At 49.0% G+C, this 114,824-nt stretch overlaps 8 protein-coding genes across 17 annotated transcripts; 4 read left to right on the top strand and 4 right to left on the bottom strand.

Moving 5' to 3' along the window:
* Positions 1 to 2,290: 2,290 nt before the first annotated feature.
* On the bottom strand, positions 2,291 to 14,166 carry HAUS5 (HAUS augmin like complex subunit 5). 3 transcript variants are annotated; one of them, XM_081030844.1, is made up of 19 exons: positions 14,008 to 14,166; positions 13,242 to 13,304; positions 13,120 to 13,152; positions 12,976 to 13,000; positions 12,275 to 12,380; positions 12,036 to 12,195; positions 10,851 to 10,920; positions 10,687 to 10,769; positions 10,108 to 10,165; positions 9,830 to 9,954; positions 9,578 to 9,641; positions 9,337 to 9,467; positions 8,976 to 9,138; positions 8,692 to 8,772; positions 8,446 to 8,591; positions 8,078 to 8,189; positions 7,863 to 7,995; positions 5,747 to 5,879; positions 2,291 to 5,573 (listed from the first exon to the last, which is right to left on the bottom strand). In XM_081030844.1, exons 1-19 carry the CDS (start codon positions 14,103 to 14,105, stop codon positions 5,456 to 5,458), a joined length of 1,902 nt encoding a protein of 633 aa, XP_080886970.1. In that variant the 5' UTR covers positions 14,106 to 14,166; the 3' UTR covers positions 2,291 to 5,455. The 3 variants fall into 3 exon arrangements, with proteins under 3 accessions (XP_080886970.1, XP_080886972.1, XP_080886971.1); XM_081030846.1 differs by lacking the exon at positions 12,275 to 12,380 and having other exon boundaries at positions 2,637 to 5,573; positions 14,008 to 14,144; XM_081030845.1 differs by lacking the exon at positions 12,275 to 12,380 and having other exon boundaries at positions 2,637 to 5,573; positions 12,976 to 13,152; positions 14,008 to 14,138.
* Positions 14,167 to 22,181: 8,015 nt separating this feature from the next.
* On the bottom strand, positions 22,182 to 40,342 carry PMIS2 (PMIS2 transmembrane protein; the record flags this gene model as incomplete). Its single annotated transcript, XM_081031492.1, has 3 exons — positions 22,182 to 22,310; positions 22,477 to 22,611; positions 40,283 to 40,342. 3 exons carry the CDS (start codon positions 40,340 to 40,342, stop codon positions 22,182 to 22,184), a joined length of 324 nt encoding a protein of 107 aa, XP_080887618.1.
* Positions 40,343 to 41,126: 784 nt separating this feature from the next.
* Positions 41,127 to 54,126, top strand: ATP4A (ATPase H+/K+ transporting subunit alpha; the record flags this gene model as incomplete). Of its 2 annotated transcripts, none has more annotated exons than XM_081031589.1 (22): positions 41,127 to 41,138; positions 41,224 to 41,364; positions 41,451 to 41,510; positions 41,939 to 42,142; positions 43,278 to 43,391; positions 43,611 to 43,863; positions 44,156 to 44,424; positions 45,038 to 45,236; positions 45,677 to 45,786; positions 45,866 to 46,000; positions 46,447 to 46,639; positions 47,371 to 47,546; positions 48,672 to 48,808; positions 48,896 to 49,019; positions 49,138 to 49,306; positions 49,397 to 49,551; positions 50,742 to 50,865; positions 51,384 to 51,529; positions 52,760 to 52,893; positions 53,302 to 53,403; positions 53,489 to 53,580; positions 53,758 to 54,126. In XM_081031589.1, the coding sequence occupies 22 exons, from the start codon at positions 41,127 to 41,129 to the stop codon at positions 53,784 to 53,786; spliced, it is 3,078 nt and encodes a 1,025-aa protein (XP_080887715.1). In that variant the 3' UTR covers positions 53,787 to 54,126. The 2 variants fall into 2 exon arrangements, with proteins under 2 accessions (XP_080887715.1, XP_080887714.1); XM_081031588.1 differs by having other exon boundaries at positions 48,896 to 49,046.
* Positions 54,127 to 56,915: 2,789 nt separating this feature from the next.
* TMEM147 (transmembrane protein 147) lies at positions 56,916 to 58,769 on the bottom strand. Of its 4 annotated transcripts, none has more exons than XM_081032381.1 (7): positions 58,585 to 58,769; positions 58,447 to 58,516; positions 57,850 to 57,909; positions 57,627 to 57,763; positions 57,406 to 57,490; positions 57,194 to 57,315; positions 56,916 to 57,110 (listed from the first exon to the last, which is right to left on the bottom strand). In XM_081032381.1, exons 1-7 carry the CDS (start codon positions 58,659 to 58,661, stop codon positions 56,987 to 56,989), a joined length of 675 nt encoding a protein of 224 aa, XP_080888507.1. In that variant the 5' UTR covers positions 58,662 to 58,769; the 3' UTR covers positions 56,916 to 56,986. The 4 variants fall into 4 exon arrangements, with proteins under 4 accessions (XP_080888507.1, XP_080888509.1, XP_080888508.1 ...); XM_081032383.1 differs by having other exon boundaries at positions 58,286 to 58,516; positions 58,585 to 58,752; XM_081032382.1 differs by having other exon boundaries at positions 58,235 to 58,516; positions 58,585 to 58,746.
* Positions 58,770 to 58,968: 199 nt separating this feature from the next.
* On the bottom strand, positions 58,969 to 67,625 carry GAPDHS (glyceraldehyde-3-phosphate dehydrogenase, spermatogenic; the record flags this gene model as incomplete). Its single annotated transcript, XM_081032385.1, has 11 exons — positions 58,969 to 59,185; positions 59,271 to 59,368; positions 60,410 to 60,572; positions 60,716 to 60,867; positions 61,179 to 61,260; positions 61,641 to 61,759; positions 61,861 to 61,951; positions 63,478 to 63,584; positions 63,750 to 63,846; positions 64,607 to 64,802; positions 67,559 to 67,625. 11 exons carry the CDS (start codon positions 67,623 to 67,625, stop codon positions 59,113 to 59,115), a joined length of 1,245 nt encoding a protein of 414 aa, XP_080888511.1. The 3' UTR covers positions 58,969 to 59,112.
* Positions 67,626 to 72,023: 4,398 nt separating this feature from the next.
* On the top strand, positions 72,024 to 77,130 carry SBSN (suprabasin; the record flags this gene model as incomplete). 3 transcript variants are annotated; one of them, XM_081031262.1, is made up of 5 exons in its annotated part: positions 72,024 to 72,398; positions 74,292 to 74,537; positions 75,922 to 75,987; positions 76,094 to 76,138; positions 77,040 to 77,130. In XM_081031262.1, the coding sequence occupies 5 exons, from the start codon at positions 72,024 to 72,026 to the stop codon at positions 77,061 to 77,063; spliced, it is 756 nt and encodes a 251-aa protein (XP_080887388.1). In that variant the 3' UTR covers positions 77,064 to 77,130. The 3 variants fall into 3 exon arrangements, with proteins under 3 accessions (XP_080887388.1, XP_080887387.1, XP_080887389.1); XM_081031261.1 differs by having other exon boundaries at positions 72,024 to 72,506; positions 73,317 to 74,537; XM_081031263.1 differs by lacking the exon at positions 74,292 to 74,537.
* A 6,761-nt stretch (positions 77,131 to 83,891) lies between these two features.
* DMKN (dermokine) lies at positions 83,892 to 97,699 on the top strand (the record flags this gene model as incomplete). Its single annotated transcript, XM_081031491.1, has 21 exons — positions 83,892 to 84,275; positions 84,542 to 84,757; positions 84,863 to 84,922; positions 85,192 to 85,242; positions 85,411 to 85,620; positions 86,801 to 86,863; positions 87,089 to 87,139; positions 88,522 to 88,569; positions 89,264 to 89,317; positions 90,166 to 90,216; positions 90,337 to 90,384; positions 90,575 to 90,622; positions 92,880 to 92,936; positions 93,273 to 93,349; positions 93,609 to 93,678; positions 94,958 to 95,005; positions 95,122 to 95,163; positions 95,513 to 95,584; positions 96,654 to 96,677; positions 96,786 to 96,833; positions 97,388 to 97,699. The coding sequence occupies 20 exons, from the start codon at positions 83,892 to 83,894 to the stop codon at positions 96,831 to 96,833; spliced, it is 1,722 nt and encodes a 573-aa protein (XP_080887617.1). The 3' UTR covers positions 97,388 to 97,699.
* Positions 97,700 to 103,451: 5,752 nt separating this feature from the next.
* KRTDAP (keratinocyte differentiation associated protein) lies at positions 103,452 to 106,322 on the top strand (the record flags this gene model as incomplete). Of its 2 annotated transcripts, XM_081031464.1 has the most annotated exons (6): positions 103,452 to 103,538; positions 104,908 to 104,946; positions 105,041 to 105,082; positions 105,255 to 105,299; positions 105,965 to 106,012; positions 106,284 to 106,322. In XM_081031464.1, the coding sequence occupies 6 exons, from the start codon at positions 103,452 to 103,454 to the stop codon at positions 106,320 to 106,322; spliced, it is 300 nt and encodes a 99-aa protein (XP_080887590.1). The 2 variants fall into 2 exon arrangements, with proteins under 2 accessions (XP_080887590.1, XP_080887591.1); XM_081031465.1 differs by lacking the exon at positions 105,041 to 105,082.
* Between the last annotated feature and the right edge of the window lie 8,502 nt (positions 106,323 to 114,824).

Below are 114,824 nucleotides of genomic sequence, written 5' to 3'. Positions count from 1 at the left end.
AGATGCAACAGTAGAGATGAAATAGTAATACAACGAACCTCCACGTACTTCTCAACAATGACTAGTATTCTACCCTCCTTGTTTCATCTATTCTACTTTTTTTTTAGTTAAGTATATTCCAGCCATCCATCAAATCATGCTTCATGATGTCTCTATATAACAAAGGACTATTTAAAAGAAAACATTTTCAAACCCAAGAAAATCAATTTCTTAGTATCATCTAACACCCAGACTGTTCAATTTCCCCTGCTTCAATATGTTTCTATACAATAGTGTTGTAAAACCAGGATCCAAATAGGATCCACACATTGCATTTGGTTGGTTGGTCTTTTTTTTTTTCTTTCTGTCAAGACAATTTTATTGGCTGCCTTGGTTTCTTGAAGTCCCAGTCTGAATCAGCACAAATGAATGCTTTGTTCAAATACTGGCTTTTGTTTGCTTCTGTGCTGGAGATGTGATAAGAAGAGAATAGGAAGCCTTTTTAAAAACATTGTTATTAACTAGAGTTAGTATTCAAATTTCCTTAGTGTTTACCTAATCTCTTCTATTAGAACATTCCAACCAGGATACCACATTCTAGTTAGGTACGTTTCCTTAGGCTTCTCTGCTTGTGACAATTTCTCACACTTCCCTTGTTTTTCATGACTTTGGCAGTTTTGAGGAGTACTGGTCAGGTATTTTGTAGAATGTTTCTCATTTGGGATCTTTCTGATGTTTTTCTCAGGGTTACCTATGAAGTATTATTTCACCAAATTAAACCGAAATCCTGACTGGGGTTATGAATTTTTTTGGGAAAAGACCACAGAAATAAAGTGCAATTCCCATCTTACGAAGGATACACACTATCAACATTACTGACCACAGTTGATGTCAACTTGATCTCCTGGCTAAGGTAGCATTTGTCAGGTTTCCCCACTATAAAGTTACTTTAAGAAAACAACTTGCTTTTTATGTTCTTCAGAAGGAAGTTATTATGCAACTTCCTATTCATGTTTTTTAGAAGGAAGTCATTATGCGCCGCCCACACTTAAGGGGTGGGGAGTGAAGTTCCACCTCCTTGAGAGTGAGATATCTAATACACTATTTGGAATTCTGCACAGGGGATTTGTCTATTCTTCCCCCTTTATTAATAATTTATGTCAGTATGACACATGGATGTTATACTCTAGGTTATAATTCAAGACTACTATATTTTGTTGCTCAAATTGTTACAGCTTTTAAAATCTTAAGTGTTTTAAAATCTGCACATTTCCTGTCCCCCTTTTTCTCCCTCCCTCCATTTCTTCCTCTCTCCTCCCCACTTTTGGGCCTTGTGTTTGTTGAAGAAACTGGATCAGTTGATCTATAGAATGTCTCACATTTTGGATTTAACTAATTACAGTACATTGTTCCTCACTGCCCCCTCCCCTTTCCTTATCTATTGTAGTGATAGCTTGATTGGTTTCAGGTTTAATTTGGCGAAGAATACTTCACAGGTAATCCTGTTGCAATATCCACTGTATCCTATTGTATCCCATCAGCACATGCCTGGTTGTCCTCCTTTGGTGATGCCAAGATTGATCAGCAGTGTCATCCTGTTCTATTTTAAGAAGCCCAATCAACCTTCTCACTGATAGTTTTAGCAGCCCTTAACCATCATTACCTGTATCTATTACTTCATTAAAATACGGAAAATAGTGGTTTTTGAATTTTATCATTCTCTGCAATTATTAGTGATTCTTTCAAATAATTTCTTCCTTGTCATGACTTTAGTTACTTGTTCACATGCAGGAAAGACAGAGAATGTTTCCCTATTTTATGAAAAAAATTCAAAATGAGTTGGTTCATAGTACCCTTCAAAGATGACCAATGAGGTATACGTGTATATGTATCAATATAAACTTACATTTCAAACATGTTTGATGTGCATCAAATCATTGCAGTCATTCTTATTGCTGCTCTAAATCTTTGGCTAAGTGGCAGCCCCTTCAGATTGACTCATGAGTCCTTTTGACTCAATCCCAGCAGTCTTTGAGGACTCCTTTGCTTTCTTGCACAAGATGCCCCATACTCATTTTGTACACTTCCTGCCCTAGGCCTGGAAGCAGCTATTTTCCCAAGGATCCCTGGTTCCTTCTAGTCAGAAATGGCAATTAGAGACAATCTGGGCACTAGGGTTGCTCACTATTACCAGGTTATCATTACATCTAGACCTTTTCTGTGGACTTAGTGAGGCAAATACATATTTTTAGAAAGACCCAGGAGTTCATTCTGATATTTCCAATTCAAATGAAAGATTGCAAGGTGTTTACTTCTTTGATTTTATTAAAAATCTTGGTTTCCAGTAACATTAGCAAAGCTACTTATTTGCTTAGTCTAATATATAATGTCAAAATGTATATTGTAGTCTCAAAATTGTGAAATATTTTTTCAAAATAAAAATACCAGTATTATTATGAACAATAAGACTACTGAATGCAGTTTAAGATTTCATTGCATTTCTTTTTCTCTTAAAATCTACGTACCACTGGAGGCATCAAATGAAACCAGTGTTTTAACAATTCTTATCTAAAACAGTTGTGCCACCAACTTCATATAGAATTAGGTTCATTTATTCGTTTGAGTTTTTTAAGGATTTCTTTTTTCTTTTTCTCATTGTTTAAAATTATCAGATATTTCAGTCAAAAGTATGAAATAATGTACATTCAGAGATGTCAGGCTTCCATTTCTCTCCTTTCTACCTTATTGTCTCCTGGCCTGAACTATTTGAAAGTTGCAGATATCACCCTTAATATTTGGACACATCCTCTAAGAACATTTTCCCACATAATCACAATACCATTCTCTCACCAAAGAAATGTAACAAAAATACAATCTTCTCTAATATACAAAATTCCCATATTCAAATTTCCCCCGTTGTCCCAAAAATGTACTGTAAAACACATTTTAAAAAATCTGTGATTCAACCAATATTCTGCATTGTATTTGGTTGTCACGTCTCTTTTAAGGTAAAACAGTCCCCATCCTACCCCCATTGACCTTCTGAAGAATACGGTCTAGTTGTTTCAGTCTAGTTGTTTCGTACAAGGTCCCATAACTTCTATTTCACCTAGTATATCTTTGGGATAGATTCCTAACAGTAAGATTGTTTGGGAGAAGAGTAAACGCCTTTGTAGTTGTGCTGAAGATTTTCCCATAGGTGTTGTTACACATTGCATGTCCACTGATATAGTGGAGTGCTATTTTCCCATAGTCTTGTCAACAGAGTGAGCTGCCAAAATTTTGGGTTTCCTTTTTCCCTAGTCTGATAGATAGGAAATGTATCAAAGTGTGGTCTCAATCTGCTTTTCTTTTATGATTGAGTTTGAGCAGATATTCTGAAAATTGTCCATTCATATATTTTGCTCATTTTCCTATGGACTTGGGAGTTTTTCTTTACCACTTTGATATTACACATGTGTGCGCATACACATACAATCCTTTAGGGTATAAGTTACAAAAATTTATTCCCAATTTGTCATTTTTTTACTTCGCTCATTTTTTTTTGCCAAAATGCAAAAAGTTTGTTCTTGTCAATACTTCCCCTTATTGCATCTGAGTTTTGAATCATATTTCAGAAAGTTTGCTCAACTTCTAATTTATAGAGGAATTCACCTTCATGGATCTCACGTTCTGTTTGAGGGGAACAATAAAAGATAAAGTAAAACACAATATATTAGAAGATGAGATGTGCTATGGAGAAAAATTGAGCAGGGAGTGGGGAAAGGACCCTCATATTCAATAGGGAGGTGGGGGGTGGGAGCTGAGATGAAGGGGAGAGGGGGGGACACTCAGGCGGCACACAGGAAAGCATATGTATAAAGATTGGGTAAGAGTAGCCAGGGATCGGAGAAGAACTGGGAGAGTGAGAGTGCCTGGAGGCCAAGTGAAGAGTTGTGAGGAGGTGGAAAGCTAGGTTTCAAGATCATAAAAATATCAAATCTGCCTAATTTATTAACTTACTGCGACCCCAAGAAAACTCCAATATGTGTTTGTATTTATTCTGGAACCAAGCAAGTTGGGTATAAAGTTCATTTCATTTGGGAGAAAAAAAATAGCAAGAAGAGACATCAAAACCTTGAAAAATAAGATGATAACCAGCCATTTCAGATACTAAAATGTATTACAAAGCCTGTATAATTAAAACACTGTAGGGATGACACACGCAGTTCAGACAGCTTGGAGAAAACCCAGATACAGCCCATTTACTCATGGAATGAGTGATTAGTGTATGAAAAGGTGGCATCTCAAATCATCTAAAAGTTTCCTTTTATAAAGTTTAGGTGGGTAGTTTTACTTTATAAATTGAATAATTCACACAGTGAAATGCACAGACCTAAAAAGTACAGCTAGATGAGTTCTGACAAACGTATACACCTGTGTAACCCCACCACTCTCAACACATACAGTTGGTCCTTGAACAATACAGGTTTGAACTGTGTAGGTCGCCTTACATGCAGATTGTTTTTCAATAAATAATACAGTACTGTAAATGTATTTTATTTTCCTTATGATTTTAACATTATTTTCTCTAGCTTACTTTAGTTAAGTTTTGGGGGAGTCAAAAGTTATATGTGGATTTTCAATTGGGTGGGCGTCGGCACCCCTAACCCCCCATCTTGTTCAAGGGTCAACTGTAATATATTTACAACTGTAGAAAGTTTCCTTGTCTCCTCCTTGGTTGATCCCTGTCACCCACCACTCCTTCAGAGGCAACAACCACTGCTCTGAGTGTTTTAATAAGTGCTATTGGGATTTATGTAAACTAAGACAAAATTGGATCCATTTGCATAAATTCCAAACGGCTCAGAGAGTTAAGTGTAAAAAAAGAAGCTATAAAAACTAGAAGGCAGCTCTTAACCCCTCTCCACCCGGCGCCCGCAGCTGCACTGTCTCCTTAGCCCTCACACCAGTGCATTTGCACTCAGGGCCTTTGCACGCCTCGCATGGCATTTACTGGTGACCTTTGCTGTGCAGCCCTCTAGTTAACATTGCTCCTCCTACAGCCCACTTTATTTTTCTCCATGGCAGTTATTTTCCAACATACCAGATATTTTGCTTACTTATCTTGTCAGTGGTCTGCTTCCCTGTCCTAGAACGACAACTCCCTGAAGGCAGGGACTTTTGTCTATTTTGTTCAGTGCTGGATCCTCAGTGTTTAGAGCAGGTACTCAATTCTTTTTTGCTGAGGGTGAAAGTGATGAGAGGTGTTTCAAGGGGACCTGGGGTGGGGTCCAGAGTACCCCATTCTCTTGGCTTCGGTGGGATGAAGGTGGGTAAGGCAGTTGAGAGGAATAGCAGAACAGCCTGTGAGGGGGCTGGCAGGTGTGGGTAGAGACAATGGGCTGACACACCCAGGTAAAGCTTTCTTCCATATTGAGGGAAGTGTCGAGTGACCAAATGTGAAGAGCTCTTGACTCATGTTTGAGCCCCCTCTTCATCTGCACAGCTGCTGCAGGGTGCCTTGGGCCTGGACCCAGCGCAGCCGCCACTGGGCCAGGGACAGGCCCTGGCAGAGCTCCTCTGAGAGGGCGACTTGGCCTGGCTGCTCCCACCTGGGGACGGGAATGGTGTCAGAAGGAAGGCATGGGCCTCCAGGCCCTCACTGGCCTCCCCACACCACCATGGCCGGCTATCACCAGTCTCCCTTGCCCCACTCCTCCCCAGTGCTGAGTTCTGCCTGTGCCACCCAGCTCAGCCCCACCCCACATCCTGTCCCCGCTCTCACCAGTCTCCCACAACCCCCTGCAGCTTGGGGATTTTCTCCAGCGCTTGTTTCAGCAGGTTCTCCAGCTGCTTCAGAGCCTGTCCCAGATTCTCTTTCTGTTCCTTTTCCTGGGATGCCCAGCTCTGCAGCAGCCCTGCAGATTAAGAAGCCCAGGAGGCAGCATTGAGTCCTTTGGTTCCTTGGTGCCTTGCAGCCAATGGGTCACCACGTAAGTCTCCAGTCACCTAGTCTTAACCTCAGCATGTCTCCCAAACCTCTCCCTCCTCCCAGGTCCTCATCTCAAGGGCAAGCCCACTGCCACCCTCCAACCCAGGCCTCATCCTGGACACCTCCCTCCTGGACAGACCATCAATCTCTGTGGCCCATCCCTCATCTTCCTCCCACTTCCCTACTCACCCCCCAGCGTCCCTCCTAGGCTCCAGGCCTCAGCCTCCCACTCTACTCCATTCTGTACGGGGTAGCTGAAGTGATCTTCCTGAAGCCTAAACCTAAACCGGAGCCTTTCCCTCTCCTGCGTGGACCTCTCCAAGGCTCCCCGTGCACCCAAGACAGTTTAATCTCCGCAGCCTAGTGCTCGAGGGTTTGCATTATATGGTTGCTGCTCACTGCTCCTGAGCAAAACCTCACCTACCTCCCAGGGACCATCTTTCCTCCAGGAAGCCCTTCCCAGCATTCTTAACCGTAAGGCTTTCTCCTCATACTGCTACAGCCCTGCATTCCAGCGCTGTTTCCCCCTGGAGACTGTGACTAGGTGTAGTCTCCCTCCACAGGCCCCCAAACAGACTAGCTCGGAGCAAGTGCAGACCTGCAGTGTGCTCGACCCCTTGGGCCTGAATCCTGACTCCAACCCCTCCTTGCCTCGTGATCTTGGGCATGACACTTGCCCTTTCTACAGCTGCTTCTGTGGTCAGGTCATTACCTGAGCCACAGGACACTGAGGCAGAGGGAAGATTGGAGCACTCTGGAAATGAGACCCACAGGGCTTGCTGACAGGTTGGTGGGGGGTGGCTAGGGGCCTGGGAGGAATTAAGGATGACTCCTGCGTTTCTGGCTTTGGCACCTGGATGAGAAGGGTGAAGTCATTTATGGAGGGAAGGAAACCAGGTCGAAGAAAAACAAAACTGCTTTGGAACAGAAGGAACCCAGTCCTGTTGGGACATGTAAAGTCCACGATGCCCCTGAGGTTGGACGCAGCTGTGGTGGGTTTTGGGCTGTTCCTGCACACCACTCCCTGCCCATGGCAGAGGGGGAAGGCAGGGAGCCCGAAACTCAAAGGCCAGAAAGTGATCTCTTCCTACTTTGCTGATGGTACTCCGATTCATTTGTCATCAGTTCACCTCTTCTATCTAGTTAATCCTTTGATTCCTTGCTCTACCATCGGAACACCCCTGGGGCTGGACCATTCTCACCTCTCTCCCCACTGAGCTTTTGGGGCCAGCATCTGGTAGGTACCCAGCAAGTGCTTGCTGAGAAAATCTAGGAATGAATGACTTTTCTGCGTTTCAGTTTCCTCATCTGTAAACTGAATCTTAATAACCCCTAACTTCCCTCATGATAAGGACTGGAAGAGACTGAGCATGTGTAGACAAAATGATCGCAATCTCCCCAGAGTCACAGAGCGCTTACTGCACGCCCTCCATTGTTCAGTGCCCTATCTGGGTAACCTGACGACATTTTCCTAGCAACTCTATAAGGTGCTATTGCTATGCTTACTCCACTGAGGAAACTGAGGCACAGGGAGATGACATAAGAGAAAGTGCTGAGAAGACAATCCAGGTAGTTTAACTCCATAGCCCCGTTTTTAACTACTCAAGTATACTATTGGATGGTGACAAAGGAGTACTTGGCAATTAGATGGGCAGTGTCACCTAGAGCACACACCCCTCAGGAGCCAGACTGCCTGGATTCAAATCCTAGCTCTGCTATCTGGGCAGCTACCAAGGCGTCTGCGTCCAGGTCCTACGTCTGTAAGACGGGGAGAATGGCAGCACTAACCCCCGGAGCTGCTGTACAGATGCAACTAGTAGACATGCTTAAAGCACACAAGGCTCTGCGCCAGCAGTGGGTGTTGTGATTGGTTCTGGAGGCTGACGGTCCTGGGAATGGACAGGCCTACCCTGGGTAGATGGTCCTGGAGGTAGGCTGGTCTTCATGTGGAGAAGATCCCAGCACCGGAGACTCCGCTGGTCCTGGAGGAACAGAAGGTCCTGGCGAAGAGAGGTGGCCTTCGGAAGGAGCAGCTCTGGAGCCTGGAGGGAGGCGTGAAGGACAGTCACCTTGGGAGGGGTAGGAGTGGGAAGACAGGTACTCACCTAGGGGACAGGCACTCACCTTCCCTGGAGGTAACCCCAGCATGTGGCTGAGCACTATGAGGCTGGAGCCCCTTGAGGATACAGGGTGCAGCTGGTGGATGGACGGCAGGACTGTGGGCAGGGGTTGCAACCTGGGGGGAGAGTCCAGGTTGGGTGGGACACCGAGAGGGAAGCTTGGTTCCAGAGGCTCTGGGGGCTGAGAGGTGGGCTCGGGAGGCCCCGGAACTTGGAGGTGGGTCTGGGGACTAGGTTTCAGAGTGGGGCTGAGGACCTGAGGGTGAGGTCTGGCAGCCTGGGAAAACTGGGGGTCTGGGATTATTGTTTTCGAGTGGCCCAGGGACTGACAGTCATCCTAGGGAGGGGATGGAGCGGTGGTCCTAGTCTCACCCTCTGGGGCTGTGCCGAAGCAGGGTGCCCAGCAGAAGGTGGGGCAGATGCCGGGCCTCCTCCTCTAGACAGCGAAGCAGCTCCTGGCTCTGTGGTGCCACTGCCTCAGAAGTGGGGGCCACTTTTCGCTGAACCAGAGCCAGCACCTGTGGGGTAGGAAAGGGATGAGAGGGACAGCCTGAGGTCACCAGCCCCTTCCTTAGGAGACTGGGTCCTATCCAGACCTCGCTCCAAATCCCAGCTCACCTCCCCGGGGCTCCGGCACAGGTGTGTCTTGCTGGCTGAGTTGCCCTTGATGAGCAAGCGGACCTGTTCCTGTGTCTCCTCCTGGAACCGAAACAAACTGCTTTTCCTTCCAACCTCCCAGCCTCTGGCTCTGCCCTGCCCTTTGCACAGGTCCTGCTTCCTCTTGAGACACTCACCCTGGGCCTCACCCCAGACCAGGAGGCCCAGCTCTGGACCTCAAGGCTCCCAGCCTCACTGGGCCCGCCACCAGGCCTTGCCCTCTCTCCCAGAGTCCCACTTCTCACCACCAGCTGGCGCCAGTGCAGGATCCGCTGTTGTTTGGCCTGTAGCTCCTGCAGCAGAAGCTGCCGCTGCACAGCCGCCTCCTCCAGCTCGTGGCTCTGGGTACACAGGGCCTTGAGCTCTGCCCATAGGCCACAGCTCCGGAGCTCCAGCAGCAAGGCCTGCCTGGGGGACAAGCAGGAGAGAGCAAAGGACAGGAAGGTGACTAAGACTCACAGTGGAGGCGGCGAGATAAGATCTGTAGGAGCCACAAACACACAGAGCCGGGAGGCAGACGGAACCACAGGGGCAGAAAAAGCCTAGTATCCTGAGACCCTAAGGAGAGAGATGGCCCAGAGGCCTCTGCCCAGGGAGCCCCCTCACCTCTCGCTGGACCCGGGGGTACATCTTGCCACCTCCTCCATCAAGCTCTGGAGGCGCCGGGTCAGAATTTGATGCTCTTTCAGGAGTGGGCCCCGCTGGGTGACCAGTGTACCCACAGTCTGCCAGCCCTCCTGTGGCAGGGGTACAAAGTCAGGGTGGGTATCGTCCCTGGGGGTGAGGGGATCACGTGGGTCTTGGGATGGGAAGGGGATGGAGTCTAGGAAGGGTGCCTGTGGGTCACCTGGATGAGATGCACCATGGACGGCAGGGCCTGGCTGGAATCTGACTGGTCTGGTTCCTCGGACCTAGGGATGGGGTGACACTGCTGAGAGAGGAGCCTGTCTCCTTGCTTGGACCTTCGAGGGTAGCCAATGTCAGCCCACCTGGGTTCGGTCCCTCGCTTTCAGTTCCACCCTCATGAGCAGGTCCTGACCCTGTCCCTGCTCACCCAATCACCCGTGCTGCCTGACTACAGAAGCATTCTACTTCACACCTGGCTATCTCTGTATCTCGGAGCCCGTCCGGACTGCACAGGGACCGGATCTCTGCCTCCCGCTCTGCAGCCAGGTGCTCCAAGGCGGCCAGGACATGGCCTGGAGGGTGGCTTGTCAGCAGTGTCTAGTAGAGGGAGGGTGAAGTCAGGGCAGGATGGGGGCAGGGCTGTGAGCTTGGACCCTGTGGGGACCAGGCTGCGATAAAGAAGCAGGTCCCGGCATCCTGAGGTTTGATCATGGGGCAGTGGGCGTGGCCTTTTCTGTGAGCCCTCCTCACCTCCACAGAGCTAAGCCACTGCTGGTAGGAAGTTCCAAAGTGGTCATCTCGAGGGGTTCTGTGGGGTTGGGGGAAGGGACAGAGAATGTTACAACACACATCTGTGATTACCACCACTCTACAAAGTGGGAGCTGTCACTGCCCCCAATTTACAGACGAGAAAACCAAGTTCATCTATGCTGGCTAGACTCGAGTTCCCCACTTAGACCAACTTGCTGGCCTTGGAACCTTACACGTGTGCTGTTTGCTTGGAAAACCCACTCAACCTTTTATCCTTGCTAAGTCTCTTCAATAGAGAACCCATCCTTCTTGTGTCCTTAACTGGATAGGGTGTCTCCTTTGGGAACCCAGAGCCCCTCAGGCTCCTTTCCCCATTCCCCAATAGCCCTAACCACCTGGGGTGTCACTGTCTATGATGGGTCTGTCTCCACCTCTTCCTCGCCTGGGAGCCCTGTCAGGGAAGGCCCTGGGGCTGACACAGCCCAGAGGCCCAGTGTCCAAGGAATTAACAGCCAAGTACGTAACTCCTGCCAAAGCCCAAGTTCTCTCCAGGGTTTCTGGGAGCTGGGGGACACTCACAGGATGCTGCCTCCTTTGGTCTGAGGAATCAGGAGGTTCTGTAGGAACTGGGTTCGGAGGGTGCAGGCTGTTCGGACATCACCCTGGGAAGAGAATGGAGCATGAGGAGGACCCAGGGGTCCACCTGGGTCCCCACCCCTTCCCCCATGACCCAGGACTCTTACCAGGACCTCAGGCTCTAGGCCCAGGGCTGCTGATGTCAAGGGTCCAAAGGTTATATCCACTTTGGCCTTCCTGGAGAGAGGAGTGCAGTTGGGGCTGGGGTCCCTGGAAGGAGGGAGCTGGGAGAACTGATGTCTGTGCCCCCTCCTGCTGCCAGCAAAGCTAGTCACAGGGATCACTGACCCTGAATCTCAGGGGCCACCTCCAAAGTTAGGCCACTCTCATCTGGCTGGATGACTACATTAGCCTCCTCACTGGTCTGCCTGATCTCGCCCCCTTCAGTCTGTTCTCCACCCAGTAGCTAATGATCCTGTTAAAACCTCAGACAGATCAAGTCACTGTTCTGCTCAAAAACCTCAAAGACAATATGATATGTCCTCATCACCCTCAGAATAACAGCAATGGGTAACAAACTCTTCTAAGCACTTTGCATGACTTAACTCACTTAATTATCATGCCTACCTTATAAAGCAGATAATATTATTCCCATTCTATAGATGTAAGAAACTGAGGCACAAATTTTGCCCAAGGTCACACAGGTGTAACTGGCTAAGCCAGGGCATCAACTCAGCCTCAGAGTAGAATTCCCACGCCTCCATGGTGCTTTGTCCACCTCTCCAATCTCACCTCCTCATGCTGTTCCTCTTGCCTATGAAACTTAAGCTGAACTGCCCTCCTGACTATTCTTCCCACATCCCAGTTCAGGGCCTCTGATCTGGCTGTCCCCTCTTCATGGAAATTCCTTCCCCAACTCAAATGTTACCTCTTCAGAGAGGCCTTCTCTGACCATCCTACCTAGAATAGCACCTCCCTTTTACCTTCTATCATATTACCTTTCCCTCACAGCACTTATCTCTACCTGTAATTCTACGGTGTGTTTGCTTCCTAGTTTACCATCTGTCTCCTCTGCCTCAGAGTGTAAGCTCCATGAGGGCAGGGTTGTCCCTTGTTTACTCTTCTTTTCCAACACTGGTGTTCCAGATATACAGTTGGCACCATTCTAGGCACTGGAAATGCAGGTGGTTGAGATGGCAAAACTTCCTGGCCTCACGGACTTTAAAACCTAAGGAGTGGAGCTCAGACATGTGGAACTCAAGAAGGGGTCAGGACAGAGTCCTGGGGTGTCTAAGGAAAAGGTCTGTCTACCCAGCCTGGTGATGGCTGGTCCCTGGGCACCTGAGGCTCACCTCTCTATGTCCTGCAGGCGCCTGAGCTGATTCTGTAGCCACTGCATGGGATGTTGGAGCCGACGCTGCTGTCTTCGCATGGCCCCAGCTTGTGCCCGGAAGAGGAGAGCACGCCGCTGGCTGTCTTGCATGCCCTGCAGTGCCTGCTCCAGGGCTATGTCTGTGGGAGGAACAGGGGTGGCCATCAGTACTTCTCCAACCTCCATTCTGCTGCCCATCTGTCCAGCCCCATGCGTCACCCTGCGCCTCGCTCTCTCGATCCATCAGCTCCAGGCTCTGGTCTAACTCTTGGATCTCTGCCTTCAGGCGGGCAACAGCAGCTTCCAGCTCCAACTTCCGACATGCCTGGTGGGATCAGGTGCAGGACGAGATGCATAGCCTGGCTGGGGCTCGGCCTGGCCTGACTGTGCTCCCCACCTGCCCGGGGGTGTGGTAGAGGGTTTTTCCTAAGCTGTTAATGTGTCTGAACCTCCAGCCCCAGAAGAGCACTAGGGAACTCTCCTGGCCCCCCTCCTTCCTCCTAGAATGATATCAGCCTCCCAACCCACTTCCCGTCTCCGTACTGATGATACCACATCTCTGTCCCAGTGAGCCCCACAGCTAGGAGTCCTGAGGTCTCCTGGAAGCCTCCCCCTAGATGTCACCTGGGCTCCTTGCACATACTGACTGGGTCCCACACTGGTCTCAGTATCTCTCCCAAACTAGTACATTCTCTCATCTTCCCTCACCACCTTTGATGCCTCATGTCCATGCCCCCCAAACCCCAGCTCCTGACTGTCTCCCTCTGGACTGTAAACCCTGAGTGCATGGATTGGGGCTGTCTTGTGAGTCAGTGTCCCCAGCGTCACCCAACACAAGCCTGGGCCTAGAGCAGAAGATCTACAAGTCCTCTTTCTGGATGAAAAAAAAAAATCTTGTAGCACAAGCACATGCTTCTCACCTCTGGACTGCACTGGTGGCCATACCTGAGGAAATGAGGCCAGAATTAGGGGATGACAGGGGCTTCCAGGGTGAGGTTGAAGGCGGGGACAGGGCTGGATGGGACTGGGGAAGATAGGAAGGGAGAGCGTTGAGGACCGATTACCAGAGTAGGTTTCCCCGGATCTTCTTGACATTTCTGCAGTGGAAAGGTAGGAAGAAGAGTTACTGTGGGACATGGCTGTGTCCCCTCCCCTGCCACAGCCTCCTTCATGCAGCCAGGCTCACCTCTGGCTGTGCACGCGCCGCAAGACGTAGGCCCAGATGTCAGCCCCCTGGCCCAGACACAGCCTGTGGAGACATCACCCAGGTAGGAGGATCCTCAATCTCCGGGGGTTGGGGAAGGTCTTTACTAAGGAATCTCATTTCTGGGGGAAGGGAGGGTTTATACTTTTGGGGGTAAGATATTCCCTCCTGGGTGGGTCACTGAGAGTGGGGGCCTCTCACTGGGCGTGGGGGTATTTCAGTCTCTGGATGGGGTGCTCCCTGTCTTCTGGGAAAGGATTATTTCCAGTTACTTCCAGAGGTGGGGGTGGGGGGATACTGCGAGGAAGTGCTTTCATTACTGGATGCGGGCCGTCACTCCTGTAGATTCAATCTCGAATGGGTTTGCTGACTCCAGAGTGTCCTCACTGGCTGGGGCGGGTGGTGAGGCACTGCAGGGACAGCCTTACCCAGGAGATCCTATTTAAGACACAACTCGGGAAGGGGGCTTCATTAACGCATCATGGACGATCCTCACTGGTGCCAGGGACCTCACTCGGGGCGGCCTCAAGGGAGGGGATGGAGTGTGGGGTTACCGCCAGGACGTCCTCACTCACATTCAGTATTCGCTTCCTAGCTATATATTACACGGGGGGTGGGGGGGGTGCGCCCTTAGGGGTTATTGTTACTGGGGCGGAGGAGGAGGAAGGCGCATCTTCAGTCAAGATGGGGTTGTCCCAGACACATTATCTCCAGCATGGGAAGTCCTCACTCCCAGAGCGGCCCTCACCTGCGCAGCGTCGACTCGGGGGCTCGGGCTGCCTCGGGTGCCTCCATCTCTTCCGCCGCCCAGCATACCAGTTCCCGCACTTCCTGCCCTAACTCCATGACAGCGCCTCGGCCGCCGCCGCTTCCCGCACCGTCTTCGAGCTTGGCGCCCGGCTCTGACGTCCTCAGCGCGCCGACAGTGACATCATCGGTTGCCGGGTAGACCAGGGCCTCCAAGCTTTGCAAGGAGCTGTCCTGCATCTCTCACTCATCCAGAATGGGTCCGGTTGAAAGACGATGGCGGGGGCGTGCAAAAACGGTGGGGCTCACATGCTTTTTGCATCCTTCCTCTCACTACCAGTTGTTCCCGACGAGGCAAAACGTCCCTAATGCCTCTCTTGATTTTCTTGACAAAATGGGATTTTCATCTTAGGAGGATGAGAACCAGGAGAGGAGATGCCAAACTTACTGCTCTTGTCGCGGGTCTGAGTAAGGGATACCATGACCTAGTATCTCCCTGTCATGCTTTCTTCCAGATTCATTTGCCCTTACCATTCCATAACATTCATGACCCCTAGGCTGGGGTCACCTCAGTGGCTGAGACAGCCCCAGTCTCCATGCTAGGGAGCTCACAGTTCAGTGGGGGACATAGACGAGTCACCAGGTAGGGATGGTAGAAAGCAAGCAGCAGGGTTTTGTCAATTTGGGACACAGGGAGTGTAAGAGGTCTGTGGGGTGCCCCAGAAAGCACTGGATAGTAGGGCTAGAGTTCCGGAGAGCACAGTCAGCCTCAGATGGAGCCCTGAAAAGTGGCAACATTCAGGGACCTTTTATTCAGCATGCTTGCCTAGGTCAACAGTCTGTCCTCAGTGTTCAGTGCAGAGCCTGACTCTCTAAATAGTTGTTGAATAAACAAATGGGGGGTGAGGCAGGTGGTGGAGTGATACTAAAGCTGGGAACCCAGGGAGGAGAGTGGGGCAGGATGAAAAGTGGGGGCCGAGGACAGTGCTGGACCACAGTAGGGCTATGGAGCAGATAGGAGGGGCCTGAGTGTATGGGGTTGATTGGCTGTAGAGGGGGCTCATTAAGCATGAGGCCCTGGGCTCTGAATTGGGCATTAGGTGGAGCAGACCTTGAAATAGGGACTGTAACCATCTGGTGATATATTTACCTTCGTTCTGGTTTATAAGTTATGAGGGGGAACTTAACTGGTGACTACTATGTCCCTAGAGTCAGACAGCATGTCAAGGCCCTTGGTCAACATAAATAGATTTCTGGCATGAATGCACAAATATTGGCAGGAGTGGAGGCTGCCCTACCCTGTCTCTTATGGCCCGCATCTCTTGGCAGGGTCCCAAGGTTGGTCTTGAGCTCTGGTCCAATGGGCTGCCTGAACTACCACTTCCTTCCCCCATCAACCACCTCAAATTGTTCACTCAAGTTGACAACACTTGACACTCCAGACAGTGAGGAGCAGCAGTCCCATTTGGCCCAACTGAATACTTAGAGCCAAGGTAAGTAACACAGTTGTATGTATTTGTTGGTTTGTTCATGAACTGTAGAGGATGTTACCGAGAAAATAAGTCCATCATGTAGAAAATCAAGAGGATGAGTATGATGAGGCTTCCCATAACAATCCCCAAGACTGCAATGTAGAAGACTTGGTGGGAGGTCTCAGCTGCCAAGGCTCGTTCATTCCACTTGTTGCTGTGCCTTGTCTGATTTGAGGGGCGAGGTAGAACAGGAATAGATGGGCTTAAACAGGTATTGTATGGGAGTAAACCATATATAACTGTATGGATATAGGGTGAGGACCTGAACCCAAAGCCGGGAAACAAGGAAGAATTTGAGTCAGGATTATGGCCAGGATGGAGAAGGAGAGGAGGGCAAGGATTGGCATGATGCAGATTCCCACCTGGATAGAGAAGATCAAGGCTACAATGCCTATGGGAAAACACAGGAAGAAGGCCAAAATCGATAGGCACATGTAATCTTGGGGGGGCTTGTCAGGCAAAATTTCAAACGCCTGGGGAAAGAGAGTGGATTATGACTTAGTATGGCTTCTGGATTCCATCATCCCCTCTGACTTCCCTTTTCACACTAACACATCTTTCCTTGTCTCCCATAAATTCTTCATTGACCCCCCCCTTTAAAACTTATTGACTATCTAACTCCAGCCATGTCCTTTCTAACCTCTCCCTACCCGTTAATACCTCCCTGTCCCCTAGAATTCCCAGCCCCCACCTCCCCCTATGCCCTATAATTACTCTCTGTAACCCTTTCCCTGTCTCCTATAACCTCCTCTATAACTGCCTTGCAGACCTCTACAGCATGTCTCTCTTGGCTCCTTCTACTGTCCACTGTCCCCACCCCACCCCAAAGTCTTTTACTGACTCTTATGATTCTCATTTGTGCTCCCTGAAACCTTAACTGATCCACTATCACACTTTGTTCCTATAACACCCTCACTGTCACCCAATCAACCTTCTCTTTGCACCTATAAAACACCCTACTAAGAAGACCCTCACTCAATACTTTAACACTCACTTTTCATCTGTAAAACCTCCATTGTCCCTTATAAAACTCTCATCCTCTGAAACTTCTATTGTCGTCTGTAGTTCTCTGCTTGCCCCATTTATAATACCCCTCTCTTTGTCCCTATGAATCTGTCTGATCCTGCTGTGACCCATAAACTCTTCCCTCCTCAACCCTGCTCCATAAGCACTCACTAGGCTCCTCTAAGACCTTCTTTAAGCACCTATGTGATAGCGGATCAGTTGAGGTTTCAGGGACCCAGAGAAAACATTTGCAAATCATGTATCTGACAAAAGACTGTATCCAAAATATATAAATGACCCTCAAAACTAAACTGTAATAAAAACAACTTGAGCACCTATGAATTCTAAGTCCTTCTCGTGTCACTCGTAGCTTTTCTGTTTCTTTATAAAGAAAGGCCTGCCATTCCTCCCTCTAAGATGTTCTCTCTAACCAGCTTCTTGACCCTTTGAGCTCCTTTTGCATCCACTTATTACAGCCTCCCAGTTCTCTTAAAGCTGTGCTCCCTCTAAATACTTCTCAATTTATAACACCCTCTTTGCCTGCTTAGGAAGACCTCCTTGTCCCCATTCCCCTTTAACTCCTTCCCTCCCACCTGTACCCCCTCCCCCATAAATTCCCTCCCTGTCCCCAGAAACACCCCCATTAGGGCATCTGGATCTGGCTACACGGAGCCTCTCCTCACTCCATCCCGCTGGGGATTACCATGGAGACCAGGCAGGCCCCTCCTCCTATCCTGGCCGTTTACTTTTATTGGCTGGTTGGAGATTGTCTGTGATATGGCGGGGAAGCCAATACTCGCCTGACTGCTGATTGGTCTGATGGCCTGCCAGTCCTTCTTATACTCGGGTGATTGCTCAATCTAGGGACTTGTTTTTTTTACAGTTTAGTTTTGAGGGTCTTTTATATATTTTGGATACAGTCATTTGTCAAATATGTGATAGGTCCCTGAAACCTCAACAGATCCACTATCACACTTTGTTCCTATAACACCCTCATTGTCACCCAAGCAACCTTCTCTTTACCCCTGTAAAACACCCTACTAAGAAGACCCTCACTCAATACTTTTAACACTCAGTTTTCATCTGTAAAACTTTGTGTCTTATAAAAGTCTCACCCTATAAAACTTATAATGTCATCAGTAGCTCTCTGCTTGTCACATTTATAATATCCTTCACTTGGTCCCTGTGAATCTGTCTGGTCCTGCTATGACCCTTTATTGTTCATCCACAAACTCTCCCACATAACTTCTTACCTGGTTCCTCTAAGACCTTCTTTGAGCACCTATAAACTTGAAGTCCTTTTCGTGTCACTCATAGCCTTTCTCTGTCCCCTTATAAAGTCCTGCTCTTTCTCTAAAACCTTCTCTCTACCTCTGCAACCACCTCCCTGACCTTTGAACTCCTGTGTCCACCTACTACAGCCTCCGATTTCTCTTAAACTTGTGTTCCCTGTAAATACTTCTCTACTTATAACACCTCTCTGCCTCATTATGAACCCATCCTTGACCCTCATCCCCCTTCTATCCCCACTATTCTCTTCCTTCCACCCTCACCCTCCAAAACTCCACCCCCCTCCCTTCAGGCACCCACATTAGGGCATTTGGATTTGGCACTACATAGAGTCTCTCCTTCACCTCAATCTGGCAGGGAATACCATGGAGACCATTTAGGCCCCGCCTCCTAGTCTATCTTTCCACTTCTATTGGCTGATTGGAGGCTGCATGATAGGGCGTTGAAGCCAATACTCACATGGTTGCTGATTGGTCTGAAGGAATTCAGGCTCTTTCTACTCTCTCAAGTGATTGATCATTCTGGGAGTGTTTGGGGAGACACCACTAGGACAAGAGTGATGTGGGCCTAGGAGTCTTGGATTGCTTTAGGTACCTTGAGAGGGGTCATTTAACAAGTTGTAGTCAGGTTGTCTAGGTTGTGAAGGGTGATATTTGTAAGAATTAACATCTGTTCGTGTGCCTATTTGCCATTGTATATCCTTTTCGGTGAAGTGTTAGTTCAAGTCTTTTGCCCATTAAAAAATTGGTTTATTTTACAACTCATAGATACAGTCAAGAGAATTTTGGTTATCAGAAGGGAGGGGGTGGGGGGAGAACAAAGGGGGCAAAGGAAGTCAGATATGTATATGGTAACAGAAGGAAACTGGACTTCGTGTGGTGAGCACGCATTAGAGTATACCAATGTCATAATATAATGTACACCTGAAATTTATAGAGTGTCGTTAACCAATGTTATCCCAATAAATGTAATTAAAAATTGTTTTTTATTACAGGAAGTTTCAGTGTCATTTATATATTTTAGATACAAGTCCTTTGTCAGATTTGTGATTTGCAAATATTTCGTCTGGATCTGTAGCTTATCTTTTCATTTTCTAACAGTGTTATTTACAGAGCAAAGTTTTCTAATATTGATGAAATCTACATTTCTTTCTTTGAGGGACATGCTTTTGGTATCATATCTAAAAACTCTGCTTAACCAAGGGTCAGGAAGATTTTCTCCTATGTTTTCATCTTAAAGTTTGATAGCTTTATATTTTACATTTAGACCCATGATCCACATTGAGCTAGTAGTTGTACAAGATGTGAGGTTTTAGTCAAAATCAATTATGTTTTGCATATGGTGGTTCAGTTATTCTAACACCATTAAAAATACTATTCTTTCTTTGATAAATTGCCTTTGGACTTCTTTTTAACATAAATTGGCCATATATGTAGATTTCTTTCTGTAGTCCTTATTCCATGCTTTTGATCTATGCGTCTGTCCAGTTGTCAATACCGCACTGTCTTATCAATGCAGATCTACAGTGATTCTTAAAAATTGGGTAGTGGGTAATGTGGGTACTCCAGCTTTATTCTTTTTCAGAATTATTTTGGCTATGCCTTTCTAGATCTACAAATCTTTTTTGGTCTCTTAATTGGAATTGCATTAGAATTTAATATCAATTTTGGAGAAATGCTGAGCCTTCCAATTCATGACCATGAGAAGGCTCTCCATTTATTTACTTAGGTTTTATTTCTTTCATCAGCAGCTATAGTTTAAACACAGAACTCACACACATGATACTTTATTTTTATGTATTTATTTAATTATTATTATTTTTTAAGGTTTTATTGGGGAAGGGGAACAGGACTTCATTGGTGAACACTGTGTACTTCCAGGACTTTTTTCCAAGTCAAGTTGTTGTCCTTACAATCTTAGTTGTGGAGGGTGCCGTTCAGCTTCAAGTTGTCCTTTCAGTCTTAGTTATTATGGAGGGCGCAGCTCAGCTCCAGGTCCAGTTGCTGTTGCTAGTTGCAGGGGGCGCTGCCCACCATCCCCTGCGGGCCTCCAGGAGTTGAACCGGCAACCTTGTGGTTGAGAACCCACTGGCCCATGTGGGAATCGAACTGGCAACCTTCGGAGTTAGGAGCACGGAGCTCTAATCGCCTGAGCCACTGGGCCGGCCCCTACACATGATACTTTAAATTTACACCTAACTATTTGCTTTTTGGGGGCTATTGAAAATGGTATTTTTTAAAAACATATTTTCTGATTGTTCCTTGATAGCACATGGAAATACAACAGATTTTTGCATGTCGATATTGCAACCTGTGATATTGCTAAACTCATTTGATGTATTCTAGGAGGCTTTTTTTTTTTTTTTGATTCCTTTGGGATTTTCTACATAGACAATCATGTCATCTGCAAATAACTAGTTTTATTTCTTTCTTTATAATCAGTATGTCCTTTATTTCTTTTTTGGACTCCTTGTGCTGATTAAGACTTCTATCTGATGTGGATAGAAGTGGTGAGAGTGGACATCCTTGTCTTATTGCACATTTCAGGAAGAAAGCCTTCTCTCTTTCACCATTACATCTGATGGTAGCTATAGGTTTTCTGTAGATATCTTTTATCAGGATGAGGAAGTTCCCTGTTAGTTCTGGTTTGCTGAGTTTTTATTGTGAATGGATGTTGAATTACCTTTTGTGCCTCAATTAATCATGTGGTTGTCCTTCTTTGGACAGTTAATATAGTGAATTACATTGATTGATTTTCTAATATTGAACCAACTTTGATTTCTTAGGAGAACCTATGTTGCTATTTATATACTTCTGTTTTTGGTTTTCTAATATTTCATTGAGAATTTTTCTGTCTATATTCATGAGAGATATTGGTCTGTAGTGTTCTGTACACAGTCTTTATCTGGTTTTAGTATTAAGATAATGCTAGCCTCATAAAATGAGTTGGGAAATATACCCTTCTCTTCTATTTTCTGAAGAGATGGTGTGAAAATGATGGTATTTCTTTGGTACAATTTACAAGGGAAAGCATCTGGGTCTGGAGATTTCTTTTTTCAGAAGGTTTTCAGTTACTAAACCAATTTCTTTAACAGATATAAAATTACCCAGATAATCTCTTTGTCCTCGATCAGTTTTTGGATTTTGTTTTTGAAAAATGGGTCAATTTTCATCTAAGTTCTAAAATTTACACATGAAGCATTGTTCGTAATGGTCCCTTATTTTTACTTTAATGTTTCAGGGAGTCTGTAGTGATATTCTCTCCTTCATTTTTGATATTGGTCATTTGTGTTTTCTCTTTTATTTTGTCAGTCTTATAAGTTGATCAGTTTTATTGGTCTTTTCAAAGAACCAGCTTTGATTTCATTGTTCTTCCCTATTGTTGTTTCCCTTTTCAATTTCATTAATTTCCTCTCCTATCTCTTCTTTCTTCTGTTTGCTTTGGGTTTGTTTTGCTCTTATTTTTCTACTTTCTTAAATTGGAACTTTATATTGTTAATTTGAGACAGTTCTTTTTTTTTTTTACTATTTTTTTTTATTTATTAGTTTCAGGTGTACAAGACAAGGTAATACTTAGACGTTCATCATTTATATCCCTCACACTGTGAACCCCCCTCCCGAGACAGTTCTTACTTTCTAATATAAGCATTTGAGATTGTACATTTACTTCTAAAGACTGCCTTCATTACATCCCACATATTTTGATGTACTGTATACAAGCACTTAGTTTTGATCAGTTAAAAACATTTTCTGATTTCCCCTCACCCATGAATTATTTTGACTTGCGTAGTTTATTTCCCAAGTGTTTGGAGATTTTCCTGTTATCTTTCTGTTATTGATTACTAGTTTTCTTTTATAATGGTCAGCACATTAGTTTCCTATTGCTATGTAAGAAATCACCATACACTTAGTGGGTTAAAACTACAGCCATTTATTAACTCACAGTTCTGTAGGTGAGAAGTCCAGAAACATTATGTCTGAGTTCTCTGCTCAGGTTCTCACAAAGCTGAAATCAATGTCTCACATGCACACACATGAAAAGCTGAAACATCCCCTTCAATTTTATTGGTTTAAATAAATGTTTTTCTGAAATAGCAACCCATTATCAGGGAGCTGAAAGTGTGGACCCCCAAGGTGGACGAAGACAGCTCTGGAAGCCAAGAGGATAAAGTAGTATGATGTTCCTGGGCTAGTGGTTTGTTTGGATGTTGAGTTCCTTGGCTGGTGGGTTTCCTGGCTTAGGGGATGTCTCAGCTGTTGGTTTCTTGCATGGTGGCTAATTTGGCTGGTTAATGGCTTGGTGGTGGGTCTTGTTAGGGAGTGGACCTGTGGGCTGCTGGGCCTGGCCTTCATGCAAACAGAACATAGTAATAAATGATGCCTAAACCGATGAGTATGGCAAATACATCCAGCCAACATGTTCGCCCTGAGTTGATATAAGCTTCTTCCCAATCGCTTTTCTTGTTGGCCTGTAAAGTCTGTAGGGATGGGAACTTTAGATACCGGTTTCTGAGTCCAGCTTTGTGACACCCTTGGGGGATGGTCAGAGACCTGCTGCCACTGAGGGAAAACCCCTACCCACATCCCAGGACAGAAGCAGATGCAAGGGGCAGGTAGGGGGTCAGAGCTTAGGCATTATTTTACCTTGTAACTGAAGTAGGCAGCTGGTATCCCTAGGGGAGGGAAGGTAATTATGGCCAGGATGGTCAGACATATGTGACTTGGGGCATAAAATGCCAGTTCTTCAGGTGTCTGTATAAGCTCTTGCGATTGTTTAGCCTCCACAGGTGCGATAGGTGGGACAGGTGGGACAGGTGGGGCAGGTGGGACAGGAGGGGCAGGTGGGGCAGGTGGGGCAGGTGGGGCAGGTGGGGCAGGTGGGGCATGTGGGGCAGGTGGGGCAGGTGGGGCAGGTGGGGCAGGTGGGATATGTAGGGTATGTGGGATGGCTGTGTCGGCTGTGTCGGTTGTCTCCGCTGGAGAAGCTGGGGCATGTTTCCCGCGCATGATCTTTCCACCCAAAGACAGACCCTGAGTGTCTTGAAAACAGAAATCCAAACCCACTATGCCTCCCCTTGTTCTAACCAGAATCCCAAGACCAAAACCGTCAAAAGTCTGTTCTTCACAATGGAGACACCAGCACCTAAGTCCTGATTGGCTGCCCCCATTAGGGGGCGTGGTCCTGTGGTTCTCAGCTCCTCCCAGTCTCAGAGCATGGAGCCAGACTCCACTGTCTATCAGGACATTGACTCTGCCCACCCTGATAAGGATTGGTTGGAAGCCTCTGTACTCTGAAAACCCTATCTGTAGATAGGGCAGGCGGGCAGTACCAGGGACGCCTCCCAGAGTAGAGGAAGAAAGGAAGTAGACAAGCCCAGTAAGAAAACTGGGAGATTTACAACCACAAGGGAAGGAAAATGAATAATGTCAGTTATAGATTATAAAATGTTGAATTATAAAATAATTATTTAGTCCATCCTGACAGAAAAAAGAGAGAAAGAAGGTGAAAATAAAGGGAAGGTCTTTCTTAAAGTAGAATACCATCTAATAAATGTGGATGGAATGATGGAGGCGTGTACCACATTGTGGTAGGCAGCATTCTAAGATAGCCCCAAGATGCCTGCTGTCTGGGACATGCACTTTCTCCCAGTTGTTCATTTAAGTACTAATCTATATGCTGCTATGAAGGGATTTTGTAGATGTAGGTAAGGTTCCCACTCAGTTAACTTCAAGAAAGGGAGAGTATCCTCAGTGGGCCTAACTTAATCAGGTGAGTTCTTAAAAGGGACTGGGTCTCACTGGCAAGATTTAAAAAAAACACTTAAAGCATGAGATGGATTGTAGGCAAGTTAGATTCTCCATTGCTGGCTTGAAGGTGAAGCGGGCCATGTGGCAAGGAATGCAGGCAGCCTCTAGCTGAGAGTGGCTTCCAGCTGACACCAAGGAAATGGGGACTTTAGTTCTATAATAGTAAGGATCTGAATCCTGCCATAACCATATTCGTTTGGAAGAGGATCCTAAGATGAGAAGGCAGGCTGTCCAACACCTTGATTTTAGCCTTGTGAGATCCTGAGCAGAGAACCCAACCCTTCTGACCTGCAGAACTGTGAGTTAATAACTAAGTTTGTGGGTATCTGTTATTCATCATTAGAAAACTAGCAATCATTTCCAACACCATAGCAATTACTGATTCAGGTAAGAATCATCAACGGATACTAATACCACTGGGTTTTAGCTGATAAGTGTCCCTACACTGGTGGTTTTAGGGGAATGGAGTGTGTGAGGGGCAAATCGGCAGGTAATTATAAGTGAGCCGGCGATGACACAGTGAAGTCCAGAAATATAGACTCCAACATGGTTTGTCAATGAAACAACGATATTTAAGCACAAAGATCTAGAAGCAGCCACAAGGACAGCAGCAATACACACAATCCAGAACTCAGGAAACTCTTCATGGCATGTGTTAAGAAAAGCAATCTCACGTATAGTCTTTCAACCTCCACTTGCCACAAAAGAATGGCCCTGAAACACTTCCTTACCAAGAGACAAAGAGCCCGCACAGCCTGTGCAGGGCTTATTGCCTTGTGTGGGAATATATTTCCCTGTTTCAGGCTCAATGTGTACTAATTTGTTCTGCTTAAGTGTGTGTGTCAATAGCCCTCAGGCCCACCCCTAGATTTTAGTATTTCAGACTCCAGGTGGGAGGGATCAGGTTCCTTCTGCTGTTGCACAAGAGAAGTGCATGTAGGCTAATTGCACCTACTGGCCGTGCGGGACAGATGTCCAGTATTGGAACTGAACTTGCTCTGTCTCTTTTCTATGTGAATCCAATGCTTGACTGTGTTGTGTTTTCCTTGGTGACCCTGACACCAAGATGCAGCGGGCAGAAGTCTTTGGATTTCTATTTCTGATGGTTGGCATTATGAAGGGCTTTGCTATCCTCCATGTAGTTGGAGTCCTCTCCTGGCATTGGTAACCAGTGCATGGTGTTTGTTCAACAGAATTAATTGGCTCAGAGCATTTCAAGGGGAAAAATGGATATTCTGGAGCAAAAAAAATGAAGTGAGCGGGGACAGAACTCAAAGTTGAGTGGGATGAAGAATGCACTTTGGTTTCTGGCTGGTCCCTTGGATGGTGGGCTCCTTAGATAGGATGGGGATCCTCTTGATTAGTGAATCTCTTGTCTCAGGTGGCGTTGGGCTGGTAACTTATCTGGGCTTTGTGTTCCCAGGCTCATGTGTCACATGAATCCATTGACTGGAATCAGCCTTAGCTGGTGTGTCCCTTGACTTGAGGGCCACCTAACCAAGAGACTGTAGAAACTATATTCACATGCCATGTAATGGCAGGCAAACTCAGGGAAAGCATTTGACTTGAATATTTCCTTTTTGTGTAACAGTTTGCTTCCCAGTTGGCTTTCTTGATCTATTTGGGGGTGGCGGTGGAAGGCATTGTGTTGCTTTAGAAAATGCATTGAGGGAACTATTGAAGATCTGCATAAAGGTGACAAAGCCAGGACACCTTCTACCTCTTCTGTTTGGTTCTGGGCAGAAGTAGATGCAGTAGTAGGGAAGAGTTGTGTACTCTGGATGTTAGGTCTTGGGTAGTGGAGACAGCGCCCAATCTTCACAGTATAAACAATAGCTGGGATTCCCAAGGGCATACTTATGATGACTAAAGGCAGTGGAAGGATTTGATGAATCTTCCCTCTCTACTGTGTATCTCTTGCTACTTGTTCTTTTTCTTCTTTCAATCTCTCTTTTACTTTTTTTTTTGGTCCTCCTTTCCCTGCATAGTAGCTTTCTTGGCTTAGGCAGTTGGGTTTCAATTTCCAGAAAGCAAAGGATTTGGCTAGAGTCCTTAGTTAGGAAGGGACAAAGCTATCTCCTTCTGACTGCTAGTCAGCTACAAGTCTGAAGATATTGTCTGCTTTTCTAATATTGAGATAGTTAAGCACCGCCCCATTCTTTACTTTCAACTCCTGACTTGTTCATCAAACAGACGTACTGACCACTCACCGAGGTATGCCTAGAGGACCTCCCTTCTGACTGGCTTTGTCTTCCGGGGCAAGTCTGTAAAGGTGTTGATGCCCAGGACACTTCCTTCAGCACCCTTGGTGCCAGCTTCCCAGAGTGCTCTGTGGCTCTGGGGAGTGGGGGAGGCAGGAAGACACCCAGGCCAGATTTGGGAAAGAGCCAGGAAAGCTCTCAGAAAGGAGGGCATGTGCAAGAGTGTCAAGACCTGAGATGCGTCATTTGGATTTAAGGGTATGGAGGCGTTAATACCTTTGGTGAGGTCAATTTCAGAGGATCAGAGGGGCAGGTGCCATACTGCAGGGACTCAATTAGTTTGCAAGAAGTGGGGAGTGTGGACAGAAGGTAGATATCGCTTTCCAAAACTTTGGAGGTGAAAGAGAAAGGAGAGGCAGTGTAACAGCTGAGAGAGTGTGGGTTCCAGAGTCTGGAGCACTATAGGGCCAACGACTGATTTCAGAGAGCCATGTTAGGTTTGGAAGTGGACACAATACCGATATTCACTTTAAGAAGTTTGTCTATGTATAGCCAAGAAAGGCAGGACTGGGGTAGGAGCAGGGGAGTGAGAGTGACTTTTTTTTTTTTTTTAAGATGAGAAAGATGAGCATATTCAACTGGGATGGACATTCTGAAAAGATGCTCCCATGTTCTGGCTCTCCTTTCATCTCAGGAATTAAAAATGACCAAATGAATGAATAAACAAACCTAGATTTATAGTTTAAGGGGCTGAGAGGTCAAGGGGAGTGGGATATTGTTTTGTTGATGTTTTTGATGGGAAAGATGAGACAGACAATGTATCAATGAGAGAGAGAGGATGGTGATACGGGAGAAATGGTTTAATGAGGGCAAGGACATTTGTTTGTACTTCTTGTAGCCCTAACATCTAGAACAGGGCCTGACACAAAGTAGGTGCCCAGTAAATGTGAACTGAATCAACACACCTGGACCTTGGAATTAGACTGCCTAGGTTTAAATCCCTGCCACGCCACTAACTGGCTGTGTCACCTTATGAAAGTCACTTAATATCTCTGTGCATCGCTTTTCTCGTCATTAAAATAGGGGTATGACTGGGATATTAGCAGCATGGTGGCATGAGAGGAACTTCCGGTCTCTCTCCTTGAAGTTACAAGTTGGACAGCTATAATTCAACCAAAGATTCCCTGCTCAACACACAAACATGTCTGAAACATTGCACACCCACCCTGAGACATCTGAGGGTGGGTGTATCTTAGCAAACAGCAGAGATGAAAGCAGGGGTGAGGGGAAAGACAGAGCCAGAAGCCGTGGGCAGTCCCGTGTTTATAGCAGCCCAGTGGACACCATAACAGTGAAGGGTTGGGGTGTAATTCCCATTGGGCAAACCACAGGGGCAGAGACAGCAATCAGGCCTGGGTAGCTGCACCCATTGAGGCTGGACTCAGGGTCAGATGCAGAGAAACTGGGCAAAAAAACTTGCAGTGCTCCACAGCCTGCCAGTACCTACTAACAAAGGATTCCACAGATTCAGGAATCTGCCCACCCCAGCCCCCTGTATCCCGCTGGCAGTAAAATCCACACTCAGCAGATGGTGAAAGGGCTGAGAAACAAACAAACAAACAAACAAACAAACAAACAAACAAACAATAAAGCAAGCAAACAAGCAAACAAACAAACAGACAAAAAAATTTTTCCAGTTTAAGTGGTCTGTACTAATTGTGGCTAAACCCACAAGGAAGAGCAGAACACTGGACATGTGAACCAGCTTTTGGTCACCCACCCCTCCCCCAGGTTGGTGCAGCCTGTTAGAGTCAGCTGTGTCAACTCAGAGCGGTTGTGCCCCTGGATTCTGGCTAGAGGAAGGCAGCACCAGGAACACATGGGACACGCATAACCCACCACTTCCAATCCACAGGCGTGGTACCCCCAGAATGAGATGAATGGGTTGTAAAGGGGGCGGCTACCTCCTTGAGGAATACTGGACATTTTCCATGGCTGAGGCCCAGGCGATTCCACCCCACAGAGATCTGGGGAAGACCAAACAGAGGTAGAGAAAATAGAAACTTGCACTTCAGCTCCACCTACTGGAAAGCAAAAGGAAGACCTGTACTTATCAACCTGTTAAACAGTGGAGTGTTAAACACTTCAAAAAGCAGATTTCATTATCACAAATACCCAGGCAGAGAAAAAAATCCATCGAGCACACTGAATAACCATAGTAACAAGGGAATTCAGGAAGAAAATGAAAAATCTTCAGAAAATAAACTTAAAGACATGGAAGACTGTGATTTAAATGACAGAATTCAAGATTGCAGTTCTGAGAAAACTCAATGAGATACAAGAACTCATTAAAGCAATTCAACAAAATCAAAAATAAAGTCACCAAACAAAAGAAGTACTTCAAAATTGACATGTCCTAAAATAAACTCTTGATAAAGGAGGGACATCCCTTTTGTCTACTATAAGAATAGTGTATTGTTTAGATTTAAAGCCAAATTTTCTTCTTTAAGTTGAAAGCATCATTATAACATGTAATTGATAAATATCCTAAATAAAATATAAATTCAAAACTATTCCCATGTGTTGAAAAAAAAAGGAGTACTTCTCCAAAGAGATTGAAACTATAAAAAAAGAACCAACCAGAAATTCTGGAGCTGAATAACTCAATAAATGAAGAATGAATTAGAGGGCTTAAAAAATAGAGCAGATGAAATGAAGGAAAGAATTAGTGAAATAAAAGATAGAAATCTAGAAATGAGTCTAGAAAGAAAAGAGAGAATTGAGAATAAAAAAATGAAAAAACTGTATAAGAACAATCTGACTCTATTAGAAAGAGCAATATAAGAATAATGGGAATACCAGAAGGAGAAGAGCAGGAGAAGGAAACAGAGAGCTTATTTAAGAAATAATTGACAAGAACTTCCCAAAACTATGGAATTCAATAATTAAAAGGCACAGAGTAACAGGATGGATCAAAAAAGAAAACCCAAAGATATGCTTCCTTCAGTAGACACATGTCAGTTGCAACTATAAACACACATGCAAAGTGAAGGAGTGGAAAATGATACTCCAATCAAATGACAGCCAGAGAAAATCAGGTGTAGCTATACTTATATCTGACAAAATAGATTTCAAGATTAAAAATGTACCAAGAGACAAAGATGGACATTTTATGATGATAAAGGGGACAACATATCAAGAAGACATAATTTAAGCTAAGCAAAATAAGTCAGACAGAAAAAGCAGAGAACCATATGATTTCACTGATATGTGGTGCATAAACCAAAAACAACAAAAGAACAAGACAAGCAAATGAGAAACAAAAACTCATAGACACGGACAATAATTTAGTGGTTACCAGAGAGTAAGGGGGGTGGGGAGTGGTAGATGAGGGTAAGGGGTATCAAACATATGATGATGGAAGGAGAACTGACTCTGGGTGGTGAACACACAATGTAATTTATAGAGGATGTAATACAGAATTGTATACCTGAAATTTATGTAACTTTACAAACAATCGTCACCCCAATGAACTTTAAAAAAAAAATCCTCAAACATCAATTAATACCTTTTATGTGCAAAATATTGTTGTAATTGTTGTAGAGACTACAAAGATGGAAACAATATAGTTGTTTCTTTTTCAAATATTCTATGTAAATTTTCATAGAAAGCATGATTTACGAGTGTCTGTAGTGTGTATTTGATAATTCCAATTTATAACATAAAGTCATTATGAAACAAAAAAAGAAGACATAACTTATTAATATATATATGAACCAAATCTGGGAGTGCCAAATATGTAAAGCCACTACTAACAGCACTAAAGGGAGACACTGACAAAAATACAATTATACTGGGGGGCCTAATTACCCCATGAGCAATGAGTAGCTCATCCAAACAGAAAAATCAGTAAGGAACTATTGGGTTTAAATGATTCATTAGACCAAATAGACATAATCGATATTTACAGAGCTTTTTATCCCAGAATACCAGAATATACATTCTTCTGTAGTGCACATGGAACATTCTCTAGGATAGCCCATATGTCGATACACAAAACTACCCTGCCTCAACAGTGACATCAGAAATATAGTGGCATGAGGGGTCCTCCTTGATCTCTCCCCCTGAAGTTACAACATTTTGATCAGCTATAATTCAACAAAGGATTCCCTACACAACACACAAACACGTCTGAGAGATTCACACATCGAAACATCTGAAGGGGGGTGAGCCGGGGCAAACAGGGGAGGAGGGAAAGGAGAAGTACAGAGATGGGGGCCGCCGACACAGCCTGGAGCTCCCTGCAGTCCTAGGAGAGGGGAGGATTGAGACGTCAGGTGTACTCTCTGTAGCCCCAAATAATCCTGCTGAGTAATCAGCATAAAATACAGCTGAACCCAGAAACTGGAGTAGAGACCTGGGGGCAAAGACTGAATACCGAAGTGCTATAACTGTGGCCCATCAGCCCTCACTGCCAGGCAGAAAACAAAGCCACAGAGCCTGGCCACCTCCCCCCCACCCCCAGTGTTAGCAGTGGGCCCCAGAAAAATCTGTAGCAGTGTCACATTAAAGAGCAGAATATCTACAGCTTTGAGAGACAGTTCCTGTATGGAAGACACATACTGCGACTAATCTCAGTGACAAGAGAGGAGATCTAGGGGGAAGGCAGCTGTGGTCTGGCAGTTGTCATTACTTGGAGGAGGTCAAAGACATAAACACACCAGCCGCCTGTCCCAGCCCACCCTACCCTCTCCTTTTGTGTCTGATCCCAGTAGGGGCACCCAGGGCTACTGAGGCACACAGCTCTGCATCTGGCTGCAGGGGCAGCACTGGGATTTCAGTGGCTCAGAACCCCATCACCCACAACATGCTCCCACAGAGGTGGTGCCCTGAGACTGAGGAGACCTGGTCACAGAGGAGACACCCACTTTCTCGGGAAATCTTCCACCTCAAGAAGCCAGAACAGGACAAGAGAATATAAAATGCTCCACCACTACCTACTGGAAAACAAAAGAAAGATCTCTTCATATCAACATGCTGCAGAATTCATACCTGTAAATGCCCAGGAAGAGAAATAATTCATCAATTACTATGAATAACCAAGGTAACAAGGCAGTTCAGAAAGAAAATGAAAAATCTAGAGAAGATAACTTAAAGACATGGAAATAGGTGACTTAAATGACAGAGAATTCAAGATTGCAGTTCTGAAAAAACTCAATGAGATGCAGGACAACTCGGATAGGCAGTTTAATAAACTCAAATTAAACCAATGAACAAAATGAATACTAAAGAAATTGAAATAAAAAAAACAAAAACAAATAGAAACCCTGGAGCTGAAGAACTCAATAAAAGAGATGAAGAATGAAATAGTGAGCTTAGGAAATAGAGCTGACCAGATGGAAGAAAGAATTAGTGATACAGAAGATAGAAATGTGGAAATGACATAGATGGGAGAAGAGAGAGACTTGAAAGTTAAAAGAAATGAAAGAACTCTATAAGGACTGACTCCATCAGAAAGAGCAATATAAGAATAATGGGTATACAAGAAGGAAAAGAGAGGGAGAAGGGCACAGAGAGCCTATTCAAACAGTCGATGAGAACTTCCCAAACCTGTGGAAAGAACTGGATCCTCGAACCCAAGAAGCAAACAGAACATCTAACTACCTCAATCCAAAAAGGCCTTCTCCAAGGCACACTATATTGAAGCTGTCAAAAATTAATGACAAAGAAAGAATTCTCAAGGCAGCCAGGGAAAAGAAGACAGTAACCTACAAAGGAAAGCCCATTAGATTATTATCACATTTTCCAGCAGAAACTCTATAAGCCAGGAGGGAGTGGAATCAAATATTCAAATTGTTGAAAGAGAAATTACTAGCCAATAATAACATATCCTGCAAAGTTATCCTTTAAATATGAAGGAGGAATAAAGACCTTTCCAGACATGCAGAAGCTGAGGGAATTTTTCACCACAAGGCCTGTATTACAGGAAATACTGAAGGAGGTTATTCTACCAGAAACAAAAAGACAAAACGATGCAAACCTATGAGTAAGATTACTAACTGACAGGCAGAAGCAGAAAATGACAACCCCTACACAGAATAGGGCACTATACACTTAAACATAACAAAAAGTGTAAAGGAGATAAAAACATAAAAAAGAAAAAAAGAAGAAGACGATTTGCTACTGCAACTCGGAAATGAACTCACAGTATAGAGATAATTTGTGACAACAAAAACATGAAAGGGGTGGGGGTAAAGGTCTGAAATTGCAAAGGGGAATGGAGATAAGATGCATGCTGAAGAAAAAGGATGATTGTATATATGAAACTTTCTTTTCCATAAAGTTAATAGTAACAACAACAAGCAACAACAACAACAAAACAAACTACCACTGAGACATATAATAGATGAACAGAGGAAACAGAGGGAGAAAATCATAGAATGTCACCAAACTAAAATAACAGATAGAAACACAGGTGCAAAGAAACAATGGAGACACTGAGCTACCAGAAAAGAAAAGATAAAATGGCTATAGGAAATCCTTCAGATATAAATAATCACCCTAAATGTAAATGGACTGACTTCACCAATAAAAAGGCACAGAGTAGCAGATTGGGTAAAAGAAACCCCAATATCCAACCATATACTGCTTCCAAGAGACACATTCAGCTGTAAGGACAAATACAGACTCAAAGTGAAAGGGTGGAAAACAATACTTCAAGCAAATGGCATCCAGAGAAAAGCGGGTGTATTCATACTTATATCTGACGAAACAGACTTCAGGATAAAAAGGGTAACAAGAGACCAAGATGGATATTTCATAATGATAAAGGGGACAATACAACAAGAAGACATAACATGAATATACTCATATATGCTTCCAATCAGGGAGCACCAAAATATATAAAGCAACCACTAACAGAATTAAAGGGAGAAACTGACAATAACACAATTATAGTAGTGGGCTTAAATATGCTATTGACAGCTATGGATAGATCATCCAAACAGAAAAATGATAACAAATATCAGCCTTGAATGACACATTGGACGAGATGGACATAATTGACATTTACAGAGCCTTTCATCCTAGAATACCAGACTATCAGACTACACTTTCTTTCCTAGTGTACATGGAACATTCTCAAGGATAGACCATATGTTGGGACACAAAACTAGCCTAAGAAAATTTAAGAAGATTGAAATCATACTAAACATAATCTCCAACTACAATGCTTTGAAACTGGAGATAAACTGAAAAAAAAAAAAGGCAGGAAAACCACAAATACATGGAGATTAAACAACGTGCTACTAAAGAATGACTGGGTCAAAGAAATAAAAGGAGAGATCAAAAGATACATAGAAAGAAATGAGAATGAAAATACATCATTTCAAAATTATTGGGATACTGCGAAAACAATACTAAGAGGGAAATTTATATCATCACAGGCCTATCTCAAGACACAATTAAAATCCCAAATAAACAACCTAACATTACATCTTAAAGAAGTAGAAAAAGAAGAACAAATGAAACCCAATGGCTTTTTAAAAAAAATAGAACAACATATCATCAGATTTGTATGGAATCACAAAAGACCCTGAATAGCCAAAGGAGTCCTAATTAAAAAAGGACAAGACTAGAGGCATCACACTCCCTGACTTTAATTAATACTACAAAGTGATAATAATCAAAACAGAATGGTATTGGCAGAAAAACAAACACTCAGACCAATGGAATATAATAAAATTGAGGACCCAGAAATAAACCCACATACATATGGGCAGATAATTTTTGACAAAAGAGCTGAAAACATACAATGGAGAAAGGTATGTCTCTTCAATAAATGGTGCTGGGAAAATTGGATAGTCACATGCAAAAGAATGAAACTAGACTGCTATTTGATACCACACACAAAATTAACTCAAAATGGAGGAAAGATCTAAATAAAAGACCCAAAACAATAAAATACATAAAAGAAAATACAGGTACTAAATTTATGAATTTGACCCCAAAGACAAGGGAAGTAAAAGCAAAAAATAAGTGAATGGGACTACATCAAAGTAAAAGTCTTGTGCACAGCAAAATAAATTATCAAGAAAACAAAGAGGTAACCAACTGAGTGGGAGAGGATATTTGCCAACAACACCTCCGATAAAGGGCTAATCTCCAATATATATAAAGAACTCATACAACTCAACAATAAAAAAACAAACAATCCAATTAAGAAATGGGCAGAGGACATGAACAGAAGCTTTTCCCAAGAAGACATACAAATGGCCAACAGTTATATGAAAAGATGCTCAACTTCACTAGCTATAAAGGGAAATGCAAGTCAAAATAGATGAATAGATGAAGCAGAGGATTGAATCAGCAATTTGAAAAATAAGGAAGCAGAAAACACCCAGTCCGAACAACAACAAAAAAAGAAATTAGAATCCAAAAAAATGAGGATAGTTTAAGAGGCTGCTGGGACAACATCAAGGGTAACAACATTCACATCATAGGGGTACCAGAAGGAGAAGAGAGAGAGCAAGGGATTAAGAACCTATTTGATGAAAAAATAATGGGAAACTTCCATAACCTGGCAAAGGAAATAGATATAAAAGCCCAGGAAGTGCAGAGAGTCCCAAACAAGATGAATCCTAAGAGGTCCACACCAAGACACATCATAATTAAAATGCCAAAGGTTAAAGGCAAAGAGAGAATCTTAAAAATAGCAAGAGAAAAGCAGTTCATTACCTATAAGGGAGCTCCCATAAGACTGTCAGTTGATTTCTCCACAGAAACTTTGCAGGCCAGAAGGGAATGGCAGGAGATATTCAAAGTGCTGGAAAATGAGGACTTACAATCAAGATTACTCTTCCCAGAAAAGTTATCATTTAGAATCAAAGGCTAGATAAAAAGCTCCCCAGACAAGAAAAAACTAAAGGAGTTCATTGCCACCAAATCAGTATTATAAGGAATGTTAGAGGGACTTCTTCAAGATGAAAATAAAAAAAAAATATGAATGATAAAATGGCAATAACTACATATCTATCAACCCTTACCCTGGCCTACAAGGCCCCACATGAACCCCTGTCCTCAACTTCTGCCACCCTCCCCTCACTAACCTCTCTCCAGCCTCTCGACCTCCCTTCTTGCTAACCCTTACACAATAGGAACACTGTTCCTACCTCAATGCTGTTTGTTTCTTCTTCATCTAGATCATTCCTGCTGTTTCCTCACCTTTAAAACCCCAGCTCAAATATTTCTTCCTCAGAGATCCTTCTGTGATACCCCCGTCTAATTCAGGTTACTCCCCTCTGCCTCTCTCCTCAAGTACCCTGTTATTTTCCTTCATTTTCTCACAATTTGCAGTTAAATATTCATTTTTCTGATTACTTAGTAATGCCTGCCTCTCCCTCAGAGTGCCAGGGCTGTGGGCAGGACTATGACTATTTTGTTCACTAAAAATCTCAGTGCTCAACAAAAAGGTTGGAACATAACAGATGCTCACTAAACATTCAGTAAATAATTAAATGGAGGATAGTTTTAATGGCCTGTTTGTCAAATGGTGTCTGGTGTGATTCAGTGTATCCACAGGTCTGTGAAGATTCTCCAGCCAGGCTACCTGGGTTCCTGGCTCTGTCACTTATTAGCTGTGTGACCTTGGGCAAGTCATTTAACTTCTCTGTGCCTCAGCTTCTTCATAGTAAAATAGGATTAAAAACAGTACCTTCCTTGTAAGGTAATTGTGAGGGTGAAATGAGCTCACACATATAAAGTATGGAAGACAGGGCTGAGCACAGTGCGTTTCAATGAGTGTCAGCTGTTATCATGGGGTTTCCTGTCATTGTGTCTGGGTGTGTCTGTCCCTTTGTTTATGTTGGAGTTATGTGTCTTTGGTGGACAAAGAACATCATCCCAAGGCAGGACCATGTGTCCATGACAGTATTTGTGACTATGACAGCTGCTGCATGCTGTCGAGTATCCCAGGGGCCCTGAGATTTATTCATTTAACAAAATATTGAGTGCCTACTATTTGCCATTCTAGGCATAGGGATACGTCACTTCAAAAAACAAAAACAAAACCCCCCAAAACAAACACAAAATAAGTCACTCAAAAATCCCTGCCCTGATGGGCTTCTATTCTATTGGGGACTCATAAAATACACAAGAAACTCAATAAGAAAAATATGTAGTACGTTAGAGGGTGATAAGTGCAATAGGGAGAAAAGTGGAGAAGGTAATGGAGATGGAGGAAGACTGTGGTTTACAATTTTAATTAGGCTAGCCAAGGAGTCTCATTGGGAAGACAGCGTTTATGTAAAGACCTGATGGAGGGAGAGAGGGAGCCACGCAGATATCTGGGGGAAGAGCATTCCAGGGTGAGGAAACAGCAGATACAAAGGCCAGGAGGCAGGAGGCATAGCAAGGAGCCAGTGTGGCTAGAATGCAATGCGTCAGGTGGAGAGTGGGAGGTGAGGGGTCCGGGAGGCAACAGGACAGATTACCAGGGGCTTCGGCACCAACGTGAGAACTTTGCTTTTACCAGGAGTGAGTGTAGCCTGGGAGGCTCTGAGCCCAGAGGGCCCTGACCTGATTCGGGTTCATAAGCTCCCTCTGGCTGTGTGGGGAGTGGGATGGGAGCAGGAGACCGGGGAGGAGGCGTCTGTGAGGTCCAGGAGGGAGAGGATGGAGGTGGCACCAGAGTGGGAACAGAGGAGAAGGGAGAGATGGTTGGATTCTGGATATAATCTTAAGATCCCAGGTAAGGACAACCTGGCAATTCCCTGAGGACGGTTGACCTTTCCACATCTGGACAAAGGTGGGAGAGAAGCAGAACACAGGAGACCTGGCTGCCAGCGTAGCCAGGCTCGGGCCAGACCTTGACCCCCACTTGTTGACCCACTGCTTGCTCCTATGCCAGCTTGAAGAGGAGGGAGAAGGTCCCTGCCTGCTTAGCCCCTCGTCTTCAGTCTTCCCAGGTGTGGGGGTGGGAGGTGACTTACCCAGGAGGTGAAGGGCATGGCTGACTCCACTATCTTATCAGAGACGAAAGACAAACTGAAAGTCACGTCACAATGAGTTCTTTCCCTCAGCAAACACTCCCTGAGGCCGGCCTGGGCCAGCCCTGGTCTGGGTAATGCAGGCACCGTGGGTACTGAGACATCCTGGACAGGTCCTCATGAGTCCAGGAGAGAGATGAAATGTCACCAAATAGTGACAGCCAGAGTGGTCAGGCTTGTGATGGAGGAATTATGGGTCAGAGCAGTCAGGGCTGGGAGGGGGAAGCCTTGGGTCTGTGGGGGCACACGGAGAGTACCCGATCCAGGTTGGTGGGTGGTCCAAGAAGGTTTCCTGGAGGAAACTGGAACAGGTAAGAGAAACAGTAGAACCTGGGGAGGATGCGGGTGAGCATTTTAGGCCGAGGAAACTACATGTGCCAAGGTCTTAAAATGCTACTTTGGCAAATAGAAGGACTGGAGGTGGGAGAAGGAGGAGGCACTGAGTCCTAAAGCATGGAAGGGGAACATGGCACACAAAAAGGAGGAACGACAGCCAGGGGTCTGATCCCGTTAGGCCTTGCAGGGTGCTGAGTCCCTAAAAGTGTGTGTGGTAATGATTCCAGGAGACTTGTTCCAATTCCCATGAAAACCCACTCCGTGTCCACCAACCATCCATTTGATAGCCTGTCCTCTGCCTTTCCTCAGAAAAAGTTAAAAGTAAATTCTGATCATTCACGCTTCTCAAAAAACTCTCCAACGATCCTTGTGCCCAGGCTCAGAGAAATCTTGCAGTACTATGCTAAATGGACCATGTTAGCTTGCAACATTCTTGTGAGAAGCCTGTCGCCCCAGGTTGTGTCAGGAGTGGTCCATCAGCCTGAAATGGCATCGCACAGCCCACCTGGGCTCCACTCCAGGGTAACAAAGGCGTTGGGGCACCCCCGCTTTATCCAGATCCTGCCTGTGGGCAACAGCTTGTTCCTGCCCACCAGAAACAGCTTAGGATTGCTGGGACATGTGATGAAAGAAGAAATGCACAAGACTCCCCTGACAAAGACATAGAACTTGAGTAGCACCTGAAGGCTGTGTGATCGGGGGGCTGGTAAAAATATTTAACTGTCAACATGGCTGGGCACTGACCAGTCAGAATGGACAAGGCCGTCGGGCTTTGGAGCAGGGTCTGGCTGGCAGCCCTTTGGGGTGATCCATTGTAGGAGGTCTGGGGCTCAGGTAGTGGCTGTTTCCATTACTTTAATCATCAGTATAGCTGAGTACCAGCACGGTTGTCACAGTGTTTTGAACAGAAAATAAAGAGATCATAGAATAGCCTTCTGGGCGTTCCCTAAACCTCTTGATATCCTCAAATGTCTACCTTATTCCAGAGTCAGAAACGAGGTCTGTCCTGACAAGGTGCTCTGCAAAGGGCACAGTGTGTTCTGGCCAAAAGTGCACAACCTGAATCTCATCACAAGCAACCATCGGATCCTACCTGAGGGGAATTCTACATAATAACTGAGACTCTGCTAAAATGGCAAGGTCATGAAAGACAAAGACAGACTGAGGAAATGTCACAGATTGGAGGAGACTCAGGAGACATGACAATGAAATACAAAGTGTGATTCTGGACCAAGAAAAGGACATGAGTGGGAAAACTGGGGAAGTTCAAATAATGCCCTAGAGTAGTTAATGTCATATCAATGTTAATTTCCTGAATTTGGTCATTGGACTGTGGTTATGTAAGAGAGTGTCCTTATTCATACGAGGCACACGCCCGAGTACTCATGGATAAGCATCCTGTCTCCAATTTACTCTCAAATGATTCAGCCAAAACTTAAAAAAAAAAATCTGTCTTTCTATCTAGAAAGTACAAATGTGGTAAAATCATTAAATTTAGGTGAAGGGTAGTCAGGTGGTCATTTTACTATCCCTGTCACTTGTAGGTTTGAAATATTTAAAATAAAAAGTTGACAATGAACATCAAATAATAAAATTAAGGAACAAAAAATAAAACAAATGAGACCAGAGACCCGAAAAACAGAGACCAGAGGCCCGAGTTTTGCCAAAGTTCTGCACAATATCATGGGTCAGCCATCGGCTGCCAGTCATGGCGCCTGGTCTCTCCATCTGGGACTTGGATCGTGGGGTTCCCTAGCCTGTGCAGGCATGACCCCATCTCCGCCCCAGGCCCTGGACACTAGGGGACCGGGGTGGGAGCGCTGGAGCCAGTGAGGGGCACCCGAGGATTCCCAATGACAGACTTCTTGAGTGCAGCAGGTGAACATTCCCAACCACTGTGTGACATGGATCCTGTTCAACATTCAGGAATGTTTATGGAGCATCTACTACGTGTCTGGGGCACCGTTCTGGGTGCAGTGCAGACATCAGCAGACATGGCCTAGTCTTCCTTCTAGTGCACCAAGACTGACGCCAAACAAATGAAAATAAAAGATAATGTCACATTGGGATAGGGGGTGTAAGTAAAGCAGGGTGAGCGGATGGAGCCTGATGGGCGTGCAATATTGCAAGTGAGGACTCTCTGCAGAGGTGACATTTGAGCTGAGACCTGGAGGTGAGAAAGGTTCCATGCAGATATCTGAGAGTACCAGGCAGAAGGAGCCGCAAGTGCAAAGGCCCTGTGGCAGGAATGACCTTGGCTTGTACAAAGCACAGCAAAGAGGCCTTGCCAATGGAACCGTAGTAGAGACTGAGCGAGGAGAGGTGAGCTGGGGCCATATCTTGTAGGAACGATTGTGACCTTTATCTGAGAGAAAAGGGAAGCCCCTAGAAGGTTATAAGCAGGGGAGCGACACAAGCTGTTTTACATGTGTGGCCCACAGCGAGGAAAGTCCCAGTGAGTAAGTGGCCACATTGTAAGGGCAGTCAGTGTGACTGCAGCCCCATCTGCGTCTCTCTTGGGGTTTCCTGTAGCAGGTGGGGATGACCAGCTGTGTGGGTGTGGGGAGGAGCTGGGACTGCTCCACAGCTTTGACTTTCCCAAGTGACCTACCCCAGAGAAGGGCATCACCAAGGCAATTAGCTTATCAGATATAGGCACACCTGCCTCTGGAGGCACATTCACCCCCCCACCAGGCCCAAGCATGCCATATCAAGGCCCCACCATTCCACCCGCCCAGCCCCTCACTGCTGCCCACAGAGGTCTCTGCCTGGGTGATTGGGAGGGTGGCCCAGACTTCAAACCGGGCCCTAAGTACCAAGATTGAGCCAGGACCTTTGGACACAGCTTTCCCCCACTTTGCACCTTGGTTTCCCCATCTGAGCAGGTTGGGGCGGAGATGGGAATGATTGAGAGCTGTGATAGCTCTAGCTGGATGTATGGAGTACCTCTGGGAATCCTCCCTGAGCCCTCCTCTGCACAATGGGAATGAGAGTGCCGCCTTCACAGGGGTTTCTTACAAGGACCTATGAGGTCACATACATGTAGTACCTGGCACATACCTGGTTGTGTTTGCTGATGTAGTACTTGGCACCGCAGCTGTGAAGTTTGGGTGTTCTCATTGGTGACCCCTTATGAGAGCCAGGCTCCTGGGTCCAACCTGGGTGGCAATCCTGTCCCTAATACTTAGTCGTTGCAACCTTAGGTGAAGTCTTTAACCTCTCTGTGCCTTGGTTTCTTCATCTGTACAATGGGGCTAATAAGAGAACATAACATTATAGGGCTGTTGTGAGGAGCTAATGAAACATCTGCTCAGAGCATGTGGGGCAGACCCAGTGCACAGTGAGTGATCCCTGAATGAGAGCCATTATGGTGACTATTGTGAGCCCCCCCACCTCCAGGTGTGGCACGTGCAATATGGCCTAAAAATGGACACTCTGCAGCCAAACTACCTAATTCTGAGTCCTCTCTCAGGACTCTTTCTAGCTTAGGGACCTTGCGCAAGTGACTTTACCCTCTTGTGCCTCAGTTTCCCCACCTGTAAGTCAGAATAAGAACAGTACTCACCTTAAAGGCTTGTTGTGAGGTTAAATAAGGTAAAACATGCAAGCCCTCAGCACAGTGCCTGGAACATAATGAGCTCCATATATTTGCTATTCTTCTTGTTACTGTGGATATTCCCACTAGTTCCCTGATCTCAGTGGCAGGTTGTGATGGGGTCTGGGCAGGTTGGGCAGCCCAGAAAGGAAGGCCTGAGCTGCCCAGGCCTGGAGGTCACCCAAAGGAGCCCTGTAATCAGCTGTAATCAGGCCAGTCCTGCCCCACCCCCTCCGTTCCTGGGTATATCAGGGCTGGTCCAGACCCTAGGCTCTGTCTTGGCAAAGGAGGGCAGCTGCACTGGGCACCATGGGGAAGGCAGTGAGTGGGGGCTGGGGTCAGGGGTCCGGGGCTTGGAGGCAGGGCTTCCAGTGGGATCTGATGCCTCTCCTTCCCCTGTCCCCAGGAGAATTACGAGCTATACTCAGTAGAGCTGGGCCCTGGCCCTGGTGGGGACATGGCAGCCAAACTGAGCAAGAAGAAGGCAGGCAGTGGTGGGGGCAAGAAGAAGGAGAAGCTGGAGAACATGAAGAAGGAGATGGAGATCGTGAGCATGGGGCTACAGGGCTGGGTGGGGGCTGGGGTGGGAGCCGGTGAGAGCTGGACAGCAAATGACCTGCCCCCATCACACAGAATGACCACCAGCTGTCAGTGACAGAGCTGGAACAGAAATACCAGACCAGCGCGACAAAGGTGAGCTGGGGGCAGAGGGAGGAGTGGGTACAGAGAAGGGGGAGGGGTGGAGAGGGAGAGAGGGGGAGGAAAAAGGGAAAATGCATTAGAGAGAGGGGGGGGGAGAGAGAGAGAGAGAGAGAGAGAGAGAGAGAGAGAGAGAGACAGAGAGAGGCAGAGAAATTGGCAAGAGAAATAGGGGCAGAGACAACAGGGTGACAGAAACAGAAAGATGGGAGAGGAGAGAGACACAAAGGAGGGATGGGGAAGGGACAGGAACAGAGACAAACAAGGAGAAAGAAATGAAGAGGCAAAAGACAGCTGAGGTGAAGGAGATGGATAGAGGAAAAGAGGGGAAGGAGAGACAGAAGAGCCACCCCACTGAGGAAGTATATGGGGAGAGGAAAGCCTTAGCAGCCACCACTGCCCCCATCCTACCCTGTCTCCAGGGCCTGTCTGCCAGCCTGGCAGCAGAGCTGCTACTGCGTGATGGGCCCAACGCACTGCGGCCACCGAAGGGTACCCCGGAGTATGTCAAGTTCGCACGGCAGCTGGCAGGCGGTCTGCAGTGCCTCATGTGGGTAGCTGCTGCCATCTGCCTCATTGCCTTTGGTATCCAGGCCAGCGAGGGCGACCTTACGACTGATGATAATGTGAGTGGCGGGTGCTGGGGGGACAGACACGGGACACAGGGACATAGGGTGGCGATACAGCGATATGGAAATGAAGTTCCAAGACATGGCCGTGGGGGATGAAGGACTTTTGGATATGGAACAGACCCAAGGTCACAGGGGACACAGGGGAGAATGTGTCTCAGCTATGGAGGACATAGGTGGGGATACAAAGACAAAGAAATACAATACTTAAGATATGGGACTTGGGAAACAGAAGATTGGGCAGATCAAGAACAGAGGGCACAAGGGACATTGGGACACGGACATGGTACGCAAGGGCATAGAGACATAAGGGACCCAGAACTCAGTACACAGTACACGGACAGACACAAGACATTAGACATGGAAGCACAGAGACACAGAATATCAAGATGCAGGATGAGAGGACACTGGATATAGACAGAGGTCAGAACAAGGGACCTGGGGACTTAGGGACATGTGACATTGAAGGTGACATAGGATGAGAACCCAGAGGTAGTTAGACATGGGAGACACTGGATAGAGACTTCGAATTTGGAACATGAGACGCTGGTCATGGAGTTCACAGAATATGAAGCATGATAAGATCGACAGCACACAGATACATGGAAATGGGGCCATGAGGACACAGGAACCAATGGGCATAAGGGACACAGAGGATGGCACACAGGTTATGAAAACACAGAATATGCAACTTGAAGCACAGGGAGTACAGCACCCAGGAACATGAGGAGACACACGGTAGTGGGCCTCTGGGCTGCACAACTTGGAGGGCACAGGTAAAGGGAACATGTGGAACCAAGGTGCACAAATCATAGGGTATTGGGGACATGGGCACAAGTCCTGGGATATGGGGACACGGGGACCTAGGATTCAGGGGCCAGAGGATATGGGATACAGGGACCGAGGGACACAAGACCCTGAAAATATATGGCACTCCAACGTAGGATATGAAGAATATGGGGACAGGAGACAAAGGCCCCAGGGAATAGTGCACAAGGCTTCTTAGTAGAGTGGGGAAAACCATAGCAGCAGTGACCCCAAGAACACCAGGGGACCAGGGAGCAGGCAGGTGGCATCAAGCAGGGAGCTTCCAGCCCTGACTCATAGCCAGCCCCCGGTCCTCCTTCCCCAGCTGTACCTGGCTGTGGCCCTCATCGCTGTGGTTGTGGTCACCGGTTGCTTCGGCTACTACCAAGAGTTTAAGAGCACCAACATCATCGCCAGCTTTAAGAACCTTGTGCCCCAGGTGGGTTCCCCAGCCCTGGCCATTTCAAGTTCCAGAGACTCCGCACCAGCTCAGGCAGGCTCCTGGCATCTCTGTGTGGCCCCTCCCATCAAGCCCCACCTGCCTTCATCCTTGTTCTCCATCTCTCCCCGTTTATCTCCCCACATCCCCACTGTCCTGAGCAACTTCCGCCCCCACCCACTGCCCGCCTTAGCTCTGGTGCTCCTGTCCCACCCACAGCAAGCAACTGTGATCCGCGATGGGGACAAGATCCAGATCAATGCAGATCAGCTTGTGGTGGGTGATCTGGTGGAGATGAAAGGTGGGGATCGAGTGCCAGCCGACATCCGCATACTCCAGGCCCAGGGCTGCAAGGTGGACAACTCCTCGCTGACGGGAGAGTCTGAGCCACAGACCCGCTCGCCCGAGTGTACACACGAGAGCCCCCTGGAGACCCGCAACATTGCCTTCTTCTCTACCATGTGCCTTGAGGGTGTGTGAGGCCCCGGCCTGTCCACCCAGCTGACCACACTGCCTCCACACTCCCCACGGCTAACACTGCCCCTCTTCTGCTACATTCTGAGACACACTGTCTCCCCACTTCAAATGAGTGCTACCTCTTTGGGTCACACTACCTCTCTAGCTCCCACTGTTGCTACCCTCTCCCAAGGTCACACTGCCTGCATTACTGCCTTCCATTACTGCCCCTCCTTCAGTTCCCATGGCTGTGCATGCCCCCACTGCTGCCAGTCCGGCCCTGAGTCACCCTCTTGACCCTGTTGCAGGCACAGCACAGGGCCTGGTGGTCAACACGGGGGACCGCACCATCATCGGGCGCATTGCATCATTGGCATCTGGAGTAGAAAATGAGAAAACACCCATTGCTATCGAGATCGAACATTTTGTGGACATCATCGCAGGCCTGGCCATCCTCTTTGGTGCCACATTTTTTGTGGTGGCCATGTGCATCGGCTACACCTTCCTGCGGGCCATGGTCTTCTTCATGGCCATCGTGGTCGCTTATGTGCCTGAGGGGCTGCTGGCCACTGTCACAGTGAGTTGTGGAGGCAAGAGAGGGGTACAGAGAACTGTCCATCTGTCCATTCATGCAGGCTTCTCTCCACCATCTCTCTGTCTGTCCATCTGTCCATTCACTTCCCATCCTCCCACCCACCTTCTCATCATCCAACTTTCCACCTTCCCACCCCCCATCTCTCCACCTATCCATTCACTCAGCAAACAGTCACAGAGGCGACACTGGGTCACGTCCTCCTGTGCCACACACAGAGGACTCAGAGATGAACACACAGAGCCCTTGACTGGAGGAGACCAAGGTCCGGTGTAGGCATCCTTCAATAGTCAGCTCAGAGGAGGCTGAGGGAATGTTCCTTTTCTCATTTTGATTGTGTTGATAAGACAACTTACAGAACCTCAGCTAGAGCAGCTTACAGAGGGGCCTGGCGACATTTATCTGGGCAGCTTGGGGAGGAACCCCAAGTAGAAAGCATGGGATGGACAAAAGCGTGGAGTCAAGAAAAAGCCTGGTGCTGTGGAGGAATGCTGCATGCGCAGCACTAGGGCTGGGTTAAAGGCTTTCTAGTGCTGTGAGAGGAGGGAAGTAGGACTGGAAGACGCCTCCATGCCGGTGTTTCTCACCCTGCCCCCAGGTCTGCCTGTCCCTGACAGCCAAGCGGCTGGCCAGCAAGAACTGTGTAGTCAAGAACCTGGAAGCAGTGGAGACACTGGGCTCCACCTCAGTGATCTGCTCTGACAAGACGGGGACCCTCACTCAGAATCGCATGACTGTGTCCCATCTGTGGTTCGACAACCACATCCACTCAGCTGACACGACGGAAGACCAGTCAGGTGTGGGGGCGGGAGGAGACAGGGGTGGGGGTGGGGTGGTGGGGGTGGGGGGTGGGGGTAGGGGACGGAGGGGACTGGGGCAGGATGTGGCAGGCCTAGATGGGCGCTCTCAGGTTACTGGAGGGAGCCGGGGGAGGGCTTTGCATTAATGGACAGGGACTCCATTCTGATCAGGAAGAGGGCTGGGTCCAGGGACCAGGCAGGGGGCCAAGCTCCGAAGGGGCCTGGGATGGAGTCTCATATGACTTTCATAGAAGGCTCAATACTGGGTCTGGAGAGAAGGCTCCCTCCCGGGGTATGAGGTGGGGTGTGGGTCCCTCCCAAGTCTGGGCAGGGGGTCCTGCCCTGAATCGACGGGGAGGTGTGGGAGAACAGGCGCTTTGGGTCTGGTGCCTGCGCGGAGTCCCCTCGCGACCCCAGCCTGGACGCCCGGCCTCCAGGGCAGACATTTGACCAGTCCTCGGAGACCTGGAGGGCGCTGTGCCGCGTGCTCACCTTGTGCAACCGCGCTACCTTCAAGTCGGGCCAGGACGCGGTGCCCGTGCCCAAGGTGAGAGCCGGGGAGACTCGGGGGACACCGGGAGCCTGGAGCAACCCGGCTCGCCCCTGACACCGGCCCTCGCTCCCAGCGCATCGTGATCGGGGACGCGTCCGAGACGGCGCTGCTCAAGTTCTCCGAGCTGACGCTGGGCAACGCCATGGGCTACCGCGAGCGTTTCCCCAAAGTCTGCGAGATCCCCTTCAACTCCACCAACAAGTTCCAGGTGTGCGCCCGCCACGGCCGCCCCGCCCGCGCTCAGTCCCACCCACGGCAAGCCCTGTCCACTGCAGGGCGGGCCTGTGAGGGGCTTCGCTCTCAGTCTCCTCCCTCTCCATAGCCAACCCCCACCCACATCTCCCGTCTCGTTCACAGCCAGAGCCCACCTACGGCCTGGCCACGCCCGCAGCCAATCACACCAGGGCTTTTAGGCCTTCGGTGGGGGGTAGCTCGCAACCCAATTCCCCCCCAGTCCGACTCCCGACGCTAATTCGGTCGGTTCCCCGCGCCTAAGCCCCTACCTACACCCCGAGCCCTACCCCAAACCTCGGCCTCTAGCTAGGACCAGCCCAGCCCCTACCTTACCCTCCCAAGGCACTTCTGCCGACGTCAGCCCAGCCCCCTACCCTCTTGACCTCGCCCACCACACATTCCCACCCCCTCCGCCCACAGCTGTCCATCCACACACTGGAGGACTCGCGGGACCCGCGGCACGTGCTGGTGATGAAGGGCGCCCCCGAGCGTGTGCTGGAGCGCTGTAGCTCCATCCTCATCAAGGGCCAGGAGCTGCCGCTGGATGAGCAATGGCGTGAGGCCTTCCAGACTGCCTACCTCAGCCTGGGAGGCCTGGGCGAACGTGTGCTGGGTGAGACCCCCAGGTGGGGTAGGGGGCGAACCGGCCTGCGAGAAGGAGCTAGCACAGACCAGGCTCAGTCTTCCCGGGACAGCCCTGGTCCTACCTTTCCTATCCTTGGCTTACAGCTGACACACTCTCCTTTGCCTTTCCATGTCTCACTCCCGATCCCTGTCTATCCTCAATTGACCCAGCCCCTCCCAACCTGTTCTCGCTTGGACCTTTTCTATCCTGACCTGACCTTTGACCCCTTGGTTTTCCCAGCTCTTGCCCCAAGTGATGACCTGCTTTTGTTTTCACTGCCACTTTTCACAGTCCTCATGACCCTTTGACCTTCACCAGTCCCTGCCTCAACTCAAGAGACTCCCCCAATCCTTGTCCTGACCTCTGACATTCCCTAATTTTTGTCCTGACTCCTTCAACTTCCGTAACCCCTGCCTCAACCCTAGAAGGCACAGACCTGTGGTCTAGTTCTGGAGTTTTCATTTTACTTGCTGTGTGACCACTGGTAAAAATTGTCCCCTCGCTAAGCCTCAGTTTCGTCATCTGCAGGATGACGATGGTAATAACTGCCTAGGGTAGTTGTGAGGATGGATTCGGATAACGTGAACGAAGGATTCAGCACAGGCTCAGGCATCCATGGGGGCTTGGAGCAAGGGGCCTGCTCATTTCACTTGTCATGTGGCACTGCTAGACAAGGGTCCTCCCACGGCTCCTCTCTGACTTCCCTGTTTTCTGATCAGGCTTCTGCCAGCTTTACCTGAGTGAGAAGGACTACCCGCCTGGCTATGCCTTTGACGTGGAGGCCATGAACTTTCCAACTAGTGGCCTGTGTTTTGCGGGACTTGTCTCCATGATAGACCCACCTCGGGCCACCGTCCCTGATGCGGTGCTCAAGTGCCGCACGGCAGGCATCCGGGTATGCCACCTGGGAAAGGACCAAGCAGGGGCGAGAACAGAGGATGGCAGCATTTGGGGATGAGGAACCCTGTGACCTCTGAAAATACCTTGAACCCCCAAGGGAATATATTGGCTCATGAAATGAAAAAGTTTTGGGGAATGAAGCTTCAGAGATAGCTGGATCCAAATGTTCAATGTTATTAGGAATTTGCCTTTCTTCATGTCTCAGCTCTGCTTTTCTCTCTGCTGGCTGTATCCTCAAGCAGTCCCTCCATTTTGGTGGACAAAGATGACCCCCTCACAGCAGCTCCAACTTACCTGGTTAGCCACCCCACAGAAAAAGAGTGCCTCTTTTGCAGTTGCACTGGATTGGGTAACATGTCTGTCTCTGAACCAGTCACTGTGGTTCGGGGTGGAATACTTTGATTGGCCAGGTCTGGGCTTACCTGCCCAATGTTGACTAGGGGCCTCCACTTCAACCTGAGAGTGGGGGTGGTTCCCCAAAGACAAATCAAGAGTGGGGGAGCCAATGCTGAGCAAACATCACCCAAGTCTTTCCCATGGTCTGTAAGGCCCTATAAGATCTGGGCACTGTTATCTTCCTAAGCTCATTCCTTAGCCCTCTACCTCTTGTTCACTCCACTCCAGTCATGTTGGCCTGCCTGCTGTTCTTCCAACAGTTCAGGCATGTTCAAACCTCTTATTTTGCATTGGCTGTCCCCTTTGCCAGGAACACTCTTCCCCCAGATTTCCATGTGGCCAATTCTCCTCTCGTTCAGGTCTCTGCTCAAATGTCACCTTCTCAACGAGGCTTTTCCTGGACACACTTAAAATTGAACCACCTCATTTTCCACCCAACACTTGCCATCTCCTTTACCCAGTTAAATTTCCCCTCTCCTTCTAACATGTGATATCATTCATTTCTTAATTTTAAAAATTGTCTGTCTCCCACGCTAGAATGTCAGCTCCATGAGGACAGGTATTTTTGTCTGTTTTGTCCCTGCTATGTCTCCGGCACATAGCAGGTGGTCACAATTATTAATCATTGAGTAAATGAATGACTGTCTCAGCAAACGTCCACTAGGGAGAACAAGGAGATTGGGCTGATCTGAAGGGGTCAAAGATCTGCTGGTCCTCCCCACAGGTTATCATGGTGACAGGTGACCACCCCATCACAGCCAAGGCCATTGCGGCCAGCGTGGGCATCATCTCAGAAGGCAGCGAAACAGTGGAGGACATTGCTGCCCGTCTCCGTGTGCCCGTGGACCAGGTTAATCGGAAGTAAGCCCCCTTCAGTCCTCCCCCTGGTTCTTCCTACACCTCATACAGACTGACGCCCTAGCGATGCCCTCCCACCTCCCACCCCAGGGATGCCCGTGCTTGCGTGATCAATGGCATGCAGCTGAAGGACATGGACCCATCAGAGCTGGTTGAGGCATTGCGTACCCACCCTGAGATGGTGTTCGCTCGCACCAGTCCCCAGCAGAAGCTAGTGATTGTGGAGAGCTGCCAGCGACTGGTGTGACCCTCTTGATGAAGGTGGGCAGATGGGCTGGGCTGGCCCTGGGCTGGCCTCTCATGACCTGCCTGTCCATACCCACTCCCTGCAGGGGGCAATCGTGGCTGTGACGGGGGATGGTGTGAATGATTCCCCAGCTCTGAAGAAGGCAGACATTGGTGTGGCCATGGGCATTGCTGGCTCGGATGCTGCCAAAAATGCAGCTGACATGATCCTGCTGGACGACAACTTCGCCTCCATTGTGACGGGCGTGGAGCAGGGTCTGGGCTGGGTCAGAGATGGGGGGAGGCGGGTGGGCACAGGAGGAAGTGGGCTGCGAGGAGGCTGAGGTGCTTGCTGTTCGCCCTTAGGCCGACTGATCTTTGACAACCTGAAGAAGTCCATCGCCTACACGTTGACCAAGAACATCCCTGAACTGACGCCGTACCTCATTTACATCACTGTCAGCGTGCCCCTGCCCCTGGGGTGCATTACCATCCTCTTCATAGAACTCTGCACTGACATTGTGAGTCTATGCTGCCCCAATGCCCCCAGCCACACGTGCCCACAGACGTATGCCCATGGACACACACGACGGGCAGAGACCAGCACGGTCACTCTTAGACACAGAGCAACACAGACATGTGTACGACAGCCAGCCAGAGGTGGAGACACAGACAGGTGGACAGGTTGACCAAATTACAGACATGGACACACAGGTGGGCACTCAGAGAGGCATGGACGGATCATAGACACACATGGACTCAGATATGGACACTCAGACGAACAGATATTAATAGACACAGATGTCTGGATACACTTGGATCACAAACCGACATCCCTCCACAGACGTGGATAAATAAACACCATCGGACAGACCCCGAGGCAGACAGACGGATACAGCCACAAAAGCAGCCACAGATGCATGGCCATGTCGACGTGTTTGTTCAGCAGCACTCAGGGTGCTCACTCTGGGCCAGGCACCATTAGCTCACTTAATTTTGTCCTCACAACTACTCTATGACATGGGCTTTGTTTACGTATCACCCCATTTTACTGATGAGCTAATTGAGGCCTACGCAGGTTGAGTGGCTTGCCGCACGTCACACAGCTGATAAGTGGCACAGCTGGGAATTGAGCCCAGGTAGTGAGATGTCCCAGAGCCTGTGTTCTTCATCAGTGCACTCTGCTGCCACTGTCTAGTCACACACAGATGAGCGGGGGGATGGGGAGGAGGACACGGGGACACACAAGGGACACAGAGAAACAGAGATAGGGACACAGAAACAGAGATAGGGACACAGAAACACAAAAGCAGAGACCAGGGACAAGGGACAAAGAAACAGAGTGAGCAACAGAAAGAGGCCAAGACCAGAGTATCCCAGATAAACACAGAGACGGAGAGCAGGGGGCGGGGGAAGAGGGGAAGAGGAGGCGGCAGACGGAGGGAGACAGAGAAGGAGAGAACATGCAATGGAGGAGATAAATGCAGATATTCTGATGGACACCAGGACAGATGTGGAGTGGACATGCCGACGCTCCTGAGGGGTCAGCTGGGCCCAGGCTGTGCAGGCAGGGGTGGCTGTGTGGTCACTGCAGGTCCTGCTTCCTAACCTCAGTCCTATCCCTGCCCGCTGGCCGCGGGGAGAGCTCCAGAGAGCAGGGGACAGGGGCCCAGGCAAACCCTTACCCCCGGTTCTTTCTGCTCCTGGCCAGTTTCCATCTGTGTCGCTGGCATATGAGAAGGCTGAGAGTGACATCATGCATCTGCGTCCACGGAACCCAAAGCGTGACCGATTAGTCAATGAACCCCTGGCTGCCTACTCCTACTTCCAGATTGGTGAGTGCCCAGGAGCCAGGAAGCCCAGGGCTCGCCAGCAGGGCCACTCAGCTGCCTTGGGGGCACTAACTGGCTCTGGTCTGTTCTGGATCTCAGTGTCTGCATTTGATTCTGGGTCTCTGTCATTCTCTGAGTCCTGATATGCACACGACTGTCTCTATGGTCCCGTGTCCCTTCTCTGTCTCTGGCCCTGTTCTTCATGACCCCGTCTCTGGGTTTTGCCTCCTTCTGTGTTATTTTGGGTTCTCTGTCTCTCTCTGTGCTTTGTCTCTTGTGTCCTTATCAATCTCTCTTGCAGTCCTTGTCTCTCTGTATCTGTCTCTCCACGTCTGTCAGTGTCTGTGCTTCTGTCTGTCTCATGTCACTGTTTCTGTGTCCCCGTCTCTTTGTGTATGTCCCTGACCCTCTCTGTGTATCTGTCTCTGTGTTCCTGTCTTTTCACATCCCTGTCTCTCTCTGTGTCCCTATTTCTCTGTGTCTCCATCTCTGTCTCCCTGCATCTCCTTGCCTCTCCCCAGGTGCCATCCAGTCATTTGCTGGCTTCGCTGACTATTTCACGGCCATGGCGCAGGAGGGCTGGTTCCCATTGCTGTGTGTGGGGCTGCGGCCGCAGTGGGAGAACCACCACCTACAAGATCTGCAGGACAGCTATGGCCAGGAGTGGGTGAGTCCCGTGGCTCCCGCATTTCCAATGCTGCATACCCAGAGCATCCCAGACACCCAGACTCTCTGCCAGTTCCAGGGTAAGGGCCTTTCCTGTTACCATCTCAAGCTCCAAACTCCTGCTTCTGCTGGTCCCAGCTGCAGATGGGTCCCCTCCCTGCCCTGACAGTAACGCATCATCTCAGCTGTGGGACTAGGCCCCTGTTCTGTTATTTTCCCTGCATCACTTAGACATAGAGTATTTGCATGTGTGGCCGACTTTAATGATGGTTTGGAGCACAGAGAGGCTAGGCCCGGCTAGCTGGTGTATTCAGCTTGCCCTGTGGACTTACAGGTCAGCACATTCCCCTTAAACATGTACTGTCGTGGTGAAGAATGCAGACCTGGAGCCAGGCTTCCTTGGATCCATAGTATGCCTCTACTCACCCCTGTGTGACCCTGGGCAAGTTGCTGTGTCTCGCTGTGCCTCAGTTTTCTCACCTGTAAAATGGAGAGAACACTGTGTGGCTCCCAGAGCAGCAGCAGCAGCAGCAGCAGCAGCAGCACATGGGAACTTATTTGAAATGCAAATTCTCAGTCCCCACGCCAGACTTCTGGGTCAGAAACTCTGGGGGTGGTGCTTGGACGTCTTTGTTTTCACCATCCCTTCTGGGGTTCTGATACACGCTGAAGTTTGGGTACCATCAATAGGAATATGGGGAGGATTAAATGAGGTAATACATGTGAAACACTTGATACCTGGTGCACAGGAAGTGTTCCCTACACAATTAACTGGTGTTAAAAACAGTTATATTGAAGAAATGGACTGAATCCTGACTGCCCCTTTAAGTGCTCTGTTCCCCAAAGGCCCACCTGGTCCACTTTACTCATTTTTACCATCGGCCTGGGCCCTGGAGTCACTAGACTTTATAAATCTTGCCTCGGGGTTCTGGTTCCTTTTCCCAGGACCCTTCTTTTGGGTGCAGAGGAAATTCTACATTCTTCTTTCTTTATGAAAGTAATTGGTCTGCCCACGCACTGACATCCAAGCTCTGCTCGACTAAGGTTTCTGGGCCTCACACTGTGGGGTCCTGCAAACCTGGCGGATCATGCGTCTTTCCTTTCCTCTCACCCAAGGCTCTGATGCAGGGGAAAGAGCATTTTAGGGGTTCATGGCCCCAGGCCCCAAATGCCCAACTGGCTGCAGAGGCTGTTTGGGCTCAGGCTGCTTTGGTTTCGCCCCGGCCCACAGACGTTCGGGCAGCGCCTGTACCAGCAGTACACCTGCTACACTGTGTTCTTCATCAGCATCGAGATGTGCCAGATCGCTGACGTCCTCATCCGCAAGACGCGCCGCCTCTCCACCTTCCAGCAGGGCTTCTTCAGGTGTCCCCGCAGGCCCTGGCCCTGACCCACCCCTCAAGCTCTTGTCCCAATTCCCAGCAGATCCTGACCAGGGCTTACTGCAGCCGGCAAACCCCAGCACCAGATGTGTGCATGTGCGGTGCCAGATGCTAACATTCCTTATTGGTAGCCAGCCAGTAGCCCCCGCGATGTACCTCTCAGCTGGCCCCTCCATATTTCATCGACTAAAGGGGTGATGCTGACAGTGCTATCATCCACTATTGCAGAGGTACCACTCTGGTGTTAAATGTTAGAACATCTCCCTGCTGGTGATGACATCTGACCTCCTCTGACCCAGTACCCCAATTTCCTTTGGCCCCCAATTCCTCATGGCCTGTCTTTGTCCTGAGCCCGGCCGTCTGAGCCTGTTCCACCCTGTCGCACCTGCAGGAACAAGATCCTGGTGATCGCCATTGTGTTCCAGGTCTGCGTTGGCTGCTTCCTGTGCTACTGCCCCGGAATGCCCAACATCTTCAACTTCATGCCCATTCGGTGAGGGGCCAAGAGGTGTGAGGGATGGGCATGCGGGGACAGACCTGGGGACAGCCTTTACCTGCCGTCTCTTCTGTGCCTTCAGGTTCCAGTGGTGGCTGGTCCCCATGCCCTTTGGCCTCCTCATCTTTGTCTATGATGAGATCCGGAAACTTGGAGTTCGCTGTTGCCCCGGGAGTGAGTGTGGAGACTGGGGGGCTGGGGTGGGGGCTGAAATGTTCTCCGAGCAGCTGCCCTGACCTTTGCCTTTCAACACTTGACCCCCAGATCAAACCGCCACCGATGTATAAGCTCTGAGGCCCACCCTGACCCCCACCCTGCAGCACTGAGTCTTCTCTCTCTCTCCCCCCCCAGGCTGGTGGGACCAGGAACTCTACTATTAGCGGCACTGCTGTCTTCAAGTCATTCCTGCCTCCACCACAGCCAGATGGCGGAGGGACTCACGGGACTGTCTGGACAGCCACCGAAACATCCTGGCCACCCAGGGTCCTCGGCTCACCTGTGTCTGCTCCTGCAGCCCAAGGCACCCCAACCTTGGAGAGACCCTCCCTAAGTCCTTTCCGCATCGCTAAGGGGCGCACCCTCCTGGAGAAGCAGTCCTTAGGCCCAGCTCGGAGCTGGCCTGGGGAAGTCCCGAGGGGCTGGGGACTTGGATGGGGAGTAGGAGCTAGCAGCTCCTGTGAGGTGGGCGGCCTGGGGCTTCTTCTTTAAAACACAATTGTGTCTGCCTGATAGTAATAAACCAGCTTCTGGCACCATCTTAAATGTTTTTCATGAGTCCCTTTGGTCCCACAATCCTACAATTTAGGGTCTACTTGTTCCCAAAACATAGCCTGGCACATAGTAGGTACTCAATGTCCCTTGGGGAAATGAATTCCCATTTCATTGCCTACGGTTACAGCATTTAAAGGAGAGCTGGATGAGACCACAGGCACCTTCCCCAGCAGTGCTTTGACCACTCTGCTAACCTGAACACTGCCTCTGGGCTCTCCTTTTTCAGCACCCATTTTCCCTCTGGAGGCTCTTTGATACAGGGTGTCAAAATCTTTTCCACTTCAGGCAGCGCCCCCCCACCCCCAACCCCTTAGGTGTTTCCACTCTGATTCCGCTCATTCATTCCTCTGTGTTGCAGTGGGTGCCCTCTCACTGGTTCAGTCCCAACCAACTTCTGGAGGTTAAACTCACGGGCTCCTCCTCACAACCTGTCACCTGAAAAGTTAACCCTCCGACTGCCAGTAACTCCAGTCCCCGGGCCCTCCACCTCTGGCCATACTTTTCCTGGTCCCCTTTCTTGCCTTTCTAACCCTTTCTTTAATATGAGTCTCTCTGGCGGAGCCCCAGGCTTCTCCCTCCTCTTTACCACAGCAACACCGCCCACCCACCCCCTCCTCAGTTCTGTCTCTGCAGTCACGCCCACATCTGTCTCCAGCCTCCCCTGGCATGTCTGAAAGGACCCACACTGGCCTCTACATCATCCTCCAAACCTGCTCCCATCCACTGTCCCACAGTAGGTTCCTTCTCCCTAGGAAACGGGGTGAGCCCTCGGGGAGCTTAGAAGTCTCAAACTACTTGTTTCCCTGCACTCCTTCACTCCTTCCTCACCTGTCATCTCCCCAACCCACCCCCTGGAGAAAGCCACAGCCCATTGGTCACTACCACCTCTACTCGGCTTCTAACCACTCTTCTCCAAACCCCACCAGCCCTGTTCTGGCCTTTTGGCCTCAGTCTCCCCATCCAGGGTCCATGGGGATCTTCCTAAAGCCAAACGTGACCCTGTGCTCCCCCTACCTAGAGCTCTCCAAGGTTCCCCACTGCTCCCGGTCAACTCCCCAGCCCAGCACTGAGAGCCTTCTGCAATCTGGCCCCTGCTGATTTCTGTTATCTCGCAAGCTCCCTTGAACTTGTTCCAACCAGTTATGTTTTACTGGAAATGCCAGGCCCTTTCTGCAACCTCAAGGCCTTTACACAGGCCTTGCCACCTGCTTTGCTCCTCGTTGCCCCACCGAGTCATCCTTCAGGTCTCAGCCCAACCTCCTCTTCCAGAGAGCTCAGCCTGCCCCTCAGGTGACTCCTCTGGGCCCGCCAGCCCCTTGTTTTTCCACCACAGCCCTAATTAATCATTGTAGTCTACCTCATCAGTCCTACTACTCTGACCGGGCTTCACCCATTACAACCCTGATCCCTCTGGCCTATACTCCCCTACCTCAGCACCAACCACTCTGGTCTAAGCCCCATGAAAGCTTACTTCAGACAGTTGGCCATTAGCAAGGGCCTGAATCTGATTCCTGCTCAGCAAACAGCTGTCAAATAATTTCTGCAAACTTCACTTGTCCCAATATGTGACAAAGGCTAGATGGTGCATGGGATGGAGGTGTGGGTGAAAGTGACTCCACTACATATCTACCCACCTGGGCTGGGGGCGTGCCTGGTCTACTCCCTTTTCAATTCAGTCAGGGTGACCAATAAATCACTTGCTCTTTCCCTAAGACACCTGTGGAATCTGTATTCACTAGGGCAATGAGAAAGTGGGGTAGATGGTGTTTGTCCCATCCGAGGGTAAATACCCCCTCAGAAAACACCAAGACTGTCATACCAGAGCTGAACAAAGCTGTGCTTAGTGCTTTCCTAGGCCCAGGGTTAAATAACATTATGGCAAGACCTCAACAGTCTAGTGGAGGGAGGGAGGGAGGAAGGGGGCAATTGCCCTATCCCATGCCCTGGGAATCCCACCGGGAACACCAGGGCTGGGGATCCCTTTCCTGAGTGAGCAGGATTTGTATCAAGGTGGAGTTTAAGCATGATATTCAAACCCCTGCTTCTTACATCCCTCTCAGGAAGGGGGCGGGGAATGGGGCAGGGAGTTGGCCCCACTGGACCAAGGAAGGGCTGGGGTGGGGAGAGTGGCGGCCAGGAAAAATCCAAATTGTGGGGTTCAAATGTTCTATTTGGCTACAGCTCCCCACTGAAGACTCAGGCCAGGATTTGATCTGAGGGCCACAGAACTGAGTCAAAGCACCGAGGAGCTCAGAATCACAAAAGTGTGCTCCAGAGGTCGTGATTGGACTATTCATTCTGCAGCAGGGATCCCTCGATGGTTGTAAGCAGGGAGGGTGAACTAGTAGGACTGGGGTTTTGGATCGATCCCCTTGGCTGACATATAATGGGTGGATCAATGGAGAAGAGTAGTGTCAGGCATCTAGGAGGTGACCAGCCAGGGAAGGGCCTGTGTGGGAGAGGGCCAGGTGGAGACCGTGAGAAGTCAAGAACCCTCTCTTGGATTCTAGCTCCTCTCTATCACTTGCTATCTGAGGGCCCTGGTCTCTGCCACTGCTCAAAGATCATCTACTTCAAGCCCTCAGTCTACCCCGGGAAAACAAGGAGCTGCGGATCTGCTCCAGGGACACAGGACAAATCAGGGCCTGTTAGTTTCCCAGCGTGTCCAGCTGGCTCTGGGACACAGGTGAACACTGTATTGGTAGATAGTTCCAGAGACAGATAGAAGCGGAAACAACTTTCCAAATACTGTTTACTTTACTAAAACCTGGAGAGAAGGAAAGGCATGTGAACGTCTGGGACACCAAGCCTAGGAGTGCACGTTGACAACGGCGACATACAAGGCCAGGGTGCTCAGGGCCAGCAGCCCTGTCACCACTGCTCGGGCCAGCAGTGCTGTCCAGCTTCCCAGGGAACAAAGGTGGACGAAGGTCCTATGGGGAAACATTACAGTGAGGAAAGGAGAACAGATAACCCACCCCCATTTCCACCGAACTTTAAACCCCACCCAGCTTACTCCATGACAAAGGCCTTGTAGATGCTGAGGAACATCAGCAGGAGGACTGCAGGTCGGAAAGTGTGGTACAGGTCGTAGCGCGTGATCATCCACACCTGGGCAGAGGCGACGATGTAATGGACCTGAAAGGGGGCAGGTAGTCAGGGCCAGGCCTGGGGGAGAAGTACCACCGCCAGCAAAACAGGTGTACATGGGAAAGTAGGAATGCATACCAGACTGATGTTGGAGTCAATGCTCATCTGGATGTACTTCCAGTCAAACTCAATGCCCCGGGCTCCAACCCAAAGGGGGATGCAACTGGAGAAGGCAAAGGGAGGTATTCTCCAGTACCCAGAAACCCTCAGCACCCAGAATCTGAGCCCCTACCCTCCAGAACTCCCTGAAACCCAGCTGTCCTTTCTCAGGAATCTGGGCTCCAGACGGCTGTACACACCGGGACATAATGAGCTCGGCTGTGGCCCAGCCCAGGGCAGCAACCATGATCTTGTACTCCCCTTTGCCGGCGTTCCGGGACATGACAAGGTTGAGGCCGATAAGGTCAGCCACATCCACGCTGGCCTTCATGAACTCCTGCGGGTCAGGATGAGACTTGAGTAAGCGCAGGGGCCAGGGGGCCCCACTCCTGCACTCCTTCCCTCCTCCCTTGCCCCACTTACCCCAATGAAGTCATAGATGCCACCTTCCCAAGTGGGAAAGAAAGTAGCCAGGAACAACATCTGAGAACAGAAAACAGAGAGGTCACCTCAAGATGAGGGGGCTAAACTATGTCAGTTTTGTGGGAAGTCAGGGTGTCCATGGAGGACGGCACACTGGGACGCTGGGGGACTCATGTGGAGAAGGGACCATCAGCTGGGAGCAAGAATAAGGACGGGTGGAGAGAGAGGGGAGGGGCAGGAAGATTTTCTGTGATTACAGGGGATCAGGGTCAGGTCTGGGGGTGCCTCGCCGGGCCGCCCAGGCAGCCTTAGCAGCACCAAGGTGTGTGTGTGTGTGTGGCGGGGTTAGCAGCTCTTAAGCATACAAAACCTTTCTGAACCATACACGTGATTTTTCAATTTTGCTAAAAGAGCTATGCAAAAGTTGCTTGGAGACCTCTCCTCCGGTTCCACCCCTCCAAAGGCCGTCTTCTCCGTGCATTCTGCAGCTTCCCCACGCCCGTGCTGAGGCCGGTCCCACACCGGGGCATCTGGGTGGAGAGGAGTCCTGGCTCTGGCGAGCCTGGGAGCCAGACGTGCGGCTCCGGGCGCCCTCACCTTGCACAGCTGCACGAAGAGGTAGGTGACCCCAGCCTGGACGCACTTCCAGAAAGCATTGTATTCGGACCTGCGGGAGCGGGCGGTGAGGGCTCGCCCGGGCCCGCGCCCCCCGCCCCGCGGCCGCCCCGCACTCACAGGCCGCTGCACTTGTAGGTGATGAAGTAGGGGAAGTAGGCCAGCGCGAAGCAGTTCCCGAAGTGAAACAAGGTCATGGCGCCGGCATCCGGAGCGCCGCTCTGCACCTTCCCGGCCCGGCGCCCAGGCCCGGGCCCGCAGCCTCCGCCACAGCGCGCTCGGCCTTCTGGGAGCGGAGTCCGCGGCGCCGGCGCATGACGTCACGGGCCCCGCCGCGGCGCCGAGCGCGGCCGCCGGAGCCTGCGCGGGCCGGCGCTCCCTCCGGGGCCGGCGTGGAGCCTCGGCGCCCGGCCCGTGGGTGCCGGCCGCGGGAGGAAGGGTGGGGCCGGCCTCGATCGCGGACTGACCCCGCTGGGAACGTTGCAGAGATACGAGGCGCACACACGGGGTGCAGCTGTGAGCACTCTCGTTTTTATTTCACTGGTGGCCCGGTGGCGCGGGCCTCTTTCCTGGGGAGCCAAGGGCGGGAACGAGAAGTAGAGGTTCTGGCCGGTGAAGTCGGGGAAGCACAGGTGGGGCTGTCTTGCTTTACTTGTCTCGGCTGAACATGTAGCGCAGGAGGTCCACCACCCGGTGGCTGTACCCGTATTCGTTGTCGTACCTGGGGAGGGGGGTCAGAGTGACCAGGGCATCCCTCCCGATCACCCCCCGTTTCCCCCCACGTTCTCTGACCTCTTCCTCCTTACCAGGAAATGAGCTTCACGAAGTTGTCGTTGAGGGCGATGCTGGCTTTAGCATCGAAGATGGATGAGTGGGTATCGGTGACAAAGTCCGTGGAGACAACCTGCGTTGTCAGAATTTCAAAGGTAAGTGTGGGTCGCAGAGCCAGGACCTCCAAAAGCTCAGGCTCTGACTCTTAGGCATATTGGCCATCCATTCATCTATAGTATTTGACGGGAGCCCCACTGTGTCCAGGCTCTGGGGAGGAGGTCTGAGGAAGGCACATGGGGGCTTTGCTGGTGGGGGAGTGGCCAAAGGACACAGGCCACAGACACCCTGATGCTGCACCAGTAAGTGTCATTTTCTGGGAATAATGCAGGTACTTGGAGTGGCTGGCACAGAGGCCCTTGAGGGGAGGCGTGGAGGCTGGATCTGGATGACTTAGGAGGGGCTGGCCAAGTCAGGCCCTCAGCAGTATCTGGGGTGGAAGGGCTGCAGCACAGGGGCTCGGAGGATTTTGACCCTGGTGTGGTGGAAGGCCACGGGAAGCTTTGCAGCATTGGGGAGGCCGTGATCTGGTTTTGTTAAGACAAGAGGTCCCGGTGGCGGTGTGAGGGTGGACCTGCAGGAGCTAAAGCAGGAAGACAGCACCAGAGATGACACTACTGGGAGTAAAGGGACAGTGACATCCACTCCTCACAGGGAAGGCATCTGGCCATGAGCAAGTGTTGAAAAATGGGATCTGTTGTCTTCTTCACTAAGCATGTATTGAGTACCTGTTGTGTGCCAGGCCCTGGGAAGATGGCTGGAACTATGGATGTAAAAAGAGTGCCCAAGTCCTTGCTTTCTTGCAGTGCACATGTTAGCAGGACCAACAGTGACTACAAAGTGAAATTTCAGGTAAGGAAAAGGGCCACAAAAAGAACATCTTGCTGAGGAAGGAGGCTGGAGTAGAAACTTGGAGGAGGTGAGGACAGACTATATGGCCACCTGGGGGAAGAGCTTTCCAGACCAAAGGGAGCAGGAAGTGCAAAGATTCTGATGCAGGGAGAGCCCAGCCCTGCAGTTCCTATCTTGATACACTGCATGCAGCTCCTTGGCAAGTGGAAAGTCACGTTCCCGTCCCAGAGTGCTCCTCCCAGAGTCCCCTCTCCTTAGCCCCTACCTCATCCTCAGTGTAGGCAAGGATGCCAGCCATGGGCCCCTTGGCTGCTGCTTTTATGGCGTCCTTGATGGCTGAGTATGGAGTAGGGTGGGCCAGGCGGCAGGTCAGGTCCACGACAGACACGTCTGGTGTTGGTACCCGGAACGCCATTCCCGTCAGCTTCCTGGAGAATCCCACATTGGAGTGGGAGTCAGAACCCAGGGACTTCTCCGTTCATCCCCCTTCACTTCCACTTTCCCCTCAATAGACACCTCAAGGATTGGAGGCCAATCTGGCCCTCCTGGAGTATGCCCTCCACCCTCATACCCTTTGAGGTCTGGGATGACTTTGCCCACGGCCTTGGCAGCTCCTGTGGAGGCTGGGATGATGTTCTGATGGGCTCCCCGTCCATCTCGCCAGGCCTTCTTTGATGGCCCGTCCACTGTCTTCTGGGTGGCGGTGTAGGAATGGACTGTGGTCTTGGGAAAGAAGTGGACTGAGGTGAGGCCTTCCTGCTCGTAAGCTCCCATGCCTCTTTCCCCCAGGCCTGGGGTGGTGAGCCAGGTGTGGAGGCTGGCGGGGCCACCACCACAGACCACAGGAGGGGCACCTGCAGGCCAGGGTCCAGGCTTGCCTGAGAGTTGCACAGTATTTTACAAGATTTCATCACTAGTGGGCCTCTCCTCCTGAAACCAGTCTCTTCCTGTTGACTCCACACACTAAGCAAGTCCTGGAGGAAGAGGTGGAGTTTCCCTGCCATCCATCCTGGCCCAACCCTCTCCCAACTCACCATCAATCCTTCCACGATCCCAAATCGCTCATGGATGACCTTGGCGAGGGGGGCTAGGCAGTTGGTGGTGCAGGATGCATTGCTGAAACAGGCCAGTGAGCAAGGGCATTGTAAGGAAAGTTGCAGAGCCACCCCTCCACCTCACTTTGGGGGTATGCTCGTAGGCCTGGTTTTGTGACGTCGGGATGAGAGGGATCACTGGGGATGTCTTCAGACTGAAGGAGGCACCAGAGCTGCAACTGGGGGAAGCTCCTTGTTCTCTAGAAGTCGTGCATTTCTAACAGTTTTAAAGTAATGTTCACACGGGGCTATGAAGACTTTGGGAAGGAGAAGCAGATCAATGTGAAAGAAGCACCAGGGTTCTAGTGGGGGTCGGGGTGGGGGCGGGTGAGTCTGATCCCTCTCCATCACAGGCTGCCATGTCCTCTGGGTTCCACACACTTTCATGTTGCTGCCCATTACCTGACGATTTTCATGGAGCCAGGGTTATAGTCCCTTTCGTTCACCCCCATGACAAACATGGGTGCGTCAGGTGAGGGTGCGCAGATGACCACACGTAGGGCACCTGCCTCAATGTGTTTCTAGGGAAGGAGGAAACAGCACTAGTGTCATGAATTCAGGAGGTGCTTTGAGTGCTACCCCCCCCCCCCGCCTGCCAGCCCTGGGCACCTCTCCCACTTACGGAAGTTTCCTCTAAGGACAGGTACACGCCTGTGGCCTCCACCACAAAGGGGCTCCCGACGGAGTTCCAGGGGATGTCTCTGGGCTGCTTGCTGTGGAGGGTGGCAGCACTGTCAGTCTCCCCTGGCACGGCCTCACCTTCCTAGTCCGTAGCCCATGGCCTTTACTGGTCAAAAGGCTGCCCAGACACCTTCCTTCCTGCCACCATCTGTTCTCCACACATACCTCGCTGTCTCAGATGGAATTGACCCTGCTGGTCTTCCCTCTCATCCCAGACCCCCTTTGTGGGCCACTTTCCTTCACTGCACCACCACACCTGTTATGTCTGGGAATGTACAAGCTGCCACCTCCCCGACTCTGGTCTCACCACTCCCCTCCTCGCCCCCAGGGGACCGTCCCTGACTACTCCCAAGCAGGTCATGCCCTTTCTACCTATGCTGTGTAGAATGTGAACCCCGCGAGGGGGAGGGCTCTCGTTGCTTCTGGTCCCCTGCCCTGGCAACCTTAGCACAGCTCTCCATGCCCTCCTTGTCGGTACCAGTCAGCTTCTACACCAGGGAGCCTCTTGCCAGAGGCTGGACAAGTTCCTAGGCAAGACAGACACTACATCCTGAGAGCAGTGGGGGTGGCGGGGCGGTGTAACTGCAGCCTGAGGCCACCCTGGGGTCCACAGTGGCCAGTCGTTTACATCAGGAAGGTAAAGAGCTTTTCTGTTTCCCATTTTGTATATTTACATTTTTACTTGAAGTTTTATCAAATGTTTGTATTTGAAACATATTAAACATCTGCATTATTGCTGTTTTCTACTTGGCTAGTCTTTTTTCTCAAAGCGTTCAGCGTACAACTGCAGTGTTTGCTTTTGTGATTATTTGTTAGCGCCTGTCTCTCTTCTAGACCACTCTTGGGCAGCAGGGCTATTTCCTTTATCATTGAGCCTGCTCCCCCCAGAGGGATAGAGTCAATGTTTGTTATTAGCCGTCCTACACCTTTACTGGACACCTGCCATGTGCCCATTTTCTAAGTGCTTTACCTGTACTGAACTCATTTTACCCTCACGGCCTGAGGAAGAACCACTGTTACTATTGGCATTCTTCAGAAGAGCCAGTGCCAGGGCAGAGGTGAAGGGGTAGGAAGCAGAGCTGGCTGAGAGCACAGGCAGGCTGGCCCTAGGATCTGTACTGGCTGCACTGCTAGAGTGAGTGAGTGAGTGAGTGAATGAATGAATGAATAAATGAGTTGCTTCTCCCTGAGCCACCACACATGGTTCTCCCTGGTCATCTGCTCTGTCAGGCCACACTTTCTATCATCTGGCCCAACTAGCATTTCTCTGAGGCCCTCCCCCCACTCCCCCATTGCTGCCTTCCAAGTTCGTGGGGGCTCTTCAACAAATTGCTCTGCAGTAATTGCTGAGTTGGCATGGGGCAAAGGCGTGGCACCCCAGGAGACCCCAGACCTTTCCCCTGGGCCATCATGGATCCTGCCTTCCTGCCCTGGGACCTGTTTTGAGGATTGCATTCGTTCTTCAAGGAAGTGCCGAGTCTACCCAGAGCCCATCCTCATTATCTCTACAGCCCCTCCATGAATGTGTTGCAGGCCTGCATTAGACAGCAGCCCTTACCACTGGAAGACACTGATCTCCTGGTTATCGACCATCAGCAGATCTCTCTTGTATTCCACAGTCCCCTTGTATCGGCCGTGGGTGGAGTCATACTTAAACATGTACGCCTGTGAGAGACAGAATGGCTCCTAGTCTTGGGTGACGGGTGGGGGAGTGAACATCCCTAAGGAGTCCTCGCCTTGGGGAAGGCTCCACGTTGCAGCTGGGAGCCTTCTGGAGAGCTCCTCTGAACCCCCTCCTCATCCCAATCCTACCCTCTGCCTGCTGCTCACCATGTATTCTGGATCAATGAATGGATCATTCACTGCCACCACCTTCACGCCCTTCTCCATGCAAGCACGCAGCACCAGGCGACCGATGCGTCCAAATCTGTTCAGGGACAATGGTTGTGGGGTTGTCCTCAGCATCCTCGGCCAGCAGGCAGAGGAAGGGATGGGAAAGAAGGGGGTCACAGGAGGCCTCTCAAGGGGACTGGGTAGGACTCAGTCTGGGGGAAGAGGGCAACCAGCCCTGCGTGGGCCACTGTCACCTTGCCCAGATGATCTCGCCAGCCTCTTAACTGATTTTCCTGCTTTCTCACCTATCCATCCTCTGCCCCGTTCCTAACCACATAGCTGGATGGATCTTGTAAAATTTCAGGTCAGATTATGTCTCTTGGCCCTAAAACCTCCATGACTCTATCAGTTAAACCAGATGCAAATTCCTTCCCATGGCCTACCAGGCGCCTGCCCGCTTTCCACGAGACTCCTTCCTCTTCTCCCCTGCTTGCTTCACACCAGATGCAATGACTTCCTGCCTGTCCTTTGCACACTGACCTGCCACCTGTGTCCCAGCGCCATTGCTTGCTGCACGGCTCTCACTCAGGACTCACTCCCCGAGGCCTTCCCTGGCACCTCAGCTAACAAAACACTGCCCTCTCCTGTATTATTGTACTCCATACTGGTCATAACACACATCCCCAAACTCGTGTCCTTTATTTGATTGTTGTCTTCCCACTAGAATGTGAGTCCTCTCTACCTTTTCCCTGTTTCTCCAGGGTGGGCAGAATGAAAGCACTCATGGTAAGCAATGTGGTAACCAGCTGCACTCTAAGCCTTCAGGGAGGCCTCAGGAGCCAGGACCTACTCACCCATTGATGCCGACAGTCAGTTTTCGAACCACAGGAACCTTAGAGGGAGGAGGTGGAGTAGGTGGAGGAGATGGAACTTTCTCCTTGATAGGCTGGGGCTCAGGCTCGGGCTCGGGCTGGGGCTCAGGCTCAGGCTCAGGTTGGGGCTCCGGCTCTGCCTCAATCTTGGTCTCCTGTGGGGGTGGTGCTCTGGTCACTGTGGGGGGAATGGGGACGGCAATGAACTGCATCATCACGGTGAGAGAAATGAACCATCTTTGCCACCCAGAACCTGTTGCTGGTTTCTGGCCCCTAGTGGCCACCAGTCTAGCCCATTGTTTCCCAAACCTACCTGATTCACAGAATGAGCAGGGGATGGACTTGCTTTAAAATATCAGTGCCAGGGCACTTCCCTGTGGATTTTAATTTAATTAAAAGTACTATGTATTTTTAACAATTGCTTGGGTTGATATTCTCTGTGCCTCAGTTTCCTCCTCTGTAAAATGGAGATAATAGCACTCAGAGGGTCCTTATGAGGATTAAATGAAGTAATATACAGTGGTACCTCGGTTTTCGAACGTAATCCGTTCTGGAAGACCGTTTGAGTTCTGAAATGTTTGAAAACCGAGGCATGGTTTCCCCATAGAAAGTAATGCAAAATGGATTAGTCCATTCCAGATCTTTAAAATCAACCCCCCAAACTGCAAATTTAGCATGAATTTTACTATCTAATGATGCCATAGATCCATAAAATTTACGGCGTTTGTAAACTGAAATGTTCATCAACGGAGAAGTTCGAAAACCAAGGTACTACTGTATGTAGTGCTTATCACAAGAGTCTGGGAATATTCCACATACATTAGTATTTCAAAGATCTTTTCCTAGATTGTCTGATAATTGATGTAGCCCAATGTTCTGATACACATCAATGAAGGCCTTTCCTAGGGAAATCTGACTCAATAGGTCTGCACTGAGTCTCAAAGCTCCTGTTTCTAACAAGCATTCCAGGTGATTCTTATCCTCAGAGAAGTTTAGGCAATAATAGGTGTATCATGACATACGAAACAAATAGAAACCTGGTCTGCCTCTGCCTCTCCACACATTCGCACTCCCATACTGTATTTTAAAACCCTTGTGCTTGGAGGTGTGTTACTTGAGCTGCAGATGAGAGCTTGAGGAGAGGGGAGATGTAGAGACAGTAGTCATGGGGCCTGCCTGGCAGAGGGTTTCATTTTGGGGATCAGACCTGGATGTCAGCCTTGGCTTAGCCACCTACCCACGGTGTGGCCTTGGGCAAGTTAAGGAATTTCTCTGGCCTGTTTTCTGTCATCACATCTGACCCTCCACTTGGGGCTTCTGTGAGGACTCAGTGAGATCTCACGGCCCAGTAGGTGCTGATTTTATAGAGGAAGTCCAATACTAAGTGTTCACGTGGAAAGGGAGAGAGAAGGGATTGGAGAGAGGCTGGAGGATGAAGGTGGGAATTGCGTTTGGTACCAGAATCAAAAGCACCGGGGAGGTGGTACGGCTAGGAGTGAGAGGCCAGCTGGCCTCTTGTCTCCCTGACCTCTCTGGGCTGCCACAGACCTTGTGGCCTGAGGCTGGAAAGTGGGTGGTTCCAGTTGCAGCACAAGTTCATAAAAATATTAGTGTTTATTGGTGGCAGAGATCCCCTGGTTATTGGTGACCTTAAGGATGTTTGCATTCCTTGGGGTTCTGTTTCTGATATCACAAGAGCGGGAGATTTGTCTACCTGGCTTAATAGTGGGGCTCTGAGCCCACTCGGCGACCTTTCAAAAGAAAACTCAGGTGGTCCTCTCCCAGCTTCCCCCAGCTTTCCTCTCTCTCCTCCACTCTAGGGATGGTGTGTAGGAGCTGGAGAAAAGCTGCTGCGCTAGGAAGATCTAGCCCGAAGGAGCTTCAGCAACGAAGCATCACCTGGTAGGTGAAAGGCACAGGCGCGCTCTCAACCTATTAAAATGACTGTTCCCATTTCCTGCGTTCCACCACGAGCTAGGTGCTGTGCTGAGCTCCACCTGCACCGGCTCACAGAATCCAGTGAGGCATGCGCTACAAATCCACTTTACAGAGGGGAAACCGAGGCCCGAGGCCACAGAGCAAGTGTCGAGCAGCAAGGGGGTTCATAGCCCTTACGCTGTCTGATGCTGCATCTTGCAGGGTCTCTAGTCTCCTGAAGCCACGCCCCGCCCCGTCCCGGGCAGGCCCTTCACGCCCGGCTGCCCTCGCCCACGTCCAGTGAGAAGGGCTCGAGGGAATGCGGATTGCCCTCCCGAAGACCTGGGTTCGAAGACCTGGGTTCATCTGGTTGAGGTGTGTGTGCACCTCCGGCTGGGTGAATAGGGCTACAAGCAGGGACTCCAAGTCTCAACTCTACTATTCCCGTGGGAGAGGCCCAGGGAAGTGGCTTGGGCTCCGTGAAATAGGGACAGTGAACACATAGGCCTCGCCAGGTGGTTGTGAGGCTTCACTGAGCAAACGCTAGTAAAGCGCTTGGCACGGCCCTGGCTGTGTAAGTGTCCTCGCTTCGTGCAATACGGGACGGACGCGGTGGATGGAGGACAAAGCCCATCAACCCCAAGCGGCCCTTCTGCACGTATCCACAGGAGCATCAAAGTGATGGGAAACCCAGCTCGCCGAGCTTCTCAAGCGCCCGCGACTGTGCTCAGACCTGTCCACTCGAAACCCGGCCGCTGCTTTTACCCTTCCATCGCGCGCGAGCGGCGCACAGCCCACGCTGAGGGTGGGGGGTCCCGTCCCCACCACCAAGGCCATAGAAACCACTTTGCCAACAAACCCGGGGGCCGACAGGGGTGAGAGTGGAGGGAAGCTGCTCCGGGCGCCTCCTGTCCCCTCCCTCGCGGACGCTCGCGGAAGGGAGATCCGATCCGGCGAGCGCTGCTCCTTGACCACCTTCCCTTTCCCTCCCCGAGGGAGTTCCCTCGCCTCCCTCACCCTGGCATGGTGGTCGCAGCAGCTGGAGAACGGTGAAATTGGCGACGATGATGTCGCGTTTCGGCATGGTTTCCTACAGTTTCATGCCCCAGCTGCCCAGGGACCCGCCGAGATGTTACTAAGAGGTGAGGCCGGAGCTCCCTGCCGTCCTGTCACAGTGCCCAGTGACGTCACAGAGGCGGTGGCGCGAAGGCCCATCCAGTGGAGGCGTGTGCCGTCTGCTTGCTGTGCACCACTCTTCCAAGGCCACCACTGGCGTCTAGAATGGAATCCAGCTTTTCACACTGGTCCTCAAAGCCCTTTCCTCTCTCCTCTCTTTCCTTAGGCACACGGGCTCCCTGCTGTTCCCTGACAACCCCCCTCCCATCGTCCCCCTACTCCCTTATGCCTGGAAGCCCTGATGAGGACTTCCCTGGCTGGCTGCCTCTTGGTTTCTCTCAGATGCCACCCTTTAAGAGAGGCCCTCCTGACTCCCCATCTGAAGTTCTTCCTGTTTTCTTTTCAGTCACTATCTGCCATCACCTCCGCCCCCTCAATGTACTCACCTTCCAGGAAGCCTAGTCTGACTCCCATCAGGGCTTAGATGTTACACTGGGCCAAAACGACTCCAGGATTACACTCTCTGTTATTTTTGTTTTCCTCACAGCGTATGTCTCTCTCTAAAAAATCATCTTGTTTATTCATTTGTGTCATTACCAGTTGTCTCTGCCCACTAAACCAAGCTCTGGGAGGGCAGCGTGCTTGTCAGCCTCATCAGTTTTATATCCCATTGACTAGAAGACTGTTTGGCACTCAATAAATAATACTAGAATGAATAAATAAATGTCACCTCCTCGAGTTTTATTCCGATCTCCAATCTTAAGGCAACCTCCAGGCCATATTCTCACAGCACCCTATTCTTTTCCTTGTGGCTTTTCATGTAGTTTGTCTTTTTTTTTTTTTTTTAACAGGACTCTTTTGGGGAACAGTGTGTACTTCCGGGACTTTTCCAAGTAAAGTTGTTGTCTTTTCAATCTTAGTTGTGGAGGGTGCAGCTCAGCTCCAGGTCCAGTTGCCATAGTTAGTCGCAGGGGGACACAGCCCACCATCCCTTGCAGGAGTCGAACCGGCAGCCTTGTGGTTGAGAGCCCACGCGCTCCCACCAACTGAGCCATCTGGCCACCTGGGAGCTAAGCGGCAGCTCATTGACTTCATTCTAGTTGCAGAGGGCGCAGCTTGCAGGCCCATGTGGGAATTGAACCGGCAGCCCCATTGCCCAGAGCTCGCGCTCTAACTAACTGAGCCACCCATCCGCCCATGTAGTTTGTCATTTTGATTTACTTGTTCACTGTCTCCCCCACAGGGCATGCGTTCTTGTCTGTTTTGTTCACCGCTGGGCCTCCGGCACCTAGAACTGTGCCTGGCACAAAGCAGGGTTCCATAAACGTTTGAAGAAGAACAAATGGACAGATGGCTCCTTGCACCTAAAGCACTGGGGGTGGGGGCTTGCTTGCACACCTGTGACTCACAGGCAGGTACCTTTACCTGGAGGGCCAGTTGACACACAGATTTGGGGGAGTGAAGGTTTGGGCCAGGAAGGAGTCACCATCCCAGAGAGAGGTGTGGAAGCAAGAAGGGGCAGAATGACATAACCTCTTCCTTCCCCAAACCTCCATGGGAACTCCATTTGCTAAGTACCTGCTGTGAGGCCTTCCTGCTCGGATGGCCCGGGAGAGGTGCAACTGAAAATAAATTGGGTGTACAGATGGGGAGATTTTAAAAACCAAGGCCAAAAAGAGGAAGAAAAAAAAGATAGTAAACAAAGGGAGATAAATTTAACATGTAGAATCCAGGGGGGACAAAAGACCACACCACCAAACCAGAACTGAAAAGGGACTGATTTTGTACAACTTTACAATAATAGATATGAAAAGCTCGGTGTAATTAAAGGATTTCTTAGAAAATATGAAGGATCAAAACTGGTACAAAAAGAAAGGACAAATCTGAGTAGGCTAATAACAAGAGAAGAGACAGAGTTAAGATCTATCCTCCAAAGGATGACTCTGCTCCTAATGATTTTATGGCAAGATCTGCCAAAAAGCATCGGAAACAAATATCTGCCAGTCTACAGGAAGTGTTGCAGATCCTAACCAGAGGCTCTGGGCAGGTCCCATGGATTCGCAAGCACACTGCGTGTGCTTGGATCGCAAACTTCTTGGGAGTGCTTTGAGGGGCTGTGATGGAACAGCACCCGAAAGCTTCTCCATTCACTCTAGGAAAGCAGCACAGCCAAGTTACCAAGACCAGCAGAGGGTGGCAAAGAAAGGACAACACAAGGCCAATCTCACAGAGACAGATGCCCAAGTCTTGAATCAAAGAGTGGCCAATGGGAATGCAGCACTGCAGAGAGGGACACGGGCTGACGGAAGATAGAAGGATGGGGCAGAGAGAAGGGTGGAAAGAGTAATGGTTAAACCCCACCTGTCAACCTTGGCGCGGATTAGGATTCTGGAGTTCCCCACCCAGCAATCTCCTGGCACAGGACACTCCCTCATTTAGGCACTGGACAGGGCAGAAAAGCCACACCTGAGGTTGCCCAGCGACTTGGTTTTGTCCCTGGAGCGTGAAACTGGGAACCAGATTTGATGAGTTCAGTCGTGGAGAGGTGGCACAATTAGTCACCCTGTAAAGGCAGAACCCAGAGAAGGCAGAACCCAGAGAAGGCAGAAGCTCCCGGGCCTCCGGGTCTGGGATGCCTGGTTCTGGGTGGAGCCAAGTGTCCAAGATCTGAGGTGAAACCCTGGGTCCTTCAAGGGGAGTGGGCCTTGTTGCTCTTGGTTGAGCAAAGCCTGAAAACACGTGCAGATTCTCACCACACCTGGGCACCCACACACATAACTCTGCCACCCCCACTCGCTCACACCCTGCACATTCCTCCTTGCCTGGCCTTCCCACTAACAATCCCACCTCCACCCCCTCTCTCAGTCTTTCCCCTTGGCACCAAAACCCAAATATCTTTCACCCCTGCACCCAGCTGTACCCACCCACGGGCTCTCATCCTTCTGGTCTCCGCCTCCCTCTAAACTAGCTCCAGATAGATATTCTGCCACAGATTCTGCCACCACCTGCCCTTGTGATATTCCTCTTCACACCGAGGCCAAATTCTCAGCTGTTTCCCCGTCCAACCAGAGCCACCATGTCAACACCTGGGGTTTCAGGTTGTGACTTAAGCATCTCCAGGGGGAGGAGGGCAGGAAGAATGAGCTCCTGGCCCCCAGCCCAGGTTCTGGCTGACAGTCTCCTGCTGCCCCAGGTCTTCAGCCCCTCCCCAGGGCTGCCTCAACCGGCTTTTCAGGAGACACTGCGTCCTGTCCCAGCTCATGGCAGTCAGCCCCCTGCCCTTGCCCAAGGGCTGGGAGGCAGGAGGGCAGGATTCTGTGGTAAGAATGTGATCCTGGCTCCAAACTCTACAAACCTCCCCAAGGGACCCTAGGCTGCTCTAGGGACACAGGCACTCTTCCCTCTCAGCACGTTGAGACTCTTGAGATTCAGGCTCAGTCTTGAATCTGAGCCTGCTTGGCTGCTTCTAATCCATCCATTGGTTCAATCAATAAATACTTACTGAATCCCAGGCAATGTTCTCGGAGTTGAGCATGTAGCAGTAGCCAACACAGACAAAGGCTCTGTCCTCTGGAAGGTTATAATCTGATAGGTGGGACAGACAATTAAAAAGGTAATTTTGGATTGTGGTAAGTGCTATAAAAACCAAAGGACGATATTACAGAGTATACATGGGGGAAGGACAAGGAAGGGTTTTTGAGAAGGTGACATTTGAGCCACAAACAGAATGAGGAGGAACATGCCATGTTCCAACAGAACAGCAAGCGCAAAGGCCAGGTGGCAGGAATGAGCTTGGTGTGTTTGAGGAGGAAGGAGAAGTCCCGTGTGGTTAGAGGACAGTAAGTTTGGGGGGAAGGTCAACAAGAACAGTAAGAACCAGGTCTAATTACTGCCTCGTTTTCCCGAGAGTGCTTCCTTCATGCTGACTGCACCTCTCATCGTTCTAGAATTTCAGTCCGGGGGAAGCTGGATCCTTAGATCCCGAGAGGAGTGAAGATGCTGAGGAACCATGGATGCGGGATGACTGAAGGTGGGGTTGGGAGAGAGGAGGCCTGGCTAGTGGGTGAGGAATGAAAAGAGGAGGTGGTTGGGAGGGAACATCTGGGCTCGGGTGGAGGGCCCGAACTGGGCAAGGAGCAAAGATGCCATGTGAGTGTTCTCCATTCATGACTCACCCTCTCTTCCTCCTCCTCTTCATTGCTCAACACCAAATCTCCCTGAGAAATACCTCCCTGACTGGGGACCAAATCAGTGCCTCACAGGGGTAATTGAGTCATGAGGGGTGGAGAATAGGGAGGGAAGCAGAGGATAAATAGAAGCTTTGCTTCACTGGCTCCTCTCTGCATCCTGCCACCCTCCCAACACAATGCATCTCGCCAGTTTGATCAGCTCCTGCTCCCTCCTACTGTTATTGGGGGCCCTGCCTGGATGGGCGGCCACTAATGACCCCCTTGAGAAGGTCATTGAAGGAATCAACCGAGGGCTGAGCAATGCAGAGAGAGAGGTGGGCAAGGCCCTGGAAGGCATCAATAACGGAATCACTCAAGCTGGAAGGGAAGTGGAGAAAGTTTTTAATGGACTTAGCCACTTGGGGAGCCAGGCCGGCAAGGAGCTGGACAGGGGAGTCAACGAGCTCAACCACGGCTTGGACAAGGTAGCCCATGGAATCAACAGTGGCGTCGGACAAGCAGGAAAAGAAGCCGAGAAGTTTGTCCATGGGGTCAACAACGCTGCTGGACAGGTTGGGAAGGAGGCAGACAAAGTGATTCAGGGGGCCCATCATGGGGCCAACCAGGCGGGAAGTGAGGCAGGAAGGTTCGGCCAGGGGGTCCACCATGCTGCAGGGCAGGCTGGGAACGAGGCAGGAAGGTTCGGCCAGGGGATCCACCATGCTGCAGGGCAGGCTGGGAACGAGGCAGGAAGGTTCGGCCAGGGGATCCACCATGCTGCAGGGCAGGCTGGGAACGAGGCAGGGAGGTTCGGCCAAGGGATCCACCATGCTGCAGGGCAGGCTGGGAATGAGGCAGGGAGGTTCGGCCAGGGGATCCACCATGCTGCAGGGCAGGCTGGGAACGAGGCAGGAAGGTTTGGGGAGGGGGTCCACCATGCTGCAGGGCAGGCTGGGAACGAGGCAGGAAGGTTCGGCCAGGGGATCCACCATGCTGCAGGGCAGGCTGGGAACGAGGCAGGAAGGTTTGGGGAGGGGGTCCACCATGCTGCAGGGCAGGCTGGGAACGAGGCAGGAAGGTTCGGCCAGGGGATCCACCATGCTGCAGGGCAGGCTGGGAATGAGGCAGGGAGGTTCGGCCAGGGGGTCCACCATGCTGCAGGGCAGGCTGGGAATGAGGCAGGGAGGTTCGGCCAGGGGGTCCACCATGCTGCAGGGCAGGCTGGGAAGGAGATAGACAAATTTGGCCAAGGTGTTCACCATGGAATTAATGAGGCCTGGAAGGAGGCTGAGAAATTTGGGCAGGGGATCCACCATGCTGCCGGGCAGGCTGGGAATGAGGCAGGAAGGTTCGGCCAGGGGGTCCACCATGCTGCCGGGCAGGCTGGGAACGAGGCAGGGAGGTTCGGCCAGGGGGTCCACCATGCTGCAGGGCAGGCTGGGAACGAGGCAGGAAGGTTCGGCCAGGGGATCCACCATGCTGCAGGGCAGGCTGGGAACGAGGCAGGGAGGTTCGGCCAGGGGGTCCACCATGCTGCAGGGCAGGCTGGGAACGAGGCAGGAAGGTTCGGACAGGGGGTCCACCATGCTGCAGGGCAGGCTGGGAACGAGGCAGGGAGGTTCGGCCAGGGGATCCACCATGCTGCAGGGCAGGCTGGGAAGGAGATAGACAAATTTGGCCAAGGTGTTCACCATGGAATTAATGAGGCCTGGAAGGAGGCTGAGAAATTTGGGCAGGGGGTCCACCATGCTGCCGGGCAGGCTGGGAATGAGGCAGGAAGGTTCGGCCAGGGGATCCACCATGCTGCAGGGCAGGCTGGGAAGGAGATAGACAAATTTGGCCAAGGTGTTCACCATGGAATTAATGAGGCCTGGAAGGAGGCTGAGAAGTTTGGCCAGGGAATCCACCATGCTGCTGGGCAGGCTGGAAAAGAGGGAGGAGACAAAATAGTCCAAGGTGTCCATCCTGGGGTCAGCCAGGCTGGGAAGGAGGTGGAGCGGTTTGGCCAGGATGTTCATTATGCCGCAGGGCAGGCTGGGAAAGAGGGAGACAGAATAGTCCAAGGTGTCCATCCCGGGGTCAGCCAGGTTGGGAAGGAGGTGGAGCGGTTTGGCCAGGATGTTCATTATGCTGCAGGGCAGGCTGGGAAAGAGGGAGACAGAATAGTCCAAGGTGTCCATCCTGGGGTCAGCCAGGCTGGGAAGGAAGTGGAGCGGTTTGGCCAGGATGTTCATTATGCTGCAGGGCAGGCTGGGAAAGAGGGAGACAGAATAGTCCAAGGTGTCCATCCTGGGGTCAGCCAGGCTGGGAAGGAGGTGGAGCGGTTTGGCCAGGATGTTCATTATGCCGCAGGGCAGGCTGGGAAAGAGGGAGACAGAATAGTCCAAGGTGTCCATCCTGGGGTCAGCCAGGCTGGGAAGGAGGTGGAGCGGTTTGGCCAGGGAGTTCACCATGCCATTGAACAGGCTGGAAAGGAAGCAGACAAAGTGGTCCATGGGTTCACCGATGGGGTCAACCAGGCCGGGAAGGAGGCAGAGAAGTTTGGCCAAGGGGTCAACCACGCTGCTGGCCAGGCTGGAAAGGAAGCGGAGAAACTTGGCCAAGGTATCCACCATGCTGCTGGCCAGGCCGGGAAGGAGGTGGACAGGTTGCAGCAGAATGCTCATAATGGGGTCAACCAAGCCGGCAAGGAGGCCTCCCAGCTGCTGAATGTAGGTGAACAGGGGCGGGGACATGGGGGGAGGGGCTGGGGGGGAGACGTTAAACCCTTGGAGAGCCTAGGTCACCCTCACAGGGGGAAAGAAGCCTAGGTAGCTATACGATCGTGCCCCCCTTCTTCCTCTCCTTCTTCCTTACAAAGGAACTGATGGTCAGCTGGTCAGATGGATCAAGCCATCTTATCTACAAAGCCCTATACCAGCCAGTGTGAATGGGACCTAGCCCCACCTTCACGGAGCTGCCCTCCTAATTATGGAGGTCTAGAAGCCTCTCCTGGGAAGCAGGAAACAGTTATTGAGCCAAAATCTATTACAGTGGGAGCAAAATGAGTGTTGAGAAAACAGAAAGCTTCAGAGTGATCATAAGGAATACTTTTGGAGATGAGCTCTTTTCTGTTTAATTTTCATAACAAGCCTCTGAGGTAGTCAGGGTGAGGAGGCTGCTTCTCAGATAAGGAAACCAAAGCTCTGTGAGGTTTAAGGGGATTTGCCAAGGTCCTATGGCCAGCACACAGCTTTGGGAAATCACAGGTGAGGGTTCTTTCTCTTCTCCACACTGCCCCATCAGAGCAGGTCTGCTGGAGGATTTCTGATCCCCATTTATGTAGAGGGACCAGATAACAGAGGGCAGGAGAGGCAAGCAGCGCCATGCACAGCAGAACTGGCACCAAGGAGGGGCTTGGGGAATAGAAGGCTAACTCGTGCCTGCCTCACTTCCCCACTCTCCAATCTCCATGAGGAGTCTTTGGGACACCACCTTGAGGACTGTCCCAGGCCTCAAAACCCATAACCGCATTGGCTGCCAGGCAGGGAGCCGGGTATAGTGGGTGGGGAGGAAGAGACTATGTAGAAAGTGTGCATGGTAGAGAAAAGGGCTCTGAGTCAGATGGCAGGATTCACCAGGTAAGGCTTGTTTTAGGATTCCAGGCTGATAGCAGCAGCAGCAGGGAGGCACTGCTGAGTGTCTGGGGACAGGATTAAAGACTAATACCAGGATCAACCCCAGTTAGCAGGCTCGAGTGTGTGCAGAAGGGGTAGATTTAGGATCAGAGCTCAGGTTATCTATGGTCCTGGTATTTGTGTGGGTCCTCTGGGTTCCTTTTCCAATCAGGCCCCTTCTCAGTGACTGAGAGCATCTCATTAACTAAAATAAAAGGGAATTGGGGGACGACTCGTCAGTATGGGCAAATATCCTTCCTGGCTTTTCTTCCCATCTCCCACATATTTTCCAGGGCAACAAGGCTTTTGGGTTTTCCTTTTGGACAGTGAGGGAACAGGGGTTACTCACCCCAGAGAGTAGGCAGCCATTAGGGAAGAGGAACTTGGAAGACCCTCAAGGACTGAGGGGTTGTAATGATGGTCTGGGCTTTGTCCACAGGGCGCTCACCAAGACGGATCCACCGGCCATCACGGAGGGGGCGCAACCACAACATTAACATCTGGAGTAAGTCCCTAGCACAGCAGAGACCCAAGGGTGGGGGAGGGGAGGCCCTCTTAGGATGGTGGTGGGACAGGGGCTGGGGACTGACCCTCTCGTCCTTGAATTCCAGGCTTCGGTCAACAAGCCCTTCATCAACTTTCCAGCTCTGTGGAGGGTGAGTGCCCACATGGTTTCAGATTTCTGCTCTCCATCTTGGGAGATATTTGTACACTCTCCCTTCCCATTGCTTGTTCACCGACAACTTCCTTGCGGTCAGACTCAGCCTTTCTGAGACCATCCAACATATTTCCCAGCTCTGCTCTTCCCTTTCTTTCTTCACCGGCTCTTTACTTTTCATATCCTGCTTTAATCTTTTGGGTGCTTCCCATTCCCACCGAGGCAAACATAGGCTAGCAGAGAAGACCTCCAGGGGAGCGTGTGCATCTGAGAGCAAGGGAGGTGCTGCTGAGATTGTCTCCTTCCTGTGCCCACCATCTCTCCTCATCATTTACGCTCTGACTCCCTCCCTATCTCAAGCCTCAGGGAACACTCTTGCAGCAATACATGGGTGGTGGGAACTGGTAGCTCTATCCTTTTCCTGGTTGACAAACTCCCCACCCCTCGTATAAAGGCTCCTGTGGGATCCTGGTTCTCACTCTGGGCCCAAAGTCAAGTCCTAGCTCTCCTCTTTGCATTGAATACCTCAGCTGCCTGAGGCTGAGGCAGCAGGGTGAGGGGGTGGTAGCTGCTCTGTAGACGGTGCCTGGAACCCAAAGGCACACCTTGTTTATTCCCAGACTATGGGGGTGGCAGGGATCCTCTGAGGCAAAACACACAAGGCTTCTCGGTTCCTACAGAGGCCCCTGGCATCTCTGCCTGGGAAGGCTGGCTCTTTATTCTTCTTCAATCTAGGTGCCAGCTTCCTTAAGACATTCCCCAGAACACAGGTCATCCCGGGGCCAGTGGTCAGTCTCCCTTTCATTTCTCTAGGGGGCGTGAGTGCAAAGGTCTCGGTCCCCTCACGACTGCATACCCTGTACTTACTCCCTCCCTCCCTCTCTCTCTCTCTCTTTCAGAGCGTCGCAAACATCATGCCCTAAACTAATGCACTGGCCTTGCTGAGCAGACTGACATTCCTGTTGTCCTATCAGCTGAAATGACCTGGAGGAGTGGGGGTGGGGGGTGGGGGGGTGGGCAGGTAGACTTCTGGAGTCCCTAAGGGAACTGTACTGAGATTTGTGAATAAATACAACACACCATACTTTCATCATGGTCCATGTGCTCCCTGGAGGGGTCGTCGGGAGGCTTGTCATTTCTCTTCTTGCTCCTTGGCTGAAGTAGCTGGGGGGTCTGATGCACAGAAACGGTTGAGCTGGAGATTTCAGGCTGATCAGATCTAAGAGGGAAATAATTATAGGGACACCATACTTCACCAGTGTGCAAAGTTTGTGTGGGGCACTGGGAGGAGCATCATTGCGGGGATGTGGGGGTGGGGGGTGGAGTGGGGGGGTGAGGAAGCCACTTCAGGACAGTAGTGGGGGCAGAAGCACAAGGGAAAAGATGGCAGGAACCTAGGGGTAACCCAAGGGGGTGGCGTCCTCATTCAAGGGATGTGGTACCAGAGGAGTAACAATGATCACTTGGGTTTCTTGTGCAATTTAGGCATGCCAGGCTCCCTGCCAGGGAGCATGACATCACTAAAACCTCCCAACCACCCAGTTAGGTAAGAGGTACTGTTACTGTCCCATTTTATAGAGAAGCACGTGGACACTTGCGCAGGTTAAGAAACATGACCAAAGCTACACAGTTAGTAAGTGGAGGGATAAATGGCCTAAGAGCTACAAGGGATATTCTGAAAAAAACACAGGTCTTTCCCTGTTTGCCATCCTTAGGGAGGGGAATCAGTGAATAAGGAGAGAGGAAAGGGATACCTGTGGCAGTACCTCTCAGAGGGAGGAGGACCAAAGGCTCAGGGGGAAGGCACACTGATGACAGGAGGGAGGGCCTCTTTACAATGACAGGAATGGTGACCCAGAGGCCCAGTTTTCAATCTGTGGATGACTCAAAGCCCAGAGGAATCAGGACAACAACTACTATATATCGAGCGCTTACTAGGTTCCAGATCCTGTGTGAAGAGTTGTTCATGCTCTGTAATCATTGAAGCCTTCCTTCCCCAACTCAAAGGCAGAAATCCTCTGATGAACCCCATTGTGTGGATGAGGAAACTGAGGCTTAGAGGGGCCCAGGCACTTGCCTGGGGTAACCCATGAGAATGCAGCCGGCCTGTCTATTGCCAGAACCTGACCTTTCATAGTTTCCTATAAAGTCTCTAGAACACTTATCAAGCACTGACCTGGCTGCTGGGAGATCTGCATACCAATCAGGACCATGTGCCTGTTGTCGGCTTACTTCCCCTCTAGGGGCCACAATTTTCTTCTGTATAAAGCAGAGGCGGGTGTCTGCAGCAGGGGACTGCAAACACAGCTTCCAGCTCCAAAATTCTACCAGTTGTGGGACTGAAAATAAGAGACAGTGTTCTTGCCCTTGGGGAATTTACAGGCTTCTTGGGGAGATGAGGCATGTAAATGGAAAATGAAAACAAATATAAAGTAATGCATCAGTAAGAACTGACTGACACACCAGGGAGGGGAGGGGCCTGCATGTCCACCATAAAGCTGATGCTCCAGACACCTCCTTATTTGTAGAATACCATCATTTTTATCACGTATGTTCCTTCTCTCCCCGCCCCCCCCGCAGTATTTTATTTTGAAACTATTTCGAACTTACCAGAAAGATGAAAGAATTTTAGAATGGCTACCTGCATACCCACCACTTAAGATTCTACCACTAACATCCTATTATGTTTGCTTTATCACACATCTGTCCATCACATACCTATCCCTCTAGCCACGGATCAATACATTTTGATGCATTTCAAAGCAAACTCCAGACACCTGTTTCCTGCATTTTAATAAACAGAAGCATTCATTCCTAGCACACATTATTAAGGGTCTAATCTGTGCTGGACATTATTTCATACGTACGGACTGGAGGAGTCCCTTGCTAAAAAGGGCATATTCAAGGAAACCATCCTTTCATAAAGCAAAAGCTTTCATTGATTTTATCTTATGCATGTTATCTTGCTGGGCTTGTTTGCCAAAGAGATATGGGATAAATCAGTGGAAATGGGGGTCAATTTCGGGAGGCTTCTGGAAAAGAAGAGCTTAGCCGGTTCTGAAGGGTAAAAGAGGCATGGCTCACTCTTGCCTCAAGGCCTTGAGTGCTGTTCCCTCTGCTAGGAATATTCTCTATGCTCCCCACTTTTTAAAATTAATGCATAGTTATCCATCTGCAACAACATGGACAGACCTAGAGGGTATCATGCTAAGTAAAAAAAGTCAGACAGAGAAAGACAAATACTGTACAATTTCACTACATGTGGAATCTAAAAAGAAAAACCAATGAACAAACAAAACACACATAGATACAAAGAACAAACTAAACTGATGGTTGCCGGAGGGGAAAGGGTAGGGGAATAGGTGAAAAGGGTGAAGGGGAATCAGAGACACACACCTCCATGCCCCTCGTCCCCACGTTGGCTCCTTTTCACCCTTCAGGTCTCAGTTAACTGGACCACCGAATCTGAACAGAGGGCCACCTTTGTTCTCTCTCATAGCACACTGATTATTTTCTTAATTGTGCTTATGACAATTTGTAGTTATAGATTTTCTTGTTTCATATCCATTTCTCCCGTAGACTAAGAGGTCCAAAAGGAGAGTTCAAGGCCAGGCACAAATGGCTGGCAACTAGGAGAGGGGAGGCTAGTGGCTTGAGCAGACTTGGGATAAGCACTGGAATAAGTGTGAGCAAGGAGGAGGCACCTGCCAGAGAGGTGGAGCCAGGACAGGGAGTAACAAAGGCGGGAGGGGTCAGTTTCTGCAGATGTGGAACAACCGGGAGAGGAATTTGGGCGGGACCCTCACAGCCATCTTTATTAGGTGCTTACTAAGTCTGTGTTAAGCACTTACAGACATGATTCATTCCATCCTTACAACCTCCCCACGAGGCAGGTACCATGATTATCCCCCTTATGATGGAGCTGAGGCTCAGAGAAGGGAGAGAGTTGCCTGAGGCCACCCAACTCGTAAGTGGTGACGGATGGGCTCTATTCAGGAGCACTGGTGATCTCTGTTGGTGAGGCGGCGTGCTGCCCTGGGATGTTTGGAGAGTGGGCTGCTTCAAAATCAGTCCTCTTTACAAATAAATTTCTGAATTTGGCCCCTTCAGGAGGTGCGTGTGTATGTCTGAAAATTAAACAACGCCGAGAAAACAACCCAACAGCATTCATATGCCCAACACTAGCAGGAACCTATACTGAGTGCTCCCATGTGTTAGGAACTGCTCTACGCTCTTTGCAGGATCACCTCATTTAATCCTCACATTCACCCCTCTTACAGATAAGGAATCTGCTGTACTGATGGGTTAAGATCGTGGCTAGTAAGTGGTGGAGCTAGGATTCCAACATAGACTCTGGGCTAGGCACAGTGGGCGAGGTGAGCCAGAAGATGTCTGCTTGAGAGCCAGGACTGCAGAGGACAGAGCAGAGACACTGCCCAGACCCAGGGCCTCATCTCCTCTCTATACCGTAGTCCAGCCTCCAGCCTCCCTGTCTCCTAAGCCTCCTCCCCATCTCTGTACTCGCCCCTGCCCACAACAGTCTGCTCCCCAGAGGAACCCTGTGGACCCCAGCCAGATCACAGCGGACCTCAGCTCAAAGCCCGGAAAAGTCAAAGTCTTCACAATGGTTACCTCTTTGACTTCAACTCCTCCCATTTCCCCGCCTGCTCCAGCCTCAGGGCCTTTGCACTACCATTCCCTCTCTTGGAATACTCTATCCCCAGATGTCCTCCTGGACCATTCTCTCACTTCCTTTGGGACTCAGTTCATAGGTCACGTATCAAAGAACCCTTTCCTGATCACCCTATTTAAAATACCCCCTCTGTCTTCTCCATTCCCTCACTCCTTGCCTGATATGTTTATTGTCCAATTTCCCCCACAATGCATGTGAGCTCCCCAAGGAGAGAGGTTTTGATGATCTTGTTCCATGCAGTATCCCCAATGCCTAGAACAGGTTTGGCACAGACTCAATAAACATCTGTTGAATAAACAAGAAGTGAACTGGAGAGAAAAACTGAAATCAGAGGGTCTTGGACATGACGTGGGCATGTCAGATTTGTGGATGCTGTTATGTCCAAAACAAGGGAGCCATGGTGATGTGGGAGAAAAATTGTGTGGAGCCAGACAGACTTGGTTCACACTCTGACAACTGCATTTTACCATGATCTTTTCACATATAATCTTGTGTACAACAGCTGTAGGCCTCAGTTATCTCATCTGTAAAATGGGAATAATGTCTACCTCTTGAAGTTATAGTGAGGATTAAATGAGATCATGCATGTGAAAGCACCCCACCTTCTATTGGGCTCACGACAGGTATTTCATAACTATGCCTTAAGACTTATTTGAGGTAACCCCTCAGGTCCAGAGATGTCTAAGGGCAGTTTTTTCCCAGAACGTAGAACACGGGACTGCTGGTGGCAGGAGAGAATTTAGGTGTTTTGTGAACATGGCTTTAAATAACTGCACCACCCCATGAGAAACTTACTCTTTTCTCAATTTTCTTTGATTCTTTCTGATTATGTGAAAGAGGAAGACTCCATTTCTGAACATCTCTCTCGTACTTCCTCATCTCCCCTTCTAACAAAGAAGATACAGGAACTGCAGCCATCTATAATGTAATACCATGGTTTGCTTCTCACTATGCTTTCTGGTACTTTCTATCTATGGGCAAGTGATTCCGGCGTTCCACTTCCAGCAGCAATATAAAGTATTCTCTTAAAATGTATTGAGAAAGTAAGCAGGCGTAAAGAAAAATATTAGTAATAGAGAATGGTGAGGGTAGATACATGCCGTTGTGAAGGTGGTGTCCCATGAGGGAAATGTGGCAAAGCATCTGAGACAGCAAGTGCACCATCCTGCCTGTGGTCCTGCCCTGTGGGAGTAGGAAGCAACAGGCTCAGGAGCTAAGGTCTCCATCACCAATCCTGGAGGCCTCAGCTTTACTCCTGTTGCCTGCCTTCCACAAGGTGGCTGGGCAAAACCCAAACCAATTCTGTCCAGAGAAGAAAAGCAGGGGGAAGTCTGAGACAGTGAGATGACAGAAAATGCCGGGAGCCCGGGTTTAGGAGTGAGGCAGGCCTGGGCTTGGCTTTGGCTTTACCACACTTTCACCATGTCCTCCCTGAGACCTAGGTTCTCTGTCTATAAAAGGAGTAATAACAAGACCAATCTCCCAGGGCTGTCTGAGCCTTAAAGTGCTCAGTCCAGTGCTGGGCACATAGAAAGCCCTTGATAAACTGGAGCTGCAATCATTATTATTATTACCACCACCATTATTATTATCATTAGAGTCAGAGATGGAATAACAGGGAAATGGGAGCTGCAGAGGACAGACAGGGATTGTGTTTACATGGTAAGAGGTGTTGAATGTTACAAGTTGGGGTGCGGGTGTTGGGGTGGAGAGAGAGACTGACTAGGAGACATTGAGAAAGGTAGATGGAAACTGGCCCCTCCTAACTGGGTGATGAATCGCAGTGATATGAGACAGTGGCAGGTGGGAGGACCTGGGGCTTCTGGGAATAGAGCAACAGCCACCCTGACTAGGCAGGGATGAGACCCGGGGAGGATGCCTGAGTTCTAGTCCTGAGCTTGGACCTGAGACAGCACCATGCTGCTGACCTTGGGCTCCTGCCCTTGTGCTGAATCCTTCTCCCTTGTCAGTTATATATTATATGCCCTGGCCCCTGGGGGGGCTGGGATGTGGGTGGGGTGAGCTGGTGTAGTCCCAGTCCTCCCAGGAGGCTGTGAACTCACACACATGTTCCCTCCAGAACAGGTAAACAGGACGGGTGCCTTGGTCAGCTGCTCCCTCCCTAGGTTTTTCCCTCCCACTCATTCCCTGGGGGTGGCTGGCCCGCCCTGCTACCCTGCTCCACACCCAGTTTTCTCAGCCAAGAGCCACCAGGATGCTGAGACACTCTGATGACCTCTCTCGGGGTCATGGCCACTCCTTTCTGGACGCTTGGGGTCCCCATGGAGGGCCAAGGCTAGACTCACAGCGCCCAGGCTTTCTATGGACTGGAATGTATGAAAGAGGGTAAGAGCAGTCACCTCTAGGCGGCAGTGTGGGAGAGGAGAGGGATGGGAGAGGCAAAGGCCAAATGAAACTGAGAGAAAGACCAAGAAAGGGCACCTGACTCTCATTCTGGTGCCCCTGACTCAGGCTGGCTGATACCTATGGTGGATTCTGTTCCACTGGGTTCCCTACACTTACCCCCTGGCAAGGTCCTGCCTATGACTTCCCTCTCCTAAGTCCCCTCCACCTGCTGCCTCTAGGGGACACCAACAGCCTATCTCCTCAGATGCCCCCATCCCCACCCTGTGCCCCAAATTCCTGGGGTTGGGAAATTGGAACACTTTTGCACCCATCTCATTCCATTTCTCTCTCCCTCCCTGATGGACAGCTCTCTCTCTCTGTTTCAACACAGACTCTCGGACTCCCAATTATAGCTCATTACCCTATCGGTGGCTGGCCCTGAGTCACGGGGGGGAGGGACTCTGAGATGCCCAGCCCTGTCACCTTCTCCCAAGCTACAGTATAAGGAGTAGTGGCAAGGAGGAGGACTCTGGGAGGTCAGGGGAGTCTGGGAAAGGAAAGAGAAGACTGCAGACCTAGAGGGAGGGAGAACAAGGTCAGAAGGAAGAAGAGAACATAGGAGGGCACACAGACGCCGAGGAAGAGAAAGGGTGAAAAGAAGGAAACTTGGGTGGGAAGAAGACACTCAGGAGAAAGAAGGAGCAGGGCAGAGATGAAGTTCCAGGGGTCCCTGACCTGCCTCCTGCTGGCCCTGTGCCTGGGCAGTGGGGAGGCTGGCCCATTGGTGAGCGGAGGGGGAAGCGCCGAAGTTGCTGCTGGGGTGGGAGAAGCCATTGGCCATAGAATCGGGGAGGCCATTGGCCAAGGGGTTGGCGAGGCCGCTAGCTCTGGAATCAGGGAGGCTGCTGGCCCCTGGGTGGGGGACGCTTTCAGCCATAGTGTTGGGGAGGCCATCCATGAGGGGATTGGGGAAGCAACCGATACTCTGGGAAAGACTGGGAGTGAGGCTGGCAGACAGGCTGAGGATATCATTCGACATGGAGTAGATGCTGTCCACAGCTCATGGCAGGGAATGCCTGGCAACAATGGTGCTTGGGTGAGTGGCTGGAAGGAAGCTGGGTGTGGAAATGGGAGCTTGTGGGCAGCTAGATTGAGAATCTTGGGAATCGGTTGAAAGGATGAATGTATGAATGTGGCTATCTGGGGCAGTGTCCTTCCATCCTTCCTTCACCACCTTGGGGTCTCTACCTGTCTCTCCCTATGTCCTGTTCTGGCTCCTCTCTGTCTTAGTTGCCCTGCCTGCCCTCCCCCATTACAGAGTGAAAAGGTCTCACACTAAGAACAGGCATGTTGTCCTTGCAGGGAACCAATGGCCAGCCTCCACATGGAGGCCATGGCATCTCTGGCCCCCAGGGTGGCCTCGGAGCTCACAGCCAGGGCAATCCTGGAGGCCCAGGAACTTCCTGGGATCATGTGTACTCTGGAGGCTCAGGGGGCAGCTTTGGAACCAACTCTCAGGGGAGCTCCTGGGGCCAAGGAGGCAATGGAGAACCGAATAACTTTGGGACCAACACTCAGGTAAAGTAAGCACCCCAGCCCTGATCCTGCCACCTGTCTTCTCAAGCCCACACTCTCAATGCCTCTGTCCCTCAGATCCCACACTCAGTCTCACCCTCCCTGCAGGGAGCTGTGGCCCAACCTGGTTATGGCTCAATGAGGGGCAACAACAACCCAAATATAGAGGTAAGAGGAAGAGTCTGGGGAAGAAGAGGGTGTCTGGGTGCATGAGTAGGAGAGACAAAGGGGAAACAAAAATGGGGAGGGAAGGGCTGGAGGTACAAGGCAGATTGGCCAGGGAAGAGATGGGCGTGGGGAGGAGGCAAGAAAGGAAATGAGACGGGGATGGGGAGAAACACCTTGGGAAAGAAGCCAAGCTCGAAGCAGGAGAGCCTGGCCTGTGGCGATGGCTTTGACTCAAGTCTCAAAGCTCCCCTGTCCCCTTCCCTCCGCAGTGCACCAACGCCCCGCCATCTGGCTCAGGTGGAAGCTCTAGCAACTCCTGGGTAAGAGGACGGGCCAACCGGAGGCATTTGGCACAGGGAGAAAACAGAGACTCTGCTCCCCTCAGACCGGGCTGGGACTGTGCCCGAGCAACAGAGGAAGGGAATGGAGGAAAGCAATCTTGGGGTTCTCATCTTTAGTCCTTGCTCGGGTGTCTTCCTGTCCCCCAGGGAAGCAGCGGCAGCAGTGGCAGCAGCGGCAGCAGTGGTGGCAGCGGCAGCAACAGTGGTGGCAGCGGAAGCAACAGTGGTGGCAGCGGCAGCAACAGTGGCGGCAGCGGCAGCAACAGTGGTGGCAGCAGTGGCAGTAGCAGCAGCGGCAGTGGCAGTGGCGGCAGAGGCAGTGGTGGCAGCAGTGGCGGCAATTCTGGAGGCAACTGGGTGAGTTCTGCTCCTTTGTTGAAGCAAAGATGGTGCTGAGGCCCCCGGTGGCTCCTGCGGAGGAGCCGTACTCCAAGGTCTCCCTGGATGCTGCCAGCCCCCAGGGTGGGTGGCATCACTGGCACTTATCCTGTGGCTCCGTCAGCTTCTGTTCCCCACCTTCCCAGCCCCACCGAGCAGGGTTCCTTACACACGCACTCGTTTCTCCAGAAGACGTGCGCTGCCTACTCCTGCTCACTCTATTCCTCCTCCCTGCCCCATGATGGTGAGGATATTTCATCTCCGGTCTAAGCCCCATTCCTGCAGTTGCTTCCACTTGGCAAACCTGACTAGAGCTGGGGGTGATGGATGGAAAAGGAGAAGTGGGCACAGAAAAACATGACGCTTGTTAGGGTAGCTCCCAGGAGAATGGGGGCAAGTCTCCACACACGCGGAGACTTATGAACATTTACAGAGCTGTGGTGTAGACGAACTAACAAATACAGCGTACTTGTGCTTCTCCTCCATGGCAGGTTAGAGGCCAGAAAGGGACCACAACCTGGCAGCCGGATGGGGGAGGGCTCCAAGAGGGTGGCCTGCAGAGAGAAAGCACTGTTGGCTTCCTTGGGGGGGTCTTGGGAAAGGCGTCAGGCAAGAGGAGGGAAGCAACCAGAATAAGCCAGATAACATAAGCTGCTTTAATTTACTGCTCCTTCTACTACCTGCTTTCCCCCCATCTAAGAGCGACCCATAGAAAATTCTAAGAATTTTGACCAAAGCAGATACTCATGCTCTCAGGTAGAGACTCTAGCGGCCCCTTCCTCTTTCTAGGTTCTAGGAGAGGGTGAGGGGAGGGCAGAGGCAGGGAGAGGGCAGAAGGAGCCCCAGCCTGCCCTCAGGAGCCAGCCAGGGTCATGGCTTTTGTGAAGTTAGGCTCCAGCGCCCTTTCTACCTGTGGCATGTGGTGGGGGGTGGAGAGCAATAGCTCAGAATCCCAAATTATCCTACCTTTCCAAATACACTTGGCCACACCTAGCCTTCTCTGTGCTCCAAATAACTTTCCTCAGTGACCAACTAGCTAAAGATGGGAAGGTATGGAAGTTGGGGAGAGGGGGTTAAAAATAAATGACATGGCTGGGAACTATTCGGTCCTTTCCAAGTCCTTTTAAGACACCAGATGAACTCTTGCTTTCCCTTGTAGGACTACAATCCCAGCTCTTCCTCAGGTAGCAGAGGTGGAAGTGGTGGTGGATATAAACCGGAGGTGAGTGTCTGCTGTTCGCAGCTGGTCAGATCTCCCTCAAACCGGGGAAAGAAAAATAAGAAGCCCCTCAGATGGTGGGAGAGTGACAGGTGGGGCTGAGAATGGGGGTGGACTGCTACTGAGGTGGGGTGGATATGGGCTAGTCTCGGAGTTAAAAGGCTGCCATTTGAGGACTGGAATCGGTGTCAGGGTGGGGACTGAAAGTTCTCTCTCTGTCTCCTACAGTGTGACAACCCAGGGAACGAAGTCCGAGGGTCCGGAGGCTCTGGGAGTCAGGTGAGAGTCACACTTGTCGTGAATACACTTCATCACTCAGCTGTACTCACTCCGCGTAACTCAACTCTGCTTGGCCCCACTTCTAAGGCCAACCTCCGTCCCAACCCTGTCTGTAGGGAGTTGACCTTTTAGGGGAAGAAACCAAGTGTACAACATTACTAACAATCTCCAAAGTAATGATTAACTGCAAATCCTTATGGGATAGACCCCACTTTGTACCACCGATGGGGCTGTGAAAAATCATATGAAAACCAGTCCTTTTAGACACCAATCGTTTCAAATGTCCTATGCTGGGCCCGTGAACAGAATTCAGTGACTCCTTCGACAGTTTTGAAATGGTGTTTCGAAAGCATACATTCCTCTCCTAGTTATTCTGGAAATTTGGGCTTTCTGTCAACACCTGCAGCGCTGACAGAGGAAGTGTTCAGCTAACGTCCACACGATCACCTGGAGGTCTTGTGAAAATGCATGTTCTGATTCAACAGCTCTGGGGTGGGGCTGAGATTCTGGTTTCTAACAAGGTCTGGGTGAGGCCGCCGCTGCTGCTTTGTGCTCTGGTGTGAGCGTGGCCCACAGGCCGAGAAGCGTGGCGCTGCGTTGACAAGGCTCTCTGAGGAGCTCCTTAAACGCAGGGGATACTAACTTTTTATGGGTAGACAGGTTCTAAGAAAACTTCTCCCGGTTTGTAACTCTATTTCTAGTTTTTTACATATTGAATTCTTTTTCTCTATGGTTTCTGCTCTTGAAAATAAAGGTCTTTATTCTCTTCTAGCACAACTAATACTTCTGTAATTTTATCCTTTAATTCTTTAATCCATCTGGGCTTTATTTTGCTGTATGCTGTCTAGTCCCACTCCTCCATTCAACGAGGCAGACCCGACACTTTGGATCAGATCTGGGTGCTCCTTCACGAGGAGAAAACCAGATAATAACAGAAGGGAGGAAATGGATAAGGTCTAACTACGTTTTTCTCCCCCAAACTTAACTGGTATTCCCATTCCAGTGCATTGAATCATTTCTACCACTGATTTAAAACGTCACTTGTAAATACCTTAATGTTTGGGGAGGGCTTCTAGAAGTTCTATTTTGTTAAATCGATTCATCTATTCTGGGTCAGGAACCACACTGCTTTATTTATGGTAGCTCTACAGTACATCAATATCTGCCAGCACAAGTCTTCCCTTGCTGCTTACCTTTTCCAATGTTGTCTTACTTATTCTTAGACATTTATTCTTCTAAATGAACTTCAAGATGACTTTGACCAGTTCCAAAAGAGAATTCCATTAGGAGTTTAAGAGGAATCATATTAAATCATTTGGAAATTTGCAGGGATGGACTAGGATCTATGACAATAATCTGTGTTTCCCTGTCTCGTTCCTCAGGGCTTTGGAGGAGGACAGGGAGGTCCCAGAGGCTCAGGCGACTTCAGGGTAAGGCGACGACAGGCTGAGAGCGGGGGGCTGTGGTACCTGTTAGTGGGATGGACGTCAACTCTCCAGCAGCAATACTGACGAAGCAGATAGTCCCACATCCCGGCCTGGTCTAGTTTCAGGTCTGGGAAGGAGGAGGTGCTGATGGGCCTGGGATTCACATCAAACAGTGAAAGCAGGACTCAAGAGGAGGCCAGCATAACTAGGAGGAGACCAGGCAGTTTATTTTGGAGCTACCTCCAAAATGTCCCACTGACTCTAATGTCACCTTTCTGACCAATGCAAAACATCAGCCCACATGGGGTCCTGCAGTTTGAATCAATTCAGTCCAACAGCCTGGCTGGCTCCCGCCCCAACACCACACCAGGGGAGAATTCAGGTACTTTGGTGGCAAAGGCAGTTCCTATTGGATTTGGGACAGCTTGCAGATATGAATAGAAACAGAGATGGTTATAGAACCAATGAGCATCGTAAGTAAGCAATAGCCGATCCACAAGATTTGAAACAAGATTTGCCAGGGAGACGGTGCCACCCAGAGAGAAGGGCCTCTCTTGGGGTCCTGGGAGGTCCTCAGTCATGTTCAAGTCTCAGTCCCTTGATTCAGGAACCTCTCACCTACCACCTGTTATCCTGACTTCTCATTCTGCATCCTGCCTCCTCCCTGCCAACTCTTCTCCATTTTCTCTCTCCTCAGGAAATAAGCAGGGATGGCAGTCGCCTCATTGGGGGCTCCCAAGGCAATTATCAGGTGAGCAGGGATGGCTTTAGGAGAAGGGATGGTGGAGTGTAGGGACAGAATGCCAAAGGCCTGGGAAAAGAAATAGAAATATCAGCTTCTTCTTGCAAGCTGCTCTGAATCTGTCGAGAGACCAAACAGGGGTCTGGGGTTCCCATCACCCTCCTTGATTCACCCATTCTCTTCCTCCTTCCAACTTCAATCACAGCTGTATCATTTCTGTGAGGGAAAAAGCAGAGATGAATAACAGAAGAATGCCCGGGGGATAGTTTGTAGAACCATACTTAAGAAGGCAGTGTTGGGAAGTGGAAAGGCAGTGAACTTTGAGGTAGGAATGGGGTTAAACGCCAGCTGGATCACTTGTCACCTGTGTGTCTTCGGGCAAGTCTGTTGACCTCTCTGAGCCTGGGCTTCCTCTTGGGTAAAATGAGGACAGTGACGCCTAACTTGCTCAGCCTCCCATTAGTACAGAGCTTTCTCCATCATAATAAGACCAGGGTGGTTCATGGTACAGACCCTGGAGTCCGCCATGGAGACAGATCCTGAGGCCAGTTGCTGGATAGCTATAAGTTTCAGTTTCCTCATCTGTAACATGGAATGTGGCAGGATAAGGCACAGTGCTTGGCGCAGTGGGACTGCATTAGGGGATGCGTAGGGTTATTCTAGGGAGCAAATAACAAGTCATTCCAGGAAGGCTTCCTGGAGGTGGGGTTCTTAGGTGCTGTGTAAGAAGAGAGGTGGTTTTACAGACAGTACATGTGCTTGAGCAAAGACAGAGATGAGTGGGCCAGGAACAGGCAGACAGGTGGCATGCGTGACAGGATAAGCCTGGAACAGTAGTCCCCCTTTTACCCACCCAGGGGCAAGGGTCCAGTGGGGAAGGTGAGGCAGTCGGTGGAATCAATAATTTGGTGAGTGGCAGCATCACCCCACCTTGGGCCAGGACCCTCCCAGCACCCGTAGCTCCTGCCCCAGCCTCATGTTCACAGAGCGGGTTCTTACTGCCATCCCGTTTCTCATTGGTTCCTTAGAACTCTGAGACATCTCCTGGACTCTTGAAGTTGGACGCTTTCTGGAAGGTGAGTTGGACAAGACTGTTCTGCTCATTCTCTTTTGGAAAACCAAAGCCCGGTCCCTTGGCCTCACAGGATGGAGTCCTCTTTCTATAACAGCCGTCAGCAGTGGCCCTGTACCTGTCTTGTCCTGAGGCCCTGAGCCAATTCCATCAGGACCCAATTTGCCCGTTCTCCTTTTTTTTCTTCTTTGCAGAACTTGAAATCCAAGCTGGGTTTCATTAATTGGGATGCCATCAACAAGGTAAGGGCTGGAAGGCCACACCATTTGATCTTTGTGGGAGAGGGATGTAGAAAAGAAAGCGAAACCACTGCTTGGTGAGCCAGGACAATAATGATGATGGCACTATGAGCATTTCAGCCAGTGCTTTAAAAAAAAAAAAGACAAAAACAGGACGAAGGACAGCAGAGACCTGAAAAGACAGGGACAATTTGGAAATAGCTGGGAGTTGGGGATCAGGAAGGAATGGGCCTCTTTCATGAACAGGTCTGAACCTCAGTTTCCTCTTTGAGACTTGGAGGTTAACAGGAGAGTAAGCGGGCGTAATCCTCAGGAAACCAGAGGGAGCAGAGGCTGGGGTAGTGGATGGACTGAATAGTCAGGTGGAGCTAAAAGGCCACATAAGGACTGACATGGAAAAAGAAGGGAAGAGGAAGTGATTATCTGCTGGGTACCTGATGGGTGCCCTGTACATACATAATGTTAGGAGACACTGAGGGCCCAGACCGCTTTCTCCTTCCTCCCTGCCCACCTCTTCCTCTTTCAGGGGAACCGCTGGCCAGGCTGAAGTGACCCCAGAATAGTAGAAGGAGTGGACTGGAAGGAGGGGACGAGGGCAAACAAACAATCCAAACAAATACCAAAGGCAGACGCTGCAATTGGCAGCCCACTGATGGATTTTGTTTGAGCCATTTTTAAAAACAATATGAATTAGTTGTCAAAGTTTAAAAATTGAAAGACTTCACAACGTGACTTGGGTTCTGACTTCTCTTGAAAAAATTGGCAACACTGGGCTCCGTTCCACGAGCTACAATAAAGTATTGCTGCTTCCTGCCATGGGGGCTGCTCTCCGGCAGCCAAATTCCCCTGCCCATCCGTCATTATAGCCACCCAACTGGCCCGTGAGCAATTGAGTTTCTAACCCTTAACTTAAAAGAATGAAGATTAAGATCCTGCCCTCCAAAACTTGCAGGGGAAAAGAGGTGGTGGTAGGGGTCTGTGAAGAGGCAGCCCAAACCTCCGGAAAGTCAAAGTCTGCCCTTTGGAGATAAGTGGGGAGTGGAAGATAGGAGATACAGATGTTTCCAGCTGCAGCGCAGTTCTGGTTTGATTGAACTAAATGAACAAAATACACGGTTTCTGTTTTAGAGAGAACTGTCTCTGAGAGGGGCAAGACTCCTTACTGTGGACCATGGGGAGACCAGGCCTCCCAAGCACCTCGGGTCTGTTGGGAGATTCAGGGCACATACACACACTTCCCAAAAGGCCGGGTCAGACAGCCAAGTGTTTTTGCACATTTAGGGGGCCAGTAAAGCAAGTACTTGAGGTTGGGCAGGATTCATTTGGGGCAGCTTCTTGGAGGAGCAGATAGCGGAAGAGGGGCAGGACCAAAGGGCAGAGAAGAGAATGGAGAGCCCCATCTCCTTCACAGCGGATGTTGAGGAGGGCTGGGACTTCCTCTACAGTGAGGAGTGAAGATGGGGGTGGGGTGAGGGGTAGGGTGGGTGGGAACTACACATAACTTTCCTGACAAGGCACAGGGGTTTTCAAGGCCAAGCTGGATATCTGGAATATCTGGATTTGACTGGATGACAGCGTGTGCAAAAAAGGTCCCTGCAGATTTCTGGAGCAGGGGTCCAATCCACCCTTGTCTTGGTCCGTTCCTCCCTGAAGTCCTATTCCTTGAGCTCCCTCTTAGAACCTATTTCTTTGCCCAGGACGACAAGAGCTTTCGCATCCCGTGACCTTTGTATGGACAAAGAGCTACCAGATGGATGGGAGCCCCTCACCCCTTCTTAAAACCACACTATCCCACCACTAATATCAACACTTACCCTTGAAATAAACCTTAGCTGCCCCACACTCCTGGTCTCTGCTCCTTTCTTACGTCTCCACTGTCATCTCAGAGGGGCTTGGAAGGCGTGACTTCAGCCCCACAGCTTTGGGAAATGGGCTGGAGGGGGCATGGCAGGTCAAAAGGCAGGAAGCTCTGCAGGCAGGTCTTGGTCCTGGGGTTTTGCTAGAAGCTGGGAAAATGGGATAGAGAAGATCGCACGTATGTACTGGGTATCGGAAGAATGGTTAATGGCTCCAGGGATCTAGCTCCTCTCTTCCTCTGCTTCCAAAAATAGTTTCTGGTCCCTAAAGACACCCAGATTCCCCCCAAACTTTGGTCACAGTGCAATTCTGAAGACTGAGAAATGGTGGGAGTGGGAGTAGGGGCTTAGGTGAGCAGGGGCTCAGGCTGCCTGCTAACCTGCTCCTCACCTTTCATCCACAGGGTCAAATCCCGGCCCCCAGCACTCGAGCCCTGCTCTACTTCAGCCGACTCTGGGAGGTAGGACACTTCTCACTTTCTAGAACTGGGGATCCTGGTCATCCTGTCCCTCTCCCACCTCCTTCAAGCAGCCACCCGGGCTCCAGCCTACCTGTCACAGGATTCCTCCTTTTCATTTTCGAAGTGGGTAGTCTCACTCAAATCTTATCACCAATACCATCTGAAATTCTAACCCCCTCAGTCTCCTATATGCTTATCTTTATCTAACCCCAACCCACACCCGGGCTCCAAAACCCATTCTTGCACATGGTCTTGAAACTTTCCCAATGAGCTGCCACACTCCACCCTCTGAGTTCTGTCTCCCTGTGGCCCACTCATCTCTCCTTCTCCCTCCAGGATTTCAAACACAACACTCCCTTCTTGAACTGGAAAGCAATTATTGAGGTAAGGGCTTCAGAACCTCTCGTTTCGGGGTCAGGAAGCTGAGCGCTGGGGACATGGGGTTCTGGGCCCTTGGCAATGGCTTGCGATGCTGGCCTAGTTCCTTATCCTCTCTGCTGAGGGAGGGTGCCTCCCTTCCTTTCCCACTTTCCTCCCTTTATGCAACGCTGAGTGGGGGTGGGGTGGGCGAGTGAGCTGTGAGTCACTGAAGAAGGAGCTGAGTGGCAGGTCCTCCCTAGGATAAAAGCCCAGGCCGAGGGTTGGGGCCCTCACAGGCTCAGGAACATAAAGCTGGCCACCACTGGCTCTGCTGCTGCGCCTACTAGGCATGGCCTGGCTCCTGGGGAGCCACAGCTACTGGGTGAGCAGGTCTGGGGACCACGAGGTGGGGAAGAGGGAGGGACCGCAGAACTGGCTGAAGGGAAAAAGGAGCTGTGGCAGGGGGGTGTCAGGTTAGCTCCAGCGCAGGCAGGTGCAGAGGGTCTGAATATCCGGGTTCTGGGAAGGATGCGCAGGACCTCTGGGTCTTCCAGCCAGCCACGCCTCGATTCTGCGTGGCCAGTGAGGCAAGGGTTGCCCACATACTCATCCAGGTGGGCCAGGCGCTGAGTCTGCACAGGTGGGACATGCAAAGTTGGAGGTTAAGGCCTTTCTGCCGAGTGTTGTCATGCTCTCGTGTAGCACCAGGATGGCCATGTCGCCTGATTCCTCAAGAAAAGTTAGAAATCTGATTCTCAATTGCTCGCAACTAATTCAACTAAAAAATGCAGACCAAGTGGAAAAATGTCTGGAGGCCTGTGGTCAGTGTTAGGGCTCACAGTAAGGTTAAAATTCAGTGTTAGGTGCAGATAAGGCGGGGAGTTAAGCCAGAGTTAGGAAGAATGTCTTAATCGTGTGTGTGTGCGTGTGTGTGTGTGTGTGTGTGTGTGTGTGTGTGTGTTAGTGGTGGTGGTGGTGGTGGTGGTAGGGTTCCTGGTAGAGAAGTGATGATGGCAGGAACTAAACTTCTCTCTTACTGCTTAGAACTTTCCCCTTGCCTCCATCAGGGGAGGGGAGGCGGCAAGTGCCTCTGCGGTGTGTCCTAAGTGGCTTCACCTGCTTTCTTGTATGTCTCGCCTTTCTTTCTCTTTGTCCCAGAGCTCACGTAATACACTGTGGATAACAGCCCACCCTTCCAAGGACCCTGTAGAGAACAGTATTTGTAAACAGGGATAAAAGGGTCTATGAGGGAAGCAGGGTTTGGTGTCAGCAAAAGGTGCATTGGGGCTGAGGAGCCTGGGTCTAGCCCAGGGGAGCCTGTGTGGGTACCACCCATCTGTCATTCCAGCTCCATCTCAGGCCAGCATGCCAACACTCCAGATGCCTGGGTGGGGGTGGTGTTGCCAAAACCAGTTCTCTACCCCTGCTCCCCAACACCAAGTGTAGAAATATGTCCTGTATCTATTTGGGCCATCAGTTTCCTCCAGGCTCACTGCCTTCTCTGTGGGTAGCACTTATCATGGACCACTGGGAGGGGTAGGGTGCCTGGGTGGGATGCTGGTGCTCCAAAAGGAGGGCAGAGCCTAGGCAGCAGGAAGCTGGAGTCCTAAAGGACCTGAAGGACCATGGAGACACCGTAACGGGCTCCCTCTTCTTTACAGGGTCCCAGTGAGTCATCACTCCAGAAGAGATCAGGCAATGCTGGTCAGGTAAGTCTCTGCCCTCAGACTGATCCTGGAAGCCCTTGGTCCCTCTCAATCTTGTTCCTGGGTTTGGCCAATCTGAAATTCTCCTCCTTTACTCCCCCATTCTGTAATTTTCTCAGCCTGGTGTAGGATGGCAAGAGGTAGCACCTGTAACTTCTAAGGTAAGATATCTGCAATGTGATCACTTGATTTAGATCTCACTTCTTGCCTTGGTCTCCTTCCCTCACTTCCCAAGTAACACTTGAGGAGCTGGAAGAGGTAATGAGGGAAGGAGGCAAGGCCATTTGGGCTAGGAACATCAAGTGAGGTGAGGGTATGGGCTCTGGCTGGCTAAAGGAGATTCTAGAAAAGAAAACACATGAGACCAGGAGGGGAGAAGGTTGGGGCTTTGAGAGAGGTCTGCCAGGGCAGGGAGGTGGGAGTTTATTCCAGAGCAAGATGCCTTCATGCCTTTTGTGTTGCCCCAGCCCTCTCCCTCATGACCCACTACCCCTCTGCTTTCTTCAGCAGAACTACAATTATAACCAGCAGGCATATCCTACTGCCTCTGGTGGGCAGTACTCAGCCAAGCTCCCTGCTAAGGTAAGACTTGCAAGTGCCCTGATTTCCCCTTGGGGTCTCTGCTGGGGGGAAGTGGGGAAGGACGGAGGCTTTTGCTCTCAGGGTCTTTCCTCTGTGTGGGTTTGCTGAGGTCAAATCCTCTTCACTTTGAAAGTCATGTCTCTCCACCCTTTGCAAGGAGACTCGGGCTCCCTGAGAGCAGTCTGGAAGTGGAGGGTAGAAGGTCCAATGCTCTTCACACCCATCCACTCAGAAAAACGTTACAAGGGTGCAGTGGCTGTATCATATACCATGGAGAAAACTGGGAACCTATATCCTCTCAAAGAGAAACATATGCTCAAAAAAAAGAGAAAAGAATCACATGACACATGGCAGAACAAACAGCCTTTCTCTGCAGCTTCAGTATTCTGCCTCTTTAACTGCTGACCTTTTGGGGGTGGCAGGGATAGAGGACGAGGAGAATAGACTAGCACTTAGGTGAAGCTAGCCCAGGAACCCTTGGGTGGTGGGAAAACACTTCATTCCATAAAGGAAATAAAAGGAAAAATATTTAAGAATTTTGTTGCAGTCAGTTGCAAAGAAAGCAATCTTACAAATTCAGTAAATAAATGTGCTAAATACTAATTGGGCAGGTGAAGGAAAAAACAGGTGGTATTTTCCTCTACCACCTAGAACAATAAAGCCCTGCCCTGGGGACAGGCCTTCCACTGAGAGATCAGGAACTGCTGAGAGGAGGTGAAAAGGCGGTTCACATTACCTGTGGGTATCCGCTTCGCCAATTATTTGTGGCCAATTTCCATCCATCTTACAGGCAGAGAGAGACTTACCTATTCTCTTTCACTCCCCATGGGCAGAGTGTGCTCAGGGACCATATTCAGTATCATTTTGGGTAAAATGTACTTAGGATGATAAATTTGCTGTGGAAAAAATTCCATGGGCTGAATGTCCACAGTCAGACCAAAGGACCTTTGAAATAATCCTGGTGTGAGCCTGCCCCTGTCACAGGCCCTTCCTGAACCGTGAGGACATGGCAGAGTACAGAGAGGTCACGTTAGTCCTCACATCACCTCCTCTGATCCTCTCTTTACAGGGTCGAGTCACGGTTTCTTCCTCGGTAAGTATTGGGGCAAAGAAAATCCGGCTTGTGAGAGAAGGGGCCTGAGGCCAGAGGGTGTACAGGGGACAGTGCGATGTGCACTCAGACATTCTCCTTGTCCTGCAGGCTTCCCGGGCTCAACCTGGTCTGCTGCAGTGGCTGAAGTTTTGGTAGGTGAGTGTCAGAGGGAGCCAGGCATGGCTGCATCCGGGAGCTGAGGCACCATCTCCCAGGGGCAGGGCTGGGATTGGCATTTCCTTTGTCCTGGATGGAAGCTCTAAAGGTAACTGAGGAGGAGAGCCCAGTGTGGAGTGTGGAGAAAGACTCATAGGAAATGGCCTACTCAGAAAGCACCCTCTAGGTGCTGAGTGAAGGTCTGACGGAGGTGGGACCATGCAGGGACGTGTATGAGAAGGAGAAGAATGACACACTAGGTTAAGGAGAGGCAGCGGGACAGGAACTGACGACAGACTGTAATAGGTGAGCCTTCCAAGTGTAAAGGGTCACAGGCAGGAAGAAGTGAGCTACCAGTGGGGAAGAGGGAGTAGATTAACTTGGCAGGGCTACACAATCTGTTTTAGGGGACAGCAAAAGTGAGGGGACCGGCAGGTGAAATAGGTAAGACACAAAGGAACCGTGGGAATGCAGAAGCTGGATGAAAGAATACATGGTTTCCACAGGTTTAGGAGTAGCCACATTCTACCCTTTGCTTTTTTCTTTTCTTTTAGAAAATTAATTCCAGTAACGACGGAGGCCCTGAAAAATATCAGTTGTCAAGGAGCCCGACTGCACCTCTCCCCCAGCTCTTCGTCTGTGCCAGGCCTGCTGTGGGTGCTGACACCTTTTTCTAGGTTGGGGACCTGGTTTATCTGTCCCTTGTTGCTTCCCAGCCCATGTGGTGCTTCCTTGACCACCAGTCTCGTTAGAAAACCAGCCACTTTCTTTATTTACTCCATTTTGTGACCTGAAGTTACTGTGACAATTCTTCAGGAGAAGCTTCCTACTTTTGAGTTTCTCTGTGGAAATAAAAAAGTTTCCCTAAGACTTTCTCAAATTTTATTCTTTAATACTATTCTGATGGCCTGGATCGGGGAGGAGGGAAGAGTGACTTAGGGGCAGATAATCTGCCTTCCTCCCGAGAGTGGTATACAAAATGGCGGTCTGAGACAGGTAAGACCTGGGCGGTCCTGACCAAGAAGTAGCTAGCTGACGTCCCTGGGGCTCAGTTCCTCCATCTGTGAAAAATGATCTTTGCCCCAAAACATCTGAATACCATGCTTACCACCCTTGAAGCAGTCTTAGGTGTATTGCCAGCCTGAAAATGCAACAAGGGAGCTATTCAAATTAGAAGGTGGGAGTAGACAGCTTGTTGGGATTTTGGGACAGCTTGTTCAAAGAGAGGAGACCTGTCCCAGGGAGAGGGCAGGAATAAGAGCAAGAGGTGGGTAGAGAATACGCCGTGGCCTCGTAAATACACTGAAGGGTGGATGAGGGGACAGTAGGATTGACTTAGCAAGTTGGGGGGAGTGGCTCCTATCTAGTACCTTATCACATGCAGCGGCCCTGTGTTTCCGGGGTGCAGAGGGCAGTGGAACACTTCTACTCCAGTAATGTGCCAGTGAAACAGGCAGACGTTCTGGGTGCAGGCTGAGCCCAGGCTTATTATAAGCCAGGAGACCTGAGGACACAGCCGGAGAGTCTACTGTTAGAGTCTCTGAGCCAAAATCCCATCAAGGCCATACTGTGTGTCCGTATTAAGGAGCCTCCATCACTCGTTCCTGACATCCCTGCGGGGACCCAGGAACTAAAAGGAGGACATAATGCACCCTGTCAACCTAAGTGACTCCCTCCAAGACTGCAAGTTTCCTGAGGGCATGGCCCGTCTGCCTTGTTCACTGCTCCAACCCGTGTTTTAGCACAGGGCCTTGGCACAGGGTAGGGCAGGCTTCAAATAGCTGATGAATAAATGAAAGAAAATGGGCCCAAAATGGACTTGGAGAAACCTCTTTGAACAAAGCCACCTGACTGGGAGGAAGAGGCCTCCTCCATTCTGTTCTCACTTACTCGTATGTCCCCGAATTAGGGCTACTGCTTTGCATTTATCTTCGGTTGTAACTGTATGGGAGGGCCTTGCACTACCTCCTTATGGCCACAGGGGGGTGAACACAGCTGTCCCAGGGCAGACAGTCCTTCCAGCTGACTGACAGCTAGCTTCCTACAGCGTGGGTGAGGTTTCAGAAATAGCTAGAACTCATGTCTCCTCCAGCTAGTCCCTGAGGGATTGAAGGAGAAGCCGAGGTCGTCAACATGATTCTGAGCTCTTGGGGCATTCCTGGTCCAAAGGGCTGAAAGCAGCCCTTTAAAGTACAACCTGAAGGAAGCTAAGACTTTGGGTAAAGGACTCTAACAGAAGGGCAGGCCACCCTTTCTCCTGCCTGAACTTCTGAAGCAGCTTCCTGAAATCCTTTCATTTCCCCCCCTAAAATCCATTCTCTCATGACAGCCATGGAGGATCCCTCACTCAGAATCCTCCTCAGGCTTTTCGTTAGCTCTAGAATAAAACCCCCACTGCCCATGGCTCAGGGCGATCTGGCTCTGGCCTCCCTCTCCACTATCATCCCAGACCTTCTGGGAAAGGCCCTCAGACACACTGCTGTTATCTGCCCCTGGAACCCAAGATCTTCAGAAGTTTGGAGCTTTAACTGCTTTCACTCTAAATTTAAATGTCCCTCCCCACACCAGCTTAGCCAAGGATACCTGCAAAATCACTGTCACATCACCCTATTTTATCTTCTTCACAGAATTTGTCATTCTCTGAAATTATCTTGTTTCCTATGTTTCATTTTTTTGTTAGATTATGATGTTTCCTCCACCAGAACATAAGCTCCACAGGACAGGTACCAATTTCCAGCATTAAGAGCCAAAGTATCTGTTCAATAAATATTTGTGAATTAGAGAATGGAAGAAGGGATCCGAATTAAGTGGGATCAGTCCAGGAAGTCTTCCTGGTAGAAGTTTAAGCAAAGGGTACACAGAGACAGGAGGTGGAAGGCAAAGGACAGACCAGACCTGCTGGGCAATGTAGATGCTTTTTTGGGTGTGCTAATAACACCAGCATAGCAAGGCAAGGATGAGACAGGAATGCCCTGAGCTCTGCCTCCCAATGCTCCACGTACCTCAATACCCCAGTACCCCATACCCTGGCCCCCTTTCTCTCCAAGGCTTGTCACCTAGGTATTCTCTGAGGTCCCAGGCCCCAGTGTGCATCCCTTCAAGTTCCCCATTCCCTCCATGAACCCAGGAGGCTGGCTCTGTCCCTAGGTGTGTCTGTAATGTACTAATCAGGGCTGGGCCTCGTCTCCTACCCACACTCAAGTTCTGGCAGACCGGGGTGGGGTGGGAGCAGGCCTGTGGGAAAACAAGGGTTTACTGGTATGCTCAGAGAGGGAACTAGGAGACCAACCAGACTTGGAGATGGGGTGATGCAGAGCCAGCTCTGTGACTCTGCCTGAGCCATTAACCTGATGTGATATATCCAAAGCGTCACTGAATCCTGGGCTGATTCTCCTGCCAGCCACTATCCGAACTGCTGGGACCTTCTCCCAGTGAGAATCCCCCTACCTGCCTGAACACTGGACACTGGACAATCAGGGATCACAAACTCACTGAGGCAGTATAGGTGGGGGAAGGAGGAGGAGCTTGGACAGAGACAATAGATTCCAAAGTTAGCACTTACAGTGTAAATCATGTAAAGCCAAAACTACCCTTGAAAATCCATCAGGAAGGTACCAAGTTGAAACAAATCATAAGTTCAGCGTAGCCAGTTTTTTCTCCAGCATAAGAACAGAATTTCTTTGGTTGTGTACATGAAGTAGCTGGCTTGTATTTAGAGGTATTATACAAAAGCACCTATTTTTAACCACCAGAACTTTAAGCACTACAACTAGAACTAGAAATATCTTTAAGTACATACATCTGGCAAGATGCTTATATGATATGAGGCCTCTGGAAACTGAGGTAATCGCAGGTTCATTCTGGGACATATGCTCATCTGTGTCATTAATCTCTTAGCTGTTTGTTTTCATTTTGCCAAGAGTGTACAGATTAATTCATTGAAATTAATGCACAGATGCTTAGAGCTGCCACCTATGGCTGCACACCACAAAAGGACACCTGGTCACGGAGGCTAATGGGGGCTGAACGCAACCTGCCCCCCAGCTCTCAGGGCCTGGGTCTAATTCACACAAGATGGTCCACAGGCAGGCCATTCCTTTTGTAGGACACTACTCCACAGTACAGCAAAGGAGCAATACAAATGCAGGCTCTGGAATCCTAGGCTGTGAACGCTGGTCTTGCCAAACACTGGCTGTGTGATCTTGGGTAAATTTCTTACCCTCTATATGCTGTGGGTCCCCTACCTATAGATTGTGGGTAATTATGGTAACTACCTTACAGAATCACTGTGATATTTCAATGAGACCCTGTTTCCCCGAAAATAAGACCTAGCCGGACAATCAGCTCTAATGAGTCTTTTGGAGCAAAAATTAATATAAGACCCAATATATATTAGTATATTATATCGTAAATATGTTATATTAATTATATATTATATTATATTATATTATATTATATTATATTATATTATATTATATTATATTATATTATATTATATTATATTATATTATATTATATTATATGCCAGTCTTATAGTGAAATATAAGTCTTATATTAATTTTTGCTCCAAAAGACGCATTAGAGCTGATTGTCCGGCTAGGTCTTTTTTTCGGGGAAACATGGGATCATGCTTTAGGAGCACTTAGCACAAGGACTGCCGTATAGTAAGACATCAACTGGCTAATGTCATTATTAGCAGCCCCAGCATTAGGTGGAGAGGGAAAGAGGGAAGTCAATTTGTTGCCAGAGAACTCTGGAGCCAAACAGATGACGGTCTTTGGCTCATCTGGTGCTTTAGATGCCAAAGTGTTCCACCATTAGCATGTCTAATTGGAGTTGATTATACAATGTCAGTTCTTTTTCGTCACTTGTTCCTTCCTTCTGCTCCTGGAATTGACCCTATGCTGACAGAATGGTGGTTAGAGAGCTCCTTCACTCACTGTTAATTCATTAGTAAGAATTCACTACATGTAAAAACTTGTATCCTCTAGAAAACCTTTTGAGAGGTGCTCCACCCACCTCAGTCATTTTCTCACTTGTCCCCTTCAGTAGCACCAACTGCACATGACATTCACCTTCACAAGGTCATCTGTGCTTAGTGAGTGTCCCTCAAGCATTGTCTCTTCTGGTAGCTCCAAAAGGGGCAGATGCCATTATGAAAACAGAAGAGACTTCCTAAGGCTAAAGAGGGATAGGATGTCAGGATCTGGGATGTGGGGGCAGCATGAGAATTGAACTGAAGGGCCAGCGTCTGGGGTTCATAAAGATTGTTCATGAATGACTGTGGCGCTCCCACCCTAGTCCTGCTATCTGTGTGCATTGCATCAGGTTGGGTAGAGGCCCACTCTGAAATAAAGTCTTTGATCTGGCAGCACTGGTTGACGTTCCAGCACCTCCCTATTACACCAGGAACCAGTTGGGCCACCTGAACCTCATTGTGGAGACGGTTCTTTGATTAGGATGTTTTGTCACTTTGAGGTGATACAACTCCTCAGTGGGGGAGTAGAATGGGGGGTGGCATGGGATAAGCTCAATGAAATGGAGTAGGCATTCAAAGTTCAGGACACAGAGCCCATGTCCAATTGGTTAGCACTAGGACCTGTTTCGTGGTTTGTTTTTCTCTATTTTTTGTCTCAGCTCAGAACAGTCGTTTCTCTGAAGACCCAAGAGTAAAAGATGGGCAGTTGGATAATAGGAGGGATCTAGCCTCAAAGGAGGAAAGTACACAACTTGGTGGAAGGATGCTTGAATTCTAACATCCAATCTAAAAATGGTGGCTCCATCTGTACTCTGTGTAAGGCATGGTGCTAGGGAGCTATAGAGGTGGTTAAGATATAGCTCCTGACCTCAAGGAACTTAATATTCTAAGAAGGAACTAGGAGAAGAGCATAGATTACTCTATGTGCAATGCCAGAGAGAAACCAATGAATTGCTATGGCCATTCCGAGAAGGGCAAAGTGTGTGGGGGAAGGGGGATGAGGACAGTGGGAGAAATCAGGGAAACTTCATCCAAGATGGATGTTGGGTTCTGAGAACTGGAGATGAGAGAAGGGTATTTTAGGAATAAGGAACAGCATAGGCAGATGTTTGGAGGAGGAAAAGGAAGGGCATATTTGGTAAGGAGTCCAGTTTGACCTGATGTGAGGTATGTGCAAAGGGAGTGTAAGAAGAAAACACCAGAAAGGCAGATTGAGGCCAGAGCATGGATGCCAGTCTAAGGAGTTTAGACAGAACTGAGTAAGGTGGGAAAAGGCCTGAATTATAAGACAGGAATGAAGGATATAAGGAAAAGAGACAAAGACAAAAGGAGAGGTTGCTTGGGTGCCACCGCCAATCCCTTAGAGGGACAGGTCCAACCTGTCTCCATCCCAGCTCCACTTGCAAGAAGAACCCCATTGCCATCTCACCTTCCTAATGCCTAGGGCAGAATGTGAATTGAGAAATCCAAGGTAAGTGGGGAATAGTCCACACCTCCCCTCCCAGAGCCCCGGGGGTGGATGACAGGATCTGGGGGTGAGTCAGTGGGGTGGGGACCCCATTTCTGCTCATATCTGCCTTCCTGGGAATATAAAAGGCAAGCAATGAGGCCCCGCCTCAGAGCACCCCAAACTTGACACCATGAAGATCCCAGTTCTCCCTGCTGTGGTTCTTCTCTCCCTTCTGGCGCTCCACTCTGCTCAGGGGGCAGCCCTGGGTAGTTCTGAGGTGAGCACATCACCTGGGTTTTCTTTTTCTTGTATCTATTACCTCACTTACTCTTTTATTTCTTTATCTTCTATCCATTACTGGATAAGTGGTTGGTTCTAATTTTTTAATGTTATCAGGGGCTGAATGAGAAGCTGGGGCTCTGAGGAAGGGAAGAAAGGAGGAAGGAAACAAAGTATTCCTGGGAAAACCTGTAGGGATGGAGATGCTTATATTTCTGGAAGGGATGGTGAAGTATGGGGTGGAGGCTGGACAACTGAATTCTGAGAAGAGACAGGGGCTGAGGTTGGTCGTCTGGGTTCAGCCTCACCTTTGTTTCATTTGTATCCCTGGGAATGGCTTCCAGGTGACTAGGAGCTCCCTACTGTCTCTGGAGCCTAGGCCATAGCAAGAATCGTAAGAGCCAGCCTCCAGCCAAGAGGAATCCTGAGGTCTCTCTATCCCCAACTCATCCTAAGGTGGGGAGAGAATGTGTATGTTAGATTTAAAAGTCAACGACAGGGGTCATAGACTCAACTGCTTAGGATTCAAGCCAGTGATATCAGTGAGCAAGAGGGTTGCTGGGATTTCAGGGGGAGGTGGGGAGAACTTGCCCAATCTAAAAGGGGACAGTCTGTATTCCATCTTACTGCTGCCAAGTGGGAAAATGTACTCGGTATGGCCAGAGCTTTAAAATTTTCAGGAGAAACTGGAAATCTGATTTATGAATTCTTACTGGTTAAAAATGTTTAATTCAACTTAAAAAACAAACCAGCCAAACTACTATGAGATCTAAACATTTGGGTCTAGACTGTAGGCTACTTGTTTGCAACCTCTGTTGTGGGAAGTAAGGACAGTGACAGTAGGTGAGGTGGGAGAGTGACAAGATGGCTGCACTGAGGTCTGGAGGAGTTACCAAATGGAGGAGGGAAACAGAGCCTGAGACTTTTGTGGCAATAAAGTTACAAAGCAAACCAACCTCAATTAATTTAAGGCAGGAAGGGCACTTCAGCAGATTGGCTCCCACCGGCAGGCTAATCTCTCCCATCAGCTCTCTGGGCTAAGACGGGGTGTCTTAGGAACACCCTGGAAGTCAACTGCAGAACAACACTAGCTCGTTTTTCTTGGGAGGAGTCCTCTTTCTCCACCCTTTGCACCTGCTGCTTGTGAGGGACGCAGGCCTGGGTTTTTAACTTCTCTGCCTTACACATGCCCATCTGTCAACATCTGCCTTGTTGAAACAGTGTGGGTTAACTGATGTCTCATGGTAGAGAATGAATAAGCTCAGGGACTGGCCCATTGGGGGAAGGGAGAGCTGACAGAGAGGGTTTGGAGAGGGGGACTTGCTGACAGGTGATAATTTGGCTGCTTTCTCCCCTTCACTTTCCAGGAAGAGAGCACCATTGGTAATTATGCGGCAGGACCTGAGGTAAATACCTATTTTCCCACGCTCCAGCCATGAGTTTGTCCCCTGCCTCTCATGCTTCTCAGCAATTTTTCTAACACGCTGCTTCTTTGCCTAGGCCCATAACACTCAGTTTCTGAATATCGACAAGTTGCGATCTGTAAGTACAAGTCTCTCATGCTGTCCCCACAAATATTCACACCAGAAAAGAGATCAATGCCTCGGGAGCAAGCTTGCAAAGCTGCCATGGTCCCTTCACTTTTTCCAGAAGAATAGGGAGTAAGCTCTGCCCTCCTCTGGAATTGACCCTGTCCTGTTCTCTTTCCTCACAGGCTTTTAAGAATGATGAATTCTTGAACTGGCACGCCCTCTTCGAGGTAAGTGCTTAGGCACTCCTTACTCTTCTTGATTGTTTGCAGTCTTTCCAGGGTAGTGGCAACACGTGCTAGTTCTCCAGGTTCCTTCCTGAGTTCTAGAAGGGAGTAATTGCCATGCTTAGATGCTGTCCAGAGAAAGAAAGTTTCCCCAGGAGGCTGTCATGGCTATACTTTATTTTCTTAATATGCCAGTAGGGAGCAGGCCACAGAGACAATTCCAGAAAAGGAAGACCTTAATCGATCAAGAGTTTATTTGAATCTCCTCATTCTCTACAAAGAAACTGAGGTCCTAAGTTGGGTGGCTTACTATAACTTAGGAGGCTAAATGACGACGCTGGAACTAGACCTTGCATAGCATTTCTCTCCCCATACTTAAGTGCCTTTGTGCAAATATCTTCAGTTGTCTGAGCCTCAGTTTCCTCATCGGTGATGTGGAGACGATGACAGTACCTACCTCCAAAGGTTGCTGTGAAGACCAAATGAAATCATGTCTACAAAGCAGTGTAATACAAGGCAGACAGAAGAAGGGCTCAGGAAATATTTGTTCTTACTGTAATTATAAAACAATAACATCATTGCACTACAGAGAGCTCACTCAGTGGGTGCTTACTGAGCTATGCTCACCTGACCTGTAACCCGTTTCACATTCTCTTTTTCTATTGTAGACTATCAAAAGAAAACTTCCTTTCCTCAACTGGGATGCCTTTCCTAAGGTAAGAGGTGGTGGGCATTAGAAAGATAACGGGGCTGGGAGTAAGGGAAGAAGCAGAGGATCTGGGAGGGAGAGTGGGGACAGTGATAGAAGGATAAACCTTCTTCCCACCAAAGTATCTCAGCTACAATATTTAGAGGTGAATGGGAACTTAGACTGGGGCAGAGATTCCTTTCCATCAGTGCCCCACCCTATCTTGCGGTTCCTTATGGAGGGCTTCAGTTTCCTGTACCGGAGGGTCCCCAATCTGACCATGCCCTCTCTCCCTCTAGCTGAAAGGATTGAGGAGTGGAACTCCTGATTCCCAGTGATTGGTCCCTTCAAGACCCAGCACTGCTGATACCCATTGGAAGGGGGCTAATGTGGTATCTGATCACCATCCTACCATCACTCTTTCCTGGCTCAATAACTCCAATAAAATGTCTTCCAACCAAATAGCTCCTGTATCTGCATCTCTATTCTTATCCTACTGGGCTCTACAAAGGAATTAAGATGGAGTGGGCTCCAAGGCAGGTAGGCAGAAATCTTGAATTCTGAGAAGGTAGTAAGTAGTGAGAGAGGAGCAAGTGGGAAGGACATATCAAGATGGCAAGAGATTCCTTTGTGTCTTAGCTTCTTAGTACTGGCTGACATCCTTGAGGAGCATGAAGCTGTGAGTTACTTAAGATTCCCAAGGAATCAAATCTGTTCCTTGAACAACTGGTACACTCCCTCTCCTGACTTTTGAGAACCTGATTTCCATAGTGGTGGCAATTTGGTACACCAGAGCTATCTGGAATCCAAGGCTCAGGACCCAGCTTAAATCATATGAGCTTATCTGACATCCTTTTTACAAAAAAAAAAAAAAAAAAAAAAATAGGTAGGTTACACAATACAGAAAACTAGTGGTATGACCTTGGGCCTTTCTCAGCATCCATTTCTTTATCTGTGATATGAGTGTGGAAATAAATCAGAATGATAATAATGACCCTGTGGTGTTATTATGAAGGTCAAATGAGATAAGGTATGTAAAGCTCCTTGCATAATGCTAGGCATACAGTAGGTACTCAGCAATTGCTTGTTCCCTCCACTCCCCCAAAGAGCTGCCATAATGATCCAGATTAATTATTTACTCACTCAGCCATCAATCCATCCATCCATCCATCCATCATCCATCTATCCATCCATCCAACCACCCACTTACCTATCCACTGCAAGGTCTTAAAACATAAAATGGATTGTTTTAGTTCCTGCAGGTGTATTCTGCGTGAAATCTCTGTGTACTCTGTGTGTCTGCCCTATGACTTAAAATGTTGAATTAGTTGGGATTATTTCTGGTTTCTCTTGAAAACTGGGAAAATCAGAGAACAATGGAGCTGTGATTGACTTAAATCTAAGTTAATAGCTGTCCTCCTTACACAGGATATGGTCTCCAGATCAGTAAAGTTCCATGTGGCAAGTTTCATTTATTTACATTGCCTTTGGCCTTTATAAGAAATCGAGTCTGCAAACTGTGGCCTGGAACTTCTTGAGGAAGTAGACTACAAAGGAAAATTAAATTTGTATAGGGGGAAGGAAAACCTCCTCCTACTCTCTTAAATTCTGTGGCTGGCCTAAGAATTAAACTGACAGAAGACAAAATAAGAGGAGAAAAGCACACAAATTTAGTTAATATTTTTTTACACGTACACTGGAGTCTTCAGAAGGAAAGAGAAGACTCGAAGAAGCCATTAGCCCAAAAACTTATATACTGCTTTATTTGAAGAATAACAAATTGTGGGGACGTGACAACACAAAAGGGCTTGGAGTAGGGGCAATAAACTATGGGATGGTGACTAGGAAATCTATAGGGGAAACTAATGGAAGGTCAGGATTATTTTAGTAGGTTTGTTTATACAGACTGGAGTTGAATCCCAGTCTCTGGTGGTAAGATTGTTCTTCTCTTCCTGGTATAGGATAGCACCTTTCTCAAGGAAAATGTTATGACTTGCTTTTAGGTAGAAAGGGGAGGGCAGAGAGCCCTTCTTGCATCTGCTGTGTCTCAAGTGCCTTCAGTTCCAAATCATCAATGTGCCACAGTGGCCTATTTTGGGGTGGCAAAGCGGGAACACTTTCACTTGGTTCCTGCTTTCAAAGAGCTTCCAGACTAGATGACTAAAACATGTAAATGTTGCTCATACCCTTTCTTCTGGTTAAGTAACAACACACACACACACACACACACACACACACACACACACACACACACACGAGAAGCAAGTTATAAATGGGATCATCAGAAAAAAAAAGGAGACTGATCAAATGCCACAATCAAAATATTTAGCAAAGATTGAAGGCTCCCAAATGGGGTGGTAGAAAATGGAGTAGAGGAAGAAGGAAGGGAATTCCCTGAGACACACACTGGGGGTACCAAAAAAATATATACAAGTGGACGCTTTGGGTCAACGCTGCTCAAGCAGTAGTTCGCTGTAATCAGAAGTGTCTGGACGCTGACCACTTTGAGCACCTCTTGTAATTGCAGAAGTCAATGTGACTTGTATTCCTCTTTTGTTATCGATGTATATTGAGTATTACAATTTTAATACAGTTGTCCTTTCTTAAAATGTGTATACATGTGTTTTGACCCCCTCTGTTTATTAAGTGGCTAGGTGTTAGGAAAGAACAAGAGGCATCGCACAGAAGTCAAGTACCTCTGAGGTAGGCAGCGGTTCTCGAAGTGTGGTCCTGGGATCAGCAGCATCAGCATGGAAACTTACAAGACCTGTTGAATCAGGAACTGGGGGTGGGGCCCAGAAATCTGTGCTTTAACAAGCGTGGGTGATTTTGATGCACTAGAGCTTGACAACCACTGAGAAAAGGAAAGCCAGAGGATGACCAATGCAAAATTCAAGATAGTAGTTACCTCATTGGGGGAAAGACCATCATGTGAGAGGAGAGGGACAAATGGAGGAGGACCGAAGGCTTCTATTATTAGTGTTTTTATTTTTTCCTTAAATACCAGGGGTGCCAAAAAAATTATATACATTTTAAGAGACACTTTGGTCAATGTTGTTCAAGCAGTAGTTCACCGTAATCAGAAGTGTCTGGAAGTTGATGGTAACCACTTTGAGCACCTCTTGTAATTGCAGAAGTCAAACGTGACTTGTATTCATCTTTTGTTATGGGTATATATTAATACAGTTTTTTCCTTTCTTAAAATGTGTATACGTTTTTTTTTTTTTGGCACCTTCTGTATGTTGTAGAGAAGGGAAAAATATCTTTTCCTTCTATCCTTCTAGATTTTTGGCCGGTTCTCTGTAACAAAAGACAGATTAACAAGAAAAAAGCATACGTATTTGTTTAATATAAGTTTTAGGAGACATGGTGTGGTAGATAAAAGGCAGGACTGGATGTGAAAGATGAAAGGCAGGGCTGGCTGTAGAACAGAAAATCTCAGCCCGTTTTGAAACTTTTTCTTGAAACTTACATCACCAGACCCCAAGACAAGACTGATGGCTAATAATCTGGAAACCACTAAGACCAGCTGCAACCAGCTAGAACCAAGATGGCAACGGATTTCATCTAGCAGCTACCTGACCTTGAATTCTTTCCTGCAGTGCTGCCAAGAATCCAGTGGTCCAGGCCCCTTCTGCGGGCTGCCCGGGGGCTGAGGCATGGGGCTGAGGCATGTCTAGCCTCCTGCAACAATGGGATCCTTCACAAGGAAATTAAGACCTGAAGAAGAGATTAAATCTGTATGTTTTTGTGTTAGGTTTGATAAAGAGTGGAATGTCTTGGAAAAATGTAATAGGACAAAAGGGGTATGAGCTCAGTGTAGTAAACTGTGGACAACTTAGCAAGGCCTGTTCATTCAGACTCCTATTGGGGGTGTCTCTCCATCTCGGAGATAAGGATGCTCGCTTCCTCCAGGTGTAGGGAGGGCACTTCTCACATGAGGGTTTAAGACCTGCTTCAGGGAAAAGTCAGTCTTTCCTGCACCGATTTTCCTAAACTCCATCAGCTTGAAATATTCAATATGCCAAGGCACCATATTTTGGGGTAGTGTGTCCTGAGCCCTGTCAATATACATTTTATACACACTTATGTATATTCACAATATTATTAAAATGAGAGAGTCTAGGAAGACTGGTATCTGAAGAAAAAAAAAGAAGTGAAGATGTACTTGTGTAAATGAGTGATGGATGTATTCTAGATCAAATGAAACTGACAAATATGAGCCAGGTAATTGAAGAATTTAAAGAATGGAAGACAAGACATCTCTTTTCTCTGGGGAATGTGTAGGATGAGGAAGAAGCCAAGAAGTAGTCACACTTTACTGTATACTTTATAAAAACAATCAATGCATCTTGTGTGGACACTGTGCCACCCATTAAATAGGATGTAGAGATATATGTTGAGATATGGAACAATCTCTAAAATGTAGTAAAATGAAAAAAGAAAGTGGCACAGCAGTGTGAATAATATGTTTAAAAAAAGAGAGATGGTACAAATATATGCTCTTATATGCATAAAATGTGTCTAGAATAAAACTCAAGAAGTAACAGTGACCTCTGGGGACTGATGTCCTGTCACTAAGTGCTCTTTTGATTTTATGGAAAAAAATTTATTTTTTACTGTGTACACTATTAAAAAGAATAAATTAAAATAATAAATTAAAATCCTCTATACCTGAAACAAATATAACTAATATAATATTGTATACCAACTATACTTAAAAAACAACAACTCTCTAATAAAACACAAACACACACAGACACACACACACAGACACCCTTTACATTTTAAGGTAGCAAGGCCTAGCCTGAGAACTGGCCCAGAATAGACATTTCTTATAGAATGAATGAAAGAACCACACACTTTTATTATTTAAAATGTGGCCCTTGGATGAACCAGCAGCATGAGCATTACCTGGGCTTATGAGAAATGCAGAATCTCGGCCCAACCCTGAGCCAAAGAATCAGACTACGAGGTCTGACAATTATGTTCACGAGCTCATCCTAGAAAAAGTGCTACATACCTCATTGCTGAATATCACTATGGTCACCTTCGAAGTGCTCTCCTTGGGAAGCTACGCACCCATGCCAGCGCCTAGTTCACCCTTCAAAGCAATTTTGGAACTCTTCTCCTGGAATGGCCATCAGAGCTGTCATTGTATTACCTATACCTGATTTCCTGAATGTCATTGAAAGGTCTTCCTTTCAATACCTCCTTGATCTTCGGGTAAAGAAAGAAGTCATTGGGGGCCAGATCAGGTGAGTAGGGAGGGTGTTCCAATACAGTTATTTGTTTACTGGCTAAAAATGCCCTCCCAGATAGTGCTGTGTGAGCTGGTGCATTGTCGTGATGCAAGAGCCATGAATTGTTGGTGAAAACTTCAGGTCATTTTCGTCTAACTTTTTCATGCAGCCTTTCAGCACTTACAAATATTAAACTTGGTTAATTGTTTGTCCGGTTGGTACGAATTCATAATGAATAATCCCCCTGATATCAAAAAAAGGTTAGCAACATCATTTTAACTTTTGATTTGGCCTGACTCGTGGAGAATTGGCTGACGTCCACTGTATATTTTGATGTTTTGTTTCAGGGTAGTATTGGTAAACCCATGTTTTATCACTAGCGATAACATGGTCCAAAACATCATCTTGCCTCACCAAAAGGTCTTGGCAAACTTCGACTCTCTTCTGCTTTTGTTCATTGGTGAACTCCTTTGGGACCATTTTTACACACACCTTTCTCATGCTAAGATTTTCAGTTAAGATTTTCCTTACTGTGTCTTTACCGATGTTTACCTGGTCTGCTATGCTTCTCAGAGTCAGCTGATGATTTTGATGCACAATTCGACAAATTTTTGCAATGTTTTCATCAGTTCTGATTGTTACTGGATGCCCTGACCTCTCTTCATCAGTGACTCATTCTCTCCCCTCAGAAAAACGTTTAATCCATTTATTTGTACACTGCCATTTTCTTCATGGCATTATCCCCATAACCTTGGACTAACATGTCCTAATTTTGCTTCCACTCTTGCCAAGTTTAACAATAAATTTAATGTTTATTTGTTGCTCTAATTCAAGCTCAGACATTCTCGCAACGGCACACAAAAACACGCAACAATAATGAACACGACTCAGCAAGACACCGACACGAACACAGCTGTGAGACACTGATATACCAACGTATGACATCTTACTGAGCTGTTTGTGCAGTGCTGCCAATGTAAGGGCACAGTGGCAAATTCGTGAACCTAATTGTCAGACCTCATATGCATTTTAATGAGACCTCCATGCATGATTCAGATGCACAATGAAGTTTGAGAAACATTACCTGAGGCATTATGTTAAGTGCTGTGCAGATCACCTTCAAGGAGCTTAAGACCCAGCTGAAGATAAAGGAAGTGCACAGGTAGAAAAGTACTGGATACCACTAGAAAAGATGTGTTTAAATTAAATTCAGCAGAGGAAGAAATTCCTTTAGAATCAAGGTAAGAAAACTAGGGGAAGTAGTTTTTGGGCTGGATACTGAAGAATTCATAATGATACTAAAAAAACAACGACAAACTCATTGGTTACCTTTAGAGGCTGCTGGGAACCAATAAATTATTCTGAATATTGATAAATAAAAGGGAAAGGATCAAGCATTTATTCTCTTTCCTGTATGAATTGTACCTTCGGGCACACAAACAGTTTTTCTTTGTATAAGGATTTGCAGCTAATAAATGCAGACAGAATAACAGAATTACAATATTACCATTTTGCAAAACTTACTAAAACAATAGATCAAGGCTAGCATCAATGACTGCTAAAACCCTCAGGTGAAACACTGACAGGGAACTTTAGAATGGTGAATCAGGCTGACAATCTGAATGCTTGGATCTATCCAACACTAAAAGAGAGATCAGGAGACCTGCCTCTGCAGATCTGATACGAGACAAGGCACAGATCACCACTTATAAAGTATTCTTGCCAAAAGTCAACCCCAAATCTGATTAAACCCCTAGAATCTAGACCTAACTACCTTTTGCAGAAAAAAAAGGTACAGAGTAACTTCGTAAAGGATTCCACCAAGAAGAAATTAGCAATCTCCCCTTGGAATTTCACATGGGAAATTCTAGAGGACCAATGGCCCAATTTCTTCAACAAAAACATTGTAGGAGAAAAAAAGATGGGAGGGCGGGGAAGGAACTTAAATATAAGAACGAATTTAAGGAGCATATTGCTTAAATGCAATATATAGATCTTGCCTATATACAAATCAACTAAAAAAAAAAGATTTATGAGATGAAGAAAATTTAAATTCTGACAGATTGATAATTATTCATTTTTTAAGATGTGAAAATGGTACTACAGTTATGTTTTTTAAAAGTCTTTATCTTAGAGATACATAATAATGAATTTACAGATGAAATAATGAATTGTTTGGGATTTACTTCAAAATAATCTAGTGGGGTGAGTAGGTTGAAGTATATGTAGGAAATAAGGTTGGTTATTACTAAAGCTAAGTGATACTGAAAATAAGACCTAGCTGGACAATCAGCTCTAATGTGTCTATTGGAGCAAAATTAATATAGTAATTATATTAATTACTTAAAGTAAAATAAGTATATTAATTACTTATAGTAAAATAAGACCAGGTATAATATAATATGATATAATATGATATAATATAATATAATATAATATAATATAATATAATATAATATAATATAATATAAAATAAAATACCGGGTCTTGTATTAATTTTTGCTCCAAGAGACGCATTAGAGCTGATTGTCCGGCTACGTCTTATTTTCAGGGAAACACGGTAGACAAGCGTTCTTCATACTACGGTAGCTTTTCACTTTTGTGCATTTTGGAAATTTCCATAATGAAAGTTTCAAATCATGTATTTTTTAAAAACATAATTTCATACTTTTAGAGCAAGGAAGAGGACAGAGGCGGGGAGTCCCCCCAGTGGACAGAGCATAAACACAGAACTGGTAGTGTGAGATACTGGGTTGCGGACGTAATTCGACTTGGCTATAGTGTAGGTGTTGAAGGCCAGCTATGCAGGTTTGGTCAGGTGATGGAGGGCCATGAATGCAAGGCTGAGAAATTTCCACTTCATCCCGTGGTCAGTGAAGAGAGTCCGGAAAGTGCTAACAACCATAGCCATACTGCAACAACAGCCACTCTTATTTGGTTCTTATCACAAGCCAGGTTTTCTGCCAAGTGCTTTACATATATAATCTCGGTCGATCCACATAACAATCCTATTAGGTTGGCATCATTATCCCCATTTTACAAACAAAGAAACTGAATCTCAGAGATGTGAAGCAACTTGTTTATGTTAACCCAGCCAGTATGTACCTGGCAGAGCCAGGATGAAACCCGCATGCACCTATGACATTAACCCTGCTTAAACTAGACTAATCCTAGCTTCATTTGCTTTATAAACTGGGGTTCCACGTAAGATTTTGCTGGACAAAATGCTTCCATTCCTTAAAAAAGGTTTGGAATCTGCTGCTGAGAATGATGTGTAGCTGCTGAAGTCATTTAAGGCAGTATAGCCTAGTGAATAGGACCCAGGTTTTAAAATCAGTCAAATTCTGTTCCCATCTCTTTATTAGCTATGTGACCTCCAGGTGGCCACTCTGTCAGGGCCTCAGTTTCATGATTTGCAAAGTGAGAATAATACCAATACTTTATAGGAGTTAAGCAACAATGAATGTTAGCCTAATTTTATTCACATTAACAAATGGTAGCTGTTATGATTATTTTCTATAACTCCAGCCAGATCATGACCCACACAGATTCATAGTTAGAGAACAGATATTCACAATTGCACTCGTTGCTCTCTTC

The sequence above is a fragment of the Rhinolophus hipposideros genome, assembly GCF_964194185.1.
Source record: "Rhinolophus hipposideros genome assembly, chromosome: 21".
In the NCBI taxonomy this organism is placed as follows: Eukaryota; Metazoa; Chordata; class Mammalia; order Chiroptera; family Rhinolophidae; genus Rhinolophus; species Rhinolophus hipposideros.
The sequence above is the reverse complement of the archived record's forward strand: the minus strand, read 5'-3'. Positions and strand labels throughout refer to the sequence as shown.

What these genes read in the sequence shown, in the direction of transcription:
- TMEM147 (XM_081032381.1), bottom strand. Translation starts at nt 58,661, where the DNA reads ATGACCTTGTTTCACTTCGGGAACTGCTTCGCGCTGGCCTACTTCCCC. An exon ending in GCATCTATGACTTCATTGGG is followed by an intron (nt 57,764 to 57,849) that starts GTAAGTGGGGCA and finishes CCTGACCCGCAG; the next exon opens with GAGTTCATGAAGGCCAGCGT. An exon ending in TACAAGGCCTTTGTCATGGA is followed by an intron (nt 57,111 to 57,193) that starts GTAAGCTGGGTG and finishes GTTTCCCCATAG; the next exon opens with GACCTTCGTCCACCTTTGTT.
- HAUS5 (XM_081030844.1), bottom strand. Translation starts at nt 14,105, where the DNA reads ATGGAGTTAGGGCAGGAAGTGCGGGAACTGGTATGCTGGGCGGCGGAA. An exon ending in GCCACCAGTGCAGTCCAGAG is followed by an intron (nt 12,381 to 12,975) that starts GTGAGAAGCATG and finishes TGATCCCACCAG; the next exon opens with GCATGTCGGAAGTTGGAGCT. An exon ending in TCGAGAGAGCGAGGCGCAGG is followed by an intron (nt 12,196 to 12,274) that starts GTGACGCATGGG and finishes TTCCTCCCACAG; the next exon opens with ACATAGCCCTGGAGCAGGCA.